General features: G+C 35.6%; 1 long non-coding RNA gene across 5 annotated transcripts; it reads left to right on the top strand.

Annotated features, from left to right (window-relative positions):
- The first annotated feature begins 81,500 nt into the window (after positions 1 to 81,500).
- LOC122679038 lies at positions 81,501 to 118,918 on the top strand. 5 transcript variants are annotated; one of them, XR_006336321.1, is made up of 5 exons: positions 81,501 to 88,717; positions 96,216 to 96,316; positions 113,826 to 113,866; positions 115,997 to 116,031; positions 118,886 to 118,918. It is a non-coding gene; the product is annotated as an uncharacterized LOC122679038 (long non-coding RNA). The 5 variants fall into 5 exon arrangements; XR_006336318.1 differs by having other exon boundaries at positions 118,883 to 118,913; XR_006336319.1 differs by lacking the exons at positions 113,826 to 113,866; positions 115,997 to 116,031; positions 118,886 to 118,918 and adding exons at positions 103,395 to 103,451; positions 108,078 to 109,692.
- The last annotated feature ends 25,261 nt before the right edge of the window (positions 118,919 to 144,179 follow it).

Raw genomic sequence — 144,179 nt, 5'->3', positions numbered from 1 at the left:
GAAAAATTATGACCAACCTAGACAGTATATTAAAAGGCAGAGACATTACTTTGTCAACGAAGGTCCATCTAGTCAAGGCTATGGTTTTTCCAGTAGTCATATATTGATGTGAGAGTTGGACTATGAAGAAAGCTGAGCACTAAAGAATTGATGCTTTTGAACTGTGGTGTTGGAGAAGACTCTTGAGAGTCCCTTGGACTGCAAGGAGATCCAACCAGTCCATCCTAAAGGAGATAAGTACTGAATATTCATTAGCGGGGCTGGCAATGAAGCTGAAACTCCAATACTTTGGCCACCTGATGCGAAGAACTGATTCATTTGAAAAGACTCTGATGCTGGGAAAGATTGAGGGCAGGAGGAGAAGGGGACAACAGAGAATGAGATTGTTGGATGGCATCACCGACTCAATGGACATGAGTTTGAGTAGACTTCGGGAGTTGGTGATGGACAGGGAGGCCTGGCGTGCTGCATTCCAAGGGGTCGCAAACAGTCAGACACAACTGAGAGACTGAACTGAACTGAACTGAACCCACACTCCAGTATTCTGGCCTGGAGAATTCCGTGGACTGTATAGCTCATGGAGTGGCAAAGAGTCATACATGACTGAGTGACTTTCACTTTTACTTTCAACCTAAAATGAACTAGTCAGGAAATTGTGAATTTACTCCTCAACTTTCCTACATTTCTATGATAAGTATCTGATCTTTGAACTTTCCCACATAGATATGTCTTCCAAATTTTTGATAACTTTTAAATTCCAATTTGATAATTTGAATACTTTTCAAATTTTTATTTTCTTTCTGTAAATCTTGGGAAGAAAACACTAATCCATTGTTCTGTGTCCATATGAAAGAGAGAGTAAGAAAGAAGCAAGAGGGAGAGAAAAAAAGAGAGAGAGAATGTAATAGAAGACAATTTTAATTTAATAATGCAAATTGGCATTTTGGGGCTTCATATCTCACTAGACACTATTTTTTTTAAGATAAAACAACATTTTAATCTCTCTCACTGTCTTTTTTCATTTGCTCCACTGGTTGTATATGTGATATATGGCACTCTCTCTCCCTCTCTCTCTCTCTCTCTCTTTCTCTAATATTTCTCTTTAACATTCTCTCTCTCTCCTGCTCCAGCTTACATTATAAACTCTTAGAGGAAAGAGACCAGATATTCAAATGTACATAGATATATACAAATCTCTCTATAAAGTCCCAAGTAATATAGCATGTGACATTAGTGCATAAAATTGAAATTGAGAAATGTATATTTTTGTTTTGTTTTGTTTCAAAGATAGTGATATTAGCTTACAATACTTATATAAACTGTTTTACTTGTGGTCCTCTTCTGCTTTGTTGCTTTGATTTCATGTGCCTTGGTCAAATCTTGTTCAAGGAAATGGAACAGCTAAATACCAAGGTATTCAGACAGAGTGGCTTTATTCTCTTTTACTTTATGCTTCTAGTAGGGATACAAACTCAAGAAGAAGGATCTCCAGAAAGGAGGAATTCCCATCATGTGTACTGCCTACTCCTCTGTTATGCACTGGGGTTGAAAAGATAAGGTAGCATGTGAGAGACACCCTCACGAGAGCCCTTATTCTTAAGGGATTACCAAGGACCCACAGAACTTCTTTAATACCGTGCACTCAGCACAGCTATCTTGGGAATAAAAGAGACAACTCTTGCTTTCCTTCCATCTAAACATTTGGTCTTTAATAAGAACTTTATTGTTTTCTATGGGAAACTATAAAATCTGAAAAATTTCTCAAAATTTCACACATGGGTAACTCCCCTGCCTCTCATCAAGTGTTCTGTGGTCTCTTAGGGCATATTTCAATTTCACTAGGCTTAACACACTTTTAGGATGTGGCCCAACAATGAGCAAAGGAAAAATATATTTCCGCCATGCTAGACTAATTGTTGCTGGTCGTCTATTCATTTTTTATTTAGTCTCAATATAATTCTCTAGTTGCTCATTCAAAAACAGTGTTATGGGAAACCTGCTATGCAGTATGGTAAGGGGTCAGGTATGAATAACTAGTTATATAGTCATCTTGGGTGGTCAAGAATATTGTGGTTTGGGAAATTTCCTTCAAAAACACCTTGTATTAAAAACACCTGCATTGAATACATGCTACTTTTCATTAGCATTGCTAGCTCAGAAATAGTTTGTAAATCAATATAAAAATTTGAAATTAAATGATGTACTAGTGTCTCAGTAGAAGTGCAGGCTTAGTTAAAATGCTTTTAGATAAGCATTTTATTTTTCACACAAAGGATGAAAAAAAGCAAGCTTACTGGATGCATTATTTGCATATAATGCCTATTAAAATCAATTAGAATATCCTTAACCTGGTTTTTATACAGTAAAACTTATAGCTTCAGATCTCCCTAATGTTGAGAAAACTAATATTGGAATGATGCCTGACACAACAAAAATTTTAGGAAAAGTAATTTTATAAATCAACTGGATAGCATCTTTTGTTTAAAAAATTACTCTTCATTATGAATTTCTAACTTTTAAAATTCTTTTGTCCTTCAGGAAAAGATTAGGTAAGAAATCATAAAAGGAAGATGAAGCAGATGGATTAGTATCTTGGCTGCCTTCGTTCCCTTTGCCAGGGCTAACAATATCTAATCAAGAAAGATCTGCTAAAAGATGAGGATTGGCAAGCCTGTAGGATGCTTACAAACATTTAAGAAAATTGACAAGTATTATGCTTCACAGTTTCTGTGGAGATAGCAATAAATTCTGAATTCAACCCAATAGTAAGGACATTGTGTGAAAAATCTGCAATCTTGTTGCAGATCAGCTATTTGCTGACTTGCTTGTCATTAGTGGAGTGTAAAGTGACGGTGATAAAAACAAAATATGGAAAAAGTGGCTCAATGTTTATATCTACACAGGAAGAACAGATCCAAACAACACAAAAATTTCCCATTTAGGTGAGTGAGGTTTTTTTTTTTTCTCTCTTGGGGTTATTCAACATAAACTGAAGTTTTCAATAATACGTCTATAAACTATAAAGCACAATTTCTGTATGCTTATGTTTAAAACTTGATTCATCTTTGACTCATTTGATCCATGAGTTTAGTAGATCTAACTAAACTGAATTTTATTGAAAGAAAATCATATAAACAAGGACCTCGCAATCATTTAGTATAATGATTTAATAATTAAAGTCATTTTTAATTCCTTTAGAAAATAATACCTAAATAGCTCATGTAAAGAACAAATGAACAGAAAATCTATATGCAATAGAGTTTCTAAAAACTGTTCAAGGAAATAATTTTAAGAAACAGCAAAATATAGTAAGTTCAAAATAACGAGAAGAAAATGCAAAGGAAGCATTACTTTCTTTATTTACCAAGAATTCATTCATTTACTGAATTATTCACTCAGCAGCACTTACTGGATGCATGTTATGAACACTGCTTACAATATTAGGGATTTGCCAGTGGAAAAATATAGGCAAAAATCCCTACCCTAAAGGACTTTACAGTCTGAAAAGGAGAGAAATGTAATAAAATAAATATCCATATTCTCTATCTATCTATCTATCATCTATCTACCTATAACCTACCCATAAAGTTAGATAATGCTTGGTGTCATGAAACAAAAAGTGAAGTAGGCATGGAGGATAAGGATGTGGAGATCTATTTGCACTTGAAAATAGGACTGTCTTGGAATTTTTCACTGAGAAGGTCACATTTAATTAAGGACTTAAATTTTGCAGGAGTGAGTTAGCTTACAAGCTGTTGGCATGTCTAACTTGTGACAGGCACACACAGCAAAAAGAGCAGCATGGTCAGAGCAGATTGAAAGAGGGTTTTAAAAAATAAGTCAGAGAAGTAAGGAAAACAGTCCTGTATCTCTTATGAGCCACTATAATGACTAAAGAATTTTGAATAGAGAAGTGACACATTATAGAGTAAGATGATTCTAGCTGTCCTGTTAGAAACAGATAACTGGGAAAAATGAAAGAAAGTAGAAGGAACAGTTACAAAGTTATTAAAAATAATCTAGACATTCAGCCAAGACTGAAGACTCAGCCTTGGGCATTAGCAATGGAGTAGGTAAGGAGAGATTAGATTCTGAATATATTTTGAAGTTTAGATATTACAGTGTTTGCTGATACACGATAGCACATGAGGAAATAAGAAAAAAAAAAAAGTAGCCAGGATCATTTCATGGTTTGGGGCGAAAGCAATTGGGAGAATGAGGTTGCTACTTATTGAAATGCAGAACACTTTAGAAGGAGGGAAAGGGCAAAGGTCAGTTTTGGACACGTTACGTCTGCGAAAATGCTGCTGCTGCTGCTGCTAAGTCACTTCAGTCGTGTCCGACTCTGTGTGACCCCATAGACGGCAGCCCACCAGGCTCCCCCGTCCCTGGGATTCTCCAGGTAAGAACACTGGAGTGGGTTGCCATTTCCTTCTCTAATGCATGAAAGTGAAAAGTGAAAGTGAAGTCGCTCAGTCATGTCCGACTCTTAGTGACCCCATGGACCATGATAATAGTACTCATTAATTATAAGTGCTAGAGTTACAGGAGAGAAGTTTAGGAGAGAAGTCAATAATATAGAATTTATTATTAGTGCAACAAATTATACTAATATAATAAATAGATAATATAGAATAATATAGAATTTATGCTTAAGAGTATTTAAGCATAAGTAGGGTGAGATCACCAAGAGCATGTACTTGAGCAGGGAAGATAATAATAGGTTCAAGAACTGAGCCCTAGGAACTTAAAGTTAAAAATTCAAGAAATGTTAACAATAAATGAGATTTGATGTAGTTATAATCAAAGGTAACATTTTGCAACATAGAAGAAACTTTGTGGATGACTTGCAAAAAGACTTGGTCCTATTTTGAGTAAAAATAAAATGGCATGTTTGGAACTAGAAATTCACCAATAATCTCCAGAAAGAAATATAAAATACAAATATTAGAAAATAAGACAACTTAGTGATATAGAAAACAAGCAGAATTATTTAATGCAAAATAACTCTTTAGTTTTAAAGACATTGAAATTTATGAACTTTTTCAGTTGAACATGAAAATAAAGTTCTCAAGAAGTGATTGAAATAGTATCAATAGTTCATGAGTTGATAGTGATAACAATAAAAACACATTTTTATTAAAAAAAAATGAATCTGAATGAAAGAAAAGTGAGTTACAAAAAACCCTCTACTTTTATATAGTCTCTAGTCAATTTCAGAAATAGAACAATTCTTTCATCCCCAAGAAAAAAACTACTTTAAACTCAGTACCAACAAAACCAAATCATTTCCTTTTGTTATCATGTATCAACATAGCTAAACTTATTTAATTTGAGAATCACAGTGATGAAAGCCAGTCTTTAAAGAGATAGGAAGTTTTGGGGAAGAATATTCAAGATGGAGGAGGAGGGGTAATTATTATATATCAACATAACAAGAGAAATAGTAGAACAGATCATGGAGTAAATGAGCCGGGAAGGAGAGAAAAGAAGTTGAGAAGGAGAAGAGATGGGATACAGGGGTCTTCATTCCTGTGGACCCCACTTCTCAACCTTAGATTGATATTGATAGGAGTGATGGTAAAATTATCCAAACACGGGAATCCTAGAGTCAACCTAAAGAATCATAAACACTTTACAGAACTCCTTTGTGTCCACCATAGAACCATTGCTAAGGAGTAGAAATGGCCAAGCATATGTGTGTGCTAAGTCCATCCAGTGGATTGTAGCCTGCCAGGTTCTTCTGTCCATGGGATTTCCCAGGCAAGAATACTGGAATTGCTTGCCATGCCCTCTTCCAGGGGATCTTCCCCATCCAGGGATCAAACCAGCATCTCTTATGTCTCCTGCATTGGCAGGTGAGTTCTTACCATTAGTGCTAACTAGGAAGCCACAGAAATGACCGAGAGAAGTAACTAAATATGTAGATAGAGTCAGTTTTCTATTTTTTGTGACAATATTAAAAATACTTATTTTAGGACCCAAAGTAAGTGTTGACATTTATGTGATAGCCAGGCAGACTCACTCAACTATCTTTCTGTGCACTGCCATGCTGTTTATTTTTAAACATTTATTTTGATGGTCTATATAATTTTTATCTTTTAAAACATTTTTATTGGAGTACAGTTGATTTACAATGCTGTTAGTTTCATGTATACAGCAAAGTGAGTCAGTTATACAACACATATATCCACTTTTTTAAAGGTTCTTTTCCCATGTAAGTCATTAGAGAGTTCTGAGCTCCCTTGCTAAACAGTAGGTCCTTATTAGTTATCTATTTTATATATGGTAGTGGGTATATGAGAATCCCAATATCCCTATTTATCCCTTTCTCCCCCTCACTTTCCCCCTTGATAACCGTAATTTGTTTTTTTACATCTGTGAGAGTTGCTGATTTTCTACGCCTACTTAGACAACATTAGAAATCCACAAGTGCTAAATTCTGCAGCAGTGTGTATGCCCAGAAGTGGGATTGCTGGGTCATATGGCAGTTCTAGGCAAAAATGGAAACAGATTTCTTTGAAAATTGGAATATTCTTCTCTACCCGGAAGAACAGAACCCTGAAAGTTGATCAGATATGTTGAAAATTGTGGAAATTGTTACATTTTTTTTTTGTTACATTTTTTAACAGAATTTTCAATAAAGAGTGCAGACTCTTTGCAACTCCATGGACTGTAGCCCGCCTGGCTCCTCAGTTCATGGGATTCTCCAGGCAAAAATTCTGGAGTGGGTTGTCATTTCCTTCTCCAGGGGATCTTACCAACCCAGGGAGAAAACCCGTGTATCCTGCATTTCAGGCAGATTCTTTACCATCTGAGCCACAAGGAAGCCCAATAGAGGGTGCATGGAGTCCTAATTCAATTAGAACTATTTACTCAAGAAATAATTTAGCATTGTCAAAGAGCTGGTAATAAGAATAATATTGTTTTTTTTTCCTTCCATTTTTTTATATTGATTTACTGCTAGTTATTTGGAGTTTGGTCCAGTATCTCATTCACAGTGATTTGAGTGAAACCATTGAGTTATACCAAGAGTGAAATTATAATTTAGAGAGATTTATAGTGCATTCCAAGGCCCCAGGGGGACTATCCCATACAAACTGATAAGGATATAAGCAGAAGTTGTAATAACTAGTGGTAAGTTGGGAGAAAATAACACCTTTTTCTAATGTCATCTTGTGTAGTAAATGACTCTTCTATCACATATGAAACCAAATCAAGTTAATAAAAAATTCAAAAGAAGTTTTGTGTCATAGCAATAAAAAAAGTAGGATATCAACTAATTCATTTCCTCCACAACATCAAGACACATTTTTCAGTAATATAAGCAGTTTCTGTGTAAGTTATTTGATCAAGTTTCCTTTTTCTGGTTCTCAATGCTAGACTCTTTCCAGTGTTCCTCAGTTGCCTGGGCATCCTAGCTAAATATATCACTTTCAGCAGGAGTAAAATGCAGACTTTGTAAAAGAACAAATGATTAAAGAAAACAGAGTTAACATAAACACTTTATCTAATTTATTTAAAAAATTTTTACTGGCTATGTAGTTCAAATATTTTAACTAAATCACTGAACTATCATAATGGTTTCAATGAAAAGGAAAACATAATTCATTTAAATCACAAATTATAAATTTTTTCATGTTGTTGTATGGCAGAAACCATCACAATATAGTAAAGCAATTACTCTCCAATTAAAATTTTTTTAAGTTATAAATTTGTATGCAACTCATACATTGTATAGAAAAGTATCTTATTTTTTTATTGCTATGACAGTTAACCACAAAATTGATTTTTACTTTTTTTTAAGGTTTATTTATTTATTTGGCTGCACCAGGTCTTAGCTATGGCACAAAGATCTTTGCTGCAACATGTGTGGCATCTTTGCTGTGGCATGCAAAATGTCTTTTTTTTAAGTTATGACATATGGGATCTTTTTTAGTTGGGGTACTTGGAATCTTTAGTTGTGGCATGTGAGCTCTTAGTCATGTCATGAAGGATCTAGTTCTCTGTCCAGGAATTGAAACTAGGCCCCTTGTATTAGGAGTTTTAGCCACTGGACCACCAGTGAAATACCAAAAATGGATTTTTTAAAATGGCACAATGTGAATCAGCCACAACATTGTAAAGCAATTATCCTCCAATTAAAAATCAATTTTTAAAAAAGAAAAAAACCATATTAAAAGCATATGCTAAAATATTTTCTTATGCTAAGTCACTTCAGTTTTGTCTGATTGTGTGTGATCCTATGGACTATAGCCCCCAGGTTCCTCTGTCCATGGGGTTCCCCAGGCAAGGATACTGGAATGGGTTGCCATTTCCTTCTCCATGGAATCTTCCCACCCAGGGATCAAACCTGTGTCTCTTATGCCTCCTGGTTTGGCAGGCAGGTTCTTTGCCACTAGCGCCACCTGGGGAGCCCTAAAATATTTCGTTGATAGTGGTGAAAAGAAATTTAGAAGCAAAAGGAAAAAAAAAAATGGGGGGATGCACATTTGCAGAACCTTTGCACAAGCTAAGCCCTCTTCTGAGTCTCATCTTCAGAATTAAGAGTGTGTGCTGACAGGTAGACATTCTAAATACCAAAATAAAGATGGGCTCTCTCTCTAATTTTTATCCTTAATTTGGCAAGCCTTATGGGTAGCTGTCAGGAAGAATCTGCATTGTTTCTGTAAAGAATCACTTTTCCACAGTAGTAGACACACTTAACTAGTCCACTATGTTTTCTGAATAGGAAAAATCCACACAAACCACTATTATGAATAGTACATTTACTTTCCTCATATTAATCTCTCCTTCTAATCACCATGGAACTTGTTTTGAATACCGCCAGCCCTTACTTCTTCACCTCTCGTTGATAACTGAACTTACTTCAATGTGCTTGTGTGCTATTATATTGAAGATATATTATTATATATTAATATTAATATATTGAAGATTTCACTAAGCTTACCCATAAGCTTGCAATTCACAAATTCACTGAGTATTTTTCAGATCTTATCTTACGTATCTATCCAGTATTTGTAATATTTCTTATATATTGTTTTCAGAACTATCACATATCTAATTCCTATCTCCAAATGTATAAATATAAGTGTAAACATTAATAAATGCTTTCTTCATAGAAACCCATGTTTGGAGAACTCACATCATGACTGCACTATATGACTGCCAATCTCTGTATATGCCACTTTCTTTATGCTGTTCATCCAGAAATTACTGTGAGGTTTTAGGGAAAAGTGAAAGTGTTAGTTGCTCAGTCGTGTCTGACTCTTTGTGACCCCATGGACTGTAGCCCGCTAGGCTCCTCTGTCCATGGCATTCTCCAGGCAAGAATACTGAAGTGGGTTGCTGTTCCCTTCTCTGGGGAGAGGGTGGGGGCCTATTTCCCCAAGACTGAGAGAGATTCATACTTAGTAAAAATCTCAAATCAGTTGTGTAAACTTTGATAAATTACTTAACAAGTATTAACCTGTTATTTCACTTGAAAAATATGAGTATTAAAATCAATAATAACTGCAATTAATTGAGAGCTGTCTGTTTTAGGCAGGATGTGCTAGTGCTTTATCTGTATTCTGTCTTAATTCTCAAAGCAAATCTGTAAATAATGTGTCATTAAAATCTCTCCCATATTTAGAAAGTGAAGTTTAAATACTTTGAAGGACTTGCTGTAGGGCACAAAACTAGAAGGTGAGAGAGCAGAGAATCCAGCCCTTGTCTATTTACTCAAAAACCTCCCACCTCACAGCATTGCCACACCCAGCACATCCTTGTCCACTTGATAAATCATATCTGAAACAATAAAATTGCTGAACAAAATTTCAAAATGTAAATCTTCCTTAATATATATTTTGTGCAGTGGGACTGATGAAAATATGTGCTAACCAAGAATGAAAATTATGAGCCAACTCATTTATTTGCTTAAAGAGAGAGACAGAGGGAGCAGCAAGCCTACACAAAGAGAACATGAGAATATTCACAAATGGATTAAAATGCACAGATAAAGAACCAAAAATGAAATGAAAGGAAAGCAGCATCCAGGAGGACAAGGAAATTCAAAGAATCTCCCAGTGTGACTCAGTCTGAAATAGCTTCAAAAGTTTCAGTCAGCTTGAATACACAGGCCAGCTAAGGGTGAGCTGTTGCTCTTGAATAATTATTTCCATTTCTACTTTTTTGATACAGAAACCAAAATAGTGATAGGATGTCTCTGTCTTTATCATATGAATGTCAGCATTAGTTTCCTTACATTGTTACAGAAATTGTATTTCAAAAATAAGCCTATTTGTGGAACAAACACCAAGGAAATAAATTCCTTTATAATAAAATTATTGTAGCATTAAATATGCATTCTGTTGGATTATAAAATACTAGCAGATAAGCACAATACATTTTCCAGTTCATTTACTTTTCTCAAATCTTCCCATATAAGTCATATAGATTTTACTTGAGAAAGCACAGGACAAATAAAATAACAATTTACCATTAGATCCCATGAATAAGTGAAAGAATGTTGTTTTCTAAGACTGGTTAAATGAACTAAATAAATTTTAGATTATTATAATGACTTTAAGACATGTTAAATGATGTTATTAGTTACATGAACTAACAAGAATTCAAGTTTTTAAACAGGATTCATACATCTCACTATATTATTACATACATTTTGTGAAATGGGTTTCTCAGGGGGCTCAGTGGTAAAGAATTTGCCTGCCAATGCAAGAGACCTAGGCTCCACGCCTGGGTTGGGAAGAACCCCTGAAGGAGGAAATGGAAACCCACTCCACTATTTTTGCCTGAAAAATCCCATGGACAGAGGAGCCTGATGGGCTTGAGGACAAAATCTTGTGAAATGGTAGCTGTTGTTCAATATAAGTGATCCAAAGCTGATGTGTTTTGGTCAACTTTCTGAATTCTGGTTTTCTCTCTTAAAACTTTGTCCCCATCCTTTGTATTTTCCCTCGAATTTGGATCTAAAATTCCTCCTAGGATGGATTCATTCCTCTGATTTTGCTTTTCCAATATTTAGGGTGGGAATCATTTGCTCTCTTTTGTTCTGAGGCAGAAATCATAATTCATATTATCTCATAGCTTTACCTTTATACATGCTGTGATGTGCTAAGTCACTTCAGTCGTGTCCGACTCTGTGACCCTCTGGATTTGTAGCCTGTCAGGGTCTTCTGTCCATGGAATTTTCCAGGCAAGAAAATCCCTCCTCCAGGGGATCTCCTGACCCAGGGATAAACCCCGTGGCTCCTGTGGCTCCTGCATTGCAGGCAGATTCTTTACCGCTGAGCCACCAGGGAAGCCCCACCTTTTTACCTAATACTACAGAAATAACGGCAATATTAAAAAACACAGAAAGATAGGTGTGTACCTGTTGATCCTAAACTCCTAACTATCCTTTCCCTCATCCATCCCCACTGTTATATTTGAAATGGATAACCAACAAGGTCCTACTGTGTAGCACAGGGAACTTTGCTCAGTGTAATGTGGCAACCTGGATGGGAAGGGGATTTGGGGGAAAATGAATACATGTACATGCATGGCTGAGTCCTTTGCTACGTCAACATTGTTGGTCATCTATACTCCAATATAAAATAAAATGTTTAAAAACTAAGAAAATATACAATAACTTTTTCTGACTTACTTCACTCTGTATAACAGGTTCTAGGTTCATCCACCTCACTAGAACTGACTGAAGTTCATTTTCTTTTATTGCTGAGCAATATTCCATTGCATATATGTACTGCATACTCTATCTATTCATCTGTCAGTGGACATCTAGATTGCTTCCATGCCCTAGCTTTTGTAAATAGTTCTACAGTGAGCATTTGGATATATGTGTCTTTCATAATTGTGGTTTTCTCAGAGTACATAGAAACCAACACAATATTGTAAAGCAATTTTCCTCCAAAAAAATATTAAAAAAATATAAATAGAAAAAAAAATTGAACCAGCCATGCACACCTGAAATAAATATTACTTGGAAATTGTTAAAACAAATAGCTAATTGAAGATGTGCAGTATGTATTTACTATATGTAAATCATATAAATAGAACAATATATATGCTGTGGAAAAATAAAAAAGTAAATAAAAGAAAAAATGCAGAAAGAGAAAAGTAAATTTAGAAGTGAGGTGGATGAACTTAGAACCTGTTATACAGAGTGAAGTAAGTCAGAAAGAGAGAAACAAATTTTGTATATTAATGCATATATATGGAATCTAGAAAAATAGTACTGATGAACCAATTTGCAGGGAAGGAATAAGAATGCAGATGCAAAGAGCAGACTTGTGGACACAGTCGGGGAAGGAAAGGGTGGAATGAACTGAGAGAGTCGCTTTGAAATACAAACATCATCATGTGTCAATTAGACAGGTAGTGAAAAATTGGTGCATAAAACACAGTGAGCTTCGTCTGGTGTTCTCTGATGACCCACCTACAAGGGTGGAAAGGGGGAGTGGGAGGAAGCCTCAAGAAGGAGAGATATATTTATACTTATAGCTGATTCAAGTTGTTGTACAGCAGAAACTGACACAATATTGTAAAGCTATTACCCTCCAATTAAAAATAAAAATTAAAATTAAAAAGAAGTGAAAATTAAGTTCTTAAGCATTAAAAACAAAGTGTATTGCAACTTAAATTCAAAAACCAACCTGCACAAATGCAAGATATGAAAGAAGGATCATGTAGCTATAGATTTTTGAAAATAATAAACTGTAAAATAAAAGTAGTGTGAACAATCTTGAAGAAATGAGGGATTTTCTAGCTAAATATAAACCTTCAAAATTGACTCCAAAAATGTGAAATTTTCAAGCCCATGTAACAATAGAAGGAAGGAAAATGGATGCTCAAAAGATGATCAACAGAATTTGCAAAGCCCAAAGATTTTAAAGTATTTGTTGTCTCATGCTATATAAATTATTTTAAAGCATAAGGAAAATGGAAAGCCACCAAATTTGATAATATAACTTAATAAACATTCTTGAAAAATGAGTAACAAAACTTTCTGATTATCTGTTTGGGATCTGTGAGAAGTGGATACCAATAAGGGCAAGATATTAACAAGGGAAACATCTCTGAAAGAGAAAGGGGAACAGGTATTCAGAGAAACTCTTCAGACCAGGACAGCAGCACTACAAATGTGGAAGGAGAGGGGATAAGAGAAAGATGAAGGAGAAAGATCCTAAGTGGTGCAGGTCCAATAAAGCTTCATCCTGTTCAGTCAGAAGCTCCAACATGAAGAATGATTACAGAAAAATCTGAACTTGGTTGTAATTTATAGCCATCAGGAGACCGAGAAGAGAAAAGCAGAGCCAGAGGAAAGGGAAGGAAGAAGGAGGTGCAAGAGAAAACAAATATTTTATATTAACACATATGTATGGAATCTAGAAAAATGGTGCAGATAAACCTGTCTGCAGGGCAAGAAGAAAGATGCAGGGAACCAATATGTGAACACGGGGCTGGGGGGAAGGGGAGGCTGAGATGAATTGGAGAGGAGTACTGACATATATACACTACCACGTGTAGAGCAGATAGCTAGCAGGAAGCTGCTATATACACGGGGGAGCTCGGCTGCCTGCTCTGTGACCACCTAGAGGGTGGGACTGCGCAGGGAAGAGGGAGGCTTCAGAGCGGGGTGTTATAGCCGGCTCACTTCATTATACAGTAGAAACTAACACAATATTGTAAAGCAATTATACCTCAGTAATATATATATTTTTTTTAATAAAAAGGAAATGCAAGAAAGGTAAGTGGGGACTAAGGCAGGAAGTAAGGTTGTTGCCAAAGATACAGGAAATGATGTTCAAAAAAAAAAAAAAAACCAGAGGATTCTTGGTACTTAACAATTGCCATGGTGCTTGTTTCCTGTTTTCACGTTGAAATTCCATCACCTGAATTTTCTTTCTCGTTCTTTCCTAATGCTGTCGATTCAGCTGCCAAATCACCGTTTCAGCTCTACCAGGACAAATATTCATCCTTCACGCTAGCTATATAAAAAGGCACTGTGTTCCTTTTTCCTATTTTTGATTGTTTATATTTCATCAGGAAACAAAACGTTTCCCTGTTTTCCTTACTATCTGTCTATATTATTGTTCCAAATCTAAAATGTTCAGTATGTAACACCACAGCCTATTCTTCTTCTGTTTACAGGAAAGACTCTTTTGGATCTTTAATGGGATGGAAAAGGACAGTAAAATGATATATACAGAAAACAAATTTTCAAATAATTATTTTTTAGGAATCTTTGTTTTCCATAAAAGTTTCTTCTTAGTCTCAACAGTATCAAGTTTCCCAGAGTAAGAAATTAAATCAGGAATCTTCTGACAACGCTAAGAAAATGCCTATTTGTTGTATAAACCAGCAGTAGAATTGCAGCCTGACTTCTCTTTACCTTTTTGTTGTAATATTGATGAGATTAACTCCATACCAGAAAGAGACAGACAGAGAACATTCTCAGCAGATAGGGCGGAAAAAATATGGACCATGTTAGAAACTTATTTTTTTGGTACAGTAGGTGACATATTACACTCCAGGTAAGTCTTGTGAGAATTAGAAGAGAAAAAAAATGGTGAGTGTGATTTTCTTATATCTATATTTCTGATATAAGGTTATAGATGGTTTTGTATTCTCAATTCACTGATACTTCTTTTTTTTACTAACCACTGAAATGTAAGCCACAAAATAAATCATGTCATCTAGATCTTTGAGCTAATAATGCCATGTTTCAGATGAATGCAATTATATTTTAAAATTAACTCAGAATTATCCTAACTATGAAGCATACACAATGCACCCATCCAATATTTTTTCCTTTCTCCTCTTCCTTTCCTTTTCTTTCCCCTCAAGTTTCTCATTCCATCCTCAGTCCCAAAGGACTTTAGTATCTTTAATTTAGAATTTGTTTGGTTCTTCAATGTAAAGATCAAATTTGGTAAGGAAAAGAAATGTTCTGACTTCCACTTAACAACATGAAAAACAACCACCACCCCACCACCCCGAAAATATCTAAAAATGTAATTTAGGGACACTTGCAAAAGGATTTTCTAAAAGAAAATTGGAAGGCGTGTCATTAAATCTGGCCTTATATATTAGAATTATTTATAGTCTTTATTACATTAATCAAACAGCAAAACAGTAGGTGAACAAGCTGTCTGGAACTGTGGCTCTTTACTTCTTCTGTAGCAGTTGTTAACATGTCATGTTCAAAAAAATACAGAAAAACCATTTGAATGTATATGTAAGAAATACTGCTTACATTAGAAGCAACCACAAATCTCTTCAAAACACAAAGAAATCCCACACATGAGGGGGAAGAATTCTTATTTGCCTTTCAAAGTAATCAGTTTTATCCCCAGAAAATAGGTCCAATTTACTGATGGCTATAAGCTGGATAGTAAATTGACTATAATATCATCTCTGCTGTTGTTACACTGTGGGTTCAGTTCAAGAATCATCATCTAACTGCTCCATGAAAGTCTGCATAAAGATACAGTAACTCGGAAAGTAATCTCTTTACCAGTTCTTTGTGGCCCTGGAAAGGCACAGAATTTATGGGGACCTGTTAGAGAAGCCAGGCTAATAAAAACAGAAAGTTACCCTAGTGTTCTTGGCAGTGCATTGTGCTTATAGAGGTAAAAGTGTTTAAGCTTTTCTGTCCAAGATGATATTCTTGCCATCCAGTGAATGAAATTTTAGGAGAAACTAGCCAATAATGTTCAACAACGCATTCTATTTGTTGTGACTGCTAAAAATTAAATCTGTCCAACGAAAACTGGCAATTTGTTTGTAACAAGTCCTATTTTCTTATTACAGTTTTCCTTTGCTCTAAAACTGTGATCATCTGTGGCAATGACTGTCATAAATTTCCTCATAAGAACAGAGTGATAAGTATGACATAAAAGGATTGACAGAACATTAAAAATAAAAGCAGGTCTTTCCTTCTTTTTAAACCTTTTGCAATTCTCTTTTCTAGAGCCAAACTTTCCATTAAATAAGAAAAAGGCTGGTATATAAGTTACTGAAGTAATTACTTATTATGGCTATTTTTGAAGAATCGAGGATTTTAGAGAATAAAAAGTAACAGGAGTGGTGGTGTTTTCAATAACCAAAATCTACTTGAAAATTTATAATACATGCAATGGTATACCTGGCTGTTATGGGTCCATTAGTACTTCTGCCTAAATATTTAAATTTCATTTAGTTTAATTAGTGTACTTTTGCAGGATATCAGTAGAGTGAAGTGTTGAGAGCAGTGGTTATGAAGAAAACCTTACCTTCCTGAAACATTGTATAAATATATTTTGTACAAATTATCTTCTTTGTATCTATCTAGGGAGAATGAAAAGATAAGAGAAAGATAACACCTTTACTGAGGAGGACATGACTACCCACTCCAGTATTCTTGCCTGGAGAATTGCATGGACAGAGGAGCCTGGTGGACTACAGTCCATGGGGTTGCAAAGAGGCAGACACGACTGAAGAGACTTAGCATGCATGCAACACATTTACCGGATTTCAAAAATACAACCAGTGAAGTCAACTAATCTTTCTCAGGGTATTTTTCTAGAGCTGAGCTATCTGATAGTATAAACTCAGATACATTATGTAAATTAAAATTAAGTTTAATTATATTTCTTTATTTCTTTAATTTCTTTATCCATTTAAGATGTTTCCTTGTCCTGGCTACTCTAAATAGTGCTGCAATGAATATTTGGGTATATGAGTCTTTTTGAATTATAGTTTTCTCTGGGTATGGGACTAGTAGTGGAATTGCAGGGTCATGTGGCAGTTCTGTTTTTAGTTTTTAAAGGAACCTTCATACTGTTCATCACAGAGGAAGCCATAAAAAGAAATGAAATTGGGTCATTTGTAGAGATGTGAATGGACCTAGAGTCTGTCACATAGAGTGAAGCAAGTCAGAAAGAGAAAAACAAATATTATATATTAAGGCATATATATATATGGAATCTGAAAAAATTGGTATAAATGATCTTATTTACAAAGCAGAAAACAGAGACGCAGTGTGGAGAACAAATGTATAGATACCAAAGGGGAGGGGCAGATTGAATTGGGAGATTGGGATTGCCATATATATACTACTGATACTACTTATAAAATAGATGATTAATGAGAACCTACTGTATAGCACTGTATATATAGCACTGTATACCAGGCTTCCCTGGTAGCTCAGAGGATAAAGCATCTGCCTGCAGTGCGGGAGACCCGGGTTTGATCCCTGGGTTGGGAAGATCCCCTGGAGAAGGAAATGGCAACCCACTCCAGTATTCTTGACTGGAGAATCCCATGGACCGAGGAGCCTGGCGGGCTACAGTCCATGGGGTCGCAAGGAGTTGGACACGACTGAGCGACTTCACTTCCTTACTGTATAGCACAGGGAACTCTACTGAGTAGACTGTGGCGACCCAAAAGGTAAGGAAATCCAGAAAACAGGAGGTGTATGTATATGTATGGCTGATTCACTTTGCTACACAATAGAAACAAACACAGCGTTGCAAAGCAAATATACTCCAATTTTCTTTTTAATTTAGTGATGCTAACAATACACTTTCTCAGTTGCACTAGCATATTTCAAGTAATAGGCAGTCACATGACTGGTGATCATAGTTTTGGACAAAATAGCTCATAGAATATTTCCATCAGTATAGAAATTACAGTTGGGAAGTGTTCTGAAGAATATCTGCTAAAATTTCTACAGCTTTTTCACATTGATGAAGTATTTTTTATATGCAATGGAAATTATGGAAGCAAGAAGAGGAGAGAAGCAAATCATTGCTTCATAAATTTTATTGTCAGCTTAGGGGAATTAAAAAGATGATTCTACTTATAGAAATAAATAAGAATATATAGGTTTTCAATATTGCTGCAATAGCTAATGGTCAGGTACTCTTTAACGTTAATTCTGTGTGGAACTTGTACAATAATCCTTTACTGAGTACTATCTTGAACCAGACATTGTTCTAGATTCTTGGAATACATGAGCAAACAGATAAAAATCCCTGCATTCAAGGACTCAGCATTCAGATTTTACTTTAGTAGCTTTATATAATTACTTGATACCAACCCTACATTTTAGCAAATATGTTTAGTTTCATTACCCTTTATAGATATTATTTATACTTTTAATACAATTGTATGCTAAGTCACTTCAGTCATGTCCATCTCTTTGCCACCCTATGGACTTGGGCTCCTCTGCCCATGGGATTCTCCAGGCAAAAATACCAGAGTGGGTTGCCATGCCCTCCTGCAGGTGATCTTCCAGACCTGGGGATCAAACCAGGGTCTCCTACGGCTCCTGCATTGCAGGCAGATTCTTTACAACTGAGCCGCTAAAGAAACCACTTTTAGTATGAACTATTAGTAAATGAGATATTTTGATGACATCTGGGTTTAATAAAAGTCCTTTTTCAAAATAGAGTCTCTAGAATTACTTCTTTTACTTCTAAAGTTATCCATTTTTGATCATTTCTTTTTAGCATATAGGTTCAGGCTCTCTCTGAGGCAAGAGATATAATAAATAGGCCAGATCTTAAATCTTAAAATTATGGTAAATAATGAATGTAAAATCTGATAAATCAGGCAGAAATATATAAACAGATAAAATAGCTGATAATTGTCTTCAGTAATTTTGTAAAATTCCAAACTGATCCAATTATTGTCTAAAATCTTCACTTCTTTTTTTTCTATATTAATGATTAAATAAACACACAACTCTAGCTTCAGAAAGCACTAATGCCAGTTTTTCTCTAAGTCTCTTTTTCTCTAACCTTATTTCATCATGAGTTCCATTTCCCTGCCTTTACGTTTATAATCTTATTCTTCACTGGAAAGGAATTTGAACAAGCAAACACGTCTTGGCATAAAAAAAAAAATCACCCAAAGCTGTTAACCATAAATATTCTTATAGTGTCATACTCCTATAACTCATATTGAAATCACAGAACTTGAATTGCATGTGCAATTGTAAGTGAGCACAATTCCTTTGCATGTGCACACATATATACACACCCATGCACAAAGTACAAATGCTTTTTAACTGTGGGCTTAAGTTACCATAAGTCTGGCTAGTCAAAGTTAATAGCATGACTCTATCTTTAGCCCATCCACTAACGTATAACAGAAGAGTACGGAAACCATTCACCAACTGTGCAAAGACTGGAAGTAGAGTTTTTGGAATTTACTGATGGAGTTTTACTATGTGCGTGTTCAAATTGATTTCAAACATTGAGCAAATAGGGACTTAAATTTTAAACTGTTAAAACAAAATGTGGAAACCATAGACCTTTTTCCAGGATGTCACTAATTTTGAATGTGCATTTTTACTTTCAGGGCAGTATGATGAGCAGGTGTTCAAGAAAGTGTTAATGTCTGTTTCAGTTGAAATCCAGGACACGTGTCAATGGACTAGTTCCACAAATATTTAATGAGCCTAGTCTTGTGTCCCTGGTAGCTCAGATGGTAAAGAATCTGCCTGCAATGCAGGAGACCAGGGTTCTATTCCTGGGTTGGGAGAAGGGTAAGTTAACCTATTCTGGTATTCTTGCTTTGAGAATTCCATGTACAGAGGAGTCTTGTGGGCTACAGTCCAAGGGGTCACAAAGAGTCAGACACAACTGAGCGACTAATATTTTCACTTCACTTTCAATGATGTGTCATGCTCTATGAATAAGACACTTCTCCTCACAGGAGAGCTAGCCATTTCCTTCTCCATGGGATCTTCCTGACCCAGGGATTGAACCTGGGTCTTCTGAAATGCAGGCAGATTCTTACCAACTAAGCCACGAGGGAAGCCCTAAAAAAATACTGAAAAGACTAATAGTGCAGTGTGATGGTTACCATAAAAGAAATATATATAAAGTAGGGGTCCAGAAGAGGCAGTTATTAATGGAAGGATTTTTCACATGCAGTTTAGTAATTTCGTTGATATAAAATACTAGTTTTGGATGAACACAGTTGCACACAATCTATAATATTATAGACACTGAAAATGTGTTAATACATGTTAATTCACCAATCTATAAATTCTCATCATCATACTTTAGTCCAAACTCTCTAAAATTCAGCCTTGAATAAGGAGGAGTTTTCAGATTGTTCAGAAAGTATAGATACATTCCCATTAAGCATTATGCTTTGAAAAGAATATTTTGAAACACATGAAAGAATATATCACTTGGCAAAAATAATTTAAGCCCAGGATAACACTTTTTTTCCATACTGTTTACTGATATGTAACCATGAAAATAATGTCTAATGTTAATATGGTATATTTTGCATGAAAATAATGAATGGGCTTTTAGAAAACAAAAACAATGTTTAGTCTAGGCAAACAGGAACTCTATTCCAAGATAAAGTTAGTTCTTCATTTGTCCAGACATTCAAAGCTCTAAACATAACTCAACTGGAGCTTTCAGAAACAAGTTACCAACACAATCCCAAGAATTGGATTGCTTGGTCTATAAATGAATCCAGTACCTTTCCCACCCAAAGTCTAGTCTAATATTATTCTTGGGATAATGTCCGTGTCCCCCAGCAAATGATGTTAGAAAGATAAATAGATAGATAGGTAAAGTTGAAAGAATAATTGTCATACAAAATTTTCTGAAGATTAATTGCAAGATGAGAGACCATTTTACCCATAAAACTGATTTGTTTACATAAAATATATAGAATGTAAAATGTTATCTTTCTTGTAACTATTAATTACTACAATATTTTAAAAATATGTTCAAAGACTACATGATGGGTTTCTCCCTTTAGAACTATGTATGACAGGGCAGATGAAATTAATCAAAAGTCTCAAGCTGGTCCAAGGGCTAAATTCCTCACTTATTCCTGGAGTTGGTGGTTTGTGGAATGGGGTGTGTGTGTGTTTGTGAATGTATGTATGTGTTATTGAGACCCTAATTTTATAACCACAAACCCACTCATCCAGAATCAAAGAGTGATATTTCAAATACAGTAATTTATTTTACATAGTCCATTAATTACATTTGTTTTCTACATATATCCAGATGTGCACAGAAACATTCATTGGAGAATATGCAATGTTTCTGCTCTAAAATAGTTCACAGCACAGCAAATAGGCATCCATTCTCCCTGGGGATAGGTGATCTGACATCAATTTAAATAGATGTGGGCTGAGATTTTAGGTTTGGTTTAAAACCTGAGCTTTCACAATCTTAGCCTTACACTGGACCTTAGTTCATTCTTCCTGGGGAGTTTTTAATGGCATCCCAATCTCCTAAACAGTGTGCAGTGCATTCTGCTTTTTTCATTACCATTTCTAATGTGTCCTTGAAATACCTGGGGTGCTGTGGATTGTTCAACCACAATGCACAAGTCTTGTATTATATAGCTGGAAGAATACTTAGAAGCCCTGGTAATAAAAATGACAATAAATGGTTCTTTACAATTTCTTTAAATTTAAAAATAATATATCTGAAATGTTCTGACATGAGTATATTCAAATGCTTGCATGCAATGTGATTTTAAGTCTTTTAAGATTCTCTTTGCCTTATGGTTTTATTTCATCTGAGAGGCATAGAAACCAATCCTATACAGGATAAGCAATTATGACTTTTAGAAGGTGTTATTCTTTGAGTCTTGCTTCTCTTTCTCCCTTTGTGTTAGACTCATTATTGATGGCTGCCTTTTAGCTCAAAAGAATGATAGCTGACAAAGGTTCTCATAAATCTAGCATCTGCTTTATAATTTGTCTTTGTAGAAATACAATATTTTCTCCTTGGAGACATCACACTTCTTATTTGGGAGAACATATTTATTAAATGCTAAAGTCTTTTAAGATTATTCCTAAGAACTGATTTTAAAACAACAAAAGCTATATAGACTTGCCACTTGGTCTTTAGCTCAATACTATTAGCTTTCCTGTTACAATACACAAATAAATAAGGGATAAAATTTTGCCCAAGTACGAATTCATTTGAAAAATATACACTTTTTGAGTTTCAACTTTTTGTGATTCCCATTTGGCTACCTATTGCCAAAATGCAGCTTCTTAGAACAGGGGGAGATGGGGAATTATTAAAAATAATCTCACAAACTTTCTTGGACATGACACGACTTTCATGAACAATATTATGACAAGTTAAGTGCAAATGAATCAGAACATATGGATTAAATTTCTCTTGAAGTATACATGGTTTTTGTAAATTATGAGAAAAAAGGGAATGGGAAAATGTAGTTTTAACTTTGCCAAACCCAAGACATTTGAACAATTGTTCAAGAGAGCATGCCAAACCCATATTTTCCTCCTTTAAATCCACCTAATATACAAAGAAACACTTTGAACTTATATAGCCAGTTCCTTCTCAGTAACTCAGTACTTTTGGAATTTCCTCATTTCTTCCTTATAGTAGACTTGTAAACAAATTTTAGATATGACATTGCAATTTTTACTTTACAAGTGTGATTATGGGGAAAAAGTTTAAAAATCATGTGCTTGGTAAATAAGAAAGAACTGAGTATTAGAACTTAAGTGGAAACCAGTGAATCTGCATTAACTAATTCTATTTTATAAAAAAAAAAAACATAATCCTGAGCAACATCATGAGATATAAGTATTGCAGATTGATATTGTGAATTGATTATCAAAGTTTCTAAGTGCACTGAAAGCAACATCATTTCCATTAATATAATTTTACCCTCAGTATCTAACAGAAACTTTTTGGTCATCTCTGGATTTATTTTTGTAATGATTTTACTGTACAAAGAAGCTAGATTCATTTTTTAAAAAATAATCAGATTCCAAATAAACCATGAAAAAAATCAGAAATAACATCTCCAGCAACATTTTGAGGTGCAATCTTCCACACTTTATCCTAAATAAAATTACACATAGATACTATTTATAACACATATGTCATAATGTAGATCATATATTATTTATTTTAATTAATGTTAGACATACATAGTGTATATATATTTATATACATGTAGATTTTATGCACGCTGCTGCTGCTGCTGCTAAGTCGCTTCAGTTGTGTCTGACTCTATGCAACCCCATAGACGGCAACCCGCCAGGCTCCTCTGTCCACGGGATTCATCAGGCAAGAACAATGGAGTGGGTTGCCATTTCCTTCTCTGATTTTATGCATAGATTTTGTAATTTTCTCAGAATTTGATCATACTATATGTTTCATTTTCTAATCTGAAGTTCCCTCTCAATTATTTTACTTTCTTTTAATATATCTATATGCCAACAACATAATTTATATATCATCATTATCTGGTTCAAACTGGTTAGATACATTTATGGTTTTAATTTTGTCTATATTTTTAATGGGTATAGGCAAATTTTGAAGTTCTTACTTACAGAGCTTGTAGATTTCTAAATGACCACAATGCCTCCTGTCACACAAATTTCAGTTCATTATTCCTATAGACCCACAGGGGTAAAGATCTTCCCTCATTGATTCATTGCTAGCTTCCCCAGTCTGTGTGCTTGTTGTGCTGGTGGTCAGTCAAGTCTGACCCTTTGTGACCCCATGGACTGTAGCCCGCCAGGCTCCTCTGTCCATGAAATTTTCCAGGCAAAAATACTGGAGTGGGTTGCCATTTCCTTCTCCAGGGGATCTTCACCACCCAGGGACTGAACCTACTTTTCTTGCGTCTCCTGAATTGGCAGGCAGATTCTTTACCACTAGTGCCACCTGGGAAGAGACAATAGAGTGTAATACATAACAGAGATTCCCTGCATGAATAAATGAATGAATGAGTATTCCTGTCCTAGAGTCACTTAAACACTGCACTCTTTCTGAGTATCACTCTGATTTCTTCTGCACTTTTTGGTCTCTGTTAGCATAGGGCACATTTCTACAACTTCTTCCCTTTTTTATTTCAATCTAGACAGTAGTCTTACAGACAATATCTTTCTTTTAGTTTTTGGTCAATTTACTTGATCTGGTTTTTGCAATGAGCATGCATTTTTCATTACAGAACTCAACCTAAAGATAGAAACTATTTGTTTGAAGTACTAAGCAAGAGGATTTATATTAACTTGGAAACTAGAGACATGAATTGGCTGAAGCCAGTAAAAGAAACAGGGAATAGACATGCTCACAGGATAAAATGTGGATTCTTTTACATCTACTGTTACTCCTCTGAGAGTCATTAATATGTATTGTTTTTAATCTCTCCCCAGCTACGCCATGTCTGGCATCGCTTATACTAGGTGACTCAAATACTTGAGATTTTGTACTCTACACCCATCCTCAGCAGAAGCAGCCAAACTTCTTCCCAACCAATCACTTTCTTACAGTTCAAATTAACCTATATATGAATCAACAGTATCAAGTGTTTTCTTTTTTTTTCTGCCAATGGATTTTAAAGAAGTTCAACTTTAGCTTTGTACATACTGCAATTACTATGCAACACAATTTAATTAAAACTAAAAACATTTATCAGAAAATTGGGTCAATGTAATTACTATAAACAATTGCAGTGTTCCCAGCATTGTTATTATTAATATGGTGATTAAATGCTTTTCATGTATTAAGCACCCATTTGAATTTAGTCTCATATCAGATGTGGCCAATGGCATGAAGTTCCTTGCAGCTAGTAAAGAAAAAAATGAAAACAAAAGAACAAGACTGTGTTAAGTGAAATAACAAAGCCTGGGAATTTATGGGAGCAGAGAAAAACACGAATGTGTTTAGACAGGAGGGCAAGGTAAAATGCATATAAGAGCTAAAGTTAGAGATTAGGATAGAAAGGAATAGGCTGATTTTAAAAATATTTAACATGCAGAATTACTAGAACCTGGTGAGCAATTTGGTGTAGGTAGGGATGGAAGAAGGATTCATGCATTTCTTTGTGTTTTCAGGCTGTAAAAGCACATGTCAGAAAAAAAATGTGCACATCCATTAGAAAGCTGCTGTAGACAGAAATGTAAGGGGAGTAGATTACGATAGAAAGTTAGATGAGCTAAATTAGAAAAATATATATAAAAATATGTGCATATAAATACATATTTATATACCACAGCTTACATATCATATGTATTTGTGGATATGTATTTAAATATAGAATCTTGTTCTGTATACAGTTTCATGGACTCCTTTTTTAGTTGTTCTTAAGATATCATGAACCTATTTTCACCTCAGTTCATATAAATCTGTAATGCTATATTCAATACTGACATAAAAGCCCATTGAATGGAAAAATATCACTCAACAAGACTTTGGAAAAGTAAGCTCTAGTGCATGTTCTAAAGACCTGTAAAGAGCAAATTACAAATTAGAAGTTTCTATAAGAAAGATTTCTCTAGCAGAGTATTTTGGAGGAGCCATCTAGGCACCTTTCTGTTATTGTTCAGTCACTAAGTCAAGTCCAACTCTATGCAACCCCATGGACTGTGGAACACCAGGCTTCCATGTCCTTCACTATCTCCTAGAGTTTGGTTGAATTCATGTCCATCGAGTCAGTGATGCCATCCAGCCATCTCATCCTCTACTCCCATCCTCTTCATTTGCCTTCAATTTTTCCCAGAATAAGGGTCTTTACCAAGGAGTCGGCTCTTCTCATCAGATGGCCAAAGCATTGGTGCTTCAGCTTCATCATCAGTCCGTCCAGTGAATACTCAGCCTTTAAGATTGACTGATTTGATCTGATTCCTGTCCAAGGGATTCTCAAGAGTTTTCTCCAGCATCATGGTTTGAAAACATCAGTTCTTTGGTGCTCAGCCTTCTTTATGGTCCAACTCTCACATATGTACATGACTACTGGAAAAACCATAGCTGTGGCTTTATGGACCTTTGTCAACAAAGTGATGTCTCTGCATTTTAATACACTGTCTAGGTTTGTCATAGCTTTTCTTCCAAGGAGCAAATGCCTTTTCATATCATGGCTGCAGTCACCATCAGCGTGACTTTGGAGCCCAAGAAAATAAAATCTGTTACTACCGCTTTTTCTCCATCTGTTTGCCATGAAGTGATGAGACCAGATGCCATGATCTTAGTTTTTTGAATGTTGAGTTCTAAGCCAGCTTATTCTCTCTCCTCTTTCACTTTCAACAAGAGGTTATTTAGCACCTCTTCACTTTCTGCCATTGAGGTGGTATCATCTGCATATCTGAGGTTGTTGATATTTCTCTGGGCAGTCTTCATTCCAGCTTATGGTTCATCCAGCCCAGCATTTCGTGTGATGTACACTGCATATATATTAAATAAACTGAGTGACAAAATATAGCATTGTTGTATTCCTTTCCCAATTTGGAAAAGGTCAGTTGTTCCATGTCTGGTTCTAACTGTTGCTTCTTGACCTGTATACAAGTTTCTCAGGAGAAGGTAAGGTGGTCTGGTAACCCCATCTCTTTCAGAATTTCCCACAGTTTGTTGTGATCCACACAGTCTTTAAAAGTCCACATGGACTTTAAAATAGCCAATGAAGCAAAAGTAGATGCTTTTCTGAAATTCCCGTGCTTTTTCTATGATCCAAGGAATGCTGGCAACTTGATATCTGGTTCCTCTGCTTTTTCTAAATTCAGCTTGTACATTTGAAAATTCTTGGTTCATCTATTGTTGAAGACTAGCTTGGAGGATTTTGAGCATTACTTTGCTATCATGTGAAATGAATACAATTGTGTGGTAGTTTGAACTTTCTTTGGCACTGCCTTTCTTTGGGATTGGAATGAAAACATGTTTTTCAGTCCTGTGGCCATTGCTGAGTTTTCCAAATTTGCTGGCATGTTGAGTGCAGCACTAAAACATCATCTTTTAAGATCTGAAACATCTGACCTGGTGACCTGGGTTTCCATCACCTCCACTAGCTTTATTTGTAGTAATGCTTCCTAAGGCCCACTTGACTTCACACTCTAGGATTTCTGGCTCTAAGTGAGTGACCACAAAATTGTGGTTATCTGAGCCATTAAGACTTATTATTATTTTTTCTTTTTGCATAGTTCTTCTGTGTATTCTTGCCACCTCTTCTTAATTTCTTCTGCTTTTGCTAGGTCCTTATAGTTTCTGTCCTTAATCGTGCCAAGTCTTGCATGAAATATTCCCTTGGTATCTCCACTTTCATGAAAAGATCTCTAGTCTTTCTCCTTCTGCTGTTTTCCTCTATTTCTTTGCATTGTTCATTGAAGAAGGCCTTCTTATCTCTCCTTGCTACTCTCTGGAACTCTTCATTGAGTCGGGTATATCTTTCCCTTTCCCCCTTTCTTTTCACTTCTCTTCTTTCTTCAGCTATTTGTAAAGCCTCCTCAGACAACCACTTTGCCTTCTTGCATTTCTTTTTCTTTGGGATGATTTTGGTCACTGCCTCCTATACAACGTTAATAATCCACATCCATAGTTCCCTGGGCACTCTGTATATCAGATTTAATCTTTTGAATCTATTGGTCACCTCCACTGTACCACCATAAAGGATTTGATTAAAGTCATATATGAATGGCTTAGTAATTTTCCTTACTTTCTTCAATATAAGCCTGAATTTTGCACTAAGGAGCTCACAATTTGAGCCACAGTCAGTTCAAGGTCCTCTTTATGCTGCAAAGAATATAATCAGTATGATTTCAGTATTGATATTTTGGTGATGTCCATGTGTAGAGTCATCTCTTGTGTTGCTGAAAAATGGTGTTTGCTATGACATGTGTGTCCTCTTGACAAAACTCTGTTAGCCTTTACCTTGCTTCATTTTTTACTCAAGGTCAAACTTGCCAGTTATGCCAGGTATCTCTTGACTTGCTACTTTTGCATTCCAGTCCCCTATATTGAAAAGGACATCTTTTTCAGGTGTTAGTTCTAGAAGGTCTTGTAAGTCTTCTTAGAACCAGTGAACTTCAGCTTCTTCAGCATCTGTGGTTGGGGCCTAGACCTGGATTACTGTGATGTTGAATAATTTGCCTTGGAAAATAACCAAGTTCATTGCCATTTTTGAGATGGCACCAAGTACTGCATTTCAGACTCTTGTTGACTGTGAGGGCTGCTCTATTTCTTCTAAAAGATTCTTTCCACAATAGTAGATGTAATGGTCATCTGAATTCCATTGGTCCACTCCCATCCATCAATGTTCACTCTTGCCATCTCCTACTTGACCTCTCCAATTTACATTGCTTCATGAACCATACATGAATATAGCTTATAAGTATAAAATACATAGAAAAAGGGGATTGTATTTTAAAGGTATTTGTTCTGCACAATCAGATGGATTTCATGACTAATAACATATTAATGAGAGAAATTTTAAAAAGCAATAATGGAACTGAGAATTTTGACTTGATGATAAGGAATAAGCGAATGCAATTTATCTACATAGAGAAAACTGAAAGAAATCTCCCTATTGAAGATGAGCCTGAGATGTTGAGCCCAGTGTTCATTTTTACATTTGAGGAATTTGTGGGACATTCTGAAAGATTTTCCTAAAATTCAAAAAAGATACATTATTTTGGGATCTTAACTATCAATGTCTTCTGTAAAGAGGTCATCATTAGATATTAGTTTTTAGTTTTAGATATAGATAAAATGATTCAGTAATGGTGTGCAGACTGGAAAGAGTTGAAAGTAGAAAGCTAAAAAGTTTTCAATACCAAGCAGTAGGCTAAAACAGAATAAATTCTAGTGGAGGATAAAAACCTTAATTTACAATAAGTCAACAAAATAACTTTAGGTATCTCTCTGATTCCTTAACAAAATGCTGTTAAAGTACAAAATAGTCCCCCAAAATCCCAGTCAGAAGTGGTCTTCATAATATATTTTGCCAAAGGTAAAAATTTAAGAATAACTTTTTGAAGTCCTATAAATGTTTATTTTCTGATCTTAGAAGTGCTTCAATTTTTTGATTTAACCATCAGCTCAAACTCCGCTCCAGTATTCTTGCCTGGAGAATCCCATGGACAGAGCAGCCTTGCTGGCAACAGTCCAGGGGTCACAAAGAGTCAGACGTGACTGAAAGACTTCCATTTCATTTCATTTTCCAACTCCACAGCCTCGGTCAATGAAAGGCATAGTGGTAAGTGCTGGGAATATGAAACTGAACAAAAAATATGGTGTCCTGCCATCGTGGAATGAAGAAACTGGTGAGGGAGATAGTTATTAAATCTTTACATAGATAATGATAAATATCCTGCTGAAAGAAAACTCTCAAAAGGAAGTGCATGAATCAGTGAGATTTGAAGACAAAAAAAAAAGAAGATTTCTTTGAGGAGTGATGTTGGAACTAAGATTTAAAAAAGGTGTTGGAAAGTGGGATGGGAAGACAAGATCATTTGGAGAACTGAGAACTTTATATAATGACACTAGAACAATACGCGACAATAGGGCTTATCTACGTAGAAGTGAAGGGGTTTCCCTGACGGCTCAGGGGGTAAAGAATCTGCCTGCAATGCAGGAGACACAGGAGATGTGGGTTCGATTCCTGGGTTGGGAAGAGCCCCTGCAGGAAGGCATGGCAAGCCACTCCAGTATTCTTGCCTAGAGAATCCCATGGCCAGAGGAGCCTGGCAGGCTACAGTCCATGGGGGCGCGAGTCTGACATGACTTGAGTGACTAGGCATGCAAAGAAGTGAAAGACTTTGCAATGGAGCTAAAAGGACGACGACGTGAGTGAGGTGAAGGTGCTAGGGATATAGATATCTTGTTCCACCAGTCCATGCTGAAGCAACACGACTATGTCTAACAGAGAAAATGCTAGGTAAATATTGGAGGAGTGAATAGATACTTTTCATAATGTTGAAAAGATTCCACTTTGGGGACTAAACAGGAGAAGAAACAGCTCCCCATGATTTCTAACAAGATTGGCATTTAAGAGATATTTGAGCCTGCAGAGAAAACAGAAAGAGAACAGCTACATATTTAAATTAAGCCATGCCAACAACAAAGGGGCTTTACCACTGTGCAGAATCAAAGGACCAAGAAACAAAGACAAAATTTACTCCTTTTAAGTTAACACAAACCAAGGGAATATTCATGATAGAGACGTTGCCAGATTCTGGGATCCAGTGTATTGATTTAATTCCATAGTGCTTATTTACTAGTCAGTAATGCAAGCAAATACTGCATTCCTAATTAAATATCTTAGCATCAATATTCTGAAGCCTTTACTTTCAATTTTCCTTTACAAATTACTTTTTAATTCAGATGTCTCTATATAATCACATGTTTCTAGAATATAACTAGACATTTATTTTTCTAAAATTGATACTATTAACTGAAAACCAAATTTTGAGACTGTATTACATTCTCTTTCCTTCCACAGTGGCTTCTGAGACTTTCTTGGTAGTGTAGGGCAAAACCTTTGATATCAAGTGCTATTGACTAAGGTGCATCACAGAGGAATTTTAGGGCAGAGAAACTCTTTAGTGTGATACTCTAAACATGGACATATTATACATTTGTCGAAACCCATAAAATGTATAAAACTAAGGGCGAATCAAACTAAGAGCAAACCTTAAGGCAAACTGTGAATTTGGAGTAATTGATATGTGCCAGTGTAGATTCATCAATTGTAACAAATGTTCCACTCTGGTGTGAGGTGGAAGGCTATGAATGTATGGAAGCCAAGAGTCTATGTACTCTGCTCAATTTTTCTGTGAATTCAAAGCTGCACCAAACAAAATAAAGTCATTTAAAGCAAAAATACAAGGAAAGTGAACTAGAATAACTGTGTTAAAACTTGGGGAATTAAAGTTGAAACCCAAAAACTAATGAAAGAGGAAAGACATCAAAATAAAAAGGGTATGAACCATAACCTCCATCAACTCTTATAGTCTAACAATTAAAGGCACTTTCTATACCTCTTTACCGTAAATGAAGGGGGGAAAAAAAGGAAATAACTCTGTCCTACATAAACTATAAAATAAAAAAATAAAGATTAAAGATAATATTCCAACTTGAGAGCTATAGAAAAAATAACTTGAAAACTAGTACCTGACTTTGAAGTGGCAAATGCTATTTTAATTCTAAGTGTTTTAATTCTCAGTAGAAAGGCAAAAAACTTCTTGAGTCTGTTTTCTGAGCTCTTTGTTCCAAATGGGCTACTATTCTTTGTTTCTCCTCTAAATCAAATTATACTATTGCCTAATAAGTTGCATTTAATACCATGGTAGGAACATCATATAGAAAGCTATTTGGTATTTTAATACGCAATCATTTATTTTTCTATATAGCTGTTCTTTTACATATGGGAAATGTTCTTGGGTTTTGATGGGAATTAATCTATCATATGATATAAATAACCATATTTTAGAATGAATATTGTTGTTTAGTCATCTCTTATACTAGCTGACAAGAGTCTTGAAGTCCAAAACTTTACCCATATTGACTCATCTGTTCAGTTGGCCACTGAATGAAGGATATGTTGTTGAAGAATTTAGGTAGACAACACCTAACATCTAGGTGTTCAGAGTTCAGTTCAGTCCCTCAGTCATGTCCAACTCTTTGCGACCCCATGAATCGCAGCATACCAGGCCTCCCTGTCCATCACCAACTCCCAGAGTTTACTCAAACCCATGTCCATCGAGTCAGTGATGCCATCCAGCCATCTCATCTTCTGCTGTCCCCTCCTCCTCCTGCCCCCAATCCCTCCAAGCATCAGGGTATTTTCCAATGAGTCAGCTCTTCGCATGAGGTGGCCAAAGTACTGGAGTTTCAGCTTCTGCATCAGTCCTTCCAATGAACACCCAGGACTGATCTGCTTTAGGATGGACTGATTGGATCTCCTTGCAGTCCAAAGGACTCTCAAGAGTCTTCTCTAACACCACAGTTCAAAAGCATCACTTCTTGGGTGCTCAGCTTTCTTCACAGTCCAACTCTCACATCCATACATAACCACTGGAAAAACCATAGTCTTGACTAGACAGACATTTGTTGGCAAAGTAATGTCTCTGCTTTTTAATATGCTATCTAGGTTGGTCATAATTTTTCTTCCAAGGAGTAAGCGTCTTTTAATTTCGTGGCTGCAATCACCATTTGCAGTGATTTTGGAGCCCCAAAAAATAAAGTCTGACACTGTTTCCACTGTTTTCCCATCTATTTCTCATGAAGTGATGGGACCAGATGCCATGATATTAACTTTTCTGAATGTTGAGCTTTAAGCCAATTTTTTCACTTTCCTCTTTCACTTTCATCAAGAGGCTTTTTAGTTCCTCTTCACTTTCTGCCATAAGGCTGGTATTATCTGCATATCTGAGATTATTGCTATTTGTCCCGGCAATCTTGATTCCAGCTTGTGCTTCTGCCAGCCCAGCGTTTCTCATGATGTACTCTGCATGTAAGTTAAATAAGCAGGGTGACAACATACAGCCTTGACATATTCCTTTTCCTATTTGGAACCAGTCTGTTGTTCCATGTCCAGTTCTAAGTGTTGCTTCCTGACCTGCATATAGGTTACTCAAGAGGCAGGTCAGATGGTCTGGTATGCCCATCTCTTTCAGAATTTCCCACAGTTTATTGTGATCCACTCAGTCAAAGGCTTTGGCATAGTCAATAAAGCAGAAATATATGTTTTTCTGGAACTTTCTTGCTTTTTCGATGATGTGTTCAGGGTAGGAATAGTAAATAATGCTTTTCATATTTAGGTAAACAACAGAAAACACTCACCTCTTCAACATTTGTTATTAAAAGAAATGGGATGTTTCAATTCCTAATCAATTGTAAGCTGCAGAAATTATTAAATTTATCACTGTAGTTGTTCTCAGCTTTTCCCACACTCTTAGGTGAGAAAAACGATTACACACACGATTATGTAAACATTAAATTCAAATTGAAATTTAGAAAACTCTTTATAGTAACCAGAAGTATATATGATATATCAAAGATAATTAAAATATCTGATCGAGATAAAACAATTGAATAAAAAGTGCAAAATTTTAAATTAAAAATTAATTTTCATTTTTCATGGTTACACCATTATTAGGACTTTGTATAATATGACTGCCTCCTCTAAGTGTCACTTTGCTATTTAGGGTAGCTAGGCCTCTAATTTTATACTGGTCAAGATAACTTTTCTTCCTGAAAAAATTAAGGTTAAATGGAAAGAGAATGAAAGTCTGTGAAATTCTCAAAGATGAGAACAATGGATGAGTCCATTGTTAGAGCCCAGAAAATGAGAAAGGGTGTAAATCATGATAAATGAAGTAAAAGGAATAAAAAAGTAATTCTTAGCAAACAGTAATTTTTAAAGGTTGACCTGAAGAAAGTGTATGCATGGAAATCACAAAGTTAAGAGACTCACATTGACTCATGGGTGATGAAATTAAAGCAGGTTACCAAAGGAAAATTGTACAGAATTACAATTCAAAAATAAAGCCTTGAAAGTTTAAGAAGTTTCATAAGCTAGGAGACCTAGGTTTTGAAGTGTGCTATAGGATTTCTTTAAGTATACAGCATCTGATAATATATCAGATATATTAGCAAAAATTAGAAAACTGTCTTCTGGCACCTATAATGTGCATTCACTGTGATTTCTCAGAAACATCAATGTAGAAGAGGTCCTAGGGATATCATGATCTGACCCGCATAGACTTTCCTGTGGTTAGAAACTAAGACACAGGGTTAAGTGTCAACTGTCTTTCCCACCTCATCCTTTCAAAATACAGTTTTTGAATCCTGACTCTTCTCTCTACTTATGTTATCTGGGGTACAGTTTTTAGTTTCTGTGCCTTAGTTTCCTCATTTTAACACAGATGTAATGATAGTATCTACAGATAGGGTTGTTAGAAAGATTAAATCTCTTGAAAGAGGACCATGTATGCATGCTAAGTCACTTCAGTAGTGTCCTACTCTCTGTGACCTGTGGACTATAGCCTACCGGGCTCCTCTGTCCATGGGATTCTCTAGGCAAGAATACTGGAGTGGGCTGCCATGCCCTCCTCCAGGGGATCTTCCTGACTCAGAGACTGAACCCATGTCCTCCATGTCTCCTGTATTGGCAGGCGGGTTCTTTACTACTGGTGCCACCTGGAAAGACCAGGCATGTCTCAATAAAAATTAGCATTCACTGTGGTGTATAATGGGCTTTTGTTGCTTTATGGCCTAGCAGAAAAAATGGTTTGTGGCTGGTGCATGTCAATGCATCCAATAAGAGATGCAATTGATAGTTAAAGGAAGATGAAATCAATACTTTGACAGTGTCTGATTTATTCTCTTGTGTTTCAAACAATGTGTTGAATGTTCAGAGTGCTTGTCTATTATGAGGTTTACAGATCAAAAGATAAGCTAGATATAATTTAACAATAATGATATAGGATGAATGTTTTTATGGCAAAAATTATAACTCTAATATACACATTGATTTTGCTTTTATTTTAGGTAAATATAATTATGTAAGCAAGAATATAGATTGATGATGATTGATAGATATAAAATTATATTTTAGCTGTATCACAGATAGTTTTTGAGATGTGAATAAAAGAATATTGGGTGAGGTTAATAATGATATGTGTGCATGTTAAAATTGGTAAACATTAATATAATAAAACCCATCTGCTATATTTACAGTTTTATAATAACTTCCATCAGTACAATTATGGTTTTATACTATAGTCGAGATTACCAACAGCCTTATTTTGTACCAACTATAAATTCTCAATATTAGATAAGTTAAAAAGAAGGTAAAACATTTCTTTAAAAAGTTAACTTGATCCAACATTGCCAAACACTGCAAAGCACCACTTTACAGTGGTAACATTCTGGTTGACTAATATAATATTTTCTCTCACAAGTGGAATCATGCCACTATAATTCAAGGATATTGATGAAGAAGTAATGGCTAAAGTGAAATTTTTGACAACTGGCAATATAGCCGTATCATATAGATCATTTCTGTCATGATTTGTCGAAGAATTTTAAATTTCTTTCTATCTAAACTTTCACAAACACAAATAATAGATCTCTTTCCATATTGTCTGCAATAACATTTGCAGTAAATTTAATTTATAATACTGTACCAAGTATCTAGTGCTATACTGTCATTGAGATTATTGAAATGATACTTCTGCTAGATAATCTATCAATCTGAATGGCAGAACTTGGACCAATCTCGTCTATATTAAAATTACCTTCCCTGTAAGAAACCTATAATTCTTTCCTTTTCTTTCACAACTTGGCCTCTATTTTGAGTGTTATGAATAATTGCTTTTCTACTGATCAAAAACAAATTCTAGTATACTAGATACACTATCATTGATCACTATAAGTACTAATGTATGAATAAAAATATGTTTATGTTTCAAACTAAACCTGACAACTTTGTAATAAGACCTCATACACAATCTAGCACATTACTATCTTTCTTCCTTGGGAGGGAGACAGCTTGGGCTTTATGAGTCAAGATTTGGTCTAGTAAAATACTGATGGCAACTGATTTGTTGCTTATCATTCTTTTAATGTCCTCCTTGATGACTCTGATTTGTTAATATAATATATTGAAGATAGTGTTATTAATTAGTGCAATGCCAAGAGTGCAAAATCATGACAAAAGCTTCCCAGCTCTCTTTTTCTAGTCATGAAGAGTATTGTGGGAGAAGTTTGTCTAAGATGATTAAGGATAAATTAATATACCACCTTTTTAAATCATGATGTTAAACCATGATTTTAAATGGTAGCTTACTGGGACTCAAAACAGGATTCACACCATTTTCTTCCTCGCCTCTCTGCAGGGGCATCTATGGTTTGATTTTTACAAATCCATAGCAAGCAAGAGAAAAGCCTTACTCAGGAATCTTCAAACTGGATTTTTTTTTTCATACTATTTTGGGAAGCTTGAAGACCAAAGCCTAAATCAATACTGTAGTTGCAGAACTCAAGCAATTGGCTGTGTAGACTAAACTTACTGATTTCTCTAACTAAATTAGTTATTTATTTGGTGTATCATGGTCCTCAAAATTTGGAACTTTATTTCAAGTCTCGATGTACTTTGCTTTTATGTTGATAAATGAAAGAATAGTCTCTTTTCAAAATGGGGAGAATATTTTTCCTCTTCCAGAAGGAACTGCAACAAAAATAAAAAGATGATTGGCAATGGAAATACAGCAGTTTTCTTCAAACAATACCTTAGATTGAAAAAAAAAAGAATGAAAATTTTCGTGTTTTAACTGACAAAGCAAGTAGTTGTGTGTGTATACACTTAGCGGTGCTTATTATGAAAGTATATGGGGGAACTTAAAGTCTTAACTAGTATGGGAACACAGTTAGCTTATTTAATTCTCAGCAAAGAAAGCAGAAGATGAATATCAATGGAAATTAATAGGTTCTTTTAGGTAACTTTCACATGTGGACAGTTTCGGCAAGGCTAAAGCAATCAGCTAGGTCAAGTGAGCAGAAAAATAATCAGTTATTTCCCATTGTCTAGATAAAGCAGCTTAATTGCTATCATTGTTTTCTGTAACCTGTTAGCATTACATACTACAAAACACAGATGAATCTACAAAAGAGTAAATAGAAGTTTAGCCACAGAACAATCTAAAGCTTATGGTTGTGGGTGTTAGTGTTTCAACAAAGAAGTAGATTCTCATCTTTTTTTCCAAATTTTATTTCAAAGCTACTAATTCAATCATAAAAGGAATTGTTTCTAGAAGAAAGATCCATAAATACCTACTGGATAGGGGGCTCTACCTTTCTATACATAGGGTAGAAAGAAAAATATTGTTTAAGAAATGAGTCCAGTGCAATTTGTACATTTACTTCTTATTGCACCTACCGAACTGAAAAAGTATTAAACAAATAAGTGATTACTCTTGTGGCGATAACCCTGGTGGCTCATTGGTAAAGAATCTGCCTATAGTGCAGGAGGGAATTTGATCCCCGGGAAGGGAAAATCCACTGGAGAAGAAAACAGCTACCCTCTCCAGTATTCTTGCTTGGAGAATTTCACGGACAGGGGAGCCTGACAGGGTCACAAATAGTTGGACACAACTGAGCAACTAACCGAGGTGGAATAAATAGAAGCAAACAGTCAAAGATCTGATTTTTTATTGTCATTTAACTGTGTTTTCAAACTGGTAATTCAATCACATGACAAGTCAAAGCAATATTAAAAGGCAGAAATTAAGATATTTCAGTTTGTTACCTGTCTTGATCTAAACCTTCCCCCTCACCAAAGTTTGTTAATTTAATTGTTTTATGATATAGTCTCTTGTATTTTCAGTGTATACATAAAGAATATAAAAACATGTGACTAGATACAAAATATATAAATATATTCTTATCAAAAAGCCTAGTAATTTGCCATTTTAGGCTGTAAAGTTCTATTAGTTTTAACAGAGCTGTAATTGGTGGAACACTTGCAAAAGCAGACTACTCCACGTTACATCATGCCCCCAAACCCTCCATTCTACCTTGATGTCCTAACAGGTTTCATCCATAATCCCTGATAGTCAGCACTCTGTACACCCAAACTATAATTTTATCTTCTAAGCATGTCATATAAATGAAATTATAATAGCTTAGATAGTAAAGAATCTGCCTGCAGTGTGGGAGACCTGTGTTCAGTCCCTGGGTTGGGAAGATCCCCTGGAGGAGGACATGGCAACCCGCTCCAGTATTCTTGCCTGGAGAATTCCATGGCCAGGGGACCCTGGCAAGTTACAGTCCATGGAGTCACAAAGAGACGAACATGATTGAATGACTTTCATGTTCACTTTCAACCTCTTGAAATTGGCTTCTTTCTCATAGCATGTCATCTGTGATATTCACCCAAGTTATTATATCTCATCAGTGATAAATGCAAGTTCCTACTTCTCTGAAGTCTCACTCGTAGACCATTTTATCAAATTTGACTTTTTTCTATTTGTTTACAGTTATCTGTAAGACATCAGAGAAACAAATTTTCTGACTAAACACAGCTCTCTTTTCATTCAAATTTTATTCAAAATACATACATGACTTCTCTAGAGAAGGTACTAGAAGGGTTGTCAGGACAGAGCAAGTGAAGGAAATCAACTAATCGCTCAACTTGGACCACTATGTCTGAAAAAGGACTTTAAAAAGAGTAACACGTTTGCAAACACTAATTTGAATACAGTTTGTAAAGTGAGTGCTGTTGTTTAGTCACTCAATTGTGTCTGACTCTTTGTGACCTCATGGACTGAAATATGTCAGGCTTCCCTGTCCTTCTCCATGTCCCAGAGCTTGCTCAAACTCATATCCATTGAGTTGGTGATGCCATCCAACCATCTTGTCCCCTCCTGTCCCCTTCTCCTCCTGCCTTCAATCTTTCCCAGTATCAGGGTATTTTCCAATGAGTCGGCTCTTCTCATCAGGTGGCCAAAACACTGGAGCTTCAGCTTCAGCATCAGTCCTTCCAATGAATATTTAGGGTTGATTTCCTTTAGGATTGACTGGTTTGATCTCTTTGCAGTCCAAGGGACTCTCAAGAGTCTTCTCCAACACCACAGTGGAAAGCGAGTCTGTGCTTATTATAAATTTACCTCCTTTACCTGTTTATCATTCAATCCTTTCCCTATTACTTGTTTTATTTTATTGTATATCAACCTGCTCTTTTAAAACACAAAGATAAAACAAATTCCTCCTAAATTTTCTGACTGTTTCATCACACATATACATTTGATACTTGCTTGCTCTTTTTCAATTGCCTTGTCAATGTGTCTCCATTTCTCATTTACGTTGTATAAATACAGGTAAAGTTTCATGAAGGAAAATTTAAATTCAGACTATTCTCAGCACAGGGACCTATAGTTCTGGGTTTTGATTTAAATACTGGGACTTAAAGTTTTGCAACAAATACATCCAATATTTAAAGTTTAATTTTTCTTTTTAACCTTGAGACTTGCTATTAATTCTTCAATTCCACCTTTTATCTTCTTAAAAATATGAACTTTTGTTAGTAATGCTATGATATTTTAACCCACTATTTACATGAGATTTTGGACTCATGTCCAAATAATAGCTTTTAGACTCATGCCACCCACTCGACGGGCAGGAGTTTGAACAAATTCCTGGAGATGGTGAAGGACAGGGAAGCCTGGTGTGCTGCAGTCCATGGGATCTCAAAGAGTCAGACAAGACTGAGACACTGAACAACAACAAATTTATAAAAAGAGTGATTTGATTTCATCTTTAGGTGATAAATCTGTCTGAAAACAGTTTTATTAGTTTTGGTTTACTTATCCCCACCCTTATATAATGCATGTATATAGTTGCTTGCAAACTACGTGCAGATACTGTTCCAGGTGTTGATGACACATTTGTGAACAAGTCTATTTGAATCCACGCTGAAATGGCTGGAGAGGTTTCACCTGCAATCATATAAGATTTACAAACTTATAACAGCTTTGGACAGGATCACTTTCAAAAATTTGGAGCAATATTCAATACATTGGAGAAGGCAATGGCACCCCACTCCAGTACTCTTGCCTGGAAAGTCCCATGGACGGAGGAGCCTGATAGGCTGCGGTCCATGGGGTGCTAAGAGTCGGACATAACAGCGATTTCACTTTTCCCTTTCATGCATTGGAGAAGGAAATGGCAACCCACTCCAGTGTTCTTGCCTGGAGAGTCCCAAGGACGGGGGAGCCTGGTGGGCTGCCATCTATGGGGTCGCACAGAGTCGGACACGACTGAAGTGACTTAGCATTCAATACATATTCACTGGTATCTACTACATTTCAATCACTGTGCTTTTTGCTGAAGATTCAGAGACATAAACCACAAACCCTACTCTACCAAGAACACAGTATGATTTTCAATTATAGAAACAGAATAGTGACTGCATATGATAAAGAGTAGTATGCTGCTGCTGCTGCTAAATTGCTTCAGTTGTGTCCGACTTTGTGCGACCATATAGACGGCAGCCCACCAGGCTTTGCCATCCCTGGGATTCTCCAGGCAAGAACACTGGAGTGGGTTGCCATTGCCTTCTCCAGTTCATGAAAGTGAAAAGTGAAAGTGAAGTCGCTCAGTCGTGTCTGACTTTTCACTACCCCATGTACTGCAGCCTACCAGGCTCCTCCATCCATGGGATTTCCCAGGCAAGAGTACTGGAGTGGGTGCCATTGCCTCCTCCCAAAGAGTAGTATAGGGGTCCATATAAGGTAATTATTAATGATTACATCATTGTATTACAAAGCAACCTCAAAAAAATAGGCTGACATACTCTAATGAGCTCCTTGTCTCTCAAAGGCTGAACTGTTACTTTTCAAGAGTATTTAAGTAATCCTGTAGAAGGCAACAAGCACAAAATATTATATTTGAAATAGACTTGGCTTTTATTTCACACTTGGTCACTTCCTGGAGATATTAAAGAAAAAGTGACACATTGACTCAAAATTCTGTCTTTATCTTATAATAGGATAATGAGACATGTTTTATAGGAAACAGGAGGAACTATTATATAAATGATCTGAGTAATGTATGTGGAAAAATTTTGTGATCTGTGAATGTGCATAAATATAATATTTTGCTATTTTGGTGAGAGGACTAAGGCACGGTTTGAGGTATTAAAGGTTAAATGAACTCGAGTTCCTTCTCAAACTAAAGCTCCTCAGTTCTAGAGCTGGAAAAGACTTCATAAACATTTTATCAAATTTATATTTGTAAATGCTGAAACTAAAGACATATGAAACTATGGAAACTATATATATATATGTAATTATATATAACTATATATATATGATGTAACTATACATAAACTAGCTAATGGCCAAGTGAAAGTGTTAGTCACTTAGTTGTGTCTGACTCTTTGCAACTCCATGGGCTGTAGCCTGCCAGACTCCACTGTCCTGAAATTCTCTAGGCAAGAATACTGGAGTGGGTTGCCGTGCCCTCCTCTAGGGGATCTTCTCGATCCAGGGATCAAATCCAGGTCTCTCGCATTGCAAGCCAATTCTTTACAGTTTGAGGTAACTGGGAAGCCAAGAAGATCTGAAAGTAAGTTATTTTGTCTTCTTTGCCTCTCCCTTAAAAATAGTTTAACGTCTAAAATTTTGTTTGCTAAAAATATTTTAACTTGTTTTCTGTAATATTCTTCTGGACTTATAAACAGAACAGCCATGATATAATAAATTGATTCTGAAAATTTTCACCTAGAAAGATAGTGTTTTATAATTATCATTTTGAGGGCATTTCCCAACAGTTCGATGGTTAGGACTCAACTTTCTCAAGCCAAATCTGAGTTCAATTTGTGGTTGGAGAACAAAGATCCTGCAAGCTATGTTGGGTAGCTTCCCCCCAAAAATAATTGTATACAATTATAAAAGTATATAATTATACTTTTGAGCTTTCTTTTTTTTAATGGAACTTTGAAAGATGATGAGTAGAACGATAATACACAGGCCAAAGTGATTGAAGCCAGGTCTCCTGCATCGCAGGCCGTGTGAGCCACCGGGGAAGCCCCAGTTTTGTTTTGTTTTGTTTTTAACGATTGCTGAATGCAAATCATAGTCATATATGTCTTTAATACTTTGTAGTTTCAAAGCAGTTTTAGGTATGCTGTAAATAATGGCACATTACAGATCTGTTCAAAATGAAACATTAACTTACAAATATTAGCTTTCAAATAAGTTAAATCTCAGAAAAGTCAGGACACTTAAGCTGATAATCTTATAAAATCAGAAACCAATGTACATTTCATGACTCTGAAAAGCCAAAGGAATAACATTTCTTATAAAAATATGTTTTTCCTACTACCTTTTTTATGGCATTTTATTGGTTTCAGGTGCAGTGGGGAATAGTTAGAAATTATATAATATTGAAAATTACAGTTCATTTTCATATTTATTTCATAAATAATTAATTTTAAAGACACTACTTCTGTCTAAGACCATTAAGAGACCAAACAAATATGACAACACATTTAAATATGAACTATATATTTAACTGATCTGAGCAAATAGAATTTTAATTTTAATATAATTATGAATACTTCTTAAAGGCTAAAAAGGCAATATAAGTGTCCTTTTAGCTAAAATTAGATCACTGCACACTTATAATTGGGTATGCATGTTTCTTAGAAATAAAAGGTATTCTTTATGTACTCACCCTCTTCAGGGCAAACATTTGCAGTAGTTTTGCCAATGAGACTATTTAATTGTGTTAATCATCTCTTGACTGTCCCTGCATTGTTTTGAAGATAAGTTTAACAGCCACTGAACACAGACTTAGAGTTCTTCAGCACCCAAGAGCTATCACTAAGTGAAAATTGCAATGAAAGTACTGACATGTAGCCAGTGATATCTCTTTGCGAATATCAGCCTACCAGTGTAACAAAATTCAATTGTCTGATTTATGCAACTGATCAGCTTCTCCCATTACCAAAGGCCTTTAACCAATAACCATACCCAGGATTTGCTTACTTGTTTTTTTTAAAACTATGTAGTCCTGGTATAATTCTCATTATGAATATCTAGTAGGGTTTAATGTAATGAAAATCTCTCTCTCTCTCTCTTTTTTTTGCCTTTGGTTATGTGTAGAGAAAAACTCCAAAGATAGGAGAAATTTAGTTATCTAGATGAGTCTGAGTACCAGGACAAAATCTTTCAAGATATTTAGGAAGACTTTGGAAATTATAGAAGATTGGTGTTTGTGTGCTAAAATTAACCGTGTGATTGCCACAATTTATCATTTTATTTTCAATTTGTACAGAAAAACTAGTCATTTAAGTTTGATTAAAAAAATAGCTGCAATGCAAAATTTTATATATAAGAACAAAAGTATGCTGAAGCTATTTTATTAATATGTTTTAATAGGAAACAAATGGGAATGGTTATGTTAGTTTCTGAATTTCATTTTCTTTCCTAAACTCTCTTATATTACAAAAGCAGTAAAAACAAGCAGAACTATATGTTAATCATGGACTTTTAAAAATATACAATCTCATGTTTATTTTAGTCGCTTTTCATTTCACAACCAAATGAAACATGCCTATAATTTTAGAAATCATATAACTGAAAGAGAACACAAAATCATGCTCAAATATATCCAAAATAATCATCACCCTGGAAAGCATGCCCAACTTATTTTAAAGCTGCATTATTGCCTGATTTAAAGGCAGACAGGGGCTGTGGGGCCACATTCCATGACAGAGAGCCTCTAGAGACATCTTTGATCATTCTTTGTGATGCATAAAATATGTCACAGTTGTACTATAAAAGATATCAGCCATCAGGTAAGGTTGTCACTTGCCCTTGTAGTATTATATTGGAAAAATACGGCTTTTCTCTCTCGTGCTTGTATGGGATTACTGCTCATGGAAACACAGCCTATTTAGTCTGCGTGCGACCATTATCATACTCCTGGTTTCTTTCAAAAGAAAGTAGTCATAAATAAACATCCTAAAGAGAATAGATCTAGTTGATAGTTTGTTTCAACATTCACCCATTTCATAAGTTGTTATAAGCTGTGAATATGCTAAGTACTGGTCTACATGAAAGCTGAGTTCTACAAAAGGATTGCACATTTCTCCAGAGACTAGTTGCTTTCATTTGATTTGTTATGCATACATCTTAGTTTACTTCAAAATCTGAACCTATGTCACAAATAATATTTATAACAAAAGAACAATAGCACCAAACTATTTCAAAATGCTATATTTTTATTTCTCAGCTCCTCACATATTTTTTAGATTAAATGTGTGTGTGAATGAGCTTTACTAACATGTTTAAGACAATTCAAACTACAGTTATTTGTGTGTTATAGCAACAGCATCTTTCCTTTAAATTTGCCTTACACATATTGATATACATGAAGTGTTTTTACCTTATACCTAGATTAATGTTTCCTCACACTTTTTTAATTGGCAGTGAGGCTGATTTTAATATTCATTTGGGGAAAATAATTTTTAAATTGTATAGAAAATTTGGAAATACTTTAATATGGAATGCAATTGAAAAGTCATTCTTTGAAATCTCGAAGTAATTACTGAAGTTTTATCAACTTGAATGATATAATTGACTCCATTAATATTGGCAATATTTACTGGAGAGTTTGTCAAGTATAATATTCTTATCTGAAAGCATTTGGCTACTATACCAACAAAACCCAAACAATATGATCCATAAACTATGGTGAATACACGCTAAATCTGAATGGCTGACAAAAGTTTTGCTGAAAGAATACAAATACAACTTTCAGATAATTTTTATCCTTTTAATAATTTGTTCCTTTTAAAAAATAAAGATTCTCAGTTTATCATTTTTAAGTTGCAAAGTGCTACTTCTCACACTTAAACATTTAGCAATTTATTTGTAAATTGGGAAGGAGGAACCCCTTTTAATGGAGAAATAGCATACGGTATAACAGACCGGATCGATTAAAGGCCTCCATCTGGCACAAGACTAGAAAAGTTGCTGCCATATGTTTTGAACAGCATGGCAAAACTAACTGTTTTATACTGTCACCGCCCCCAGATTCGTTTTATAAATTGGATTTTGTTTTAATATATATGCATATATGTGTGTAGGTATATGTAAACATACGAAAAATATCAGGTATACTTTATTTATGATTTCTTAATTGGAAAGTAGACACTATATAAAATTTTTAAAAAGCCCTTGGTCTTCAAGGTTCAGTGTGAAAGGCAGTTGACAACTTTAAATAATGAAAAAATAAAATAAGAGAGAGAGAGAGACACCAAATTTGTTTACTCAGTATTGTTTAAATCTTAAATGACTTTAACAATGATAGCTCATACTTAAGGACTACTAAAAATGATAGAATTAAAACAATAACAAAGGAGACTAATGTATAAATTTCATATGAATATTAAATACTGGTAATATCAAGAACATATTCAGTAGTTCTGTGTTTTTTAAGGTAAAATTTCATAAAGATAGATTTAAAAATCAGAATATATATGATGCTGTTGGAAAAATAACATATCAGGTTCAAATGAAATTTAGGAATGTTAATCTCTTTTGCAGCTGCTATTTTTGTTTTATGGTATTTTTACAGCTGTTTTTAATTTCTTTTAAGAAATACTAAACCTTTAGGAGAATTCCCATGTGAACAACCACAGTACAGATAATTGGTTTCATTGCAATTCAGATTATGAACATCATTTTTCAGTTGTTACTTTCAAACTATATACATAGCTAAATCTGTAAGCCATTTTCTTTATTCAGCTACTATCAAAAGGGAAAAAATCAGTTAAAAACATCACAGAGTCTCACTCTTTATCTAATAGGGTATGGTGTTTAAAAAATATTTACCTTCCTCCATAGAACATTAATATATCCTATATAATATGTGCAGATGTAACCTATATTTTTTATTAAGAAAAGCAGAAAACATTAATTATGAAAAATTCTTTTAGAACTACGATTACTTTAATAAATTTCAGAATTGGCATTTATCATGCAATCCTATTTCTATACCTAACCTCCTCTCCTTTGATTAATTATTACCGTAGATTGTATATCTTCATTTAGAAGCATCCTTGATTAGCAGCCACACCTATACCATGCAGGTTTTTAATAGAAGCCACCCGTCCCGTGCAAGCCGCAGGGGAAAGTAATTAAATTTAATAGAAGCCGTCTTTGTTTTATAGCCACCCTCAATTTAAAGCCACAGGGGTAAGTAATTAAATTTAATAGAAGCCATAGCTTCTAAACAAAGATATACAGTATCAGTTAGGTATGCAGAAGTATAGAAATGAGAAATACTCTACCTTGGGAGTTGTGAGGAGTGTGGGTTTATATGAAGCAATGTTAAAAAATGTAAAATTTCACAAAATATGCTTTTTAAGTGATTCAAAATGGGTGGAGAAGGTATAGTTGTCACCCTACATTTTTCAAACAGCAATAAAAGAGGTGGGGCTGCTACACGTCCTTGCTAAACCACAATAGCTTGGACAGTTGCCTGCTGTGAGAACTGGATGCATCTCTCCCTCTAATAGGAGTTGGACAAGACCAGTCTTTTCGATGCAAACACAGTATGCCTTAGCTTGGTTAGAAGCAATTCATGGGAGTGTAAGAGTTTTGATATTCATGATTATTTATTCTAGATTTGAGACGATAAAATTTTTTATGTGTTTTGCTGTGTTCTTTGCTCCTTTGTTTTTTAAATGATGGTGATAATGGGCCTCAATTAGTTTACCCTGCCTGTAGCCAATGACCTGTAAAACCTGATCTAGACTAGAAGCGCCATTTGGGTGGTTAATTTCAGCTTCATTCTAGGGAATGTTTTGGCAGGCTGTCTCACCACACCTTCTAAATATTTTGATGGACATACAAAGAGACTGATGAAGAAGAATTGTAGAATTCACATTGACTAAAATTTTTGAGGCCCTTTTTCTCACAAAGCCATATGCTCCATGTAACTAGCTTTAATTCTTAAATTGTAATTTGACTTTTAACACTGTTTTAAAATTCCAATTTTTCAAAATCATCTGGAACATGTTTAGTCCATGCTTTGTCATAAACAGTGCTTTAATAATGCACAAGTCTCACGTAGGGCAAAAGCCCAAAGCAGCTGGTGGCATATCCAGTGATATTCTAAGTTCATTGCCTTTAAAAGATAGCACAAATTTTCTTAAGAGAAGAGAGGAAAGATCTGAAATTCAGCAGCCCAGATGGTAAAAACAATAGGAGCCGCCTGTAGGCATATGGTGCACAGAAAATGTACTAAGAATGTGTTAATAAGGAAATTAAAACTTGTATTTAGGTAGTTGTGATTACAACATGGATCATAACTAGGAGGGATGAAAACAAAATGGGGCTCAAAGAAAGAGACATGAGATAAAAAATCAAGAAGGGTGTTAACATGCACATTTAGTCATTGGCTATCTGCATATACCTATAAATTGTTGATGATTAAGTTGTATTTTTCCTTAGAACATGTATAAGCTTAGGCATTTTGTGATTTATCAGTAGAAAATAAAGTTTGTCACTAACAGTTGTTATCCAAATTACTGCAATGTACACAAATTCTATGTGTGTGTAATAACAAATTCTTTACAATGACTTGCTTTGCTTGTGACACTGTCGGGTGGCAACTGATGAACATGGTCTTTCCAATTGGTTAGAAATAAAACATTTCCAAATTTTAAGCAATAAACACAATGTTCTTTTAATTAAAGAGTTTTAAAGTATTATTGAGTATTTATTCCCATATTTATGATTTTCTCTTTAAATACCTATAGGTATTTTTCAACATGTAAGGTTGAAATCCTCAGTATGAATGAGTGGACCATAGTAGACTCTATTATCATTATCCCAGCTTCACTGAGAAATATTTTCACATTCCCTCCTTTTTAGTCATTTTAAACCAGACTCAGGGTTGATTCTTCCCATTTTTCTTTCTATCAATATGTTTCATTCAGGATTTTTCTTCTGTTTGGATTATTGAGACAGAGAATATATTCACACAGTGTTCCCCTGCCTTTGAAGCAAAGCAACAACCCTTTTCCAGTTTTCAGAACAAGTAAAAAGTTCAAAAGTCTAGGTCTCCTGCTTTTGTTTTCAGGAGGGCTCCCTACCTTTTCACAGCTTGATTTTACCATGTGTCACTAAGGCAGATGGTTGTTCCCAACAGACTAACTCATTTAGATATTGCAATCAATGCTATTTGGAATTTCTTTCATTGAATCACATACTCCTGCTACTGAAAAATACAAAGCCAATTACTATATTTTTGTATTCTCAAGGAGCTAGAGGTGGTATGTTTCCTGTTTCCCTATTCCTTGATATACTCAAGGAATGATCTGGCAGCATTTGGTGAATGTAGTGAAAGGAAGGGGTTTTAAGGTCACTCCAGTTTTAATATTGCAAATTGTACCTACTTCTGACAAAAGCATCATCTGATTATGACTGTGTCAAAATTTTCGATTGTTAATAAAATCTATAAATCAGTGTATATTCTTACTACTTAAAACTTAAAGCAATAAACTCTGAATGGAAAATATTTTTATTTTCATTGACAGCATCAGAAATGTATTGCCAACCCCTATGAAAAAGAAGTAGGATGTTTAAGAATCTGAGAGTAGCATATTACACTTTATCAAGACCTGTGTCCGCTATACTTCTCCTATTGTCCACATTGCACCACATACATACATACACACAGCATATCAAATGGTGATTTCTTGCATTGTAGGAGATTGATGGAAAAAGATGTCATGACTTGTTGCAAATTGTGATTCTGACAATACCCAAGGCACTAAGGAAAGTTAAAGTATATAGTTAAAAGTGACTTTATCCAGAAGAATATTACACAGCTCTAGTCTCTGAAAAAAGGGACGGAAAAGAGGTTGGAATATGACTGACCATCAAGACTACCAAACTGGGAGTGGAAATGTGGTTTGGAAAGCTCTGGGTTCATCATTTACTCCATCAGAGATGGTGAAAATAAGCCCAAGGACTTTTCTATTCCTTTTGCTGAAGAATATGGAGTGTGAGGAAGACAAAAAAAAATCCAAGCAGGAGAAGCAGCAGGGGTGACAGATAATATATGGCCATTGGGGCAGTAATTATGATAATACTAAATGAGTTCTTATTTTTTCAATTTCTAAAATATTTAATTTTTACTTATTTGACCGTACTGGTTCTCAGTTGCAGCATACAGTGTTTTTAGTTAGGGCATCCAAACTCTTAGTTGTGGCATGTGGGATCTAGCTCTCTGATAAAGGATTGAACCTAGGCCCTTGCAGTGGGCTCATGGAGTCTTAGCCACTGGACCATCCCGAAAGTTTCTAACTGGGTTCTTATTTTAATAGATAGGATATGCATATGCATTTAGTTAATATTCTAAAGTTCTATTCCACAAAAGTATTTTATACATAGATATGTTAAAATGATTAATTTTTCTAAAACCTATACATTTGGTTTCAAACTAGGCATGTGACCCCATGGACTGTAGCTCATCAGGTTCCTCTGTCCATGGGGATTCTTGAGGCAAGTATAAAGGAATGGATTGCCATGCCCTTCTCCGGGGATCTTTCCAACCCAGGGATTGAACCCAGCAATCTCTCATAGCAGGCGGATTCTTTACCAGCTGAGCCATCAGGGAAGCCCTATCAGATGTATGGCTAGAAATATTTCCTTCCATTTTGTAGGTTGCTTTTTCACTCTGTTGATTCCCCCTTGTGGTGTGCAGAAGATTTTAGGTTGATTTAGTCCTACTTCTTTATTTTTGTTTTTATTGCCTATGGTTTTAGTATCTTATCTAAGAAGTAATTACCAAGATTTAACGCCATGAAAATTTCACCTATATTTTCTTCTAGGAGTTTTACAGTTTCAGGTAATGTTTAAAGTATATTTAAGCCCTTAATCCTTCCAAAATTGATTTTTGTATATGGTATAAGCTAAATGTTCACTTTCATTTTTTTGTAAGTGGATATCCAGTTTTTCCAAAGCCATTTGCTAAAGTGACTATCCTTTCCCCATCATGTATACTTGATGCCTTTGTAGAACTTCAATTGACTATATACGTTTGCACTTATTTCTGGGCACCTTGTACCGTGCCATTAGCCCATATGTCTGTTTTTATTGTGCTACTATACTGTGTTGATTATTGCAACTCTGTAAAATCTTCTTTAAATCAGGAAACGTGACGCCTCATACTTTCTCTCTCTCTCTTTTTTTTTTCTCTCAAGATTGCATGGCTATTTGGATTCCTTTGTGCTTTCATGTGACTTTTAGGACTGCTTTGTCTATTACTGCAGAAAAACAAATGTCATTGTGATAGGATTTTGATAAGGATTACATTGAATCTGTAGATGACTTTGAGTGGTATGGATATTTTAACAATATTAATTCTTCCATTCAAGAATATGGGATAAAGTTTTCATTTTTTGTGTCTCCTTCAATTTTTTAAGTATTTTATAGCTTTCAGTTTACAAATATTTTACCTCTTATTTAGTTTATTCTAAGTATTTTCTTTTTTTTTTAATAGTGCAAATGTGATTGTTTTCTTAACTTTCTTTTCAGATTATTCATTGTTAGTGTTAGAAATGCCACTAGTTTGGGGGTGGAAGTTTTTTTTTCCTGAAGTTTTACTGAGTTTACCTCTTGGTTCTAATACATTTGTGTATGTGTGTGTTTGGGGAGTCTTTTGATACAAATAAGATCATGTCATCTGCAAACAGAGATAACTTTATATCATCCTTTCTGTTTTGAATATTTTTTTTCTTATCTAATTGTTTTGGCTAGGAATTCTAGTAATATGTTGAATAGAAGTGGAGAGAGTCAGCATCCATACTTCGTTCCTTGTCTTAGAGGAAACGTTTCCAGTTTTTCACCATTCATGTGATGTTAGCTGCTGGCTTTTTATTTATGGCATTTGTGATGTTGAGGTGATTTTCTTTTATTCCAAGGTGTTGAGTGCTTTTAACATAAAAGAGTGTTGAATTTTATCATTTTTTTTTTTTTTTTGGTCTACTGAGATCATGTGATTTTGTATTCTTCATTCTATTAATGTGGCTCATCACAGTGATTGATTTTCATATGTTGAACCACCTTTGCATTTCAGGGATAAATCCCATTGCATAAATCTCATATAGTATAGAATTCTTTAATATTCTGCTAAATTATTTTTTTCTGGTATTTTGTTGAGAATTTTTGCACCAGTTTTATGGATATTGGTCTGTAGAATTTTTTTTCTTCTGGTGCCTTTTCTAGCTTTGATATCAAGTTAATGCTGGCCTCATAAAATAAGTTTGGACATGTTCCCTCCACTTAACTTCTTTGGAAGAGTATGAGAAGAAATGGTGTTAATTTTTTTATAGCGTTTCTTGTGGTATGAGTACTTAATATGAGATCTACTCTCAACAAAATTTTAAAGGTATACTATTTGTTGTTTATCATAGGCACAGTACTACACAGCAGATCTGCAGAATTTCCTCATCCTGTTTAACTTAAAATTTATGCCCATAGAAAATGTCCAGTAGAACATTTGGGAGGATGTTAATTATGCATTTGATCACATTCAATCACATTTTCTGTTTCTTCATGATATGATCTTGTTAGGTTGTATATCTCTAGGAATTTTCCATTTATTCTATGTTATGCAATAGTTTTGGTATATAATTGTTCATAATTGTCTCTTTGACCTTTTTGGTTTTTTTTTTATTATTTATTTTAATTGGAGGCTAATTACTTTGCAATATTGTGGTGGTTTTTGCCATACATTGACATGAATCAGCCATGGGTGTACATGTGTTCCCATCCTGAACCCCCTCCCACCTCCCTCCACATCCCATCTCTCAGGGTCATCCCAGTGCACCAGTCCTGAGTACCCTGTCTCATGCATCGAACCTGGACTGGCGATCTGTTTCACATATGATAATACTAAGTTTCAATACTATTCTCTCAAATAATCCCACCCTCACCTTCTCCCACAGAGTCCAAAAGACTGTTCTACACATCTGTCTTTTTTGCTGTCTCGCATATAGTTATCATTACCATCTTTCTAAATTCCGTATATATGCATTAGTATACTGTATTGGTGTTTTTCTTTCTGACTTACTTCATTCTGTATAATAGGCTCCAGTTTCATCCACCTCATCTTTTACCTTTTTTGAAATTTCTTTATCATTAGTTGCAATGTCTCCTCTTCATGATTTAGTTTACCTGATTCATATATCTTTTCTTAATCAAGCTACAGTTTTGCCAATTTTGTTGAACATTTCAAAAAAGTAATTCCTAGTTTCACTTGTTTTTATTTATTGTTTTGTTTTTTAGTCTTTATTTCATTGGTTTCTGCTGTAGTACTTATTATTTTCTTTCTTTTGATTACTTTGGACTTGCTTTCCTCTTTTTTTAGTTCCTTTAGATGTATATTTATATATTTCCTTTGGTTGCTTATTTGAGATCTTTCTTTATTAATGTAAAGATTTATTGCTATAAACTTCCTTCATAGTACTGCTTTTATGGCACTTTATAAGTTTTACTGTGCTGTGTATTCATTTTTATTTATCTGAGGATATTTTATACTTATACTTCTACAGTGTTATTTGACTCTTTTATATAATTACTGATCTTTGGTCTAGACGTTCTATCCATTATTGAAAATGGGATATTGAAATCTCTCATTATGTCATTGCCATCTCTTTTTCTCTTCAGTTCTGTTAATATTGCCTTTGTATATTTGACTGGTTTCTGATGTTGGATGCATATATAACTGTTTACCTTGCTGGTGAATTGACCCTTTCACTGGTATGTAATGTACTTTGTCTTGTCAGAGTTTTTACTTAAAACTGATTTTGTCTAATGTAAGTAAGGCAATCCCTACTATTTTTGCAGTTATGGTTATTTTTATACCTGGATCATTGAATGTATGCTCCACTCTTTTCTTTCTTCCTGAATGAGAGGCCACTGAGCCGTAATAGCCTCTGCCTATTGCATCACACATCCTGTGGATCAGCGGCATGCCTTAGGGCTCATTTGTCCTCAGTAGCCCCCGGACATCTGGAGAATACCAGATCCCATCAGTGCGCTGAGACAGGGGAGACAGAAACTAACCTTTCAGGCAACCCCACTGAAAAGTCAGAATGTTGGACATTTGATCTGATCTCTTTTTCTCCAGGGAGAATGTGGGACCTGGGAGTTTCCTCCAAATAAGGTGGTGCTATGCCAATTTCCATGGTGTCTCAGGAGTAAATACTCTACTTGCAATACAGGAGAAACAGGAGTGGCAGGTTCGATTCCTGGGTAGGGAAGAACCCCTGGAGGAGGGCATAGCAACCTACTCCAATATACCTGCTGGGAAAATCCCATGGACAGAAGAGCCTAGTGTTCCATGGTCCATAGGGTCACAGAAAGATGGACATGACTGAACACACACTCATGCATGCCAGTGGAAAGAACTATGGTGAGAGAGTGTCAAAAATTTTCCTGCCAGCTTTGTTGTATCTGGTTTTGTGCTCCTGTTGGGTGCAAGAGCCCCTAAGCTAGTTTCTAGATTCCTCACAAAGGAAATTGGTCCATGTCTTAATATTAAATTGGTATTTCAATGGAAGAAAGGAACCCCATTTTGTTCTTTGAATTATTTTAATATGAACAAACCATCACTTATTTTTGGTAAAACTTGCAAAATTTAAAATGAATTTTAATATGAATAAACCATAATTTATTTTCAGTAAAACAAAAAATTTACAAAAGAGCACATAGTATTGAGAAGAAAATAGACATTTGATAAGACTGCACATGCTTTAATATGCTTTCTGTTTAATTTTAATATAGTGGTTGCAGTCTTCTGTTTACAGCAAGTCTAGAAATACGTCATCTCATTTACAACATACATATATTGTAATGTCTCTATCTGTGTGTGAATGCATCTAATCCAATTTTAAACATCACAGTATGAATATAATATCTAGCAATAAAAAATGAACCATGTAGCTACATAGTTTATACTATTAAAAACTTTGTTATAACTAATATTAATTCACATTTTATAATATTATTTTTATAGTAACTAAAAAAAATGCAACTTAAGGGGCACAAGAAATGCAACAATGTTAACTATGAACCATAAATGTTGAAATTTCATAGATAATTCTATTTTAAAATTTGAAAACTCTGTCATATAACTTTAAGTAGTGTTTTAGCTATAATACTTTCCAAACAAGGGAAGATTAAAGGACACCATTAAATATATAAAACATCTGCGGGGGGGAGAAAAGAAAACTGCTTTTCCAATTATGTGAACCAATAACCATAAAACCATTGAGGCCTTCAAGCAATAAAAATCGGGATGGTGATGTATGAAAAAATATCAAAAAGCAACAAATATTTCTATGTTGATATAAATTTCAAACACTACAGAGAAAACTAGCTTAAACTGATGAATGAAAAATCAAGAGGAAATTCTTGCCTCTCTGGTTCTGTCACATTACCTTAAGATTTATGTGATCATGCCTTAAAAAGACAATAGGAGAGGATTATTTCCTCATGAATACTGACAAAAAAGGAATGCGAAGATTGATTATGCAATATACAATAGCAGAAGTGTAGGAAATTTATAAATTTCCTTCTAGCAATATATTTTTGTTAAAGATATATGCAAAATGTTAGAACACAGTATGCCAAATGTATGACATAGGTCATTAATGAGCTTAGATGAGTTTAATGTCCCTGGAATTCGTGTGTACTTATTTAATAGTATCTTTACTGAAGCAACTGGAACTTTAACATCTAGTGCTGAAAAACACAAATACAAATTATTTTAATTATTAGAAAATAATTTTGGTAATATGTAATTGAATGACAAGTATAGGACAACAAAATTTGTCATGATTATTCTTTACTGGGGAGAAAATGTCAATAACAGTAACATTTTTTAAGAAGGAAAGAGAAGGGAAAGGAGATCAATTCAAATATGGAAATGAGATTGTAATCTAAAGCTATTTGATAAACTAAATAAAAAACAAAAAATCTTGTTGCAGATCAATCATACGCATATGTAAATGTATGGTATATATATGATATTACCTGCTCCAGTATTCTTGCCTGGAAAATTCTATGGACAGAGGGGCCTGGTGAGCTATAGTCCTGGGGGCCTCAGTCAGATACAACTGAGTGACTGAGCACACAGAAAGATGTGACATTATTTGCCTCAATTATCTAGATAATTTAAAGTTAGATATTGATCAAAACACTCTAGATTAGAACTTTAATTTTCAACTTCAATTTTATGTATTAGAATAGTTTATGCATAACATGTATTAGGAGAGAAGCTTGAATCAAAGCCACCAGTTCAAGAATACAGTGAACCTATCAAAGGTATAATCCAGAGAGAAATGTTAAACATATAGATAATGATGTCTCCTTTGACTATCTAGTCACATGGTCACAAATTATTATATAGCTAAGATTAATTTTATTTGCCTATTTATTTCTCTTTACGTCCATGTTTGAGTATTAAATATAGGGCAGAATTAAGTTTAAATTGTTTTGCAATTTGAACATATAGAAATGTTTCATAGTTCCATTAAATGTAGATAAATACAGATTTACTTTCTAATGTATTATAATATTCTAAAGACCCTAAAGAATTTAAAAGATGAAGATATTTATGAGAAAGATAAATGTGATTCCAAGCAACATTTTATCTTATTCCAGATTATGAAATATGGAAGATATAGAAATGTGTTTAATCACAATTTAATGGTTAAAAATGTCTTCCCTGTTACACAAGGTAAGACGTTTAATCTAGCTATAACAGAAACTATATATCTATATACACAAGATAAATCAGAAGCAAGAAAGTTATAGATTATACTCAAATGGAAATAAAAATTATTCCAAACCTGATAACAACATTGTGGGAGATCACTCAAACCAATGAAGTAATATGCAAACAAACAGAAAAATGAGATTTATAGCATATTATGTAATGAGGCTAGAGAAATGAGAATATGACAATCAATTAGGTTGAATATATCTGTATAAAAACTGTAAAACCCATGGAGTATAAAAAGCAGAAAAATGTAATAAGTTATGGTATTTGAAAATTAGGAAATGACAATGAATTCAATCCATTGTCCATCCATTCCATGACTGGATTTATGCAGCTACATGATTCTAATTTAAATTTATGTGGTTGTTTTAAATTTAAGGCAATAGTACTGTTCAAGAACCTTCATCTAGTACAATATGTTTACCTTTTCTTCTCCTCAAACCTTCAACCTCTTCTTGCACATCATGGCACTCAATTCATGATATTGCTTCCTACTTCAAAAAGAAAATACATAAAACACTCTCCGACATAAACCACAGCAGGATCCTCTATGACCCACCTCCCAGAATATTGGAAATAAAAGCAAAAATAAACATAAACAAATGGGACCCAATTAAAATTAAAAGCTTCTGCACAACAAAGGAAACTATAAGCAAAGTGAAAAGGCAGCCTTCAGAATGGGAGAAAATAATAGCAAATGAAGCAACAGACAAAGGATTAATCTCAAAAATATACAAGCAACCCCTGCAGCTCAATTCCAGAAAAATAAAAGACCCAATCAAAAAGTGGGCCAAAGAACTAAACAGACATTTCTCCAAAGAAGACATACAGATGGCTAACAAACACATGAAAAGATGCTCAACATCACTCATTATCAGAGAAATGCAAATCAAAAGCACAGTGAGGTACCATTACACGCCAGTCAGGATGGCTGCTATCCAAAAGTCTACAAGCAATAAATGCTGGAGAGGGTGTGGAGAAAAGGGAACTTACACTGTTGGTGGGAATGCAAGCTAGTACAGCCACTATGGAGAACAGTGTGGAGATTCCTTAAAAAACTGGAAACAGAACTGCCATATGACCCAGCAATCCTGCTGCTGGGCATACACACCAAGGAAACCAGATCTGAAAGAGACACGTGCACCCCAATGTTCATCACAGCACTGTTTATAATAGCCAGGACATGGAAGCAACCTAGATGCCCATCAGCAGACGAATGGATAAGAAAGCTGTGGTACATAAACACAATGGAATATTACTCAGCCATTAAAAAGAATGCATTTGAATCAGTTCTAATGAGGTGGATGAAACTGGAGCCTAATATACAGAGCGAAGTAAGCCAGAAAGAAAAACATCAATACAGTATACTAACACATATATATGGAATTTAGAAAGATGGTAACGATAACCCTGTATGAGAGACAGCAAAAGAGACACAGATGTATAGAACAGTCTTTTGGACTCTGTGGGAGGGTGAGGGCGGGATGATATGGGAAAATGGCATTGAAACATGTAAATTATCATATGTGAAACGAATCTCCAGTCCAGGTTTGATGCATGAGACAGGGCGCTCAGGGCTGGTGCACTGGGATGACCCAGAGGGATGGGGTGGGGAGGTAGGTGGGAGGAGGGTTCAGGATGGGGAACACATGTACCCATGGCAGATTCAAGTCAATGTATGGCAAAACCAATATAATGTTGTAAAGTAAAATAAATAAATTAATTTAAAAAAAAAGAAAAAATTAATTAAAAAAAAAGAAAACACAATCAATCAAAAGGGAAAAGCCACATACTCCCCAAATTATGTCTATTTATCTAACTGCATTTGGCCTATATATTCTGGATGAGTTTCTATATTCCCATCTAAGGCCACCAGAATTGATCTTTTTCACTCATGCAAATGTTTTGCCACTTCACATACATAACCTCAACAACCTTCCCCCACTTTCTTTGCATCTTCAAATATTTCCTGGTTAGTGAGTCCTTGCTATCAGGATACAAGTCAAATAAGAATATTAATTGCAATACAAGTTAAATTAATACTGCCTCACATGCCACAGCACATTCTGTTGGCCGCTACAGTCTCAGGGTTTTGGCCCCTCATTTGTGTTTCAGCTGTCATTGGGCTCAACAACTGCATAGATTCCAACCAACATATCATCCATACGATACCATACACTACTTCCCTCTCACCCAAGGTTGTCTCTTTCTAAGCTGAAGTTTGGAACACCATAAGATACTCTAAACACTAAGTACTCAAGACAGAAATGCAGAGATCTAACACCTAAGGTGTTATTTCACAGTTTCACTAATGGGGAAAAGTAACTGGCAGATAGAATCTTCCTTGCTCCTCTGAGCAGAAACCCTGAGAAATAGTAGTTCATTTGGCTTCTGGAAGGACAGTACCATGAGATAAATCTATGAGTCATGTTTGATATCAAGAAGTTGTCGAGTTAATAGCCACACTCCCTCTGTCCCTGCTTAGTTCCAGTTTTCCTCACTGTGCCTTTTGGGGATTGTTTTCTCTAATCAAGTGATGTCATATATGACTAAATCTCCAGCTTAGGTCTGTGAAACTAACATGCACAGTTTTAGCTGTTAATAAACACACTCACACACACATACATATACACATACAGTTCTACTGATTTTCCTGTACCGTTTGTTTCCAGCCATAGATAAATGTTTTAAAATACATCTTAAGGACCCCTAGTCTTCATTTCCTCCTTTTACATTCTCTCTTCTCTTTCCCCATATCTCCCCTCACCCTGCACCCAATTGCTCTGACATGGTCTTCAGTGACCTCCATGTAGTTAAATCAAATGGACAGCTCTCATGTCTTATTTTTACCATATTTCATAATGTTCATCATATTACTTTCCAAGAAATGTTTTTTCTATGGGGCGTCCCTGTGGTGCTAGTGATCAAGAACCTGCCTGCCTGTGCAGAAGATGCAAGAGACATGGGTTCTCTTCCTGGGATGGGAAGATCCCTTGGAGGAAGAAATGGCAACCCACTCCAGTATTCTTGCCTGGAAAACTCCATGGACAGAGGGGCCTGACTGGTTACAGTCCATGGGGTTGCACAGAGTCAGACACGGCTGAGCATGCACATACACACACACATACACACAGAAATGTTTTACTCTGTTGGTTTTGAGGAAACCATAGTTTTCTAATTTTCCTCTTATTTTCTTCTCAGGCCTCTGGACTAGTTTCTCACTTCTACTGGAATGTTCCAGGATGTGGCTCCTTGGCCTTTTTTCTCTATTGTATCTGCACTCAGTTAATTCGTTGTCTCCTCTTGCCTCATTGCTTTAAATATCAGAAACCAGAAAACTCTCCAGCATATATCCACAGGGTGATCGTCTCTTGAGTTCTTGAGTTATAGCTATTTGCCTACTTGACATCACTATTTGGGTATCTAATTATCTCAAAATTAAAATGCCCAAAACTGAACTTCTAATTTTCCCCTCCAAACCAGTATCCCTTATTGTTCTTCACCCAACGGGGTTATTTATCATTAATTACTTTATTTAGTGTTTTTCCCATGAGGATGTAAATTTTTTTACCTCACATTTTTACCTTTTTACCTCACATTTTACCTTTACATCACATCTTTGTGATGGCAAAGGTATTTGATAGTTTTATTCATTGGTATGCAAATAGCTATATATGTAGGTATTCCATAACTATTTCTTATATAATTTGGGTTGAAATATTTGAATGTTCTCCATCATTCTAACCCTTGAAACAAATGAACTCATTTAGCAGGTAAAATTTGCTTCATATTCTAAAAGAAAATGATTATGGAAACGTAAGCGTCATAAAATCAAATCATATGTACTACTCAAATAAAAATCAGTGGTAGTTTTTATTAAGATTTGGGGTTTGATGATCTTTCTCTTTGAATGTTATCTACTTCAAGACTATGGGTTTGGAAGTTAGTTCTTTTTAAATGTCATGAGAACATTTTTTTTTTAATTAATCTTTATAAAATGAGAACAGACTTTGAAGCGCATTTTGCCAACATTTGCTATGTGTTTCACATTGTATCTAGGAAAACTGGGAAGGTGTAGAAAAGTATTTACTGTCACTAAAATTAAGTTAACTTGAGATAAAAATGATGTATAAAGTGGCAACTAATACATAAAGCCCGTTATTAGAAATATATCTATGTAAAAATAAAAAGCTGTTCAAAATGTAGGATTAAAAAGTCTGAATAGCATATACACTAAATATTCCAAAAGTATAATGTACATGGAATATTAGCACTTAAGATCTTAAGAAGTTCTATGATTTAATGATATTTGCATGCATGCTTTAGGAAATATAGAAATCTATACTGTTTGAAAATAAATATTAAATCAAAGGTGTGCGTGCCTGCTAAGTCACTTCAGTCACGTCTGACTCTTTGCAACCCCATTAACTGTAGCCCGCCAGATTCTTCTGTCCATGGGATTCTTTAGGGAAGAGTACTAGAGTAGGTTGCCATGCCTTCTTCCATGGGATCTTCGCAACCCAGGGATCAAACCCACGTCTCTTATGTCTCCAACCTTGGCAGGAAGGTTCTTTACCACTAGTGCCACCTGGGAAGCCCAAATCAAACATGTATTAACTTTCAAAAGAACAGTCAGTTCTGAACTAGATCTACTAAACTAAATCAAAGTAAAGTAAATCATACTTTAAGAAAAATATACATTAATAAAACTACAAGATAATTTTTTTCTTAGTGATACAATATGATTTCAAAATATTGTTAATTATAATTCAGTTTCTGACACTTTAGCATTTTGCCCTTGCTTCATTCTTGGAAAATATACTGGGCTGTATCTACTGAGGTTTTTTAAGTAAAAGAATGCTCTTAATGTATGATGTTCTTGTTTCCAATTTTTAGTATTCCAGTTTTCCAGAAAAACTGTGTGCTTTTTCCTCATAGGTATGTTGCTTTTACAATTCACAAATGTACAGTGAACTGTATCTAAAGGAAAGTCAGTTAAATATCTTAAAACCATCTTTTCAATGGCTTAGAATATAGATATTATTTATATAATCATTTAGATAGTTAGCAAATAATCCTAAAATATAAGTTTCTGGGAGATATCCAACCTGTGCCAAGAAGCAATAGTCATCACTTGGCATTAAATATGATGTTTTATACAAGGCCTCTCATTTAAGCAACTTGAGAACGGTGATGAAATCATGTCAAGTTGACAAATACAAAGGCACACATAGAACCCAGCCCATAGTGCTCCCTCTGTGAGTATCACGGGTTTCCCCAGTAGCTATCGGTAAAGAATCTGCCTGCACTGTGGGAGACCTGGGTTTGATCCTTAGGTTGGGGAGACCCCCTGGCAGGGGGCAGGACAACACACTTCACTATTCTTGCCCGGAGAATCTCCCTGGACAGAGGAGCCTGGCGGGCTGCAGTTACGGGGTCACAAAGAGTTGGACACGACTGAGCGACTAACTACAGCACAGTGAGTATCATAATGTGATGAAAGAATGAGTGCATTGACCAGTTCAACGGGAACCCGTAGTAGATTACCAAATGCCCTTCATTAATTATTTCTCTTCCAAAGGCTGGAATTGTCTTTGACCCATTTAAATATTTGGCTTATTCATGTGAAATCAATAAGTTCCTATGTTTTCTTTATCTTTTATTTTTAAATTTGGCTATGTGTTGCTATCACACATTGTTAAACTCACTATGGGTAGTTTCAGTGGAGGCAGAGACATCACAATGCTCAAGATAACTTAAGAATTCATTTCTTAGTTACATAGAATAAGTAGGAAAGTGGAACATGAAACTTAGCTTGCTTTTATCAATATTTGTTTCAATTTATATATTTATTTAATTTCAAATAATGAAAATTGAAAAACTGAAGTATTCCTATATGCCCTTTACACAGATCCCAACATTAATATTTTATTCATTGATTTCGTATCTTTGTCTCTGTCATTCTGTCTCTCCCTCTACTCCCCATGCTGACACTTTGTTTTCTGAACTATTTCAGAGTTAACTGTCTGTATGATGAGCCCTTACCCCTGAACACTACAATGCGTGTTTATAAAAACTATGTCCTATACAACCATATGTAATTACTAAAAATCAGGAAGTGAGCACCGACATATGCTGTTGACTAGGTGACATATTTTATTCAAATATCAGTCATCGTTTCTCTCGTTAGAATATTTTTTTCCTCATCTGTGCTCCAATCCAGAGGCATCTGATGCAGTTAGTGGTCTCTTTAACCTTCTTTAAAGTTATACGGTTTCTAAGTTTTTCTACTAATCTGTTTATTTTCTCTTTCATGACACTGACATTTTTGAAGAGTAAAGCCATTTATTCTATAGAATGTTCCTCAATTTTTGTCTGTTAATTTTTCATTATTAGATTTTAGATTTTGGCAAAAAAGCTACAAAAGTGACACTGAACAAGGGACGCATGAAAGTTATCAATAGTTATTGAGCAAAACCATATTTGCCCTTGAAACCATGACTTTCTTCCTATATTCCAAAAGCATATCCATTTTCACATCAGGAAACATATTTCTGAATACAGTCCTGATTATGTTACTGGCAGCATGTGTATAATAAAGTGTAATAAAAGTTAAAGACTAAGTGTTCAAATATTAGTATAACTGAGGAAAACCCTACAGAAGTACTGGAACTTTAACAAGAAGGTGGGAGAGGAGGAGGATGAAACATCCAGACAAGGAGAGCTAGTAGGATGGAATTCATCACCTTGCAAAGTTGGGTAACTATGCCTGGGCCAGCTGACATCTTATGGATTGTCTCTGGTACATGTGAAATCAATTTTTCATCACCCAACTATAAACCACAATTAATAAAACTATCCTCAGCAGGGATTAATTTTCAGAAATCCAGGATGTCTTTTGATGTTCATAATAGTACATCAGGTCTGGAGAATACAGTTTTCATTGGTCCAGCTATCCAAAAGAGACTCTAGTTTTGGTATTTTGCTTCCATGTATTTAACAGCTAAACTGCATTTAGCTGCTATGTATTGTTGTTTCCCTTGTAGTCTATTTATTTACTTCTTAATCAATTGAGGCTCATCAGTTAAATCATCTGCCAACTGAGCTTATCCGATCCTTGTTTCTGATAAAAGATGACACTCTTTAGAACAGCCTTGATGTAAATCTAAACATATATATAAAGAGCAAGTAAATGCTTTAGCATTCTATTAATTTAAGTATTCAAGGAGTTGAGAATGTAGATCTAGGTAAGAAGCATACTATCTGTTCAAAATCTGGCAATATTGTTAACAGAGAATGTTTCATTTTCTAGGATATAATTATCTCTGATTATTTCTGAAGCTTGAACTTCTAGAAGAGTAATGCAATCCTGTAATTGGGGGACCTGAAATCTTAGAAGTTCAAAGTCAGAGAATGGCAGCACAACTTATGACTACCCAAATGGTTACCTTCCATATGTATTTCGTTAATGTATAACACATTATTTTATTCCTTAATAAATATATGAGCTACAGTTGATATGCATAGTTTGTAACTAAGGTTAAACTTCAGAAAAAAAGAAAAGAAAATTTACGAAAGTATAAGTTACAGAATCACAAGGGTGAAAAGGTTTTGAAGAATTTAATTTCCTTTTCTGTCTTAAAAAAAAGAATAGGAAATAGAGCAAATACTAGATACATTTTATTAATCACATAGTCCAAGTCAATGCATTACTTGCATAGGAATGTGAAATGTCAGATTCAATTAAATGAGCACTTGTAAAATAAACCATTTCACCACATGAGCATATTTAAATCATAACACAGATAAGTGCACTAAACATTCAAATATGTAGCTACTTGATGCTTTAATTATTGAAATGGGGACATTGACTTCCATGGGTGATGATGCAAGCAGACCATGTTTTTCTTGTAAATGTTTATTTCTGGCTTTTGTCTTAAAATCTATTTTTCTAATGGCATTTTATAACAAAAAAGTAATACAGCTCTTTATATACTTTCAATGCAGAGGTTTTTCAAATTGAATGGTTAGCATATTTCTATGTTTCTGAATGGAAACAACACATGGATCAATACTTAAAGAAATGAAAAATTAATTCTTGTTTAAGACTATGGACACTTCATGGAAGTCTTCAAATCTATTATGGTTGCAAATATACACATATACATCATGTGGATAAAAGTTAACTTTAGTTATAAATAACAGTAATTGGCCACACTTGGTACCAGCTCTGTATTAGACCCTGCAACCAGCCTTTTAAACCAACAGCCCTAACCCTCCCCTAAATCTTGCATGGTCAACATTGGTATTTACATTTTACAGGTGAAGAATCTTTCTTGAATAAGCTACATTACTTACCTAATATTGTTTAATTAAGACTGTGCTTCAATAGGGATTTCAGACTAGATACATTGAATTTCATAGTCACTGTAAATTAATCTGGCATTAAATATCATGAAAATCAGCCACCTATGTGGCATTATAGGAATATTTACTTCCCATATCTACTTTATTCACATTCAAGTTTTTATTGTTTAACCTATAAGATAATTTTAGTTAGTTATATTTATAATTATATTTATTTTTATGATAAAATAAAGGTATATCCATTGAAAAAAACAGAAAAAACAACAAATTTCCACAATCTTATAACCCAAACATAAACACTAGTAAGAACATATTTGCATATTTCCTGACAGTCTGCCAGAAGGACACTTATTTATAGGTAATGTACAATTGCATACACATATTAATTTAACAACTGAAACATTTACAGAATGCCAATTTTGTACCATTGCCTAAGGATGAAGCAGTGATTCAGACAGAAAAATACTTGGTTTCTTACTGCATACCAACATATATATATATATATATATGTTTGCTTACTTTAGATAATATCAAATATAAAACTTTATTTTTTTACTTACATGACATGAAGCATTTTCTCCAAGTCTAAGCATTGAAAGTGAAAGTGAAAGTCACATCTGACTCTGTGATCCCATGGATTATACAGTCCATGGAATTCTCCAGGCCAGAATGCTGGAGTCGGTATCCTTTCCTTTCTCCAAGGGATCTTCCCAACCCAGGGATTGAACCCAGGTCTCCTACATTGCATCCCACTTAACCAGCTGAGCCTCCAGAGAAGCCCAAGAATACTAGAGTGGGTAGCCTATCCCTTCTCCAGTGGATCGTCCCAATCCAGGAATTGAACCGGGGTCTCTTGCATTTCAGGTGGATTCTTTACCAATTGAGCTTTGAGGGAAGCCCAAGTCTATGCATTATCAGATGCAATTTTTAATAAAGTTTATCAAGTGGCCTAGTGACTAGATCATGATGTTTTTAAAATTTGGCTTCAAATTTTAACTTTGCTACATTTTGTCTTTCACTTGAGAAAATAACATAACATCTTTAATATCTCACCTCAAACTTTTAAATGAAAATAAAAATTCTTATCAATAGGACTCAGAATCCATATTTATATTTTATGTGATTTTACTATCTTAGATTACATTTCTAACATTATACTTTCATTTTATTATATCATGGTCAGCTGGTTAGGTCTTTCATGAGAACCTACCCGCCAACCTACCTGCCAATATTAACATCAAATCCTGTTATTTTTTTGTCTTATAGCATTCACATACTTTCAATAAAAAGATTAAAAATTAGCGGGCTTCTTGGTGCCAATGTTTAGGACCTGTTCTGAAGCACTACATAGAAAAAAGAAATAGAATTGGATCAGACACAATATTGCTGCTGAAGACTCCCATAGTAATCTCGCAGGGCATTCCCTACTGCTGCAGCAGTGTCCTTCTGGTATCCTTCCTTGCACAAGCTGAAAAGATGCTGCAACCTGGGGTCCCATCCTTCCCTCCATGTTCACCCACACAGCCTTTGTCTTCAAACACACATCCCCATACTCAGAGGATGCTTCAAATGTCTGCTGTGCTAGACCAAAATCAGTGTCAGCCCACGACAATCTAAGTGTTCGATTTGTAATCAAGTCACTAAACCCATCCCCTTTTCTTCATGATAGGTTCTCATTTAAAGGGAACTTGGTGTTGTTTCATAACCAGGTAACATATTGTAACTCATCTTAGACTATCACAGATGTTCCAAAAACTCAAACCTACACAATGGCAGGATCTTGATTTCTCACCTCTCTTAAGCTGATCCTGGGTTCAGTGCACGTGTGAAGAGAACCGAGACATTATCTGCTTCCTAGTTTTGGCTAAAATTTTCCTCTCTCCCACCTTACATTATTATTCTCTTCTCTCTCATCCCACTGAAAGCATATAGCCTAAAATTCTCAATAAAGGTGGCATTCAACAGAAATAGAGATTGTATTTCAACAGTTTTTGCTTTTAATCTGGTCTTCCTTGCAGCAGAGAACCAAGGTCTGGTTTTTTTATTATGGGGGGAAAAAAAACAGCAGAAACTTCTGAGATTAAAACATTAATTTATGTTCCAGTAGATTATCCTTGCATGTTGATTTTTTTGGACTTCAGTTTTCCAATGTAATATATATCTAGTAAGAAGAAAAAAGTTCATATCCTTTGTATGCATTCATTTATTAAGAAGTCATTGGTTTAAGGAAATATGCTAGTATAATCTCCAATATGCTATTTTACAATTGTGTCTGGAGATCTTAAAAAAAATTTGTCTTAATTCTTCTATTTATAGTTAGCCATCTAAAAAAGTTTTGTGGTTGAATTTAATACTTAGCAATTATGCTGGTCAAGCACTATGTAGGCAAGTATTTTTTAGAAGCAATATCTCTGCCAATTCCATGCTGCAATTTTAAACCCAACTATTCTTGATATTACATAAAATATAAAGAGAATTCATTATGTAAACAGACTTATTCAGGTCTAAAAATAAAAACTTTTGATTTACTTAAACCTTACTTGTCTAGACTATTCTTTGAAATCAGTGGATGCTATAAATCTATATTATATTAAAGTCATTTTTGAGATTAATAGGAATTGCATATCATGCTTTTATAATAATCCCCATTTATTGAAATGTGCAATGTGAATGGTAATGTGTTTAATTTGTATGTGCATAATCTTTTAGTTTTTATAGCAACACTGCAAAATAAAGTTTAATGTTAGGTGTTTTTCTGCAGTTGAAGATTCTGAAGGATAGAAACTTTAAGTAATTTGTCCCAAACTAACAAGCGACAGAACAAGAATATGAGCCTATTTCTCAAAAAATTGTGAAGGAACCTGTGAAAGATGGCTGCCAAAAGTTATTCCCATTCCTGTATGTTTATTGTGGGTCTTATGTCCCCTCCCCTTAGATCTTGGCTTTCTTATGATTTGTTTTGATCCATGGAATACATTGGAAGTGATATTTTGCCAGTTCCAGGCCAAGATCTAAGAGGCTTGCCTGCTTACTGTTTTTGTTTTTTGTCTTGGACAATAGCTGTCATGAAAAGAAGCTCAGATCCCTTGTGGATGAGAGACATGTGGAAGGAACGAGAGACTGCAAAGAGGGGGAAAGAGAAGCCAGGTAACCAGGCTGTTGCAGCCATCTTACCTGAGACATCAGAGGAGTGAGGGAGTCATGTAGACCCTCCATTCCTAATTTAGCTGTGTCAGGCAAACCACAGGGAGGGGAGGCTCAGTCAGAGAGGTTACGCCCAATTTCAAACTTATGAGCCAATAAACAGTGGTTTTAAGCACTAAGTTTTGAGAGATTTGTTGGGCAGCAAGAAATAATTGAGTTACCAATGTAAATTATAGCCTCTTTGCCAGCAAACTCTTATATTACATCTATCATTTATTATAAAACAAATCTGTAACTGTTCATTTAATTAAAAAATATTTGATATTATTGTTTCATAGATAGCAAGAAAAAAGCATGATGCAAATGTGAGCAAGAAACTGAATGAAGAGTCTTCTCTAGTTCACAGCTAGCAGCTATATTTATCTGCCACTAAAATTCCCCTCATTAACATATCTAATGTTTAAATACTCAGAGTCACCATAGAAAAATTTCTAAGGAAGTAATAGAAATGTTAAAAGCATTCTCTTAGTTAAATCCATATTCTTAAGGAAAATATTGCCATTTATTGAAGTTTACTATGTGGCTAGTAATGTGTTGCAGGTTGTATATATCAACGTCATGTTCTTAGTAAAATTATTAGGGATAGTTAAAATATGCTTATAGTACCAATATGAATTTAAAATATTTTGTATATTTACATTACTATGAATTATACAGATATTTTATATTAAGTAGGAAAATGTCTATCAATCTGTGTCGGTTTTACATTTAAAACTTCTCTTCTTAAAAACAATGTGTATCCAAATTTTGATTCTATCTCATATCACAGATACAAATACTTTCCAACAAAGATAATATTTTAAAAAATATTAAAAACACCAAATATTTCAAATGGACAATAAATGTTAATTTCCTTACTTTTGCTGGTATTACTTTAGCAGCAATATGAAAAATTTGAAGTACAGTTTATGACTATGAAAGTTGTTAAATAAACATGATACAGTGCAAGGTGAAAAACTATGAAGATATTTAAAACTTGACTCACATTATTACATGAAAAATTATCTTGGAAAGCAATCCATAATTAAACCTCACGCTGTTAAAATAATATTATTAATTGCATATCTATGAATATACAATTCTAAATTTTTTACATCTATAATATTTTAAAATTATATAAAAATTTGTTTTATTTTATAAGCATGAAAAAGAACTCAAATGTGCAGAAGAAAAAGAACATAGACCCTGGAGTCTGAAAGATGGATAAAGTCCTGATTTTACCACTTTGATTTTAGGCAATAACAAAATACATTTGAATCTGTAAAATGGAAAGAATAAAATATACTTTAAAAACTATAATAAAGTTTCAAGAGTACCTAATGATACTCAGTAAATGGCAAATGTCTAAATTCTTAAAATTCAAGCAGAAATCAAGCCCTAGACCCTTGTTTCCATCAAACAGCACTGAGCTGCCCTGTTGAGGAAGGGTTTTTGCGTATCTCTGTTTGCATTGAAATATTATTGACATTCCCCAAAAGTTTGAATCAAACTTCAGTAAAAATGTAATTTAATTTTTGAAAAGTTATAGTGATTCAATTGAATAAGGATGAAGTTTAGGGGCAACTGCTCAGTGCATCTTTTTTTTTTTCAAAGTGAGTATTGCTGAATAAGAAAATCCAAGAAATGATATATTGCATTACGTTTATGTTAGCTTTATTGCAAGAGTTTTTGTTTGACTTTTATATACTTTAAAATGTTTCTTCTATTGAGGTGAAATTCTTACCGTTAACACCAAGAAAGAGTAACTGATTATAAATAAAAATTGATTGTAAATTGATTATAAACAGAAAGAGCAATTGATTACAAATAAATTAAGAAATTGATACAGCTTAAGAAATTTAAATTTAAGTAAGAAATTTAAATTTAAGAAAGACCTATACAGATGTGACAAGATAGATCGAATTTAAGAAAAAAGAATTATCACTGTAACTGACACCAAATGATTCACATTGACCAAACCAGTGAAAAAATATAAAAGAAGAGCAAGTTGGTCAAAATACTCACATAAGTCCATTCAGTGAGAGAAAACAAAACAAAATAAGGCAAATGGGTGATTCTAATTAACTTTGGGGATTCATGTGTTAAAATGTAAGCTCAGAGTGGATTTCATGTAGTGAGATTTTGCAAAATAGGTCCATAGCGCAGGCCAAGGTTTAATGTTATTTTGAGAGAACATAAAATCGAGGAAAATAATGTTTCTTAGAATTTTTATTACAATGGAAAGAGGTTAGTTTTATTAGTTATAATTAGATAAAATTTTGTATGAAAATGAATTTCAATCAAAGTAAGTTAATTTGGATTTGAGGGGAAAACAACATTGGGTGGGAAAGTGTATTAAACCCAGACTTGACTTTTGTATCATTGTGTTTGATAGCTATACTTACATTTCTCTGTTCACTAGTCAGGCTTTATTTTTTTCAATGTTTTATAATATGTGTATACTCATTTTGACATATGAATTTAAAGATTTCACTTATCTTAAATCTTTCAACTTTTCTGGGACTTTATGTGCATGTTGCCCTTGTTAAGCTGATGCAAGTAAATGCAACAATAATGTTAAATAGGACTCTATAAAATGTTTGCCAAACACACACACACACACCAATACAAAAGGAAAAAAATGTACTTAAGTTACTTTCATACATGATGCATATTTTGTTTTTCAGTATTCCTTTAGAAGCATTTACCAAGTATTTACTACGTGCTAAGTATATGGCATAATTGTATGGATGTATTATTAGGACAAATGTGAGTTTGGAACAAAATATGAAAGAATGTTAAAAAATCCAAAGGCCTCCAGGTTTATTAAAGAGCTGTTTTTAAAATGTTTCCACATAATCACTGTATATTTTGTAAAAGGAAATTAACTATTAAAGAGAAGTGGCATACTTGTTTTATAAAGCAAGTTGAATAATGCTATATATAATAAATATTATAAACACAAAATTTCTAACTTTTTAATTTGAAATCATAAGAACAAGTATAAAAATACAATTTTACATTAAAATTTCTGCTGTCTCAAATATTTAAGCAGAAGCTATATCAAATATTTAAATAGAACCAAATTAGATGGATAGAAAGATTTCAGTGTTAATATTGCTGTATTGATGAAGAAATGCCATTAACAAAATCTCTCTCTCTTCCTCTCTTAAGAATGTGGATAAGCCATATGAGACATTGTTGTATCTTTAGTACCTTTACCTCTAGCAATATTTGGTGACTATCAATGTTACACACTTACAAATATAGCAATGATATAATTTGAATTCAACTCTTAAAATGAAATGCGTTTAATTACTTGGAAATAAAGAGTGAGTATGCAACAATAAAAAACTCTCTGCTTTCTGGAAAAGAAACTGTACTGAATGCTGAACTCTAAATACTGAGCACTTTCCAAAACCAAAGGAGGGTGTTTTGTTTGTATTAATTTTTTGAAAAATTCCATTATTCATTTTTATCTTTTGGATCGGTTTGATTGGTGATTTAGGGGAAGGTCTAAGGTAAGCTGTTTCAAAAAGAAGTGTTAACGTTTGAAACAAGCTGCTTGGATGAATCACAATGATTTGCTAGTGAGCACACCACATGAAAAACAGAAATTACATGGACACTGAGCCTGAAAAGAAATCACAATCGCTTGTGTATAATCCCTGATTTCAACTTAGTATTTACAAAGTCTTCTCATCATTCTTATTGTTGATCGATTTGTTAATGAATAAATGTTATTAAGTCACTTAACAACTGTCCTAACAGATGAGTGCAGGAGCATTCACCAAAGCGTGGATCAGGGCCATTAGCAACATTCCTCTGCTGGAAAATCAGGTTTGAAAACTACAGTTACACTTTTGGGGCTTCCCTGATGGCTCAGTGGTAAAGAATATGCCTACAGTACAGAAGACTCGAGTTCCATCCCAGATGGGGAAGATCCCCTGGGGTAGGGAAAAGCTACATAATCCAGTATTCTTGCCTGGAGAATTCCACGGACAGAGGAGCCTGGCGGGGTCCAGTCCATGTTGTCACAGAGTCCGACATGACTGAGCAACAACCGAGTTATGCTTTTTATTTTCATATCAGACTTTTCTGTAGTTGTTATATAGAACAATGATTTTGTTTTCTGAGCACTTTTAAAAACAAATAATATGGCACATTCTATTTAAACATCTCTTTAACATTTATATATATTTCTTTGATCTAAATCTATTTAGGGAATATCCTAAATGTTATACTACTCTAGAAACATTTTCTTTTTTTTTCTTTTTTAGAAACATTTTAATACATGTGTAGGGGAAGGTGCATATTGAAAACAGTTTTGAATGGGATTCAGTATACACAAATGATTTTACTCTCTCTCTTTATTCTGATTAGCAAAGAAAGGCTGCCATCAGCTTTCCCTACTGTCTCCAGACGTGACAGTTCTATGGTCAGAAACTCATAAAGCACTGGGATCTAGTAAATTTGTTAGACTTCAAGAATGAAAAGAATTGCATAATTTTTATTTCTTAAATAAAATGAAGTCTGATTTAGAATACAGATGTTTTTTGTCTTTGATGTTTGAATGCTCTGAGTAAGCATATTAATGAGATTCAGCTGTATTAGTTTAGCCCAGGTACATTGGACTTTTATGATCTTGTGAAGTTGAAAGAATAATTGTACTGTTTTATAAATGCTTTTTGTGGATCATCCCTCACCCCCTCCCAAATACTTTAAAGCAAATGTTTTTCTTTCTCAGATGGCATACTCTTTTGAACATGAGCAATAAGAATATTGGCAATATTTATTACAAGCCTGAATCGATGAGGAGTTTCCTGCTGAAGAGGAGTTTGGTGGATATACTTAAATGGCTCAGAAAATTTTAAACAAGTAGAAAGGTAGACATATTTTTCATGGTTGGCTGTTTTCCATGCAATGGGGTGTGTTTTTTAAAACACATTCTTGGCCTTTATCGAAAAACCTCAGATAGCTATAATTTGGGTAGCTTTTACAGATAATTTATGACTTTTGCACTCAACTTAATGGCCCATAAAAAACTCAAACCAGCAGTGTTAGGACATTACTTTAGCAGTCAAAAGGATTCTGGAGACTGAGTAGATATTTAGAAAGGGACTTCCTTGTCAAATGGAAATTTTGAATTGTACTTAGAACATTTGTTGCTTGGTACAAATATTATCTGTTTCAAAGTCACACCCTGGCTACCCTGATTCCTGCCAGTGTAGCTAGTAATCCCACAAAAGAGAATTGTTAGTGTGTTTTAGATTATCTCCTCTTCTTAATGTACTGTTATAAGATAATGCAAATTATCAAGTTAGAAAATGAATGTGGTTCTGTCTGTGGCACATTACTGCAACTGAAACAAATGTATGTATTTCATCTATGGCAACAGATGCCTAAGATTTTTTTTTTCCCCATGGCTTTTAAACAGTTAACATCACCTGCTGCTGTTTGTGATGAAACCCCACAGGAAATGAATGCCAAAGGTACAAGATGAAAGAGAAAGTAATTTTCTGGGAGGGGAGAAAGAGTAATTTTGCACTGTGAGGTGAAAGGGTGAGAAACCAAAAGACCTGTGAGGAATTACTTATGAAACTGGAAATGAGGGTAAAAGTTGAAGGCAAAGAGAATAAATATAGGAAAGAGAAAAAGAAGAAAATACCTAGAGCCACAAGAAAGTTAAAGAAAATACCTAGAGTCATAGTCCCTATAACTGTGTATTGAAATATACATTAGAAGATGCTATGGAGAAAGTTTTTGTTATATACATAGAAAAATCACAGACCTAATAAAATATTGTCTACCAACTCAATGTACGCTTGACAGGTAAAAATCTTAGCAGACAGATATATTTAGGTCCTTCCTCACCACCATCCTGGATAATTCTATCAACTTTTTTTGTTTTTGTTTCTTTTTGTGAAAAAATCAGAGAATGTGCAGTGAGGAAGACTAAAAGAGGCAAGGAAAAAAATAAAAATTATCATTTTTAAAAAGGACGGGAAATTAGATTATATATATATATGCATGATGAGAAAACTATAAAATTGGTTGTGGACTAAGTTGACAAATGGAAGGAGAGATATTTGTAGAGGCAGTTCAGAGCTGTAGACGGTAAAATGAGATGAAATGGGGAAACTGTGGCTATGTATTTCAAGCTAGGAGACTTCAGAAGATATTTAAACATGTTGCAATTAGCTAGTGGGCATTGAAACTGTGTTTATTTAATTGTAGCACTGTTTTAGGACTGGATCATAACATGAGTTATATGTGAAGATATAAACAAAAATAGACATATTAGAGTGACTGTTCTCACTTAAAATCATTGTTAACATGGTTATTTATCCCTGTGATTAACAAACATATGCACAATCGATTGTTACTACCAGTATTAACTGTATAAATCAGTCTATTTCTTTGAAATAACAACAAAAAAGGAATAATGGGAGCAAATCTTTGATAACTCAAAGTTACATTAGTTAGAACAAGATGGGCTTCCCTCGTGACTCAGACGGTAAAGAATCTGCCTACAGTGTAGGAGACCTGGGTTGAATCCCTGGGTTGGGAAGATCTGGAGAAGGGACTGGCTACTCACTCCAGTATTCTTGCCTAAAGGATTCCATGGACAGAGGAGAGAGGTGGGCTACAGTCCATGATATATTCTCTAAGAAAAGTCCAAGTAAGTAGACACTTGTAGAGATGAGAAAATAGTTGGCCAAGATGAAATGAAGGTGATAAATAGCTACATGGTTGACACAGTGGTATCTCTAAGAACATGAGGACAATATTTCGTTGTTCAGTCACTCACTTGTGTCTGAGTGTTTGTGACCCCATAGGCTGTAGTATGCCAGGCTTCCCTGTCCTTCACCATCTCCCAGAGCTTGCTCAAACTCATCTTCACTGAGTCAGTGATGCCATCCAATCATTTCATCCTCTGTTGTCCCCTCTGCCTTCAGTCTTTCCTAGCATCATGGTGTTTTCTAATGAGCCAGCTCTTTGCATCGGGTGGCCAAAGTATTGGAATTTCAGCTTCAGCAACAGTCCTTCCAATGAATATTCAGGACTGATTTCCTTTGGGATGGACTGGTTGGATCTCCTTGTGGTCCAAGAGACTCTCAAGAGTCTTCTCCAACACCACAGTTCAAAAGCAAAATTCTTTGATGCTCAGCCTTCTTTATGATCCAACTCTCACATCCATACAGGAAGAGCTTGGAAATGTAGCTCAGAAAAATCAAGTTCATTAATGATGACCATATCGTTTGCATCAGTTTTCTAATTGCTGCACAACAGATTTCCACAAACTTAGAAGCTTAGAGGCAAACAAATTTATTAGCTCACAGTTTCCACTGATCAGGAGTCTGGATATGAATTAGCTAGATCAGCAAGTCTAGAATCAGGTGTCAGCCTAGGATTCAATCTCATTTGACTCTTGGGGCTTTTATACAGGGCCATTCAGGTTTTAGGATTCCCCTGGTGGCTCAGCAGTAAAGAACCTGCCTGCAATGACAGAGTCACAGGTCTTATCCCTAGGTTGGGAAGATCCCCTGAAGGAGGGCATGGCAGTCCACTTCAATATTCTTGCCTGTAGAATACTATGGACAGAGAAACCTGGCAGGTTACAGTCCATTGGGTCACAAAGAGTGGGGCATGAATGTAGAGACTGAGCAAAATTCAGGTTTTGACAGAATCTGTTCACTTGCAGCTATAGTCTTCAGTTGCCCACTATCTTGCTGCCAGTATGCTAGGAGTTTCTCTCACCCCCTGGAGGTTAGACTCAGGTCCAAGACATGCAAGTCTCTCACAGAGTCACACAATGCTTCTTCAAAGCCTTCAGGAAAGTCTCTGTCTTTTAAAAGAGCCTGTTCAACTGTTAAAGACCTACCCAATAAGGTCAGATCATCCCAGGTTAGTCTCCCTTCTGTTGCTATTCATTTGCTAAGTCTTGTCCAACTATTCATGACCCCATGGACTGCAGCATGTCAGGCCTCTCTGTTCCTCCCTTTTAATTTACTCAAAATCAATTTATTAGGAAACTTAGTCATATCTGTTTCCCTTGTGGCTCACAACAGTTTTTTCCACAGTTTATTGTGATCCACACAGTTGAAGGCTTTGGCATAGTCAATAAAGCAGAAATAGATGTTTTTCTGGAACTCTCTTGCTTTTTCGATGATCCAGTGGATATATGCAATTTGATCTCTGGTTCCTCTGCCTTTTCGAAAACCAGCTTGAACATCTGGAAGTTCACGGTTCACGTATTGCTGAAGCCTGGCTTGGAGAATTTTGAGCATTACTTTACTAGCGTGTGAGATGAGTGCAATTGTGTGGTAGTTTGAGCATTCTTTGGGATTGCCTTTCTTAGGGATTGGAATGAAAACTGACCTTTTCCAGTCCTGTGGCCACTGCTGAGTTTTCCTAATGTGCTGGCATATTGAGTGAAGCACTTTCACAGCATCATCCTTCAGGATTTGAAATAGCTTAACTGGAATTCCATCACCTCCACTAGCTTTGTTCATAGTTACGCTTTCTACGGCCCACTTGACTTCACATTCCAGGATGTCTGGCTCTAGGTGAGTGACCACACCATCATGATTATCTGGGTCATGAAGATCTTTTTTTGTACAGCCATTTTGCTTTTTTGCATTTCTTTTTCTCGGAATGGCCTTGATCCCTGTCTCCTCTACAGTGTCACTAACCTCCATCCATAGTTCATTAGGCAGCCTGTCTATCAGATCTAGTCCCTTAAATCTATTTCTCACTTCCACTGTATAGTCATAAGGGATTTGATTTAGGTTATACCTGAGTGGTCTAGTGCTTTTCCCTACTTTCTTCAGTTTAAGTCTGAATTTGGCAATAAGGAGTTCATGATCTGAGCCACAGTCAGCCTCCAGTCTTGTTTTTGCTGACTGTATAGAGCTTCTCCATCTTTGGCTGCAAAGGATATAATCAATTTGAATTCAGTGTTGACCATCTGGTGACGTCCATGTGTAGAGTCTTCTCCTATGTGGTTGGAAGAGGGTGTTTGCTATGACAAGTGTGTTCTCTTGGCAAAACTCTATTAGCCTTTTCCCTACTTCATTCCGTACTCCAAGGCCAAATTTGCCTGTTACTCCAGGTGTTTCTTGACTTCCTACTTTTGCATTCCAGTCTCCTATAATGAAAAGGACATCTCTTTTGGGTGTTAGTTCTAAAAGGTCTTGTAGGTCTTCATAGAACCGTTCAACTTCAGCTTCTTCAGTGTTACTGATTGGGGCATAGGCTTAGATTACCGTAATATTGAATGGTTTGCCTTGGAAATGAACAGAGATCTTTCTGTTATTTTTGAGATTACATCCAAGTACTGCATTTTGGACTCTTTTGTTGACCATGATGGCTACTCCATTTCTTCTAAGGGATTCTTGCCCACAGTAGTAGATATAATGGTCATCTGAGTTAAATTCACCCATTCCAGTCCATTTTAGTTCGCTGATTCCTAGAATGTCAACATTCACTCTTGCCATCTCCTGTATGACCACTTCCAATTTGCCTTGATTCATGGACCTAACATTCCAGGTTCCTATGCAATATTCCTCTTTAGAGCATTGGACCTTGCTTCTATCACCAGTCACATCCACACCTGGGTATTGTTTTTGCTTTGGCACCATCCCTTCAGTCTTTCTGGAGTTATTTCTCCACTGATCTCCAGTAGCATATTGGGCACCTACCAACCTGGGGAGTTCATCTTTCAGTGTCTTATCCTTTGCCTTTTCATACTGTTCATGGGGTTCTCAAGGCAAGAATACTGAAGTGGTTTGCCATTCCCTTCGCCAGTGGGCCACATTCTGTCAGACCTCTCCACCATGACCAGACTGTCTTGGGTGGCCCTACACATCATGACTTAGGTTTTTTTTTTTTTTTTTTTAGGGCTTAGTTTCATTGAGTTAGACAAGACTGTGGTCCATGTGATCATACTGGCTAGGTTTCTTTGATTATGTATGGTTTTAGTGTGTCTGCCCTCTGATGCTCTCTCACAAAACCTACCATCTTACTTGGGTTTCTCTTACCTTGGATGTGGAGTATCTCTTCACTGCTGCTCCAGCAAAGCTCAGCCGCTGCTCCTTACCTTGGGTGAGGGGTATCTTCTCATGGCCACCCCTCTTGATCTTGAACATGGAGTAGCTCCTCTCAGCCCTCCAACATCTGCTGGATCATCGAAAAAGCAAGAGAGTTCCAGAAAAACATCTATTTCTATTTCTGTTTTTTTTTGACTACGCCAAAGCCTTCAACTGTGTAGATCACAATAAACTGTGGAAAATTCTGAAAGAGATGGGAATACCAGACCACCTGACCTGCCTCTTGAGAAACCTGTATGCAGGTCAGGAAGCAACAGTTAGAATTGGACATGGAACAACAGACTGGTTCCAAAGAGGAAAAGGAGTACATCAAGGCTGTATATTGTCACCCTGCTTATTTAACTTATATGCAGAGTACTTCATGAGAAATTTGGGACTGGAAGAAGCACAAGCTGGATTCAAGATTGCCGGGAGAAATACCAATAACCTCAGATAGGCAGATGATACCACCCTTATGGCAGAAAGTGAAGAGGAACTCAAACACCTCTTGATGAAAGTGAAAGAGGAGAGTGAATAAGTTGGCTCAAAGCTTAACAGTCAGAAAACTAAGATCATGGTATCTGGTCCCACCAGTTCATGGGAAATAGATGGGGAGACAGTGGGAACAGTGTCAGACTTTATTTTGGGGGCTCCAAAATCACTGCTGATGGTGATTGCAGCTATAAAATTAAAAGACACTTACTCCTTGGAAGGAAAGTTATGAGCAACGTAGACAGCATATTTAAAAGCAGAGACATTACTTTGCCAACAAAGGTCCATGTAGTCAAGGCTATATTTTTTCCAGTGGTCATGTATGGATGTGAGAGTTGGACTGTGAAGAAAGCTGAGCACCCAAGAAGTGATGCTTTGGAACTGTGCTGTTGGAGAAGACTCTTGAGAATCCCTTGGCCTGCAAGGAGATCCAACCAGTCCATCCTAAAGGAGATCAGTCCTGGGTGTTCATTGGAAGGACTGATGCTGAAGCTGAAACTCCAATACTTTGGCCACCTCATGTGAAGAGTTAACTAATTGGAAAAGACCCTGATGCTGGGAGGGATTGGGGGCAGGAGGAGAAGGGGATAACGGAGGATGAGATGGCTGGATGGCATCACTGACTCGATGGACATGGGTTTCAGTCAACTCCGGGAGTTGTTGATGGACAGGGAGGCCTAGCTGTGCTGCAGTTCATGGGGTTGCAAAGAGTCGGACACGACTGAGCGACTGAACTGAACTGATATATATATATATATATATATATATATATATATGTATATATATATATATGAACTGAACTGATATATATATATATATATATATGATATATATATACCATTTATATAAAGATAACTATAATCCAGCAACACAAAAAGAGTAAAATATAAGGAGATAATATTTTGGTAGCAAAAAGTTGTTTTTTTGACGCAAACAAAAAGTATGGCCAAACATTTTGCTAAGATTTTTAAAAAATCAAAATATTGCACTTATTTCTATGTATAAAGTCTGTATATAAAGGGATGAGATGAAAGAGGAGCCATCAAACTTCAGAAACAAAAGTAGGAAAATAAAAACACCCTTCTACAGATAGAAACACAAAAGAGAAAGGTTCATGGGAAAATAGGCACTAAAAAGCTTGGTAAAGAAATGTAGCAGATAAAACAAAAATGATGGCAAAATGATAAAAATATTAAAATAAACTATACAAGGGAAAATGATTACAAAAGCAGACAGATAATAAAGATCCAGCATTTAGGTCATAGAGTCCTACCCTCTTGGAAAAATAAAAACCTAAATAAAGAAAAAGAATACTTTAAAATATACTTATTTTATTTTTTAAGACTGAATATTCATGTTGAAATTAGACATGCATCTATAAAACAGATTGAGGAAACTTTGTACAGAAGCACATGCTCAAACTTGAAAGACATAATTTTAAGTGTAAAAAGTAAGGGACCGAATTTCACATATTATACTTCTATCATTTGTGAAAGAAGTTCAAGTTGACATATTTTCATAAGCTAGAATGTATGTCTTTGGGGTAGAGTAAGATTATGAAAGGATTTCAGAATTTTTAATACAAACCTTTTAAATATATACTTTTTAAATCTATTTTTATTTTTAAATCATATGAATGCATTCTATTAATTTGTTAAATTAATACTTTAAAAATTATACTTTTAACAAATAAATTCATTTTGCTTAAAATTGAGTGAAAACAGTATTAGGTTTAATATTAACATGAAAATGTAATTCAACATACATAAATTATGGTAGAGTTAGAGTCTATAATATACTAATAGTGGAATTTAAGTTACAAAAGAACATTATTATACACAATATGGTGATTTCTCTTTAGTGTGGGTGAAAGTACATCTGAATTGAACAGAAATGGAAAACTACACAGTGGCATGCTGTAAACCAACTTCTTTCAACACACATTTTATCTTTTTCCTGATATGAAATTTTGGTTGCTATTTTGGGCTTTTCTTACAAGTTTTCTCTGATTTAAAATATTCTATTATAAAAAATAACTTCCGTATTTAAGATGAAATAATTAAATTATCTAAATGATGTGTTTTTTTTTTTTTTTTAATTTCTTAGTGAAGATCTACACAATCCTTTAAAATCTCATTGTAGCAAATGAAGGACTTCCCTGGTGGCTCAGACAGTAAAGTGTCTTGCTTACAATGTGGGAGACCTGGGTTCGATCTCTGGGTCAGGAAGATCCTCTGGAGAAGTAAATGGCAACCCACTCCAGTACTCTTGCCTGGAAAATCCCACGGCCAGAGGAACGTGGCACGCTACAGTCCATGGGGTCACAAAGAGTCGGAGATGACTGAGTGACTTCACTTTGTAGCAAACAAAGAAATTAGTTCTTTACTTAGTCTAATTCCTTCCTTCTCTAATATTTGTTATTTAAATCTATGGGTATTGATCCTCCAAATCTGTCCTTTTTTTTTTCTCTAATACTTTTACCTATTAAACCATTCCTTTAATATCCAGTGTATAAACAATTAAAACGTATTTTTAATTTTAATTAAAAGTGTTCTTTCCTTTATAAGTTGTTATCAGTATATAGTATAGCCCTTTGTAAATTCAAATTTCTCATTTTGAATGAGAAATCTTAATTTTACCATGAAGTATAACTTGTTTCTATTTTTTTTTTTCTTCACTTTTTTCAGTGCATTTTTTTGTTTTCATTTTCTAAAGTTTATATATGATATGCCAAGGTATAGTTTTTTGTTTGCTTGGTTTTTTTTGTTTTTTTTTTTTTTGGTATTTATCCTCTTTGCCCTTTTGTGAACTTTCTGAATCTCTGGTTTGGTGTCAGACATTAATCTGAGGAAATTTTCAGTCATCATTTCTTCAAATATTACTTCTTTTCTTTTCATTCTGGTATTTCCATTATTTGTATGTTACATCTATAACTGTCTTACAGTTCTTAGGTATCCTATTGTTTTTGTTTGTTTGTTTTCTTTGCTTTTCAGTTCTGGAAGTTTCTATTTGACATATCCTCAAACTCAAAAAGTCTTTCACCAGCTAAACCCGGTCTACTAATGAGCCCATCAAAGGCTTTCCTGTATTTTTCTTAGATACTGTGTGTGCTCTCTAGACTTTCTTTTTGATTATTCCCTAAAAATCTTATGTGTTCTCTACATTTTCTACTAAGTAATATGAATAACACATTACTAATCAATAAAAAAAAAAAGTCTCGTTTGGTGATTGTAACATTACTGTCATATCTGATTCTGGTTCTGATGCTTATCCAATCTCTTCACACTGATTTCAGTTCCATTCAGTTCAGTCACTCAGTCATGTCTGACTCTTTGCGACCCATGGGCTGCAGCATGCCAGGCTTCCCTGTCCATCACCAACTCCTGAGGCTTGCTCAAACTCATGTCCATTGAGTCGGTGATGCCATCCAACCACCTCATCCTCTGTCATCCCCTTCTCCTCCCACCTTCAGTCTTTCCCAGCATTAGGGTCTTTTTCCAATGAGTCAGTTCTTTGCATCAGCTGGCCAAAGTATTGGAGTTTCAGCTTCAGCATCAGTCCTTCCAATGAATATTTAGGACTGATTTCCTTTAGAATGAATTGATTGGATCTCCTTGCAGTCCAAGGGACTCTCAACAGTCTTTTCCAACACTACAGTTTAGAAGCGTCTATTCTTTGGCACTCAATTTTCTTTATAGTCCAGCTCTCACATCCATACATGACTACTGGAAAAACTATAGATTTGACTAGATGGACCTTTGTTGGCAAAGTAATGTCTCTGCTTTTTAATATGATGTCTAGGTTGGTCATAACTTTTCTTCCAAGGAGCAAGTGTCTTTTAACTTCATGGCTGCAGTCACCATCTGCTGTGATTTTGGAGCCCCCCAAATAACAGTCTCTCACTGTTTCTATCGTTTCCCCATCTATTTGCCATGAACTGATGGGACCAGATGTCATGAGCTTAGTTTTCTGAATGTTGAGTTTTAAGCCAACTCTTTCACTCTCCTCTTTCACTTTGATCAAGAGGTTCTTTAGTTCTTTGCTTTCTGCCATAAGGGTGGTGTCATCTGCATATCTGAGGTGATTGATATTTCTCCCGGCAATCTTGATTCCAGCTTGTGCTTCTTCCAGCCCAGCATTTCTCATGATGTACTCTGCATATAAGTTAAATAAGCAGGGTGACAATATACAGACTTTACATACTCCTTTTCCTATTTGGAGCCAGTCTGTTGTTGCATGTCCAGTTCTAACGTCGCTTCTTGACCTGCATACAGATTTCTCAGGAGGCAGGTCATATGGTCTGGTATTCCCATCTCTTTCAGAATTTTCCACAGTTTGCTGTGATTCACACAGTCAAAGGCTTTGGCGTAGTCAATAAAGCAAAGTAGATGATTCTGATTCTGATGCTTGTTCAATCTCTTCAAACTGTATATTTTGCCTTTTATTATGCCTTATTATGCCTTTTATTATGCCATGTCTCTTAAAAATGGACATGATGTAGTACATAATAAGAACTGGGGTAGAGAGGCGTTTAATAACATGATAAGGTATGGTGACAGGAGAAGCATCTTACCGCCTGATGATAAGTTCTTAGTCTTTTAGTGATCTTTCTTCAGATTGTGAAGTTCATCAGTTCTCAATTCCCCCTTGCCCTGCCTTCCATGGACAGAATAACTTGAAATGGGTATATCCCCCAGGGTCAGGTTGGCTCTGATAAGACCCAGCAGATTAGGTTCTGCTGAAATAGTTTCTTCTGAAGGCAGGCTTGTTTTCTAGAACAGTGTTGTGCATTTCACACCGGTTTCTTTCTCTTTCCCCTATCCAGCAGGGGAAAGAGAAAGGAAAAATCTTTCTCCAGCATTCAATTGAGTTCTTGAACAGGAAACTCACCAAAATACCAGCACTTCATCCCTCACCACCACCTTCCTGCCTAGTGACTGGACCCTCTAGATGTTTTTGATTTATAGACCTTTCCCCCTGAGCTTCCAGAAATTTGTCATTTACAATTCAGTTTTTCCCACCCAGGCAGGGCTTTATTTCCATGGAAATTCCTGCTTGTGAGTTACTTCTTTAGTAAGTTGTGATTCTCTGTATCTGCTTATCTTTGCAATTTGGGGGCAGTGTTTTGCCATGAAACCTCACTTCTCTGATGAATGTAAGAAGAGTTGTTGACTTTTCAGTTTGTTTAGCTTTTATTTGTAGTTAGGAGAGAGCAGCAACTTCTAAACTCCTTACAGGCTGGTCTGTAAACTGCAAGTCCATCCCAATCTTTTTCAATTATCTGTTCTTTTAAATTTATTTTCCTACACAGAAATAAAAGGATATATATATATATATATATATATATATAATTTCTTGAATATATGTGCAAAATAAATACAAGAGTATACTTTAAGGGCAATGTTTCCCCTATTTGTTTCCCTTACTGCTTTTTAAATGTCGAAATTAATGGCATCTTAAAATATTCCATTTTAAAGGTGTTCTGTCAAGTTTTTAGAAATTCATGGTGATCAATTTTTTTTCATTATTGTTAGTTGGGATGTTAAAACTTGCAATGTAACATGAAAATATATTCATATTTTATAGTATTGCTACAGTCTTGAAGCCTTAAAATATGAAATATTGAAACTTACTTTTGATGTGATTCCATTGATTTGAAAGCAAAATTTGTGATATACCTATACTTGCATATATTGCTTAAGTATCTATATTCCTAACAAGAAAGTATGTCCTTAATGACTGGTTTTGTAAGAGAATCAGATCTGCCACTTAAAATATTATGTGTCTAATGAGAAGAAATTTCCCCAGATTAATTCTGACTCTATATTTCAAACTTTGTTTTTGCACAATTGCCAAACATGCTTTCAGTAACAGAGCCCAAAGGACACATTCATACTGACATATAGCATCTATCCTAGCATATTTGGGCCATGACGTCAGATAGGTTAGTGCAGTGGGTAGGGGGATTTTCCTCTACTGGGATAATTATTGTTAACTGATTAGCAGAAGTGACTAAAAATGTATAAACTTGCCCTACTAAACCAAAATAAAATGTGGTCCCTAATAACATCAACTAGGTCTCAAAAACATGACTATGCTTCCCCTTGACTATCAAAGTTCACTTAAAGGAAGAAAGGTATAGTTTAGAAGAATTTGCATGTAAGAGGACCTTCAGCCTAAGCTTCATTAGCTTGGCTGTGAATTAGCTTCTTAGACAGAAACACTATAATACTCCCAAAAGTGATTAGACTCATAAGGAAAGCTTCAGTGAAGACTTACTTCCGGGAATCTGATGTTTTTCCCTGTCAAGTAGAGCAAACATTAGCAAACTCTGGGACAAGGAAGCCCAAAATTAGGAAAGTAAAGATTTGTCTTTCCTAGGAGACCAAGAAAGAAGGTTCTGGGAAGCAGAGATACAATAGGTATATTTTCTTTATTAAAAAAAAAAAAATTTCTTGTAGAGTGAGAATGAAAGAAATAAATATATTAATAATTTTGCTCAAATTATCATAAACATTTTAGAGATTAAAAGGATAGTCTGAAGTTCAAAGACATTGAGCTCACTTATATAAGACTGCACAGTTACTCTGTTTCAGAACATAAACTAGAACTCAGTCTGTTATAGGCCTCAGAGCTTTTGTTCACTACACCTCACTGTCTTCTCATCACTTTTAAAGCCACTTCTTCCCACAGATGGCTTCCTATATCTGTCCCATGGATGTGTGTCCAAGGGGATATAATGTAAAGAAATTTCTGAAACTTGAAAACATATCTGCTCCTTATCTGTTCGAAAAGGTATGCTATTATTTATATTGAACTTAACCAAATAAAATTGCAACACTAATAGCCCCAAATTGGTCAAGAATGGTCATTTTCACATGATTCAATCAATATTCATATAGAGATTTTTGATTTCTGTGGCACAGTCAAACTTTTCCTATGTACTTGGGCTTCTTGCTTCTTAATTCTACTTAGAAATGCTTCTTACCATTTCCATTAGTTTAGCACATTGTATTTGTATGCCAAAACATATTAAATATAGGTAGTTTCATATTGTTCCATCTAACATTTCAGAGCTTTAGAATGTTGTAAATTTAGCACTTTAGAACTTAAAGATTCATGATTGATGCATGAAGTAAACTGTAAGATTTTTCAAAGATCTTAAATAATAATTTAAAATTATTAGATTAGTACCAGTTTATTCAAGTGGAAAAAAAATTAAAACTATCTGTTTTCTCTTATTTGGAAGTGTTTCACTTGGAGGGATAGTAATAATTTATTTGCTTTTAAAAACTTTCTATCTAGCCTATATTTTGATGTTAACATATTCAAATTTGAAAGATTATTCATTACAGAATGCTATCATATCTATCTAATAAAACTTTAAAAAATATTTTTGACACATTATGATATCCATTTGCCAAACTAAGAAACATAAGAGGGTTTGCTTTCTTTTGTAGATGCAGAAAACAATTTTTCTTTAAATAGCAAACATACCGTATATACATGTAGGCAAGTATGCCACTGCATTTGACCTACAAGGATGACAGTTTCGTGTATCAATTGTTCAATCTAACATGTATTTTTGCTTAACAATTTAAATTATATATTTATTTTAGAAGATTATATATATAAACACATATATTATAAAACACTATCTTTAATTTTTTAAAAGTAATGAGGAAATGTATGAACTTTTCTAAACTTTAGTGTACAGTCACCAAGATAAAATGGTTTAGATTTATCTGCATTGTCATTTTATTAGTATCTTTGCTATCACTACCACAAAGGATGAACCACAAAGTTTTAAAGCTCTCACAAATAGTTTGCTGCACTCATATATATTTATAATAATTTACATCTTAAATGTTCTTTCTCACACAACATATAAAACATTAAATTGAAAAATAAGATTTTAATTTGTCACATTTTGACTAATATCACATATGTTCAATTTGTAATTAATAGTTAATTATTAGCTAGTTCATAAAAGAGACAAATTTCCTTTACAAAGATTTGTTCAGAAAATGCATGGGTTTTCCTTCCAGGGACCACTCAAATAGTTTAAAGAAATATGTGATAATTCAAGTATGCCTCTTTGTTGTATAACACGTGTACTACACATTATCACAAAGAAGAAAATCGCCTATAATCACATCATCAAAGAATACAGTTATCTATATATCTGTCTATTCCTTGTTTTTTTACTGCAGGAATTCCTTCTGCCACTTATGCTCCTATGCTCCAACTATATTCACCATCCAGAGACCTGCATGGCCAGACCTTTTGGAACCATCAGGAAAAGCCTATCTATTATCTCACCAACTTAGACTCTTTAGAACATGACAGATTATCTTTGTTGATCACTTTAAACTTTGTTGAAAAAAGTGGGACAATTTCATTTTTAACAATATCGTATTCCTCCCTGCTGCATATGTTTCTACCCTCTTTAAAACATGATAGGAAAGAAGCAGTTTTTTCTGCACTGTGTATCTTTAAAAATCCTCTCCCATCAATGTGAAAAGTATCCCTATTCCATAATGCTTCAACCTTCTATTGTGGTCATCTGTGGTTATACTCTAAGCTTTCTGTTTCATGACTACTGTTGTACACACCATCTTCAAGGTACATAATGTTTGCTTTTTTTTTTTCCCCCCACAATTTGAATTTTTTTGTAGAAGTTTTGCCTTGACGAGAAAATCCTGCATGTTCTTTAAAATATTTGTTCTCCACCTCTGATTGTTTTCCTTTTGCTATAATTATAAAAAATGTATAACCCAATCACCCTACAGAAGCATTCTGAGGACCTTTAAAAATTACATGTGCTGTATTAGGGAAAGGTGGAGAAAATCCACAATGGAAGAAATGAGTTCTTAGAATGTGTTGTGTAGATATTCCAGAGTTAAAGAAAAGAAAGATGATTTCATATTCTTTCCTTTCTGTTTAAAACTATTTTCCACTGGGCTCAAAATGGGGCATGATATCTTTATGAAACATTCTGAAACTGTGACCTTTAAGTCAAAGTGTGTACAAGGAAATAATTTTCCACTGTAACATTTCACTTAATACAGTAAGTGGCATACAAGTATCTGCATATTTATAGTATTAAGGTAAGTAGGTAATTTGCAAAATGCATTTAAAGATACTCAAGCTAAGAGTCAGACACCCTCTAGCAGCTCATCTGATTCTGCTAATCAAACTCCCAGCTTCAAAGGGCTAATGCAACATTACCACATACTCCATAAGAGCAGCAGTTCCAGGCATCAAGGTGATATAATGATCACAGACACAGGAGAAATATTTCAATTAAGGGTGGCGTAGCAGCATGCTACTAAAGGCACACAGCATCATGCTAATTAAAGTGCAATAAGCCAACAAAGGCCATCAAACATTATCCTACCAGAGGCAATATAGAAAACTGATGAACCAAAGCAGTTGTTTTGTTTTTAAAATCAAAATGCCAATATGCTACTGACTGGTGAAATACAAATGAATTTGGGTCTCTAAGAAATTAAAAATATCAAATACTGAAATTTTAAATCAATTCTTTAATCAACTAATACAGGGTGGAAGTGTGAAGCCCTGAATATGCTCCCAAATTGTAGCAGGTAAATACAAATAAACAATGTCACTGCATTAAAATTACTGCTTGATATTACTGAACAAATATCTTTATTGAACATCTGATGTAAGAAAAGCAGTGAGTTAATTAAACTATGTATGCTTATTCTGATCAGTGAAATATTCTCCTTGAAGTTAAAATATGTTTATGCCTTAACATTTTCTTTATGTATAAAACAACATCTCTGCAGGAAATGTGGCATTATATCAACGGTTATTAGACTGAAAGCAATAGACAACTCAAACAGGTAAGCCTAATAGTACACTGTGGTAGAAGTCAATTAAATAAGTCAATTTAATGCTTAGGAGTATACTTTTCTCTAGAATTGAACTTGAAAACATTTTTTTTCCCACAGAAGCTATAATCACTGAATAGACATAAATAAGTGAAGGAAATTATGCTATAGATACAATAATCAAAATCATTTTAACTTTGCAGTGATGTAATCTGGATTTGCAGTCTTTAGTCTTAGGGAATCATGCACAACTATGCATGTAGGACAGGTCCAAAACATTTTGAAAAGATATAAAGAGTATAATTAAAAATATCATGATGAGTGCTCAAAGGAATTCTTTGAAAGATTTCAAATAAACAGGACATTAATGAGAATGCTGTAATAAAGCTGTGGCCTGGGCTATGATTCTCGATTGTATAATGTGAATTACAATATGTAATTATACAATTACAGTCCAAGTTATGAAATCAGCTAGTATTTATAGCCAATGTCCACACATGCTATTGTTAATAGCTAGCAAATAAATATTGCAATCACCATGGTATAATAAAACTCCAATTCACATTTTTATCTTTGAAAGCTGAGTCATTGAAATCTAGCATTTGAGCTAATCCATCCATGAATGTTAAACAAGAAAATTGAGAAAAATCCATAATATTTTTAAATGAAAATAAGCAGACACATATTGTCTTAATAAAAATCTCCATGTAATTACTTTAATGTACAATAACTCTGTCATTTATTATGCAGTAATTAAGTATAATTGTTCCCAATTCTATCAAATATCAAAAGCTATACTTTATTTCAGCCAATTTTTGAGAGATACATATTCACAGGTCATAGTTATATCTTAGATTTACTGACTCTGTGGATTCAGAAACACTAGATTTGACAAAGTCTGAAACAACAAAGAGAAGTTGTCTATCTCCAATGTTTTAATCTTAAAGCATATATTACTTCTAATTGGATGACACTTCTTCACCAGGTAGTAGAAACAAAGAGTAAATCTGTGTACATTTCAAAACATGGGTTATATAACTATATGTTTTCTTTAAAAAATAGAGCTTGAAAGGCAGGATTCAAAGGAACCTGCTATTCTGAACATGTACAAAGGAAGACGTTTCCTTAGCAACAGGAAATAGGTGAAAGCTCTCAGGAGTCATCCTTCCACCCATGCTCCTTTTGAGTTTGATAATGTTTCCAAGATCATGTAGGAAAGATAGAGTGGATTTATCATGAACAAACAATACTGCTAGTTACGGAGCTTTCACAGCATTTATGAGTTGCCCAATGCCTTGTTTGTTCTTGTTGGCATGACAAGAGTAGTCATTCTAGAGACTAGGCTTCCTTTTTTTTTTTTTTTTATCATTCTGTATATTCTAAAGAGGTTTAAGACTTTAAAACTATGTTGTGAATTCTTAATAACTCAAAAGACCTTGTCACATATAGAAACAAATCACAGGTTTTATAGTCATTCCATCTATTTATGAATTCACTTAGAATTGTGTTATATTTTGTCTTTTTTTAATGGAAAAATGGAACCCCCATTGTATAGGAGATGTTTTTAAACACTTCAGAAAAAACATTGTATTAACCACTTGATGCTGTGAACCTTTCAAAGGTAAGTATAAGACTGAGGCATATAGAGATTTAGTTTCATGTTTTGTTTTTAGTTATGTACTAAGTGATTTTTGGCAAAACGAAAATGTGCCAATAATTGAAAAATTGCTTCACTTTTAACATGTTTTTTTTCTTTAAATCATCAAATCTCTATTTTACTGTATGGAACTATAAAAATGAGAACTTTCCTGACTAATGCTATTCAAATACTTAATTCATCATGCACTATGCTGGAGTCTGGGAATATAAATATGAGTAATGAACAGCCATGACCCCAAAAGGCCTGCAATCATTTTTATGATATAACTTCAAGAATTTGAAATAACTTAGTAATTAGGTTTATTTCTCTTGTTATTCATAATTCTATAAATACTCTTGCATCAGATGTATCTGGTAGAATTTGTAATTATTATGCTTAGTAATAATAAAGGACAAAAAAGAAGAGTGATTCCTAGAATTTTCAAATATATTGTCAAAAGTCTTTAGCAGAAATTTGATGAATTTATTTATATAAATTTTTAAATGATAGCTCACATGAAATAAAATTTATATACAGAAGGCTGAGATGTTTAGGTTAGTAGAGGTAGTTGAATGAAACTGCCTCAATTCAAAGGAAATAGTGAAATTATGCAGAATTCAGTAACATATCTCACAAAATTAAAATAGCTTTATTTTGATTCTAAAACTAATGCATGTATAGTTAGATCAGAATAACTCATAAAAGCACATGGAAGATACTGGTAATTCCTTCATCAATCAGATGTTATTTTATAAGACAAATGAAAACAATAATTCTAGAGTGCATGTGTGCTAAGTCTTTTCAGTTGTGTCTCTTTGCGACCCTGTAGCTTGCCAGGATGCTTTGTCCATGGGAATTCTCCAGGCAAGAATACTGGAGTGGATTGCCATGCTCTCCTCTAGGGGAACTTTCCGACCCAGGGATCGAACCCACATTTCTTATGCCTCCTGAATTCATAGATGGGTTCTTAACCACTAGTGACACCTGGAAGCCCAAGTCTAGAGTGGTTAATATTTATTTTCTTACTTTCGTGCCATCTCTTGAATAATATGGTTTATGTGTGTTGAACTCATTTAATTCATTTACTCAGTTCAGCTCAGTTCAGTCACTCAGTCATGTCCAACTCTATGTGACTCCATGAATTGCAGCACTCCAGGCCTCCCTGTCCATCACCAACTCCCAGAGTCCACCCAAACCCATGTATATTGATTCAGTGATGTCATGCAGCCATCTCATCCTCTGTTGTCCCCTTGGCCTCCTGCCCCCAATCCTTCCCAGCATTAGGGTCTTTTCCAATGAGTCAACTCTTCTTATGAGGTGGCCAAAGTATTGGAGTTTCAGCTTCAGCATCAGTCCTTCCAATGAACACCCAGGACTGATCTTTAGGATGGACTGGTTGGATCTCCTTGCAGTCCAAGGGTCAAGAGTCTTCTCCAACACCACAGTTCAAAAGCATCAATTCTTCAATGCTCAGCTTTCTTCACCGTCCAACTCTCACATCCATACATGACCACTGGAAAAAATATAGCCTTGACTAGACGGACCTTTGTTGGCAAAGTAATATCTCTGCTTTTAAATATGCTATCCAGGTTGGTCATAACTTTCCTTCCAAGGAGTAAGCGTCTTTCAATTTCATGGCTGCAATCACCATCTACAGTGATTTTGGAGCCCCCCAAAATAAAGTCTGACACTGTTTCCACTGTCTCCCCATCTATTTCCCATGAGGTGATGGGACCAGATGCCATGATCTTAGTTTTCTGAATGTTGAGCTTTAAGCCAACTTTTTCACTCTCCTCCTTCACTTTCATCAAGAGGCTTTTTAGTTCCTCTTCACTTTCTGCCATAAGGGTTGTGTCATCTGCATATCTGAGGTTATTGATATTTCTCCTGACAATCTTGAATCCAGCTTGTGCTTCATCCAGCCCAGCATTTCTCATGATGTACTCCCCATATAAGTTAAATGAGCAGGGTGAAAATATACAGCCTTGATGTACTCCTTTTCCTATTGGGAACCAGTCAGTTGTTCCATGTCCAGCTCTAACTGTTGCTTTCTGACCAGCATACAGGTTCCTCAGGAGACAGGTCAGATGGTCTGGTATTCCCACCTCTTTCAGAATTTTCCATAGTTTATTGTGATCCACACAGTCAAAGGCTTTGGCATAGTCAATAAAGCAGAAATAGATGTTTTTCTGGAACTCTCTTGCTTTATAGATGATCCAGTGGCTGTTGGCAATTTGATCTCTGGTTCCTCTGCCTTTTCTAAAACCAGCTTGAACATATGGAAGTTCACAGTTCATGTATTACTGAAGCCTGGCTTGGAGAATTTTGAGCATTACTTTACCAGCGTGTGAGATGAGTTCAATTGTGTGGTAGTTTGAGCATTCTTTGGGATTGCCTTTCTTCAGAATTGGAATGAAAACTAACCTTTTCCAGTCGTGTGGCCATTGCTGAGTTTTCCCAATTTGCTGGCATATTGAGTGAAGCACTTTCACAGCATCATCTTTCAGGATTTGAAATAGCTCAACTGGAATTCCATCACATCCACTAGCTGTGTTCATAGTGATGCTTTCTAAGGGCCACTTGACTTCACATTCCAGGATGTCTGGCTCTAGGTGAGTGATCACACCATTGTGATTATCTGGATCGTGAAGATCTTTTTTCTTACAGTTCTTCTGTGTATTCTTGCTACCTCTTCTTAATATCTTCTGTTTCTGTTAGGTCCATACCATTTCTGTCCTTTATCAAGCCCATCTTTGTATGAAATGTTCCCTTGGTATCTCTAATTTTCTTGAAGAGATCTCTAGTCTTTCCCATTCTGTTGTTTTCCTCTATTTCTTTGCATTGATCACTGAAGAAGGCTTTCTTATCTCTCCTTGCTATTCTTTGGAACTCTGCATTCAGATGGGAATATCTTTCCTTTTCTCCTTTGCTTTTCACTTCTCTTCTTTTCACAGCTATTTGTAAGGCCTCCTCAGACAGCCATTTTGCTTTTTTGCATTTCTTTTCCATGGGGATGGTCTTAATCCCTGTCTCCTGTACAATGTCACGAACCTCCGTCCATAGTTCATCAGGCACTCTGTCTATCAGATCTAGTTCCTTAATTCTATTTCTCACTTCCACTGTATAATCATAAGGGATTTGATTTATGTCATACCTAAATGTTCTAGTGGTTTTCCCTACTTTCTTCAATTTAATCTGAATTTGGCAATAAGGAGTTCATGATCTGAGCCACAGTCAGCTCCTGGTCTTGTTTTTGCTGACTGTATAGAGCTTCTCCATCTTTGGCTGCAAAGAATATAATCAATCTGATTTCGGTGTTGGCCATCTGGTGATGTCCATGTGTAGAGTCTTCTCTTGTGTTGTTGGAAGAGGGTGTTTGCTATGACTAGTGTGTTCTATTGGCAAAACTTTATTAGCCTTTGCCCTGCTTCATTCCGTACTCCAAGGCCAAATATGCCTGTTACTCCAGGTGTTTCCTGACTTCCTACTTTTGCATTCCAGTCGCCTATAATGAAAAGGACATCTTTTCTGGGTGTTAGTTCTGAAAGGTTTGTAGGTCATCATTCATTTACTAGCAATCAGATATGAGCAATATTAATATCCTTATTTTATAGGTGATGAAGTCAAATAACATGCAGAATGTCCAGCAGCTAGAAAATAGAATATATCTATAAAAATGTATAGATGCGTTGTTATCTCTCTTTACTTTCGAAGAAAGTGATTTCATACTAGTTATACTACTTTGCAATTTTGTTTCTACCAATTTCTTTCAAATGCAAGATGTAGTATTAAAGACAAATCGTAAGTGATATTACCTGAATAATCTAGTTTACCTGCTTTGTAGTAACTAAGGAGGTTTAAAAGGACAAAACACAGGTTATAATGGCCTTTTATCTGCCAAAATACCATCATGGTCTTTCTCTGCTGCCATGCAAACCCATGTTTGCATTTTTGTTTCGATCTTCCATAGTTGTTGCAAAGGATTAAAAGGGAGGATATTGGCTTCCTTACCATGACTAAATTTATTTGGGCATTCCCTCAAAAATGATTGAATTTTGTGCTGGGTTCCTTTTTTTTTTTTTTTTTTTTTAGTAACTTTTGTAGATACATCAATGAGCAAAAGAAATTAATTGTATTCATGAATCATATATTCTAGATGGTTCCTAAAATTTGTTACAAAAAGTTGAAGGAAAGATTAGTGATGCTTGATGGATGCAGAGAGCACAGGAGGCAAGGGAAAGGTGTTGTAACTTCTAGTGCACACTTAATAAGTGAGAATCTAATATTTTCTAACTTTTCATCCCTTGTTTCTTTTATACAAGTATCAGTGGTGGTCTTTCTTTTTGAAGGAATTCTATACATTTCTTTAACTATTCTTTCATCTTGTGAAGTATTAGGTTCCAAATCTCCATGGAGTGCTATCACAGGGTAGATTTAAGAAGGTTGCATATTTAGATTTTCCATCATTATGCCCATTTGCAGAGATGGAGACTTGATTCTATGAAATTTCACCAATGTTAAATATATGAACAATGACAATTCCTTGCTTTATGTAGCAATTCCCATATTTAAAAGTATTGTTTTCCCTCATACTACTATTCATAGCATCATTTGAGGTAGAGAAATTCTTAATAAGAAGAAAAAGGTAAAGTCAAATGCCTCAATAAGCGTGGAATCAATGTTGACGGAGTAGAGAAACAAATTTGAATTTCTATATTCTATCTCTACTTATCTACTTAGGGAGTCTCTTTGGTTAGGTCCTGATGAAAAAACTCTCTATAAACAAGCATGTACTCATTTATTTAGGAGACAGATTTATAAAGTTGAAAATCAATGATGTTTAATTTTCTCAATATAAACTAAATATATTTAAAGAAAACATAAGCATTGATCATACACATTTCTTTTTAAATAGGCCATTTCAAGATTTTTTTTTTTTCCCTCCCAAAATATTAAGTTGCTTGGTAAATACAGGATCAATTCCTGAGAATTAAGAAGTTTCATAAGGGTGATTTTTATCAACCATGGTAATCTAATGAATTATAAACTACAAATTTTGGTGTACTTCTTATTATTTAGAATTAGGGCATACTCATTCTACGGACTGTTCTCGAGAACTACTCATATGTTCTTCCTCAAATTTTGGTTTCCCCCCCCGTAGGCTCTTTGATGATGATCATCACTGAGTTTGTACCTGTTATTATATCTTTCTTTCTCATTTCGACATACTCCCTTTTCATATTAAAATTTTAAAATTTCCATCTTCATTTACATTTATTAATGACTTCTGGGAGGCACCTTAATCATGTCAGTAATGAGTTGTTAGCTTCAATTACAGAAGGTGGCCCTTCTCTAACCTGGCGTCCTTTCCTGATCTTTATCTATCAGGTTTTACAGGTTACAACTCAAAGCGGCTGTCTGTTTATTATATGAACCAGTTTTCCACAGCACTATAGAAGTCATGGACACCTTCCTTTCTTTTCTTAGGATTGTAAATGAAATAAAAATTATTATATATGTTATTGAGATGTATAATTACAGTCTAGAGAAAAATGCTGTAGCACATAAAAACCAATGACTCCCATTAAAAGAAATAAGTAGTTTTCTTGGGGCAGTTTTTTTGTGTAAAATATAGGTATTGACCATTAATTGGATAGAAAATAAAGGAGAATCATCATTTCACTATTGATCAGCCTTTTAAGATTTGACAAAAATATGTGTAATACCAGGATATCCTTAAAGAGGAGAAAACAAAGGTAGAAAGTGAAAGAAGGGAAAACATACAATATATTCTAAGTAAACCATATGGGCTGGAAGAAGGTTTTAAAATGTTCAAATTCTGCTGCTTGTACTATAAGTCATAAATGACCTTGAACATGGGAGACTTTGATAAATCTCTTTACAGAATGCTGAATAACCAAATACCTGTCTAAAGATTGAGACAATATACATCTATGAAACTGCATGATAGATTAGTTGCTGTTGAAGTGAGTGATGGAAATCACTCACACACGGTATATCAAAACCTGCTATTAGTTGATAGGACACTTCTGAAAACATAAGTAAATGGATAATTCAAATTAAGTTAAGTAGGTTCATCTTTTACATAACACGCTCACTCTGCATTTTTAACATTCCCGTCATGATTCCTGGTACTAAGCTCTCTGATGGAGCAGTCTACCTTCTATTTCTTAAGAATCTATCTGAGTAAAGCATTTGCCTGAGGATTGAATCTCTGTCAACCACTACAGTAATCCAAGCTTTTGGAGGGAACTTTACCTCTTCCCATCTCATACTGTATTCAATATTATATATATACAGGAAAATGTAATGACAGTGGTAGGTGAAAATTTTTCAAAAAATATACGAAGTTTAGAATACCCTTTAGAATACCCTAAGAAGATAATCTGTATAAAATAAGACATAGAAACAAAATGACATAATAAATATGATGGTTTGGAAAGACAACTGTGGAAAAATGCCTATAAAGTAATATGGATAATGGGAAATTAAGACAACTTAAAGGAAAAAACAAAATACCAAAATTGTGTGATTATCATAGAGAGAATAAATTGAATGTGATGAAGAATATAAAAAGAGATGAACTGAAAGAAAAAAAAGAGATGAACTATTTGAAAAAGTTACATAGAAGATTTTTAAAAATTAGCTATAATTTAATTTTGTTAGAATAACTGTCTGTAGTCAGTTGCTCAGTTGTGTCTGACTCTGTGACGCCATGGACTGTAGCCCACCGGGTTCCTCTGTCCATAGGTTTATCTAGGAAAGAATATTGGAGAGTGTTGCATTTCCTATTCCAAGGGACCTTCCCAACCCAGAGATCGAACTTGGGTCTCTTATGTCTCCTACATTGGCAAGCAGATACCAAATGAGCCACCTGGGAAGGAAAAACTTTAAACTAAAAAAAGAAAAAAAGAAAAAAAAAAGACTTTTATTTAAGAGACTATCCTTTTTCCCACTGAGTATTCTTGGTTAGTTGACTGTAAATGTGTGCCTTTATTTCTGGGCTCCCAAGACTGTTTCATTCATATGTGTGTCTGCTTTATGCCCTTACCATATTGTTTGATTGCTATAGCTTTGTAATATAAATTGGAATCAGGAAGCATGATACCTCCAGCTCTATTCTTGATCAAATTTCTTTAATTACGTGGAGTCTTTTGTGGTCCCATATAAATTTTAAGATTTTTTTCTGTTTTTTTGAAAAAAAAGTTATTGCAATTTTCATAAGGATTGTATTGAATCGATAGATGGCTTTGGGTAGTATGGACCTTTTAACAATGTTAATTATTCTCACCAATGAGCATGAGATGTGTTTCCATTTGTTTGTGTCTTCTTCAATTTCTCTCATTAAATCCTTATACTTTTCAGTGTACAGATCTTTAACTTTCTGGTTAAATTTATTTCTAAATATTGTATAGTTTTTTGTACTATTTTAAATGAGATTTTTTTCTTTGTTTTTCAGATGGTTTGTTATCCATGTATCAAAATACAACTGATTTCTGTATGCTGATTTTGTATTCTCCAATTTTATAGAAATCATTTATTACAACTAGCAGTTTTTTGGTGGGTCTTTACAGTTTTTTATATACAACATCATGTCATTCAAACAGAAATAATTTAATTTCTATTTTTCTAGTTTGCAAGCCACTTGTGGAATTATCAATGGGGGAGGGGAGGTCTCCTCAACAATGCTTGGAGAATGGAATGTGCACATACAAAAAATGAATAAATAAAATTGAATATCTTACCCCACTCACAAAAAATAGCTAAAAATGGATTGAAGACTAAAACACAAGACCTCAGTCATAAAACCTCTAGAAGAAAACATAGGAAAAAAAAAGCTCTTTTGCAACAAAAAGCTCTTGACAACATTGTTTTGGATATGTCACCCAAAGCACAAGCAACAAAAGCAAAAATAAGAAAGTGGGACTATATCAAACTAAGAAGCTTCTGTTTTCCCCACTGTGTCCACAAGTCTGTTCTCTACATCTGTATCTCCATTTCTGCCCAGCAGACAGGTCACAATGGGGGAAGAAGAGGGTGGGACAAATGGAAAGAGTAGCATGGAAATATATAAGCTACCACATATAAAATAGATAGCCAGTGAGAATTTGCTGTATGGTTCAGGGAGACAAACCAGTGCTCTGTGACAATCTAGAAGAGTAGGATGGGGTAAGAGGTGGGAGGAATTTTCAAGAGGGAGGAGACATATGTATACCTATGGCTGATTCATGTTGATGTATTGCAGAAATCAACACAATATTGTAAAGCAATTATCATCCACTTAAAAATAAATTAAACTTTAAAGATAAAAATCATATGTGAAATGAAAGAAATAGTCAACAAAATGAAAAGGTAAATGGGAGAAAAACTGCAAACCATATATTTGATAAGGGGTTAAGATCCAAAATATAAAAAGAGTTAACATCCAAAATATGTATCATACAACTCAATAGCAAGAAAACCAAATAAGTCAATTAAAAAAAAAGGACAAAGGACCTGAATTGACATTTTCTAAAGAAGATAAATGAATGACCAACAGGTATGTGAAAAAGTATTCAACATCACTAATCACTGGGGAAATGCAAATAAGCACTATAATGAAATATTGACTCACATCTGTTAAGATTTCTATTATCAAAAGACAAAAGATTACAAGTACTGGCTAAGATGTACAGAAAAGGGAAGCCTTGAACACTGTGGTTGGGAATGTAAAATGGTGCAACCACAATAGAAAACATCATAGAGGGTCCTCAAAAAAATGAAAATAAAACTACCACATGATCCAGCAATCTCATTTCTGAGTATATAGTGGAAGGAAGATTGCCAGGAGTAACATCAATAATTTCAAATATGCAGATGAACCACCCTTATGGCAGAAAGTTTCAGTTCAGCTGCTCAGTCATGTCCGACTCTTTGTGACCCCATGAACCACACAGCACAGAAGGCTTTCCTGTCCATCACCAATTCCCGGAGTTTACCCAAACTCATGTCTATTGAGTTGGTGATGCCATCCAATCATCTCATCCTCTGTTGTCCCCTTCTCCTCCTGCCCTCAATCTTTCCCAGCATCAGGGTCTTTTCAAATGAGTCAGCTCCTCCATGAGGTGGCCAAAGTATTGGAGTTTCACCTTCAACATCAGTCCCTCCAATGAACACCCAGGACTGATATCCTTTAGGATGGACTGGTTGGATCTCCTTGCAGTCCAAGGGACTCTCAAGAGTCTTCTCCAACACCACAGTTCAAAAGCATCAATTCTTTGGCATTCAGCTTTCTTCACAGTCCAACTCTCACATCCATACATGACCACTGGAAAAAACATAGTCTTGACTACATGGACCTTTATTAGCAAAGTAATGTCTCTGCTTTTCAATATGCTATCTAGGTTTGTCATAACTTTCCTTCCAAGGAGTAAGCGTCTTTTAATTTCATGGCTGCAATCACCATCTGCAGTGATTTTGGAGCCCCCCAAAATAAAGTCAGCCACTGTTTCTACTGTTTCCTCATCTATTTGCCATGAAGTGATGAGACCGTATGCCATGATCTTAGTTTTCTGAATGTTGGGCTTTAAGCCAACTTTTTCACTCTCCTCTTTTACTTTCATCAAGAGGTCCTTTAATTCCTCTTCAATTTCTGCTATAAGGGTGGTGTCATCTGCATGTCTGAGGTTATTGATATTTCTCCTGGCAATCTTGATTCCAGCTTGTGCTTCATCCAGTCCAGAGTTTCTCATGATGTACTCCACATATAAGTTAAGTAATCAGAAAGTTAGGAGGAGCTAAAGAGTCTCTTGATGTAGGTAAAAGAGGAGAGTGAAAAAGCTGGCTTAAAACTCAACATTCATAAAGCTAAGACCATGGCATCTGATCCCATCACTTCATGGCAAACAGACTGGGAGACAATGGAAACAGTGAAAGACTATTTTGTGGGGCTCCCAAATCACTGCAGATGGTGACTGTAGCCATGCAATTAAAGGGCTCTTGATCCTTGAAAGAAAAGCTATGACAAATCTAGACAGTGTATTAAAAAGCAGAGGCATTACTTTTCTGACAAAGGTCCGTTTAGTGAACGCTATGATCTTTTCAGTAGTCATGTACAGATGTGAGAGTTGGACCATGGTGGGGAACCCTTCAGCATCAGTCCCTCCAATGAATATTCAAGATTGATTTCCTTTAAGACTGACTGATTTGATCTTCTTGCGGTCCAAGGGACTCCCAAGTGTCTTCAAGAGTCTTCTCCAACACCACAGTTCAAAAACACTAGTTCTTCAGTGCTCAACCTTCTGTATGGTCCCTCTCCCCCCCACCCCTGCCACCTGCTATCCCCCTCACCCTACATCCTACACACCCCACCCCCTGCCCCAGTGGTTCAGATGGTAAAGAGTCTGCCTGCAATGTTGGAGATCTAGGATGGATCGCTGGGTTAGGAAGAATCCCTGGAGAAGGGAATGGTTACCCCTCCAGTATTCTTGCCTGGAAAAATCCCATGGAGAGAGGAGCCTGGTGGGCTATAGTCCATGGGGTTGCAAAGTGTCGGACATGACTGAGCAACTAATACTTTTACTTTCACTTCCACCATTTGTGATATCAGTGATGAATCATGCAGGCATTACTCTAAGTAAAATATGTGAGACAGAGAAAAACACTGTATGATCTATATGTAGAATCCAAATTATATGAACGTGTAGAAAGAGAATATAAATTGGTGATTGTCAGGGCCTTTGGACAAGGGAAATAGGGAAGCTGATCCAAAGGTACAAACTTCCAGTTACAAGGTGAATAAATATTAATGATCCAATATGTGACATGATGACTATAGCTGAAAATTCTCTATTATATACTTAAATATTGCTAAGAGAGTAGATCTTAAATGTTCCACACACACACACACACACGCACACCTATGTGAGGTGATAGATGTGTTAACTCACTTATTGTGGTAATCATTTCACAATATATAAGTATATTGAATTGGGTTTTGTACATCTTAAACAATGTTATGCTATATACTGTAATACGTAACAATGGTATCTCAATAAAGCTGAAGAAAAGGACCTGTTCTCTATGTTCATGTTATATAAAAGCAGTAGAGGAGGAAAGGAAAAGCCCACAAAATGTATATCAAGGGAAACATTCTCATCATGCAAATAGAAGTATTACAAACATTTTTGGTGAGCAGCCAATTCTGGCCAAATGAAAAGATTCAATTCTAGTACAGTCTACACTGACTAAATATATGGTGACTGAAGTGCAGAGGTATACAGAACTCAAGGTAAATAAAAGAAGCCTGGTATACTAAAGAAAGGTCTATGAGAAGAAAGAAAAAGTCAACCATCAAATTATTGTTCTGTGAAATGTTTATAGATTGCTTTCTATCATTCAGTTCAGTTCAGTTGCTCAGTCGTGTCCGACTCTTTGCAACCCCATGAATTGCAGCACGCCAGGCCTCCCTGTCCATCACCAACTCCTGGAATTTACTCAAACTATATCCATCGAGTCGGTGATGCCATCCAGCCACCTCATCCTCTGTCGTCCCCTCCTCCTCATGCCCCCAATCCCTCCCAGCATCAGGGTCTTTTCTAATGAGTCAGCTCTTTGCATGAGGTGGCCAAAGTATTGGAGTTTCAGCTTCAGCATCAGTCCTTCCAATGAACACCCAGGACTGATCTCCTTTAGGATGGACTGGTTGGATTTCCTTGCTGTCCAAGGGACTCTCAGGAGTCTTCAACTCCACAGTTCAAAAGCATCAATTTTTCGGCACTCAGCTTTCTTCACAGTCCAACTGTCACATCCATACATGACCACTGGAAAAAACATAGCCTTGACTACATGGACCTTTGTTGGTAAAGTAATGTCTCTGCTTTTCAATATGCTGTCTAGGTTGGTCATAATTTTCTTTCCAAGTAGTAAGCATCTTTTAATTTCGTGGCTGCAATCACCATCAGCAGTGATTTTGGAGCCCCCAAAAATAAAGTCTGACACTGTTTCCACTGATTCCCCATCTATTTCCCATGAAGTGATGGGACCAGATGCCATGATTTTAGTTTTCTGAATGTTGAGCTTTAAGCCAACTTTTTCACTCTCCTCCTTCACTTTCATCAAGAGGCTTTTTAGTTCCTTTTCACTCTCTTCCATAAGGGTGGTGTCATCTGCATATCTGAGGTTATTGGTATTTCTCCTGGCAATCTTGATTCCAGCTTGTGCTTCTTCCAGCCAAGCATTTCTCATGATGTACTCTGCATATAAGTTAAATAAGCAGGGTGACATTATACAGCCTTGATGTACTCCTTTTCCTATTTGGAACCAGTCTGTTGTTCCATGTCCAGTTCTAAGTGTTGCTTCCTGACCTGCATATAGGTTTCTCAAGAGGCAGGTCAGGTGGTCTGGTATTCCCATCTCTTGAAGAATTTCCCACAGTTTATTGTGATCCACACAGTCAAAGCTTTGGCATAGTCAATAAACCAGAAATAGATGTTTTTCTGGAACTTTCTTCCTTTTTCAATGATCCAGCGGATGTTGGCAATTTGATCTCTGGTTCCTCTGCCTTTTCTAAAACCAGCTTGGATGGAGGTTCATAACATTGTACAGGAGACAGGGATTAAGACCTACCCCACGGAAAAGAAATGCAAAAAGGCAAAATGATTGTCGGAGGAGGCCTTACAAATAGCTGTGAAAATAAGAGGAGTGAAAAACAAAGGAGAAAAGGAAAGATATACCCATTCAAATGCAGACTTCCAAAGAATAACAGAGGTTAGAAAGCCTTCCTCAGTGATCAATGGGAAGAAATAGAGCAAAACAACAGAATGGGAAAGACTAGAGATCTCTTTAAGGAAATCAGAGATACCAAGGGAACATTCCATGCAAAGATGGGTTCGATAAAGGACAGAAATGGTATGGACCTAACAGAAACAGAAGATATTAAGAAGAGGTAGCAAGAATACACAGAAGAACTATACAAAAAAGATCTTCACAACTCAGATAATCACCATGGTGTGATCACTTACCTAGAGCCAGACATCCTGGAAAGTGAAGTCAAGTGGCCCTTAGAAAGCATCACTGTGAACAAAGCTAGTAGAAGTGATGGAATTCCAGTTGAGCTATTTCAAATCCTGAAAGATGATGCTGTGAAAGTGCTGCACTCAATATGCCAGCAAATTTGGAAAACTCAGCAATGGCCACACGACTGGAAAAGGTTAGTTTTCATTCCAATTCTGAAGAAAGGCAATCCCAAAGAATGCTCAAACTACCACACAATTGCACTCATCTCACATGCTAGTAAAGTAATGCTCAAAATTCTCCAAGCCAGGCTTCAGCAATACATGAACCATGAATTTCCTATCATTAGAAACCTTAAAAAAAAAAAAAAAACTCATGCTCTTAACCAATGTAAAATTCCCTGTACAGCAACTATTTTCTCTCTAGCTTGGCTAAAACGGTTGTTTCACTATTTTCTTAATATGTTTAGAATTTTTTTCAAACAACATTTACTATACATTTTTGTTTTTATAAACTTCCAACACAGTAGAAACTTCACAGCTTCAAGAAGTGATATTCTATCATTGAAATTTAAGGAAAGTGGTTTTGGCTATGCATTTTATATAAATGTAATCTGATTTTACTGTTGGATTGATTTTCAAGTAGGATCACTAGACTTACATGTCATTTAAAGTGTTCTTATACATTTCCTGGACACCATCTTATCTAGGCAACTAGAGAATTATTCTGTGAATAAGAGAAGTTATTCTGAAATGCAAAGTATCTGATAATATTTCTCACATTATATCTTGCTGATCTCAGTTTAAGGGAGAGAGTGAGAGAGAGGGAGATGTTTATATTAATATAGACAGTCAATGTGGTTGAACTAAAGATACAGCATCAGGAAGTCTCAATATGAATTCTTATGGGCCATAACTCAATTTCAATATCTCAGATTCATACTTTATGTCTAGTGAAGAAATATTCTATAACCTGACCCTTAGTCCATTGGGTGTTTTCCAAACCTTAAATCCACATTCAGTAGATAAAAATCTGCTACAATACACAGTAGCTACCCAAGCTTCACCAGAAATCGGTTTAGGAACTGGTACAAAAATGCTCTACAAACTTCATAAGAAATAGGTTACTTCATTCCCTCATGGCAATTAATTATCAGTTATATAACTTCACAGCTATCTATATAAATTCACAGCTACATTTCACATGTGTTGTAGTTTGAGAACCAATCCCTGCATAATGATCACTATCATAGAGCCTTGCAATAGATTTATGTTGCTTTTTATTTATAGATTTATAATTTTTCTGTACAAAATTTTTATTTTCACTAAAAGTCCTCTTTTAAAAATAAGAGAAAGTTAATGTGACGTTATATACATAATTTATGTCAATCAATAATGTTCTTGGTTCTGAAATACCTAAATAATTTTGTTTTTTTAATTTTGAGAATTTATTTCAGTGTTTTTGTTGTTTGGCCATGGTAGTTTATTTTTTGATTGAGATTGAGTTATTGCATATTTTTTAGAAATGAAATATAGAAAAATTGAATAATTCATGATTAAAATATAATTTTTGTTGAAAAGTCATTAGTAGTTTTATAAGTGGGATTGATCAAATGCCAATAATTACCAAACTCTACTTCCTACAGTGATATGTAGACCTAGAGCTGGCATTAAATTTTGCAACATAGACCTTGGAGTTGAATGTAAGTTTTCTGTTTGTTTTGTTTTCCTTCACTAAATGCATATCGTCACAGGATTCTTCATCAGCAAATGTGGTACTGGTTTTGCAGAGCCCAGAAAAAAGAATATTTTCTTTTCCTGCACCATATATTATTGGGTATGGTCAGCCAGTTTCAAATATGGAAAGCTGGCTATTTTTTGTGGCTAGAGAAGTTGTACTGGTTATGTTTCATTTTTCATGTGAATTGCTGACATCATCATGATGCCGATAGAAAAGCTGCTGCCCTAATTTCAAGCTCCATTAGCGACATGAGCAGTACTGCATTGCTTACATTTATAGAATTGAAGCAATACAGACTTTCAAAAAAGTTAAAACAAAATAAAAGGTAAGGCTTGAATGTAATTCTTTTAACTCCTGAATTTAAGAATTATATATCTAAAGTAATTTACCTTTTTTCTTATTATATTTATAGTCCTAAGAATTAAGTAAATGCTCCTAATAAAACTATTTTTTGAAAATTTTTTGGTTATTATCACACTTACAATCCTTTATTTCTTTGTGCTTTAGTCCATAAAACTATTTTAAATTAAAATTTCACTTTTCGTTTCAATAAGGCATTGGTATAGGTGTGTCTCAGGCTGCATAATACCTTTTAGAGTGGGAAAAATCTAGAACAAAAACATGTAAAAATTATAATTTAATCTTTTTTCTACAAAAATACTTTTATTTTGAGCTGACAATTTCCAAATTGGCATCTTTAAAACTCCAGCCCTGTGGTTTCCTAGTGGTCCAGTGGTTAAGAATCTTGCACTGAAGGAGACACCAGTTTGATCCCTGATCTGGGAAGAACCCATATGCCTTGGAGCAACTAAGCCCATGCACCACAGCTGCGGAGCCCACGCTCTAGAGTCCATGAGCTGCAAGCATTGAGCCTGTGCTCCACAACAAGAAGAGCCCCACAATAAAAAGCCCACACAACACAACCAGAGAGTAGTCCCAGTTCGCCACAACTAGAGAAAACCCGCATGCAGCAAAGATGACCCATTACAGCCAAAAATAAATAAATAAATCTTAAAAAAATAAACAGCTGTAATTCTTATTAAAAACAAACACACAAAAAAAAAACATAAAAGAAAACAACCCTTACATATTATCTGAATGAAGACCAGATTTTAATATAAAACTCGCAGCTTGTTATTACTACATATATGTGTCTAGGTATATCAAATTCAGTGTGTATAACCAGAGCACTTGATGTCTCCATTTCTATCCATTTCAAATAGTGTCACATGTTACTCAAATTAAAAATCCAGGCTTTTTCATTCCTTTTCAGAAGGAGTTAACAGGGTCATGTCTAATCTTTCTTATTTTGATGACTATCTCAGAAAAATAACACTTCCATATGTATGGATGTGAGAATTGGACTATAAAGAAAGCTGAGCTCTGAAGAATTGATGCTTTTGAACTGTGGTGTTGGAGAAGACTCTTGAGAGTCCCTTGGACTGCAAGGAGATGCAACCAGCCCATCCTAAAGGAGATCAGTCCTGGGTGTTCATTGGAAGGACTGATGTTGAAGCTGAAACTCCAATACTTCGGCCACCTGATGAGAAGACCTGACTTATTGGAAAAGACCCTGATGCTGGGGAAGATTGAGGGCAGGAGGAGAAGGGAATGACAGAGGATGAGATGGTTAGATGGCATCACCGACTCAATGGACATGAATTTGTGTAGGCTCCAAGAGCTGGCCTCCAAAACAGGGAGGCCTGGCTTGCTGCAGTTCATGGGGTCACATAGAGTCGGACACGACTGAGATACTGAACTGAACTGAACTGAACCTAGCCCACACTGCATTCTCTGCTTGTTCTACATGATATATTTATTATTTTGTTTCATAAATAACAAAAGCAGCATGAAGGTTACATTTATCATGTTGCATATTACATCCCTATTACCTGTGTATCTTATAACTAGAAGATTGTACCTTTTGACCAGCTCATATACACATATAGCTAAAAAAATAAGAGTGAGATCTTGCTACTTGTGACAACATGAATGGACCTAGAGGGTATTCGGCTAAATGAGATAAGTTATACTAAGGCAAATACTGTATAATTTCACATATATGTGGACTCTAAAACAAAAATGAATGAAACAACATACCAAAACAGAAACAGAGTTATAGATACAGCGAACAAACCAGTGTTTATCAGCGAGCAGGGGAGGAGAGAGGAAGAAATAGATGAAGGAGATTAAGAGGTACAAACTTCCAGTTGCAAAATAAATGAGTCACTGACGTGATATGTACAGTGTGGGAAATATAGTCAATAATGGTGTAATATCTACATGGTGACATACTATGGCTAGACTTATCATGGTGATAATTTTTAAATATATAGAAATACCAAATCACGTAAAAGGAACAAACATAATGTTGCAGGTCATTTAACTGAAAAACAAACATACAAACCTATAGAAAAAGAGATCAGATTTGTGGTTACCAGAGCTGAGAGGTTGGAGGGAGGGGTTATTGAGTGAAGGTGGTCAAAAGGTACAATCTTCTAGTTATAAGATACACGGGTATTAGGAATGTAATATACAACATGATAAACACAATTCAGTGCTTATTTATATATGCAAGTTGTAAAGAGAGTAAATTCTGAGTTCTCATAACAGGATAATAATTTTATTTAATTTTGTATCTGTATGAAAGTGAAAGTGTTAGTCGCTCAGTCATGCCTGACTCTTTGCGACCCCAGTCCACTAGATTTCTCTGTCCGCAGAATTCTCCAGGCAAGAATACTGGAGTGGTTCGCCATTTCCTTCTCTAGGGGATCTTCCTGACCCAGGGATCAAACCCAGTTCTCCTGCATTGATAGGCAGATTCTTTACCATCTGAGCCACCAGGGAAACCCATCTGTATGAGATTATGGATATTCATCTAAGTATACTGTGATAATCATTTCAAGCTGCATGTAAGTTAAATCATTATGCTGTACACCTTGAACTTATACAGTGCTCTATGTCAATTATATCTCAATAAAACTGGTAGGAAATAAAATATGTATGTATACTCAAAGTTTTAGAATGAAAACTTGAAGATGTTCTTAGGCATAATGGTACCTCAAGGGAATCATCTGCCTTAGTATGAAGTCACATTCATGGAAAAATCATTTTAAAAAATGGAGAAAGAAGATGTAATGATGAAAAAGCCCCTTGATGTAGCCATGTCTGAAGTTAGTTAATAGACTCCCCACATTAATTTTTTTTTTCAGTTAATGTCTATTTGAACCAAGCTTTTGTCACTTGAAATCACAAAAGTTAACAATCATAAGTGCCACTCTGTTCTTGAGGAACAAGGATAAAGAGAAAAATACAGTAACAGACTCTCAGCAGTAAATTATCCCTAGTAAATATTTTCATATTGTTTATTGCTCTTTTTTTATCCCTTCTCATTTTACACAAATCTTAATTGCTCTAATCAATACATAAATTAATTAGATCTAATCAATTCAATGTGACTTTTTCCCCCAGCTTTTTGGTCTAATTTTAAAGAAAAATCATAACATTTGTCTTTTATGTCCTTAAGAAAATATATGGAAGTATTAATGAACTACTAAGAGTAACTCCTAATCTGTGTAGCTTTCATTGTCTTTTGTGAAAATATGTGTTATTTAAAAAATAGTTCTTTATACTATAGGCTCACCTCTGAAAAAGGTTGGAAGCACTATCACCTAAGTAAATAATACAACAGGTAAAACTGGAAATAAATTTATATTTAGTGTAGAATTAGATGTTTTATTTCAGTGACTTGGGTAGAAAAGCTACAATTATGGAGCTTTCAAAGATGATAGCATAATGATACAGTTCTTTATCTGATTTACAGAGAAGGCTGCCATTTGAAACAAAAGAAAAAGAGTAACTAGAACTGAATGAGCTCGAATTAAATGACCACAATTCTGACTTTTTTCTTTCCATCTCAGATAAGAAGATATCATTTGACTGAAAGAACGAAGGAAAAAAAAATAGGTGGACTCTATGGCTTAGGTGACTGCAAATGGAATACCTTTCACCTCTAATTGACTGGGATTGAAATGGAGGCAGTCTCCATAGAGACTGAAATTCCTCCATGAGGGATGGCAGCTCTTCACAGAGACTGCCTATGGAGGCTGATGCCTCCATTTCTGAGATAAGGAGCATGACATTAGGACTAGATTCACTGGCTCCCATAGCCAATCTTAGCTTCATACTTAGTTTCAATCTTAGCTTCAATACTCCATATTTTAAAATATAGTGCTCTTCAAAACAATTCAATTTGAAGAATTATAACCTGTTTACTATAATACGGTGAGGCTTGGGGAAATTTTTTAATCAATCTAGTTCTTAAACTAGTGCTCACACTATTAAACTTCATGTTATATCCATCAACGTGTATCAGGGTTTTTTCCTTCTATATGATTATACACTGCAATCCTGTAATTATATTGTCACAAATAAGTGTTATGATTTAAGGATTCATGCATTCTGCCTCTGAGATATAGGTTGAATTTTAATCATAAAATAAAGCATTTTATCATAAAATAAAACAGAAATGCAGGCCTTCCATTTACTACTTAAACCATCCATTCTTTGTTTGTGTCCTCCACCCCAGGTGCTTCAGGCTTTTGCTGACCTTCCTGGCTGCTTTTCAGCTTTGAATATTTCTTCTGTTAAATTCTCTGGCCGTTTGTAACGTCTAATTTTGGCTTCTCCGAGGTGCATCCAGACCATTATCAGGTTTGCAGTGAAGGCTCCCTAAACTCCCTCTGTATCCACCCTTCCTTCAAACTACCATTCATGGCCCCTGCGCTCTTCAGCTCAAAGCAGAGAATTTTCTCTAAACATAAATGGGACCATGCTACCTCTTTTCGTAAATCCCTGTCGTGTGTTTTACCGAAAGAACAAAATTCCAAATTCTTTGAAAGGCTCTGCATTGTCTTCTTTAAAATTGCCTGCCTCTCCTCTCTTCATTCAATATACTGTAGCCGTGTTTTTACTCCATTCCTCCAAAGTGCTAAATCTATATCCACTAGCCACAGCATTTTTTCCACAACTCTTCAAGTGACTGGATTTCTTTCTCTTCTTTTGCTGTCATTTTATATGTAGATCATCCAAAGATGTTTTTCCTGATAATCTATTTAAAAGCTCACAAATACAATTCTTAATATGCATCCATGAATATATATATACATATATACATAACTCAATCATTTTCTGTACAGCAGAAATTAACACATTATGAATCAACTATACTTCAATAAAATTTTAAAAATTATTAATCCATACTATACCTCCTTCAAATACATACTGAAATCTGTACCAATATTTTGCATTGAGCAAACTGCTTGTATTTTCTCTTTCTGTTCCACTCAATCACAAGCTCCATTAAGCCTGGACCTTCTGTATTACTCAACACAGGATCACCGACCTCACCACCAAGATACACCACCTCCTCAAATTTCTAACCAGCTTTGATGTACTAGACACCTGGTACTAACATAGATTTTTACACAAAAATTGACTCTGAATTCATGGTTGTTAAAGATGGTGCATTCTGTTGACATGACTATCGACAGGCATCTGTTCTAAATTTGGATATTATTCATGGTTGTATGTTTATTTATTTATATATGTTGTGACTGTCTCTCACTAGTGTGTGCATGCACTTGTGTCTCTTCCACTGTGTCTGACTCTTTGTGACCCTATGGACTGTAACCCACCAGACTCCTCTGTCCCTGGGATTCTCCAGGCAAGAATACTGGAGTGGGTTACCATGCCCTCCTCCAGGGGATTTTCCTGACCTAGGGATGGAGCCCTCCTCTCCTGCATCTCGTACATTTCAGGCAGATTCTTTACCACTGAGCCACTGGGGAAGCCCCATGTCTCTCACTAGATAAGGTAATAAGTATGAAAATGTGGTTTAGACTCAATGGACATGAGTTTGAGCAAACTCCAGGAGATAGTGAAGGACAGGGGAGCCTGGTGTACTGTAGTCCATGGGGTCACGAAGAGTCAGACATGATTTAATGACTCAACAACAACATACTGTTTTGAAGTACATGCATAAAGCAAGCCCACAACTCTCAAAGAAAAGTCAGAGCTTGTTAGTCATTAAAGCAGCAAAAAATATATTTTATTAAGGACTGTCACAGTGCAAAATCACTGCAGATGGTGATTGCAGCCATGAAATTAAAAGACACTTACTCCTTGGAAGGAAAGTTATGACCAACCTAGATAGCTTATCAAAAAGCAGAGACATTACTTTGCCAACAGAGGTCCGTCTAGTCAAGGCTATGGTTTTTCCAGTGGTCATGTATGGATGTAAGAGTTGGACTGTGAAGAAAGCTGAGTGCCAAAAATTGACGTTTTTGAACTGTGGTGTTGGAGAAGACTCTTGAGAGTCCCTTGGACTGCAAGGAGATCCAATCAGTCCATCCTAAAGGAGATCAGTCCTGGGTGTTCATTGGAAGGACTGATGCTGAAGGTGAAACTCCAATACTTTGGCCACCTCATGTGAAGAGTTGACTCATTGAAAAGACCCTGATGCTGGGAGGGATTGGGAGCAGAAGGAGAAGGGGACGACAGAGGATGAGATGGCTGGATGGCATCACTGACTCGATGGGCAGAGTTTGAGTAAACTCTGGGAGTTGGTGATGGACAGGGAGGCCTGGCGTGCTGCGATTCATGGGGTTGCAGAGTCGGACATGACTGAGTGACTGAATTAATTGATTGATTGCAGTAGAGAAAAGAGACCTTAGAATAAAATCAGGTCCAGTTTTGAATAAAGCATGAACAAGTGGAAATTTATAGCATGTAAAAGTGGGAGGGTTGGAGGATAGAAAATTACTAAGAGGAGACAACAGAGGCAAGAGGGATTCTATCTAAACCAACCAAAGAAGCTGTTTGCTGACGGCAGGTCAAAATGAACAAACATCACCTGGAAGATGGTGAAACATGAGAAAATGAATCAAGCATCAGGGTGGTGAATACTGTTTAACTTAGCAGAGTTCTTGATAAAACTAGACTTTTACAAAGCAGAGCACAGATGAGTCAGGAGAAGTTCCAAGAGTCTGAATAAAGTTGGGTCAAGCGAAGACTCTCTGTCATAACATACTCTTTTCATGAATGAATGTACTGAGAAAAATGTTGTCTAAGTGATTTATGAAAAGCCTCATTCTTTCTGAGCTGTTAATTTCATTTATGCAATTAAAGAATCTGGAATTCATAAAGGCTAATAATTGGTTGAATTAGCTTAATTTTTTAACAATCACATAAGCCTTAAGAAACTCTTAGTTGCAGGTGAAACAGATTGGTGAGACCACCAAGGAATGGGAAGAATATGGGTCTGGTTTCATTCGGGAATTTCCTTTTACCTGCTTCTAGATAAACAAGTACATTTCATCACTTGAATAACTGAAAGTAAGGTCACCAAAGGCAACCACTTAAGTACCTCTGAAGCAACTGTCCTATATGCAATGTCTGCTCAAGTTCTAAAATAAAGGCAGCTTTCACCTCTATTCTAGTAATTGAAGAGTGTGGGGTTTCTTGACTCCAATGTTCTATCATTTCTAATAGGCTTGTTCTCATTGCCAACATATTAAATATTTTTTAAAAAGTGTTTTATACTTTCACATAGAAAGTGTTTTAGGCATGGGTAAAATGAAAAACTGTCAAAGAACAAGGCAAACAAAATTGTTCATCACTGAAGAACTACTGCTATTTAAGCTACATATTAGGGAAATCTACGTTACCTCATCAGTGCTAGATATTACATCATCCAATTGGGGGAAAATTCATTTTTATTATATTGTCATAATAAAATGTGAAGCTTATCCTTAGTTTGTTTCATTTTCAAGGCGTGGGCTTCCCAGGTGGTCAAGTGTAAAGAATCCGCCTGCCAATGCAGGAGACAGAAGAGACATGGGTTTGATTCCTGAGTAGGGAAGACCCCCTGAAGTAGGAAATAGCAGCTTACTCCAGTATCCTTGCCTGGAAAATTCCATGGACAGGATACAGTCCACGGGATCGCAAAAAGCCAGACCTCAGTGTGCACACACAAATGAGCTTTTTTTTTTTAATGTAAAGTTATATGAATAAATCAACACTAGTAGAATTTTTATTAAAACTCCCAATGAGATCATGCAAATTGGAAGAATTTAGACTTCCTCTAGAAAATCTTTGCCCCTCTCTTGGTATTCCATTTGATTAGCTTCAACTCCAAGTTCAGTTCAGTTTAGTCACTCATTCATGTCCGACTCTTTGTGACCCCATGGACTGCAGCACGCCAGGCTTCCCTGTCTATCACCAACTCCCGGAGCTTAGTCAAACTCGTGTCCATCAAGTCAGTGATGCCATCCAACCGTCTCATCCTCTGTCGTCCCCTTCTCCGGCTTTCAATCTTTCCCAACATCAGGGTCTTTTCCAATGAGTCTTTTCTTTATATCAAGTGGCCAAAGTATTGGAGCTTTAGCTTCAGCATCAGTCCTTCCAATGAATATTCAGGACAGATTTCCTTTAGGATGGACTGATTGGATCTCCTTGCAGTCCAAGGAACTCTAAAGAGTCTTCTCTTTTGCTTTTGAATTCTTTGCTGCTCAGCTTTCTTTATAGTCCAACTCTCACATCCATACAAGACTACTGGAAAAACCATAGCTTTGACTAGACAGATCTTTGTTGGGAAAGTAATGTCTCTGCTTTTTAATATGCTGCCTAGGTTGGTCATAGCTTTTCTTCCAAGGGGCAAGCATCTTTTAATTCCATGGCTGCAGTCACCATCTGCAGTGATTTTGGAGCCCCGAAAAATAAAGTCTGTCACCATTTTCATTGTTTCCCAATCTATTTGCCATGAGTGTATGGGACCAAATGCCATGATCTTAGTTTTCTGAATATTGAGTTTTAAGGCAGCATTTTCACTCTCCTCTTTCACTTTCATCAAGAGGCTCTTTATTCCTCTTCACTTTCTGCCATAAGGGTGGTGTCATCTGCATATCAGAGGTTGTTAGTACTTCTCCCAGCAATCTTGATTCCCGCTTGTGCTTCATCCAGCCTGTCATTTCACTTGATGTACTCCGCATATGAGTTAAATAAGCAGGGAGACTATATACAGCCTTGACGTATTCCTTTCCTGATTTGGAACCAGTCTGTTATTCCATGTCCAGTTCTAACTGTTGCTTCTTGACCTGCATACAGATTTCTCAGGAAGCAGGTCAGATGGACTGGTATTCCCATCTCTTTAAGAATTTTCCACAGTTTGTTGCGATCCACATAGTCAAAGGCTTTGGCATAGTCAATAAAGAAGAAATAAATGTTTTTCTGGAACTCTCTTGCTTTTTCTATGATCTAACAGATGTTGGCAATTTGATCTCTGGTTGCTCTGCCTTTTTTAAGTCCAGCTTGAACATCTATGCTAAGCTAAAGGCAAAGGAGAAAAGGAAACATATATCCATTTGAATGCAGAGTTCCAAAGAATAGCCAGGAGAGATAAGAAAGCCTTTCTCAATGAACAGCACAAAGAAATAGAGGAAAACAATAGAATGGGAAAGACTAGAGATCTCTTTAAGAAAATTAGAGATACCAAGGGAAGATTTCATGCAAAGATGGGCTCAATAAAGGACAGAAATGGTATGGACATAACATAAGCAGAAGACATTAAGAAGAGGTGACAAGAATACACAGAAGAACTATACAAAAAAGATCGTCATGGCCCAGATAGCCACAATGGTGTGATCACTCACCTAGAGCCAGACATCCTGGAATGTGAAGTCAAGTGGGCCTTAGAAAGCATCACTACGAACAAAGCTAGTGGAGGTAATGGAATTCCAGTTGAGCTATTTCAAATCCTAGAAGATGATGCTGTGAAAGTACTGCACTCAATATGCGTCAAATTTGGAAAACTCAGCAGTGGCCATGGGACTGGAAAAGGTCAGTTTTCATTCTAATCCCAAAGAAAGGCAATGCCAAAGAATGCTCAAACTACCACACAACTCCAAGTTATCCTGTAGTATATATTGACTATGCTGCAATCAGATTTCCTTCTGTTCATTTGCACTACTTAAAAGCAAGTTGAATTTTTGTTATATAATTATTCCTGCCTTTATCAATATGAGTCATGTTCATTTAGGCCTGAGATGCCTCAATAAGCTCAACCTATAGAACTCGCTAAAATTTCCCCATTCTTTCAAGGCTTCAGTTCTCCATTTTCACAGTTCTATCTTAGAAAGGCTTCTTTCTCATTCTTATTCTCCACCCATGCTCAATGATCTCTCAGTCTGATGCTCTCTCAATTGTCCTTCAAATGCAACTCATTGGATATTTGAAGATCGTCTTGAAAGTGACCTTGAATTTATATCTTTTTCTCTAGAATAAACCAAAGAAACCATATACTTTGCAGTTCAAATGCAGGTGAGTAAAATCAATAGCTTATACTTTAAGCTTACAAAATCAGAAAGCCAAGACCTAAAGAGTTTATGTATGACTTGTCCAAAGATCACATCTTAGAATAAGCCAGACAGGAGTGAAGAACAGAAGCCTGATTTTTCCATGTTTATGATCTTCTAGGGATTTCCCAGGTGGCGCTAGTGGTAAAGAACCCGCCTGCTAATACAGAAGACATATAAGACGTGGGTTCAGTCCCTAGGTTGGGAAGATCCCCTGGAGGAGGGCATGGCAACCCACTCCAGTATACTTGCCTGGAGACTCCCATGAACAGAGGAGCCTGGAGGGCTGCAGTCCATAGTGCCGCAAAGAGTCAGCCATGCCTGAAGCAACTTAGCATGCATGCACGATGCTCTAGCTGGCCGCTTTAAACATTAGTGATACTTGACTTGCTCCCAAAGGATATTAAGTTGGGGATACCAGGTAGGCAGCTACTTACTCCATTCATTCAAAACACTTGCCTTGTTCATGTTGTAAGATGCAGAATAGACATCTTAATATTTTAGTCCTGCAAAAGATACAGTAAAAGTACCTATGTGTCCCTTCATTCTAGTGGGTGCGGTGGTGATGAGCTGTTACTTCCCAGTACCTCCCCCTTCAAATACCATCCACAAGAGGTAAATTTCAAAAATGGTGACTCTGACAGCTACCTTTGTATCTCACACAGTATAGAGTTTCACAAAGGTTTGCTGAATATAATGGAATTGAGTGAAATGTGAAACCTCCAGTTCCTATGGATTTTTGTCAAACACATGCTCCCTGGTTGTATTTCTCTGTTTTCAAAGTCTCAGGTTTCCCTCTCACTGTTCTTGCATGTCATTTTCACTGATGCCTCAAATTTAGTGCTAAAACTATTTTTGGTTTGTAAGATCACTGTTTAAAATTAAAAATAGAAAAATTTTGAAGTTACCTATTTTGTAAAGAGTCTCTCTTTCCATAATAAAAGAGAACACATTAAACTAAAAATGTATGTTAAAGAAATTAATGTTATCCTTGACTAGACATTTGGAAATCCTATTCTCTGACTGTAAGAAAGGTCATTAACTATCTATTGGCTCACTTCATTTAAATCAATTGTTTCCAGTGAATTCAAGTAAAGAGGGTCACTGAAATTAACCATCAACTTGAATATGCAAGACTAAACTGCTATTTATCAGTTTTTAACCTAGATTCCTCAAATCAATGTCCACATATGCTAAGAAGTAATCATTTTGGTAAATTAATTTTATTGAATAGTCTCATATGTTCTCACTGAAAAATTCAGTTAGGCATTTCCCCCCTTTTTTTCTGTTTTATATGTTTCTTCTAATAGGTTTACTTAGGAAAGGCTCCTATATCAAAATATAAAATAGTTGCACCAAATCTTTCAAAATTTTTTGAATATGATCCATTAAAAGATCAGTATATTTAAGGATCAGTTTTAACTTTTTATAGCAATTGAAAGTGTCCTCTAATGTCTATTATAACTGTGTACCTAAAATGTTAACTTATCCAATATGTGCTGTGTACTAGGTAATTAGGACATTTCCCTCAAAGCAATGATATTAACTAAGGTTGATGGTAAGGGACTAATCAGATAGGAGAAATGAAAACGTAGAGAAAATTATAGGAGAAAATCATCTAATGCAAAGACCAACAATAGAAATATAGACCATCCACACTTGATCTAACCCAAAACAGGTCAGAGGAATTACAAATCTTCTTCTAATTATATACAGTACTGAGTGAAAGTATCTATGAAAAGAAATCATCAACTAAAATCATGTATGTGTTAAATAACAGCCTGCAGATTGAAAACTGCAAACATCTGTGGTCCCCTTGAGTTTTCTTTCCTTCAACACTTTCAGTAAATTTAATGACACAAGTGGAACCTTGTGGCAGTCACAAAACTACAGAGTTTATAGATGAACTTGGGATATTTTATGTTCCTTTCAGGATAGGTCAAATATCACACTCACACACACACACACACACACACACAGAGTCAATGCATTGCATCCATCAATCGGGAAAAATTTTGCAGTTTGATAGTGGTATTTTATTTATTCAACTTTCCTGTTTCTTTGCTTTCTCTCTCTCTCTCTTTTTTTCAAACAGGGTCAAATGCTGTCCTTCAGATCTGCTACAATCAGGTGAGCTCTGTAGAACTTCCCCTTTGTTCTTTGGAGGGGATACGTTCACACACTGATGTGTACCTTTTGATGATCTGAAAAATGTGGGTGTTCCTTAAGGGCTACTGATCTAGATGCCTTCGTTGCTCGAAATAGATCAAGGGAGGCTTTCTCCAAAAATCCAGAGTCATATCACAAAGAAAACCAAGAAGATTAAAAGTTTTATATTAAATTACACTCTTACCACTAAGCAAAGCTTGTACCTCTTTTAATTTTTTTGGTAGAATTACCGGAGAAAATAGCTATACTTATATGCCAAATTCAATAGCTCAGTCTTCTCAAAAAATGGATAAATGATCACATATCTTTAAATTAAACAATGAAGCTGAGGTTCGCCAGAATCAGCAATATATTTCAGCATTAACTTACCTATAATGCCAGCAGTTATTTTGATATTGCAGTCTGTTGAGGCATCAAGATTTTAGAAAAGAAATGGTAATACTTATCGTTTGGATTGGGGTTGCATTAACTACGAAAAGGATAAATAACTGAACTGACAAGTAAACAAGAGGGAATTGTGTCAATATGCATCTTAAGGCTAAATGCTCCAAGTTTTTAAAAATGGGCTTTGGCAAAAGAAGTGTAGAAATTGTAGGGGAAAAAATTGTAGAAAAAATTTTTGATAACTTGAAATAACTTGAAATATTTATTTTTTGTGATAATGTTGATGGCAAACCCTAAAATATCCAATGCACCAATACCATAAATTAATGCCTTTCAGAAAAGGGAGTTGGAAATTTCACTTAGAACTTTAACTTTTATACAATGCCTTCACCAATAGTCTAGCCTCAAGAAGATGCATTCTACCAGAAAACATCAGCTGAAACTTTTTGAGTCTTGCAACATATCACATTCTCTGATATCCAGTTACTTATTTTTGCCATATGCACAATTGAGATAAAATTACTCAACATTCTATGTAAGGGTCAAAAGTCAGCCCCTCCTTGTTCTTCTGAGAATGGAGGCACACATTTAACTCCTATTTTGACAGTCTGCTCTCGTCAAATGAAGAGAATCAAGTTTATACAATAAAAAAATATAAGATTAGGATATTTTAAACAGGGATGATAGTCTTTAAAATGCTTAGTAATATTTTGAAGAAAGACTGAAAGTAACTATGAACTGTGATTATGCATGACAAAAAATCACTGTCCCGAGTTTGAAGAACTGGGAATTATCTGGTGGATCATGGATCAAGTCACCTGCCAGATGTAAAGCATGGCAAATTAACTGAAGGGGAGAAAGGAGCTGAAGAGGAGACCGGAGCATCACAAAGGGCTTTTAGTCACAGTTTAATATTTATAGTTCTTTTAGGCAGGATATTAGTCAAACTTGTCTAAATTGGATTCAAAGTGATAACATGTGGCCCGGATTCTGGGTCCACAAAGCCTTAACATTGTTTTACTGAAATAATTGTCTTTAAAGTAAGCAACATATTGCTTTTTTATGTGCTGTTGAAACTTATACAAGGTGAAGGAAATCTTTGAAAGAGTAAGGATAAAGATGAAATTAAAGATCCTAGAAATCAATTAACTGGTCAAATCACATATCCTTCTTTAATGTTTCATGCTAATAATTAGCTATTACTGACAGAGATTAAGGAAGCAAAGATTTTGAATTTAGATTTTCATAAACAAGTATAAGATCTTTGACTGTAATGCTTAAGCTGTCATATTCTTTGCAATTAACCACTGAAAATCCAATCTCTTCATGCTTTTAAACATTCAAATGAAGGACACATTCCTTAGGCAATCCAGCAGTAGAACTAAACCAATAAAATTACCTTCAACTTAAAAAGAATGTTATTTATTTAAAAGATAATGTTAAAAGTCTACCATATTGTGCATATATGTGTATATAAAATACATTAAGGCCACTGACCATCACCAAATTTGAATGAGCACAAACAAGAAATACAGTATACAGAAATATTGTTTCCTGTCATAAAATGTCAATTTATGGTTCTTTTATGGTTTGGATCAGGCTACATCACTCTAAACCAACTTATTAATAAAGAGTAGGCACAGTAGCAAATGAAATATTTTAAAACAATAAGTATAGCAACATAATATGTCTGATATTAAAAAAAAGTCCTTGAGCAAATGGATGCACATAAACTGATTTCAATCTGAAGTGCTTTGACATCCCTGAATATCAGATTAATTTCACAGAGGATTTTTAGGACCTATTTGGATATTTCACATGCTTGTACTGAATGTCCTTTGTTCTATCAGAACTGGGTGATATGTATTACATTGAATATTTTATACTCACTAAAGGGAAAACATCCCCACTATTCAGCAGGAAGTAGGCTGTATGTTAACTAATAACTAAGTGACTCTTGATCAGAATGGAGAGATTTGCTAAGTGGCTCTCAAATGGAAGAGGTCATTGCCCTCTTCTTAAAGAGGTCCTGGCTACATAGCTATTTTATGTCTATTTTAGGAGAGCTCTGAAGAAAACCAGGCTATGAATATAATAAACGTCCATGTAGCCAGCCAGTTCATTCAAGTGCCAAACAGTAAAATTTTAGAATCCAGCTAAGATATTTCTAAGGTATGTCTTGTGAAAGAATAATTTTTCTTTAAGAATATCAGCATTCTGTGTTACTAGAACACTGTGGAACAGTGTCCCAGTAAGTCATTATGGAGATATGAAAAAGAATATTGAATGCCATGTTCGGCTAAATGCAAACAGCTGAATCAAGATAGAATTTCACAAAATTTCAGTTTATTATATAAAATACAAAGTAGCAATCAAAACATTATATATGATATGATATATAACTAATTGGGTTTCCTTGATGACTCAGCAGGTAAAAATCTGCCTGCAATGCAAGAGACACGGGTTCAATTCCTGGGTCAGGAAGATCCCTTGGAGGAGGAATTGGCAACCTACTCCAGTATTCTTGCCTGAAAAAAAATCCCATGGACAGAGGAGGAGACTGGTGAGTCACTGTCCATGAGGTCACAAAGAGTTGGACACTACTCAGCAAGTAAACATGCACTTACGCTTATGACTAATTGACATTTTGTGTTCATCCTCCTTTTCCTTTTTCCTTTTGTTATTTGTCAACCTTCCTGAAAATCTGGTTTTTTGAATAAATATTTTTAGTACCCTATCTTCATTTTCAAAATTAATCTATCTTTTCTTAGGATACTTTGGATACTTCACTGTAACTTTTCAATGTTAAAGTGCACTAAATATATTTTCCTCTCTTCAAGAATGTGCTCACTTTATATGCTTATCTCTGTGGTCCTTAACATGAGTTGCATGTTATCATTAATTAGGGACCCTAAAAACTGCCTTTGCATGGGTTCCAGATTTATTGCATTATTTTATTGCTATGGGATGGATCTTATGTTTGTTTGTTTGAAGTTCACCAGTTGATTATAATGTTTAGCCAGAATTACCAACAACTGCACAACCAAATCCCACACACTCTTGGAGATTAGGACAATCACACCTGCAGGTTATGTTGCCTGGCATGCTCACACTTTCTTGAGGAAAGATTCTTTTCTTCCTACCAATAGCGCTTATGGACTATCTTACTCATATAATTTTTAGTACACACCATTTTAGACTTTTAGTTTTGGTAAACATATCAGATTGCCTTATTTTGCCTGCCTTCTTATAAAATCCTGTGGTCAGAGATTCCATTTTATATGTCTTTGTTTGTGGCTGTGCATTGTACTCTTTTTTTTTTTTTTGTACTCTTTTAATAATAATAATTTGTTTTTTTTTTACATCAATGTAATTAACTAATGCATTATCCACAACTAAATATTTTCTAGGTCCTATAAAAGTAAATACTCTTGTACTATGCTCTCTGAATGCAATTCATCATGAATTATTAACCAAATGAGGAGTGAACTCAAATACATATGCAAAAGTAAATATTTAAAGTGTGTGTATTAATATGAAGATTAACAATAAGAAAAAACAATTTAAAAAAAAAGTATCTCCAAGCCAATGTACCTTTTCATTTTATAAAAGGAAGAAGATGAAAAAGGTTGCCAGATTCTTATTTTTTTAAAGGTATATACGTGTTTTGTTTTGTTTTTTCCTTAGGAACTCTCCATTCCTTGAAAAGTACTTGGGCCAAAATTCTATGGATTTAAAAAGTTAAATAATGAATCTAGTTTTGTGTCTCCTAGAAACAAAAATATTAATGATAATAAATCATGGATTTAGACTTGAAGCAAATTTAATATTCCATTGTAACAATTAGGGAATGATAAGAAAAAACACAATCATAGAGGTTATAACAACTTTTTCCCTGAACAGCAGCTCCAGCACTCTGGGGAACTATTTGTATAAAGTGGTTTAAGTCTATTCTTTTTGGTTAAACTACTTAACGATTGGCCTATATTTTCCTTTCAAGATAATAAATTTTAACAGACCAGCTATGATTTGTGGAACAGAATTACCAGAAAAAATAAGATAAAAACTCAACTTCAACCTATAATGTGTGCCACACACTTTGTTAAAGTGGTTTTCTTTGATGGAGTAGAATAAGTTTTAAACCTTGCTTATTCTGAGTTGTTGCTATGGTAACTATGTATGTCTTATAAAACCGTAAACAATTGTGGAAAATGGTCAAATAGAGCACAAGTTTATAGTTGTACCAGTTTAGTTCAAATGTATACACATTCTATTTTTAATATTATCTTTACAAAGAAATACTTCATTTTAGATGGATGCTTAGAACCTTCTTCCAAAAGATTATGGCTATTTGTGTGTGGGTACATGGTGTGTAACTGGAGGAAAGTAACTTTCCGTCTTCCAAAACATAAAATGAGGTGATTATAATACAGACAACTAAAATCCACAGTTCATCCATATAATTATTATGAGTAGTCTATGAAAACATGCCAAGAGCTTTTCCAAGAATTAGGCCCTCAGGTATAAAGATTAGCATGGTTAAATTGACTGCTGGTGATTTGAACAACCTCTAAAGGCTCTGCATAAAATCCATTGACAATGAAAATTTTCATTAAAAAAATGTGCTGCCATGGGCAATCCATGCTAACTAGTTTATAGTCTCTATTTTTACAGGAGTTTGGAAGAAACTGTTTTTAAATAAGCCAAACAAAACTCCCTGAATTTGTTATAGATTAATACATGATGACTTTACCACCAAAAAAAAAGACAGAAATTATAGGAAATCAGAGGGCATACATCTACTGCATATATGGAGCTCTACTTATGAGTTTGAACTGGGGAATGATGTTTCTGTGGTGACCTATATGCTAAATCCCTGAATGAGACAGTAGAAAGCAGGGCTAAGGTTCTTGTCATCTAATAAGTTTCATTCCCATGGAAAATGTAACCTATAAAGACCATTATAAGACATTGGTTATTGTTTGTAGCGATGTTATAGTCATCTTGGGTATTCATGTTTAAAATGACATACAGAATTAGTAACTGTATATAGATTCGCTCACTCATCTAAAAAGCATCTTTTTCTAGCCAGTAACAGATAATTGTTGTTACATGAGGGTCTGCTATGTAAATTAGAAAGCGTGCCTGCCTGCTAAGTTACTTCAGTCATGTACGACTCTGTGCGACCCTATGGACTGTAGCCCGCCAGGCTCCTTTGTCCATAGAATTCTCCAGGCATGAACACAGAAGTGGGTTTCCATGCCCTCTTCCAGGGGATCTTCCTCATCCAGGGATCTAATTGGCATCTCTTACATCTCCTGCATTGAAAGGTGGGTTCTTGACCACTAGCGTCACCTGGGAAGCCCAACTGAGAATGTACCAAAGGCACAGAAGAACGCCCTAAATCTGGTATACATTTATTTATTTTTTAATTTAAAGGTAAGTATATTTTTTTCACTTTTTAAAATTTTTGCTTTCTATAGTGTTTTTCATTTATCTCATTTTATAATTTGATATGCAAATTAAAAACAATGGATAAAATTAAAATTTAAGTACGTGAAACAGAAGTCTAGATAACAGATTTTTCTAACTAGAATGAGAAAAATAAGAATACAAGAAATGTTGTGTTGTGCTGTTTCTTCAAGGAAAGGTGCACTCTGATTGTGACTACATATATTAAATACACAAATACTTAATTCTGTCATTATGGCATGTGAAAAATACCATTTTATTATTCTCAGAAAATGTTTACTTTGTCTTGGCTATCTTTCAAATACCAACACTGAATAAAAATTATAGAAGCAACTAAGTGAATTAAAAAAAAAATTCCTGTTGCAGAAATTGCAGCTATATCACTTAGCTGTTTAAAATCTCAAAAATGTCTTCAGAACTCTTCCAACTCAGAAACCAAAGGTTTGTAATTACCTTAAGCAGTATTTATGATGCAGCAAATATAAAGAGATAAAATCTATTAACATCCCAAACTAATGTAATCACAATGATAAACAACAAGCTTTAATAAAGAATAATTTATACTAGAAAACAGATTGCTGTTAATAGTTATAGGATTAGCAGATATGTATACAGTTGCAGGTATCTGCTACTACATAATATTCAAAGCTACATTTCATAAATTTTGACTGTGAAATTAAGTAAAAAAGCCAGCTGGCAATATGAATGTTTTTACATGTGCTGAAAACTAAAAGCTACAAACTCATTCCCACAGATAATAACTTTTCTTTTGGTAGGGAATTACCTGCCATGAAAAAAGTGAAAAGAAAGAAAAAATGAATAAAATTTAACTTCTGTATGTGAGTTAACTGTGTTCTAATGTAATTGGAGGGAATTAGAAGAATATAAAAGGAATTGAGGAAACACAACACCAAACCTGAGGTGATACTGCTGCGGCTCCCTGTTGCCCCATGGCCTCCCCTACAGACAAGATCAGAACATCCTCTGCAAACTGGAGAAAGAAGCAACATACCCTCTGCAAGACTAGAGAAAAATCATGGCATTCAGTCCATCAGTGTTTCCCAATTGTATTATTGTAATAGATTTGATACATTTCAAAAAATATCTACTGAGCAGAAATCATGTGCCAAGTTCAGCTCTAGACACTGGAAATGGAACAGTCTATAAGACATGCACTCTCCCCCTGATTGCAGAGCTTATACTCTAAAAGGACAAAAACAAAAATCTACACTCTAAATTGATGAGCTAATGGGATAAATGTCAGAAGGGTTATGTGAAAAGGAATTTCAAAAGCAAATATGAATTATTTGCTCAAAGATAAAATATGAACTATTCACTCAATAGTATTAGTGATAATTCTGCATAACACTGGCAATGTGTCTCTATTTTACATTCTTGCAACTCAAGCAAATTTAGCACCAATTATTGACAATAAAGTAAACACATAGGAAACACACGAAACTTTGAAAAGAATGATGACTGGTGTATTAGATTTTGGTTCAACCACTTCTTGGGTGTAAATGACTCTAGGGTCAAAAATGGCCACAAAGCATAATAATTACCACAAAGTTTCTGTTCTCAAAGACTCTAAGTCTAGGCAAAGGATAAATTAATAATTTAAAATATATGATGAGTGTTAAAGAAAAGAGTGATGAACTACGGAATCAGTGAAATAGGACAAACATGGGGAGGAAGATATTCTACGAGCAAAGATGCCTGTTAGTGAGTCATAACTAAACAAAAGGTTTTGGAGCAGGAATTCTAGGTGTTGAGCAAAATATAAATGAAAGTACAGAATAATAGTATGTGTGGATGAGGTCACAGAGTTCTATATTACTAAATTAGTAAACATAGTTCAGGAAAATTAAGCAATTTAACTTATACGTTGTATGCATTAGTCATTCAGATGCATCCAACTCTGCAATCCCATGGACTGGAGTCCACCAGGCTTTTCTGTCCATAGAATTCTACAAGCAAGAATACAGGAGTGGATTGCCATTTGCTTCTCCAGGGGATCTTTCCGACCCAGGGATTGAACCAGGGTCTCCCACATTATAGGCAAATTCTTTACTGTCTGTCTGAGCCACCAGAGAAGCCCCATCTTCCTGGTTAACTGAACCCATAAGTTAAGTTAACTATGACAATTTACAGATTAAGTCATAGATTTTTCCATCCTAAGAAATTTGGTATTTATTCTAAATTTCCATCCTAAGAAATTTGATGTTTGTTCTAATATTTTTACCATCTTAAGAAATTTGGTATTATTATATTAATGGGGAATTTTAAGAGTGCTTTAATAACTGAAATATCATAATCTTATTTGTATTTTTTAAAAAAGCTTACATTTAACATTACATTTCATTATCAATAGGCACTTTATAGCACAGAGAACTCTGCTCAATACTCTGCTGCTCCTGCTGTTTAGTTGCCAAGTCGTGTTCAAATCTTTGTGACCCCATCAGTTGTAGCCCGCCAGGGTCCTCAGTCCAGGGGATTTCCCAGGCAAGAATACTGGGGTGGATCGCCATTGCCTTCTCCAGGGAATCTCCCCAACCCAGAGATATAACCCTGGTCTCTTGCATTACAGGTGAATTATTTTCTGCTGAGCCACCTGGGAAGCCCGCTCAATACTCTATAATAACCTAAATGGGAAAATAATTGAAAAAAGAATAAATACGTGTATATGTATAACTCAATCACTTTGCTGTACATCTAAAACTAACACAACATTGTTAATCACCTATACACCAATACAAAATGAAAATTTAAATAAAAGCTGAAATTATACTCAGAAACCTAGTGACTCAGGAAGAGATGGTATAGTGTGAACTCAAGGTGTGGGTAGTAGGGGTAGAGAAAGGGCATATGCTGGATATATATTTAGAAGGTAAAATCAATTAGTGATGAGTTGTATCAAGGTCTGTAGTGATCAAAAACTGAGAAACTTATTAAACTTGGATTAGCTAAGAATTAGCTTTATCGGTGGTAAGCTTTGGGGAGTTAAGGATTATGAGTTACAATTTAAGCTTGTTATATTTTTGACAACCTGTAGGATATTGAGAAAAATGTGGACACCCCCCCATCTTCAGTGATTGATCCTGCCTACTTGCATGATACCTCATCAACTATTTCTTTTCCTCAAGAGCAAAATTTGAGATTAATCTGCAGGCTTGGTGATAACAGTGTAGGAGGGTGTCCCAAGAGCACTGATGTGGTCAGCCATGCATGTCTGCTGGGTAGGGAAGGACACGATGCCAGGACCAAGGAGGGACAGAATAAATGGTATATAGACATTTATGATATAGTTATAAATTATTTTCCCTGCTAAAACAGAGATTTTAATTTCTAAATATTTATAGATTAATAAACTATAGATTAGAGTTAACATTTTCAGTCACCTCTCTGTGATTAATTATATTCAATGCTATTGTCAAGATTAATTATTCAATACATGTAAACTTCAAGATTCACTCCCTCAATCAATTGAAGTAAACTGATGGTATTCATTTCTGTACATTCAGAATTTCAAATGTCTAAAAATACCTATTTCCATGGTGAAACTTGCCCTTATTAATAGAATATTATTGTTTAAAAGATAGTTCAGTTATATCCAACTCTTCGTGATACCATGGACTGTAGACTGCCAGGTTCCTCTGTCCTTGGAATTCTCCAGGTAAGAATACTGGAGTGGGTAGCCATTCCCTTCTCCAGAGTATCTTCCAGACCTAGGCATGGAACCTGAGTCTCCTGCATTGCAGGCAGATTCTTTACTATCTGAGCCACCAGGGAAGTCCCCATATTTGGATGTAAAAGATCATGTGTGTGTGCAATTGCTTCAGTTGGGTCCGACTCTTTGTGACCGTATGAACTAGTAGCCCTCTAGTCTCCTCTGCCCATGGGATACTCCAGGCAAGAATCCTGGAGTGGGTTGCCATGCCCTTCTCCAGGAGATCTTCCTGACCCATAGATGGAACCTGCTTCTCCTGCGTCTTCTGCATCTCAAGCAGATTAATTACCACTTAGCCACTAGGGAAAGCCATAAAATAGCATAGTTGTGTGCAAAATTTTTAAAGTAAAGCATGTGTGAAATGAAAAATTTGAATAGTATCTTCTTAAACTATTCAAGTATATATATAGTTTCCTTGTAGTTATGATAAAAGAAGTATCTGAAAAATTAACTCTTTTAACTCAGCAGGTCGATTCTTTTATTGTCAACACTGACCTGTTTCAAGGGACTGTGTTTGTGATTTGTCAGGATGTCTTAGCTCTTGCCATTGTAGAATGTGCAAAAGTGTGATTTTTATTCAAAATAATATATAGAACATTTGCATACATGCCCTGATGATATATTTCATGAGAAAATTTTCCTAGATTTAGGAAGATATATGAGTTAAAAGCTATGTTATAAGCTAGCTAATAAATTGATCCAATGAAATTTAATATCAAAAGCATTTTACTAGAGAGTATCAGACAGAGTGAAGTCAGAAAGAGAAAAACCAAATATTGTATATGAATGCATATATGTGGATTGTAAAAAATGGTATAGATTATCTTATTTGCAAAGAGAAATAGAGACACAGAGTAGAGAACAGATATATGGACATCAAGGGGTTAGCGGGGATGGGAAGAACTGGAAGATTGGGACTGACACATATGCACTGTTGGTACTCTGTATAAAACAGATAACTAATAAGAACATACTCTATAGCACAGGGAACTCTACTTAATGCCTAAATGGAGCGGAAGTTCAAAAGGCAGGGGCATATATATGTAAATATATATATATTTTCCCAATCAGTACAATGATCAACAATCCACCTGCTAATGAGGGAGACACGGGTCGATCCCTGGGTTGGGTCAGGAAGATCCCTTGGAATGGCAGCTGGCTTCGGTATTCTTGCCTGGAAAACTCCATGGACAGAGGAGCCTGGCGGGCTACAGTCCTTGAGGTTTCAGAGTTCAACGTGACTGAGCAATTGAGTATACACACATGCATGCACACACATACACACACACACACACATACACACACACACACACACACACACACACACACGCACACATAAATACATATGGCTGGGCTTCCCTGGCGGCTCAGATGGTAAAGAATCTGCCTGCAATGCAGGAGACCTGAGTTCAATCCCTGTGTTCGGAAGATCCCCTGGAGGAGGGCGTGGCAACTCACTTCAGTATTCTTGCCTGGGGAACTCCCATGGACAGAGGAGCCTGGCAGGCTACAGTCCATGGGGTCTCAAACTGAGCAAGTAAGCACAGCACACAGCACATACGTGGTTGATTCATCTTCCTGTACAGTAGAAACAAAATTATCAAGCAGCTACACTCCAAAAATAAGTATTGATACTTAAAAAAAAAAAACCAAAACATTAAAATGACAGATATTTTTGTAACAAAGAAAACCTGATATCAAGGGTGAAAACCAAATAAATAGTAACAACTGGAAACTAAAAATTTATAAAATTGTAAGCTCAAGCTCAAATTCATTACACAATACAACCAATAGGTAGTAATGCTTTGTAAAAATAGAAAATGAACTACAAGTGCCTCCTCCGAAAATCCTCAAGTAAAAGAAATGACCTGAGGCTGATTACCATAGGTGCTATTGCTCTGATTGAATGAGCTGTAATTTGACCCTCAATTGACAATTTCACTGAAGAACAACAAGGAGGAATATGTGAGGACAGCCATTTCAACACAATGCTTTCAGAGATTGTTTGACCTAATATCAATGTCGAAAGTGAGAAGAAACTGAATGAATTTTCCAAAGAGTTAAAATCCAGAAACACTAGGATCTAGTTTTTCAGTAGCCAGCCAAGAATCTTCAATAGAGAAAATGTGAACTCAGTGAACTTCCATATTCAAAGCAAACATAGTGGGTTTATGCTATTCGCTAAGATTATGCAAACAAAAAACTCAATAAATGTAAAAGTGGATACATTGATTTAAGTTACCTCATAATTTTGTGTAGTGTACTATATGCAAAACATTATATGATCTTACATACTATTACTGATTGGGTCCCATAATTATAGTTAAACAATTTTGAAGCTGAGGTTCCTAGTAGAATAATCTACATTTTGCCCAAATGTAGATCAAAATAGTCTACATTTTTTGTAAATAATCTACATGATGTTGTAGATCAAAAAAATCTGCAAAATTTGCCCAAAATAATTTGCCTTATCTCATCTCCATATTTACTCTTCTCTCCTGCAATTTCCTCTTCTTCTCTTCAGTTAATGCACGGAGTCCTATTCTCCATCTACAACATGTGTCCAACTTCTCTGTGATTTTGTTTCTGTATTCTTATTCTATTTATTTTTATGATAGTAAAATAAGTTTATTTCTCCATTCAAATTTTACAAGCTGCTAGGAATTGAGAGATGTTTGGAAATCCTGGAAGCTTTATCATTTTGCTGTTTTGATTTTATTTAACAACAATTTTAAATTAATATAAGCAAATTCTGGATCATGACCATTATTTTAAAGCTACTGCCACTCAATTTTAATCAACTATATTTATATAGAAACAATTTGAGGTTTGCAAATATTAAAAAATATTATAGTAAAAATAACATGCCAGTAGGGGAAATTTGAAAGTTTTTTTTTATTTTTAAGGAAAAAGAGAACCAACTAAAAGTAAAATTACTAATTTTTTTTTTATCAAATACTGGTTTAACATTCAGTTATTTGCAAAATTATTGCCTTCAAAAATGTCTCCTTTCTTCATAGCTGTATTATAAAATGCTTAAAGAAAATACATCTTTGCACGACTTAAAATATTCAGTAACTGGTTCACATGAAAAAATTTCTTAATTAACACTTATTGAATAATTGATTACATACTCACCCCCCAAATTTTATCTACCTTCAAAACTTTTATCATCATAAATTAACATGTATTGATAACTTTTACACAGTCTGATGACTAGAAATGTTACATAGGTCCATTTCTTTAGGAATGGAAAGGAAAAAAAAGAGTTAAAAATGTACAGTCCTTGTAGTGGATGCTATTGTTGCCTCTGCGTTTTACTTTGTTATTGTTGTTTAGTTGCTAAGTCATGTCAGACCCTTCTGCGACTCCATGGGCTATATAACCTGCCAGTCTCCTCTGTCCATGGGATTTCTCAGGCAAGAATGCTGGAGTGGGTTGCCAAGTCCTTCTTTGGGTGATCTTCCTGACCCAGGGATCAGACCATTGCTCCCCCTTGCTTTAGTAACTGGCCGACAGTGGTGTGAAAAATGCTGTGTCTTTCAGGAAGGAAAGTGAAAGTCACTCAGTCTTTGCAATCCCATGGACTGCCTGCTAGGTTCCTCTGTCCCTACAACTCTCCAGGCAAGAATTCTAGAGTGATGGGCTGCCATTCCCTTCTCCAGGGGATCTTCCCAACCCAGGGGCCAAACCTAGGTCTCCTGCGTTGCAGACAGATTCTTTACCATCTGAGCCACCAGGGAAAACCTCAGGAAAGGAAGTAACTAACTCCATAGTTAGTTAATGGCAATTCACTTCAGTATTCTTGCCTGGGGAATCCCCATGGACAAAGGAGCCTGGCAGGCTACAGTCCATGGGGTCAAAAAGAGTTGGACATGACTGAGCAACTAAGCATAGCACACAACACATGTATGTGGCTGTAAATTTCTTACTTTACAGTTATTGTGGGTCAGAAATCTGGATAGGATTTAGGTAGGTGCTCCACCTGAGAGTTTCTCACGAAGTTGCAGTCCAGGTGTCAGACAGGAGTCTAATCTGAAGGTCCAATTGGTGAAGGATCCATGTCAAGCTCAGTGATTGTTGGCAGCATTGAGTTTCCTACTATCCACTGGCCAGCAACCTCTCTTAACTCCGCACCATCAAGGCCTCACTTTATAAAAGTGTGCAAGGTAAGAAAGCAAAGGAGAAAACCTGCTAGCAATACAGAAGTTACAATCTTTTGTAAGATAATTAGCTAATTATGTAACTAAACTCCCATCAACTTACTAAATTCTACTGGTCACCAGGACCTGTTCATACTGTAGGGATACAGATTGTCAAAAGGAATGGATACCAGGAGGTGAGGTTCATTGAGAACTATCTTAGAAGTTTGCCTACCACCATAGGAACAGAAATATTTTATTCCTAGTAGTCAGATTTCTAAACAACTTTTTCTATTTTATTGGTTCACTTTACTTTCATTAAAATTAAGAAAGTACCACCTTGTGGTCTGTTAGACTTATAGTCTAAAATGTTTTCTCACCACCAAAAATAAAGGTGGAACGTATGCTTTAAAACTGTGGTGCTGGAGAAGACTCTTGAGAGTCCCTTGGACATCAAGGAGATCAAACAGTAAAGCCTAAAGGAAATCAACCCCGAATAGTCATTGGAAGAACTGATGCTGAAGCTCCAATACTTTGGCCACCTGATGTGAAGAGCCAACTCATTAGAAAAGGTCCTGATGCTGGGAAAGATTGAGAGCAGGAGGAGAAGTGGATGACAGGATGAGATGATTAGATGGCATCACTGATCCAATGGGCATGAGTTTCAGCAAACTCCAAGAGAGAGTGAAGGACAGGCAAGCCTGGCTTTCTGCCATTAATGGGGTCTCAAAGAGTTGGACACAACTGAGCAACTGAACAACAACATGGAGGCAAAGAAAAAAAAATCAATGGCTAAATTTTATTTTTTAAACTGCACACAATGGATTTTTATGAAGTTGCTGATTAATGCAATAGAGATGAAGAACGAAGCAACAGCATTTTTTTTCCTTAAACTTATATCAAACTATGTCACTGCTTTTCCTTTAACCCATTGTAGCGTCTGACAACTCTGAGAATTAAACTTATCAGTTCTGCATGTTTTGGTCTTGAGTGATTTGACTCCCTGTGGACTCTAAACATTTCATGATTCACCCCTGTTTCATATCTGCCTTGCCCCAGTTCACAGGAGTTCTTTTTAAGCCCCCATGACATGCAAAAACTTAGGGTATATTTACTTTTATCTTTGCCTGAAAGTGTTTGCTTCATATTTCACCTTCATATTTCATCCCAAATTACTATATAGTCTCACTGATAACAAGTCATGATCACCTGCTCTTTTGAGAATTACACTCAGCCAAACAGGAGACTTTCAAACAGGAGGATTTTCTCCCCTTCCTACCTGTCCCTCTCTTCCAGCTGAACCACTGATCTACTGACCCTGAGGTACACCAAGTGTGAGTGTTTTTCCTTCAAGGATATTGGTGTAGGTGCATATCATTCTTTCATCTTAGGTGTCACTTAAAAAAAAAAAATTGACCTCACCCTCAGAGCATGTGAGAACTAAATTCCCTGACCAGGGGTCAAACTGGCACCCTGTATATTGGAAGGTGGAGTCTTAATCCTTGGACTGTTGGGGGAAGTCTCAGATATCATTATTACAATTATTTGTTCATTTTCTTACTTGTCCTTGTCTATTTCTGTTATTTGCCCAATGGCTCTCCAAAGGAGATAGGAATTACATCTTTCTTAATCACCGTTGATGCTACAAAGACTCATGAAGTATATATAGTTTATAGTAAACTTTCCCTGATAGCTCGGCTGGTAAAGAATCCACCTGCAATGCAGGAGACCCAGGTTCTATTCCTGGGTCAGGAAGATCCTCTGGAGAAGGGACCAGCTACACACTTCAGTATTCTTCCTGGAGAATTCCATGGACAGAGGAGCCTGGCAGACTACTATCCATGGGGTCACAAAGAGTAGGACAGGACTGAGTGACTTTCACTTTTCAATAAATAGATCTTGTTTGCATTGAGAACGACAAATTCATTAATCAATTTATCAAAATTAGGTGATGTCTTTAGGTTCTGCTAAAAATTCAAACCATGGAGTGCCTTGTCTATCTTGTGTCTAGAGATAGACTAAGTCCTTATTTGTACAGTAATTGTCCCAGTTTATACCTAGAACCCCATATAATTATGAATAGCTTCCGCTTTCATTCTTAAAAATGGTTTGAATCATAAATTATGTAGTCATCCTATTTGTGTCTCTGGTAACTGCTCTATCCTATACCTTTTTTTAAAAATTGTTTTTCTTTGTGAGTTTGCTACTATCTGTGGAAGAGTAAAATTTCACCAGCTATATTGAGCACAATATGATCTTGAATTGTTAACTTAAATTTCTTCATTTATATTTATCACTTTGAGAAAGGACTAATCATGAAAATAATCACCATCATGATTTTATCATGAGATAAGGAACATACAAAATATTTAGGTTTTTAAAAGATACTTTCTAGACCTTAAGATGACCATGTGATCTAAGCTACCACTAGTTTATTATGTTTGCCCCAAATATTGCATTTAGGATATAGAATATATCTAAAGGGAGGTTAGAAAAAATATAAATAGACAGTATAATTTTCAACATTTAATTATTTCTAGATCAGTTCAGTTCAGTCGCTCAGTTGCATCCGACTCTTTGCGACTCCATGAATTGCAGCATGCCAGGCCTCCCTATCCATCACCAACTCCTGGAGCTTACTCAAACTCATGCCCATCGAGTCGGTCACCTGTATATAAATAGTATTTTTAAGATTTAATATAATACATTAAACTTGTATACTTAAATTAGAAATAAATTACTTTTGTCATATATTTCTAACCTAAATTTCAAACATTCATCCAAATAATTTAAAAGTAATTATAGGACTTTCAGAGATGGATTTTTCTTTTTTCTTGAATAAAAAAAAGTATGTTAATATGATCTGAAAACAAAATTTTTAATTTTATGCTACTAATAAACAAGAGTTTGGGTACATGTTTAAAAATATTAAGAATGACCCAGCAATCCCACTTCTGGGCATACACCCCGAGGAAACCAGATCTGAAAGAGACACGTGCACCCCAATGTTCATCGCAGCACTATTTATAATAGCCAGGACATGGACGCAACCTAGATGCCCATCAGCAGACGAATGGATAAGGAAGCTGTGGTACATATACACCATGGAATATTACTCAGCCATTAAAAAGAATTCATTTGAATCAGTTCTAATGAGATGGATGAAACTGGAGCCCATTATACAGAGTGAAGTAAGCCAGAAAGATAAAGACCATTACAGTATACTAACACATATATATGGGATTTAGAAAGATGGTAATGATAATCCTATATGCAAAACAGAAAAAGAGACACAGATGTCCAGAACAGACTTTTGGACTCTGTGGGAGAAGGTGAGGGTGGGATGTTTCGAGAGAACAGCATTAAAACATGTATATTATTTAGGGTGAAACAGATCACCAGCCCAGGTTGGATGCATGAGACGTGCTCGGGGCTGGTGCACTGGGAAGACCCAGAGGGATCGGGTGGAGAGGGAGGTGGGAGGGGGGATCAGGATGGGGAATACATGTAAATCCATGGCTGATTCATGTCAATGTATGACAAAAATCACTACAATATTGTAAAGTAATTAGCCTCCAACTAATAAAGATAAATGAAAAAAAATAATACTAAGAATGAATTCAGTTTATCTCAATTTGATCATCAAAGCAAGAGAGATCCTAAAAATTATGAAAAGGAAATTAAAAAGCCAAATAAGGCCCTGAATCACAGTTTAGAAAGTATTCTAGTAAGAAGCCAGAGTGCTTCTTTTTGAAGACCAACTCCCCCTATTTATTGAAAGGAATGATATTTTTCATTGAGGTCATTAGAGCCCAATAACATTGGCATACCCTGTTCCCAAAACTGGCCAGCAAATAAACAAACATACTTTGTAAGTCTCTAGTTAGACACACAAAGGATTAGGAATAGTGAATCAAATGCCACAATAACTCATGTGTAGAAAAATATATCCTTTAGTTCAGTTCAGTCGCTCAGTCATGTCCAACTCTTTGCCACCCCATGGACTGCAGCACGCCTGGCCTCCCTGTCCATCACTAACTCCCGGAGTCTACCCAAACCATGTCCTTTGAGGTGATGATGCCATCCAACCATCTCATCCTCTGCCATCCCCTTCTCCTCTCACCTTCAATCTTCCTCAGCATCAGGGTCTTTTCAAATGACTCAGTTCTTCATATCAGGTGGCCAAAGTATTGGAGTTTCAGCTTCAACATCAGTCCTTCCAATGAACACCCAGGACTGATCTCCTTTAGGATGGACTGGTTAGATCTCCTTGCAGTCCAAGGAACTCTCAAGAGTCTTCTGCAACACCACAGTTTAAAAGCATCAGCTTTCTTTATAGTCCAACTCTCACATTCATACATGACTACTGGAAAAACCATAGCTTTGATTAGATGGACTTTTGTTGGCAAAATAATGCCTCTGCTTCTTAATATGCTGTCTAGGTTGGTCATAACTTTCCTTCCAATGAGTAAGCATCTTTTAATTTCATGGCTGCAGTCACCATCTGCAGTGATTTTGGAGCCCCCAAAATAAAGTCTGCCACTGTTCCCACTGTTTCCCCATCTATTTGCCATGAAGTGATGAGACCGGACGCCATGATCTTAGTTTTCTGAATGCTGAGCTTTAAGCCAACTTTTTCACTCTCCTCTTTTACTTTCGTCAAGAGGCTCTTTACTTCTTCTTCATTTTCTGCCATAATGTGGGTGTCATCTGCATATATGAGGTTACTGATATTTCTCCCAGCAATCTTGATTCCAGCTTGTGCTTCATCCAACCCAGTGTTTCTCATGATGTACTCTGCATATAAGTTAAATAAGCAGGGGGACAATATACAGCCTTGACATACTCCTTTCCCAATTTGGAACCAGTCTGTTGTTCCATGACCAGTTCTAACTGTTGCTTCCTGACCTCTCAGAGGCAGGTCAGGTCGTCTCATATTCCCATCTCTTGAAGAATTTTCCATAGTTTGTGGTGCTCCACACAGTCAAACACTTTATTGTCATAGTCAATAAAGGAAAATTAGATGTTTTTCTAGAACTCTCTTGCTTTTTTGATGATCCAATGGGTGTTGGCAATTTGATCTCTGGCTCCTCTGCCTCTTCTAAAACCAGCTTGATCATCTGGAACTTCACAGTTTACATATTGTTGAACCCTGGTTTGGAGCATTACTTTACTAGCGTGTGAGAGGAGAGTAACTGTACAGTAGCTTGAGCATTCTTCGGCATTGCCTTTCTTTGTGATTGGAATGAAAACTGACCTTTTCCAGTCCTGTGACCACTGCTGAATTTTCCAAATTTGCTGGCATATTGAGTGAAACACTTTCACAACATCATCTTTTAGGATTTGAAATAACTCAACTGGAATTCCATCACCTCCACTGGCTTTGTTCATAGTGCTGCTTCCTAAGGCCCACTTGACTTCAGCCTCCAGGATGTCTCCAGGTGAGTGATCACACCATGTGATTATCTGGGTCATGAAAATCTTTTTTTTATAATTCTTCTGTGTATTCTTGACACATCTTCTTAATATCGTCTGTTTCTGTTAGGTCCATACCATTTCTGTACTTTATTGAGCCCATCTCTCATGTGTGGCACTAGAGTGAGCAGCGGTGATGGGATACCCCATGTCCAAGGCGAAAGGCTCAAACAAACCTTGTGTGCACCAGGCCCCAGGGACCCCACAGAGACTGAGACAGAACTGTGTTTGAGCATCTCCTGTGGAGGTATGGGTCAGCAGTGGACTGCCTTAGGGACAGGGGCTCTGGGTGCAGCAGACTCCGGTATAGCACAAGCCCTCTTGGAGGAGGTAGCCATTAACCCCACCACAGAGCTACCAGAACTTACACAAAACTGGGAAATAAACTCTTAGAGGGCACAGACAGAACCTTGTGTGCACCAGGGCCCAGGGGAAGGGGGACTGGATTGCAAAATATCTTTAGTTTTCTTAAGTAGATTATAATTGAGACCTTGAATACTTCCACCTTAAATAAGGGTCATTTTACTAAAAAATGTTATGATCAAGTGGAAAAGAAAGTTGATGGGGCAAATGTGGACTTTTGGTGGCCTGGAAAACTACAATTAATAAACCTTTTCTTTTTACTGCAATTGCAAGTAGGAACAATGCTAGAAAATAAGGAAATATTTGACCAAGGAGAGTGATAGAGAGGAAGATTTTCTTGTATCTATCAGAAGCCCTAAAACATCTGGAATTGTTCACTTTGATTCAGGGAGCAATAAAATGGAAAAGCTGGTGGATAGTAATTTAGTGGCTTTCCACTTCATTGTGCACTCTTTGCATTTTTGCAATCCATTTGATATCTGTTTTTATTTTTGAATGCAAAATGGTGTTCATTATATAAATGAAATGAGCCACTTGGTGATGGTGGAGACATTATTTCTACAACCTGCCAAAAATTAGCTGAACAACTGCCGTGAGTGATGATGGGGAACTAAATCTTTGCATATGCTGAAAAAAATGTAAAAAATAAATTCCATGTGTATTGTATGTCCTTCAATTCACAGCTGGTTAAACCATTAAAAATACTGCATTTTTTTCAATTTGCTTCACACTGAATGGAACTTATGATTATTTTCATAAAATTAATATCCACAACCCTCTATCATTCAGATGCTAATGACTTATTTTTAATGTCCAAGATTATAACATCGACTCTTTCCTTTTCTAGTCGTCTCTTGAACACTAGTTTGTTCATTATTTGCCATTAAGTCAGGTGGAGCTGGAGAAGTAGGAAAATTGTGATAAAGAATTGTGTGACATGAAAGTCTGACAGGAAGTCATGGATGGATGGATAGCTAGATGAGAATGAAAGATAAGTATAAATAGATATGTAGATAGATGATAGATGATAATAAAGAGGAGAATGAGAAAGAGAGAGATTTCACACATTTATTAGATATACTAATATCATCAATAAAATCTTGCTAGAGTCAAGAACAACTTTTCCTTCCTGGTTCCTCTAATATATTACTTTTCTAATTTTTAACTTTCAGTGCTCTATTTTTATTGGAGAAGAAGTTGATTTCATTTACTAGTCCTTGCCTGTCTTTCATGATCACAAAGATACTTTTACTTCCTATTCAATACTCAATTTTCCCCACTGATCAACTGTTTCCTTGAGAAGATCAGGGTTCAAGTTCATTTAATTGCTTCTAATTTAAAAGCTGTATAACAGATAAGTCAACTGATCTCTGAGTGGCAGTGTTGTCATCTAACAGATAAAATGATAGAAGCACTCTCACTTGCCTCACAAGAAGGTAATAACATTAGTAGACAGTGAACGTGAAAAGCTTGTACCGTATGTGCACGCTCAGTTGCTTCAGTTGTGTCTGACTTTTTGCAACCCTATGGATCGTGGCCCACCAGGCTCCTCTGTCCATGGATTCTCCAGGCAAGAATCCTTCTCCACTTATACAGTATAATGGGTACTTAAAATTAAGGAATTATTAAAGGCTAAGACCATATTCAAGGCATGTTATGGAGCAAGTAACTTTAGTCAATTCAATGAGCCATTCACACACATTCACAAGCCAAAAGAGTAAAATAATAAATTGGTCTGATTTCCTTTGCACATGTTTTAAAGTGAAAGTCGTTCAGTCATGTTCAACTCTTTGTGACCCCATGGTCACTATACAGTCCATGGAATTCTCCAGGCCAGAATACTGGAGTGGGTAGCCTTTCCTTTCTCCAGGAGATCTTTCCAATCCAGGGATTGAACCTAGGCCTCCCACAAAGCAGGCGATTTCTTTATCAGCTGAGCCAACAGGGAAGCCCAAGAATACTGGAGTGGATAGCCTATATCTTCTCCAGGGGAGCTTCCTGACCCAGGAATCAACCTGGGGTCTCCTGCACTGCAGGCGGATTCTTTACCAGCTGAGCTTTCAGGGAAGCCCAAAAAAGTGTAGTAAATTAATCAAGTATCCCTTCCCCCCCCCCATTTATTTTTATTAGTTGGAGGCTAATTACTTTACAATATTGTAGTGGTTTTTGCCATACATTGACATGAATCAGCCATGGATTTACATGTGTCCGCCTTCCCAATCCCCCCTCCCACCTCCCTCTCCATCCCATCCCTCTGGGTCTTCCCAGTGCACCAGCCCTGAGCACTTGTCTCATGCATCCAACCTGGGCTGGTGGTCTGTTTCACCCTTGATATTGATATACTTGTTTCAATGCTACTCTCTCAAAACATCACACCCTCGCCTTCTCCCACAAAGTCTGAAAGTCTGTTCTGTACATCTGTGTCTCTTTTTTTGTTTTACATATAAGGTTATCATTACCATCTTTTATTTTATTTTTTTAATTTTTTATTATTTTTTTCATTTATTTTTATTAGTTGGAGGTTAATTACTTTACAATATTATAGTGGTTTTTGTCATACATTGACATGAATCAGCCATGGAGTTACATGTATTCCCCATCCCACCTCCCTCACCACCCGATTCCTCTGGGTCTTCCCAGTGCACCAGGCCCGAGCACTTGTCTCATGCATCCAGCCTGGGCTGGTAATCTGTTTCACCCTAGATAATATACATGTTTTGATGCTGTTCTCTCTAAACATCCCACCCTCGCCTTCTCCCACAGAGTCCATGAATCAGTTCTAATGAGATGGATGAAACTGGAGCCCATTATACAGAGTGAAGTAAGCCAGAATGATAAAGACCAATACAGTATACTAATGTGTATATATGGAATTTAGAAAGGTGGTAACGATAACCCTATATGCAAAACAGAAAAAGAGACACAGATGTACAGAACAGAATTTTGGACTCATTACCATCTTTTTAAATTCCATATATATGCATTAGTATACTGTATTGGTCTTTATCTTTCTGGCTTACTTCACTCTGTATAATGGGCTCCAGTTTCATCCATCTCATTAGAACAGATTCAAATGAATTCTTTTTAATGGCTGAGTAATATTCCATGGTGTATATGTATGTACCACAGCTTCCTTATCCATTCTTCTGCTGATGGACATCTAGGTTGCTTCCGTGTCCTGGCTATTATAAATGGTGCTGTGATGAACATTGGGGTACAACTGTCCCTTAATGACTGTATGCTTGAAATGGTCACTTTTCTACCTGTTTGGATGGAAAAATTATTTAAAGCATTCATACTAGAACCATAGTTTTGTTTCAACCCTTGGGTTCTCATGAAATGTGATTAGTTTTTTAAATTAAATTTTGTAACCATCAGTTTAAAGCTTAAATATCATGCATGTAAGATTAACATAACAATGTATGCATCAAAGAAAACTGATTTTTATGTCTACATATCCATTACTGCCCTGCAAATAAGTTCATCAGTATGAATCTTTCTAGATTCCACACACATGCATTAATATACAATATTTATCTCTCTTTCTGACTTACTTCACTCTGAATAATAGGCTGTAGGTTCATTCACCTCATTAGGACTGACTCGAAAGCATTCTTTGTGGACACAGTCCGGGTAGGAGAGGGTGGGATGAATTGAGAGAATAGCATGAAAACATACACATTACCATGTGTGAAATAGCAAGTGGGAATTTGCTGTGTGATGCAGGGGGCTCAGCACGGTGCTCTGTGACAGCCTGGAGGAGTGAGACGGGGTGGGAAATGGGAGACAGGCTCAGGATGGGGGGACACATGTATACTTGTGGCTGGTTCATTTTGATGTAAAGCAGAGGCCACCACAGTATTGTAAAGCAATTATTCTCAAAAAAAAAAAAAAAATACTCCAGGGGCTTCCCTGGTGGTATAGTGGAAAAAAAAAACAAAACAAAAACACAAACACAATTTTTTTTACAAAGAATCATTATGAACATATGAAGAACACAAGTGAATAAATGTAAACATTTATTCATTTGTCATCAAGCCTTAGCTTTTTAAAATATGTCTTCCTAAAAAGACGAACCTTAAATGGATCACATACTGTTCAGTTTGTATCTTTGAATATGAAGACCTTAAATTTGAATATACTGTAATAGGATTCTGATTATGAAGCAAGAGGGGATTAACTCTGATCTTAATTTAATTTTATAACAACCAAAGTTTTGAATATTACCCACACATGAAAGAAAATAAGAAGGCATTTGGGAAAAAGGAGGAAAATGGACGACCTTAATATTTTGAGACTCAAGACATTTGCTTATTTTTCAGAAGTGTTTTGAGAATAGCAGATATTTCCACATGTTTTTTATATTAAAAACAATTTCAGTCACCAATAAGAATGTTTTTAATTCCCATACTCTCATAGGTAATGAAAGGTTTCTTGGAAGAAACAGAAATAATCATTCTGGGTTTTTAATAATTACAAAAGCCATAGGATGCATTGCTTCTCAAAATTGTTTAAAAATATCCTTTCCAAGGTATGTTCAAAAAGATTGCTAAAACTAGAAAATGTGAAGCATTAGAAAACTGTATAATTTTGCCTGTTATTAGGAAAAATAGAAAAATTTTATTATGCTTCTATTTATCTAGTAAGTATATTAAACAATAAACAATAGAAAACCTACAGAAACTAATACACTATTGAGGTCAATTAGTTTAGAAATATGTCCTTCAGTTAAGAAAAGCTGTCATGTCCGACTCTTTGTGATGCCATGGATTGTAGCCCGCCTGGTCTCTTCTGTTCATGGAATTCTCCAGGCAAAAATACTGGAATGAGAATCATTCCGTTCTCCAGGGGAGCTTTCCGATCCAGGGGTTGAACCTTGGGTCTCCTGCATTGCAGACAGATTCTTTACCATCTGAGTTACCAGGGAAGCCCCCTGTTTATATAGGTCCTGGTAATAAAGAATGAGAAATGACATTTAGGTCAAATATTTTTGTATAGCGTGTTTGATGAATTAACTAGTTCCGTTTCTTTCCTTTTAAAGTGTTAATTATCCCATAATTCCTTCTCACATTATAATGAATCAGAGATAGATAGCATACTCTTCTGTTTTATGTCAGTCCTCCAAAAGTTATGTGTGTCATGAAAGTTTTGATTAGTACTTCCAAAAGATCTGACCTTAAACAACTGCCTGTCAGGTTTCTCCATTACAAGAATGTCAAAAAATCTGCAAATTATCTAGTATATTACTAAGGAATATCTGTCCTGATGTATTTCAGTTTCAGTTCAGTTCAGTCGCTCAGTCGTGTCCGACTCTTTGTGACCCCATGAATCGCAGCATGCCAGGCCTCCCTGTCCATCACCAACTCCCGGAGTTTACTCAAACCTGTGTCCATTGAGTCAGTGATGCCATCCAGCCATCTCATCCTCTGTCGTCCCCTTCTGTTCCTGCCCTCCCAAAGAATATTTAAGGCATCGGCTCTGGTTCCAAATTTTCCTGGTAGTGGCCACAGTCTAGAATGCCATTAGCTATTTGAATTTAGTGACTCATTTGGCAGACTGCCATAGGATGAGCTGGCAAAATCTGCTGTAGCTCAATGAAGACATAAATAGTTCTACTTAGTAAGTGAATATTATTTTTCTTAAAATGTTTCAAAGTTCATCTGTATGTAAGAAGTCAGCTCCCTTGCCCCCAAAATTCAAGTGATACATGACCTACAATTGAATCTAGAGAATTTGCAGGTATTGTTAAGCAATATATCCAGGTATACTTTGCCTCCATATTATTATTTTTTAAATGAAAGAACAATAGACTCATGAAAGACTGGATAAAAATTTATGGTACTACTTTGGGACTTGAGTTCATGCCCCTGGGGATGAACAAGAGCTTTTGGGGAACGAAGGTCATAAATTTCAGAAAGAAGTGTAAGTGGAATTGGATTGTCTTTTTTTTTTATTTTTTTACTTTTTTTTTTTTCATTTATTTTTATTAGTTGGAGGCTAATTACTTCACAACATTGTAGTGGTTTTTGTCATACATTGACATGAATCAGCCATGGATTTACATGTATTCCCCATCCCGATCCCCCTCCCGCCTCCCTCCCCACCCCATCCCTCTGGGTCTTCCCAGTGCATCAGCCCCGAGCACTTGTCTCATGCATCCAACCTAGGCTGGTGATCTGTTTCACCCTAGATAATATACTTGTTTCGATGCTGTTCTCTCGAAACATCCCACCCTTGCCTTCTTCCACAGAGTCCAAAAGTCTGTTCTGTACATCTGTGTCTCTTCTTCTGTTTTGCATATAGGGTTATCATTACCATCTTTCTAAATTCCATGTATATGTGTTAGTATACTGTATTGGTCTTTATCTTTCTGGCTTACTTCACTCTGTATAATGGGCTCCAGTATAATCCATCTCATTAGGACTGATTCAAATGAATTCTTTTTAATGGCTGAGTAATATTCCATGGTGTATATGTACCACAGCTTCCTTATCCATTCGTCTGCTGATGGGCATCTAGGTTGCTTCCATGTCCTGGCTATCCAAAAGTCTACAAGCAATAAATGCTGGAGAGGGTGTGGAGAAAAGGGAACCCTCTTACACTGCTGGTGGGAATGCAAACTAGTACAGCCACTATGGAGAACAGTGTGGAGATTTCTTAAAAAACTGGAAATAGAACTGCCATATGACCCAGCAATCCCACTTCTGGGCATACACACTGAGGAAAGCAGATCTGAAAGAGACACGTGCACCCCAATGTTCATCGCAGCACTGTTGATAATAGCCAGGACATGGAAGCAACCTAGATGCCCATCAGCAGATGAATGGATAAGGATTGTGTCTTAAAGGTTGGACTGAGTGTCTCACTTGGCTCAGGCAAACGGAGCCTTTTTCAGCTGATGAGGCTTTCCCTTCACAGATGTTGCAGTCTGAGTGCACGTGTGCTCAGCCTATTTAGCTGTGTGGGACTCTTTATGGCCCTGTGGACTGTAGTCAGGCTTCTCTGTCCATGGGATTCTCCAGGCAAGAATACTGGTGTGGGTTGTCATGCCCTCGTCCAGGGATCTTCCCGACCCAGGGATCAAACCCTCGTCTCTTGCACTGCAGGCAGATTGTTTACACTGAGCCACTGGGAAAACCCACAGTCTGCAATGCAGTTCTTTTTACCCCAAGTAAATGCAGTTTTGACAAATGCTCTTCCTCAAATGCTCCAGAATAGAATAAATATGAGACGCTTAATAACAGGCATGGTTTAATCCTGACAGAACAAAATTGAAAAGGAAGTTTGATAGCTGGAAGCTGGTGCAATTACATCTAATACAAGATAAAAAGAAAGGTAATAACACAAAATGGTCAACAACAATAACAAAAATTATATTAGACAATCAGCCATATTTTCAGAAACAAGCACAACACTGTTTAGCCTAATTAGTCATCCCTTAGGTAAATATTGGACTTCCCTAGTGGCCCAGATGGTAAAGAATCTGCCCGCAATGCAGGAAAAATAGGTTCAATCCCTGGGTCGGGAAGATCCTCTGGAGAAGAGAATGGCAATCCATTCCAGTGTTCTTGCCTGGAGAATCCCATGGACAGAGGAGCCTGGCGGGCTACAGCTCATGTGGTCGCAAAGAGTCAGACACGGCTGAGCAACTTCCACTGTACCTTTACTTTTAGGTAAGTATTGGGTTTCCTTGGTGGATCAGATGGTAAAGAATCTGCCTGTAATGCAGGAAACACAGATTTGATCCCTGTGTTGGGAAGATCCCCTGGAGAAGGGAATGGCTACTCACTCCAGTATTCTTGCCTGGAAAATTCCATAGACAGAGGAGCCTGGTGGGCTACAGTCCAGGGGGTTACAGAGTTGGACACTACTGAGGGATTAACACTTTCACTTTCATTAGGTAAATATTTATACTATCTTCAAGTCTTTGTTATTTTACTAATCAAACTAAAAAGTCAATTTGACAAAGCAGTCACAATAAAATAAATTTCAAGCCTGCATAAAATATAACTACAATTGATACATATTCATTACAAGAGCACTAGAAGGAAACTGAGGTACTATGATGATGTATAATGTTTTGAGGAAAAATATTTCTCAGAGAGTTTAGTCATGAGTACTTCTAAACAGTTGGAGTTGCGTCTTGGAATGCTAGGCTAGTTTGTTAAATGATAGCTAACAGATCATGGTAATCAGATTTGGAGAGAAAAGACACAATAACATACTCTGTCTTTACTGCTTTGAGATTAGGAATGATGGGAGTACATTAAAATATCTTTTTTCAGTAATGCATATTTACATTTTAAATGTTGATCTTGAAATTTAAGTAATGTTGATGCTAACATTAGAGTTAGTACTGAAGAGTAATTGCAAATACAGTTTCAATAGTATACTAGAGGTATAAAACAGTATCTGCTTTTTACATACTTAGTAAGCAAGCAGGAAAAACATGACAAGTTTCAAACCCTGCAGGCTAAAAGATATCAATATTTTTAGCATAGGTAGGGCTGATGTGCCAAGAAATGAAATATTTGCCAAGATATTTA

This window comes from Cervus elaphus, chromosome 21 (assembly GCF_910594005.1).
Source record: "Cervus elaphus chromosome 21, mCerEla1.1, whole genome shotgun sequence".
NCBI classification, from domain to species: Eukaryota; Metazoa; Chordata; class Mammalia; order Artiodactyla; family Cervidae; genus Cervus; species Cervus elaphus.
Note: the sequence above shows the minus strand (reverse complement) of the source record. Positions and strands in the feature narration are given on the sequence as shown.